The sequence below is a fragment of the Dromiciops gliroides genome, chromosome 1 (assembly GCF_019393635.1).
Source record: "Dromiciops gliroides isolate mDroGli1 chromosome 1, mDroGli1.pri, whole genome shotgun sequence".
Lineage (NCBI taxonomy): Eukaryota > Metazoa > Chordata > Mammalia > Microbiotheria > Microbiotheriidae > Dromiciops > Dromiciops gliroides.
This window is the reverse complement of record NC_057861.1, coordinates 368,004,303-368,148,481: the sequence shown is the minus strand read 5'-3', so window position 1 is coordinate 368,148,481 and position 144,179 is coordinate 368,004,303. Positions and strand designations below refer to the sequence as shown.

The 144,179-nt window shown below is 35.2% G+C and overlaps 1 protein-coding gene, 1 non-coding gene and 1 pseudogene across 4 annotated transcripts in view; all 3 read left to right on the top strand.

Annotated features, from left to right (window-relative positions):
• CDH12 (cadherin 12) overlaps positions 1 to 6,646 on the top strand; it is a 1,430,569-nt gene extending 1,423,923 nt beyond the window's left edge. For all 3 annotated transcript variants that reach the window (XM_043974996.1, XM_043974997.1, XM_043974998.1), the window contains 2 exons: positions 1,289 to 1,540; positions 6,101 to 6,646. In XM_043974996.1, coding sequence (XP_043830931.1) covers positions 1,289 to 1,540; positions 6,101 to 6,600 — 752 coding nt within the window. In that variant the 3' untranslated portion in view covers positions 6,601 to 6,646. The remainder of the gene's footprint in view (positions 1 to 1,288; positions 1,541 to 6,100) is intronic.
• A 1,999-nt stretch (positions 6,647 to 8,645) lies between these two features.
• Positions 8,646 to 8,752, top strand: LOC122737506. The gene has a single exon (XR_006354340.1). It is a non-coding gene; the product is annotated as a U6 spliceosomal RNA (small nuclear RNA).
• A 48,730-nt stretch (positions 8,753 to 57,482) lies between these two features.
• LOC122749312 lies at positions 57,483 to 136,975 on the top strand (annotated as a pseudogene).
• The last annotated feature ends 7,204 nt before the right edge of the window (positions 136,976 to 144,179 follow it).

Genomic DNA, 144,179 nt, shown 5'->3' with positions numbered 1-144,179 from the left:
TCTACTCAATGTTGTCATTTATCTCACGGAAAAGTTTTATAATATGTAAATTTATTGAAACCCCATTGCTTCTCTTATCAATGTTAATATTATGCATAGAAGTGGTAATATACTCTCAGGCCTCTTATTATAACACTGGAGTTCTTAAAACCACCAGAGTAAAAATAGCTTGTAAAAATGCAAGTTATTTAGACATGTGTAGAAATGTATGGAAAATTGAGACAATTATTCAGAAAATAAATGCCTTGTTCTGAATTTCCCAGACGATTAAGTTAAAATATTCTGCTGACTTATATTACCGCAAGTAGCCTTCAATTTTTGTGTATGTAGAAACAAATTTAAAGAAAGACAGCATTGTAGCATGGAAAAAGCACTGTGTAGGAAAACCTGGGTTCTAGTCAGAGTTCTTCCAAACTAATTTTCTGTCATGTCTTGTACAAGTCATTTCCTTTCTCAAGAACTCCGTTTGTTCATCAGAGAAATGAGGAAATGAAGGGATTGGAAAGGAGAACTCTTAGAGCCCTTTCTACTCTAATATTCTTTAGTTAAATATTTCATTTAGATATTGATTATTATTTAAATGATGATGATGATTATTTGTATACTTATCTAGAGCCATTAGAGCATGCAGGAATCAAGTCAGTTCCTTCCTCTCCTTTCTGAATATCCATACCTTACTGAAGCAAAACATTGAGAATATCTATTAAATGAGAAGAAATAAGAACACTGGGTCCCTATCTAGAAAAGGTGCGGTAGTGGTATTTTGAAGACTGTGGATCACACCAAGTACCAGTCTCAAATGCTCAATCCGTGTATTTTAAATTGCAATTCACAGTAAGAATACCTTTATGGGGATTCACACTTCATTTTTAACCTGCTTTTCTATGGTAAGAAAAATGCTCAACAAAAATGTTATTCCCTTTTATAGAGGTATTGACAAGAAAAGTCAAAAAGAAACATCTCACTGTAATTCATTTCCTACTTAATAAAGAAAATCTTTTCCTTCTATTTTCTTTTCTCCTCTGAAATTTGAACTGTCATGCCAAAAGGGATTAATATATAAAAATAGAAATACCTTTTTTTCCCCTACAAGATTACTTGGATTACATATGATTTGAATTTGCCAGCATTGGTAAAGATAGAACAAGGTTCTTAGGAAACTGCAAAAATAAAAATGAAAATAAATCCACCGGCTTAAGAACAACTTGCTCTTGTTTAACAGGTACTAACTTTACCATATTAAGAAAGTATACAGTAACCATTGTGTCACAAATGTCATGTTTTGTAGACAACACAGCTGGAATTGAAACTAGAAGAAATGGATACAGCCGCAGGCAGCAAGAGTTTTATTTTCTTCCAGTTGTGATCGAGGACAGCAGTTATCCTGTGCAGAGCAGCACAAACACAATGACTATTCGAGTTTGTAGATGTGATTCTGATGGTACCATCCTGTCTTGCAATGTGGAGGCAATTTTTCTACCTGTAGGACTCAGCACTGGTGCTTTGATTGCAATCTTACTTTGTATAGTTATTCTCTTAGGTAGGTTAATTTCACACTTTTTAAAATGTTTTTGTCTGTGTTCTCCTGTCATTCCATTTCTCTCTCCCCCACTCCCTCTTCCCTTACCTACCTTGGCCACTCTCAACCTATATTTTGCTTTAACTTCACATGAGCTTTAGAGAGAGAACTATCTGGAGTTGGTGTTTTCTTAGTGTTCACTAAATACTAGTGAGATCTATTAGTTCCTTCAGGACATAGGGACTTTAATAAGGCATGAATTTTAAGTTAAACTTGTCCAACAATAAATAACTATGATTATAAAAGTTTCTAGTGAACACCTATCTCTTTTTTTGTTTTTGTTTGTTTTGTTTTGTTTTTAGGGTTAGGTTGGTATAGTACATAGAGTTCTGGGCCAGGAGACAGAATAACTGTATTCAAGTACCAAACTCTGCTTCTTGTCTTACAGTGGATAGAGCACCTAACCTGGAGTTAGGAAGACTGGAGTTAAAATTCAGATTCAGACACATAGTAACTATGACCCTGGGCCTCTATGTAATGCTTAGCTTCAATTTTTTTTTTAATTGTAAAATGGGGATAATAATGGCACCTACCTCACAAGGTTGTGGTAAAGATCAAATAAGATTATATTCATAGAGAGTGCTTAGCATAGGACCAAACACATAGCAGGCACTTAATAAATATTTGTTCCTTTCTCCTTCCCCCACCTTAAAATGAAAGGGTTAGACTAGACACCCATTAAAGTTTCTTCCAGCTCTAAATATACTATATATATATGTATATACATGTATCTTTTAGTGGTCTGGAGTAGTATGACTTTGTTGTTCCTATCACAATTAAAGCCCTTATATAATCACACATGTACATGTGCATGTACACGTGCACACACACAAAATGTATCTTGAGTCCAGTTTCTAGTTGTACCTTTTTGGATGAAATCATGATCTTATCAGTGTAGATACTCTCTTACCTGATAAAGACTGCACTTTCTCCATGACAATACAGCTAGGGAAATTTATGTCTATGACTTTTCATAAATCTTCCATTGCAGATCTACCAATATTCTGTGGCTTTTAGCACAAATGCTGGGAAGATAATTAATACCTGACCATATGTTTCTTCTAGAAAATGTCTTATATTAAAATTCACTGTGAAAGTAAACAGAAAGAAAAGACTAGAGTTAAGTTCTTTCCAAATATTTGATCATTTTAAACTGTGAGTTAATAGTAATTGTTCATGTATTTCCTGTCTCTACCACAAACAAAAACAAGAACAAAAACAAAAATCAACCAAGTCCACAAGTATTTATAAAGAACCTACTGTGTGGCAGGCATTGTTCTAAACTCTGGAACAAAGCAACATAAAAGATTCAGGAAAAAAAAAGAAAGGGATTAAAATATGTACTTTCTATTTTACCTTCTAGACTTTTAGGATGTTCATAGGACTTCTTTTCACTTGTTTATTCACTACCTGATTTAGAAAGTCTCTCTCTGTGGTTGAATTCAACTCCTACAGGGTTGCAACTTGAATTCTAACAAATACTCAAAATTCTTCAGTAGAAGCAGTTGGGATGGGACATTTCAATTTAAAGAAAGTGTTTTAAAATATCTAATTTCTATCCTACAAACAAGTGAGCTGAGGGAGCTTTGCACCTTGTCATGAGGAATGATTGGCATTTTTGCTTTGATGACATCTATGTAAATCTAATCTGTTCCTTTTACTTTAATTTATGCAAAATTGCATGAATGCCTTTGCCATTGTGCTGATTACATGCAGGCATCATCTTTGCTCAGACAAATCCCCTAAATGGTTAGAATAAATTCACACTGAATAGAAGAGCTGCTTTTTGTTGTTGTTTTGCTTCCCTAAATTTTGTGTCCTCTTCATTTTGGGGCCAATGCAAATAAGAAGATGTTTCTGACTATACTTTTTTTTTTTAATTTGGTAGAAAATGTCCTAACACATGTATTCCTTCCCTATTCAAGAAAGCATTTTTTTTAAAACAAGAAACAGAGCTAAAAGATTAGAAAGGGTATTAACTAACTAATTAGGTAATACTGTGTGTTCCTGTAAGCCCCAGTTTCATAACATTTCTATAGCTTTATCACTCTAACACTAGGTGGTGTTCTGCACCAAATTTTCAAATAGCTCAGCTGTAAACAATAGCGACTTGCCCTCAATATGGCAGAACACAACAGTTTGAAGCAATCAAGCATTTCATTATAAAAGTGGATACAATTCCTGGGCTGGGCACAAGGGTGATCAGGGCGATAGTCAGGGAACCATTTATACATTGATTCCTTGGTATAGGGATGAACTTTAGAATGTAGGGAGAAAGTAGAAGACATCAAACCTTTTAAGGGTCATAAACTTTTAAGTGAACTATTTGTATTTGAAAGTGTCACACTTCGACAATATTGGTAGTCAATGCTTTTGCCTTCTGGGACTGGAAAGTGTTAAAATCTGAAGTTAGTCAAGAAAAGAACCAGTTATGGAGGAAGAACTTACTTCTAACAATTCACAATTTCCTTGTACCTGTTAAACAATATGATAAGTGGGGAGTAGTGGGGAAGAGTTCTTTTCTTCTTGCCACCCCTCTAGCAATGGTGTCTTGAAGAAGATGGAAAAATCCAGTGGAATGAAAATAAGATGCTTAGTTGAAAATAGCAAATCCAGCTCACAGAGGAGGGATTCTGCTTTGGAGATGGCAGACTCTAGAGTCCTGATGGTGTCTGGGTTTGGCTTATGAATCTTTCTGAAAAGGAATACTGAATCTTAGGCCAGTATTTCAGCTGAGCCCCAAACTGTAGATGGTGGAAAACACAACAAAACTTTGGAGTGAAGATGCCTAGATCAGCTTGAATCTGTGGTTTGACTTTCTCAGAGGAACTTAACCAATGAATGCAAGATGGGAAATTAGCTCAAAAGGATGACTAACCAAGGTACAAGGTACTCTCAGAATCTGTACTCCTAATACCATAGCTCATAAGTCCCCACCAATACATTTGCCTTTGATAGAGAAAACAATTAGCTTGAAGCCAAGGCATTTACTGAAATGTACAAATCATCTTCCCATAAACTTGGAATTCACTGTCCCATAAGTGCCTCTGTTACCATTTGGACCCCCTCTCCCACTAATGTCTCTTCATACTTATATCATCAATTTGTTAAATAGAGTTAGGAAAAAATCTCAGAGGTCTAAGTAACTTGACAAAAGAAGCAAAGTTTGAACTCAAATTCTGAAACTCCAACCTTAGTCCATTTCCTACTGTAGACAGTCTTTCCAAACATATTTCTCTCCTGATCCTGGTCTCTATTAGTATAATCACTCGGTTAAATACCCCTTGATCTTGTCCTTGGGCAGGGCATATGACACTGATACTTGACTATAGCTTCTTCTTTGAACTCAGATGAAATCTTGGCCTCAACCAGGACCCATTACCTAGTGACAGTAGGAGTCCCTCAGCTAGAGAATACCTACTCTCCTCCAAATCTCCATTTTTGCCTTCTCTAAGAGCTGCAGGGGAACTGAAGAACAAACTCAGGAGCCAGGCATATCCTCCATAGGTGGCTTTCTACTTGACTGCCCATTTTTAAAGATTTTGAAATTTAGTCTCTTTTATAGCAAAGATCAAGTCCCTTGTCCCCTTTAATCCTTAGACTGACTTTTATGCAAATAAGCACTCAAAGTCTGATGAAAGCAATGCAACCTTATATACCATTGTCTACTTTCCTAGGAAATGTTGGAACCAGGTAGAACTAAATTAGGAAAGCTGATTGTTAAATTTTAATTATGAGCCTTTACAACTCAAAATGAGCAAATCCTACAAGTTAGAGATTGATTTATTGTTTTGCTTATTGTCTAAACTTATGAAAATGATAGATAAAAATTTAATAATGAAGATTAATATTAAAAGTGTATCCTATGTGCATATATACACACATTTATAGATAGTGGGTTGTAAACCTTTAACAGCATAACTCTGATTAATTGACTACAACATCCTTTTATTTCATAAAATAGAAACAGAGACTCAGATGATCTGCATTCCCTCTCAATCCCTGCCCCCCTCCCCCATCCCTATACATCTGGCTCAAATGACTCCTCTCTGAAATGTGGGCAGATTTAATATTGCCTTATCTACTGGAAAACTATGTTACTCTTAGAAACATTATTGTGTTCCTGGGTTGAAAATTATGAGTAGTCTGAAGTGCTCATTATTCTAGCTCTACATTTTTAGGTATACAGTTTAATTAATAATCAAGTACCTATTTCATTTTAAAAATTCATCACAAAAACTTTACTAAACTGGAAGATTTAATGCCTCTGATAAATACTATCATGCTAGGTGCTATAATACCACTTAGGGGAATCAATGCAAGGTACTCAGTGGAAACTAGGAATAAATATATTAATAAAAAATAGTTGACTGTCTAGTTAGAGACTTTGTAGAATAATAATAATGAGTCTTTTAAAGAAAATGGGTTTCATTACCTTTTACCTGAAGGATTGTATTGACATTTTAGCCAAGAGTTGAACTTTCTTGTCAGTTTCAAAATGCAATTCTTGTCTCGTTTCAGCCATTGTTGTGTTGTATGTCGCCCTGCGAAGGCAGAAGAAAAAAGACACCCTGATGACCTCTAAAGAAGACATCAGAGACAATGTTATCCATTATGATGATGAAGGAGGTGGGGAGGAGGACACTCAGGCTTTCGACATTGGTGCCCTGAGAAATCCAAAAGTGATTGAAGATAACAAAATACGCAGGGATATAAAACCAGACACTCTCTGTTTACCTCGTCAGAGACCACCAGTGGAAGATAACACAGACATAAGAGATTTCATTAATCAAAGGCTACAGGAAAATGATGTGGATCCCACAGCACCCCCTTATGATTCATTGGCAACATATGCCTATGAAGGCAATGGATCTGTAGCAGAGTCCCTCAGCTCCATAGACTCCCGTACTACAGAAGCAGACCAGGATTATGACTACCTGACTGACTGGGGACCACGCTTTAAAGTCTTGGCAGACATGTTTGGAGAGGAAGAAAGTTATAACTCTGACAAAGTCACCTAGGGGAGGTTTACATTGAACCAAGAGGAGAAATTTAAAGAAACTACAAATGGGGGTGGGTGGGTGGGAAACAGACACAACACCCAAACTTTAGAGGGCAAGATTACTTTGATTACTTGGTTTCCAGCAAGTTACTATATTTATCATATTGTCAATTTGAGTTGATTCTGCAAAGAGAATATAAATCCTATAATATGTCCTTTTCCCCCCTTTGCCCTTTTTCCCCCTTTCTGTTTTGTTTTGATTTGCATTTTGGAAACACAGTTGAGCTCAGGCCTATTAGCTACAATTAAATGACATGACAACCTAGAAAGAAGATAGCTTTCTGGCATCATGGTGGAAGAGCGGTAGATTTTTTTCTTAATTCCACTAAAGTGCCTATTGAAACTCTTATCTTTTAAAGTGGTATACAGTGCCCTCTGTTGAGAAGGTGATACAGGATTTGAAGATAAAGAGGACATAGAACAAAGACACTAATTTCATGTCAAGAAGCAATAGTGACGTGCTGACTTCTAATTACTTTGGGAATAAAAAGAATTTCTGGAATCCACCTATTTATAATTCAAATGATTTTTTTTCTTTAAAAAAATTGTATGCCAAAACATCACATTTGTTCTCCCCACATTTGAAATAAATTGAAATAAACATACTAGTATGGAACTCAATTTGTAAAAGTTCCCAATTTGTAGAGAAATATTTGATTTTAACATTAGTCAATATTAAGGTATTCATTAAAATGTTACTCTCTTTTCCAAAATAAAACAACAACAAAGGAAATAGTTTTCTCTTAGGCTTTAGGCAATCTACTTCTCTGTAGACCAAAGCTGAACAAAAAAAAAAAAAACAAACTATAAATAACATTGGGAAAGCAACAAATGATTCCTTATCAACCTTATCCAAGATAATATTCAGAGGGCCTCCTTCTATGGGTGCATCTGAAAAAACTATTCAATTAATTTAGTTATATTTTGGCTTCAAGGTGCAAGAATTTAATATCTGACCTCCTTCCAACCCTAGGTTCCTTGATTGCATCAGCAAAAATGATTTCTGTACCTAGTGTAGACACCTAGTTTTATGAAAAGAAATACAAATAGATCAATCCAAACAAGGTCCCAACTTTTGTGAATAATGAATCCCTCAAATGGTCACATTTATTTGAATTCATACTATTTGAACATGTAAGAATGTAAAAGATGATCATTAGTGCCAGTAGAAATATACAATATTAATTCAAATAATATGTCTACTTTAGTGGATTCATTAGTTGCAATAATTGATCTTTAAATAAGGAAAAATGAGAAACTCTTATAACTCCATTTTAATGTAATGCTGGTAAAACTATTGTGCCCATTTCCCCTTATTTTAAGTGCATGCTGGTACTTTATAAGTACTAGTACTTATGCATATTCATTTTTTATACGTTTAGCCTGGAACAGTCCTTGGCACAGAGAGGTATTAACAAGTAGAAGTAACCTTCTCTATGGGCAGGTAGGTTGTGTAATGGATAGAGCACTGGGCCCAGAGTCACATAGCTAGTAAGTATCTGAGGCTGGATTTGAACTCAGGAAGATGAGTTTAGCCTCAAATACTTACTAGCTATGTGACTCTGGGCAAGTCACTTAACCCTGTTTCTCTCAGTATCCTCATCTATAAAATGAGATGGAGAAGGAAATGGTAAATCATTCCAGTATCTTTGCTAGGAAAACCCCAAATGTGGTCATGAAGAGTCAAACACAACTGAACAACAGCAACAACAACAACAACAACAACAACAAAAACCCCTCATCCACATGGTCAGGAGAAAGGGAAAAAAAAAGACTGGAGTAGTTTAACCTTAAATGTGAAGATTAGCATTTTATATAATCACAGTAGTGGCTAAAATACTTAGAATGTAAAAGTGACTAATGAAGATCCACAGTAAATGGGAATATAGCTCATGTCTGTATATAAGGCCTCTGAATACTTGGAAGCTTAAGTAGCATTATAGTCAGGGTGAATAAAAGAGAATACTGAAGAAAATATCCAACTGTTAAGAAAAATTACATATTGTGCTCGCTTTGGCAGCACATATACTAAAATTGGAATGATACAGAGAAGATTAGCATGGCCCCTGTGCAAGGATGACACTCAAATTCATGAAGAAAAATTACATATTGTCATGCTGAAAACAACTTACAGGTTAATAATGCATGGGGCTTTTAAGCCACATCTTTGAACCAAGGAATTAATCATATCAATAGGATCATGTTCAAATATACATCTTAGCATAAAATATCACATAAAGAAACAACTCTCAAATTTGTCACTAATTATCATTGTTGCATAGTTATACAACAAAGTACCTCTGCCTTTTAAAGAGATTACTCAAAGAAAATTATTTACATTTTCCAAACTAAATAAGTGCCTAAAATTGAGTGTTAAATACATAATTGTTTTTCAAAGGATGGTTTTAAATTTCCCAATGAAGAGCCTTTGTCAAAAGAATTCCATCATTGGTATACTTGCTACTATAGATGAGTAATGATATTAGGTTCAGTGGTTTGATATTTCCTATTGGTAGTAATTTCTACTGGATATTGAGGGTGCATGTCTATGCCCATGTGTATGCATGTATGTATGTATGCTCATGTGGGTTGAGAGAAGATGAGGAAGAAAGGGTGGAAGGTAGAATTTGGAATAAAAGGTAAGAACATTTTTTTTAAAAGAAGTTCACAATACAAAATGTAATATTAATGACATATTATTACATTGTCACACTTTAAAAATATTATAGATCTAATTCCTAATTCTGTTTTTAGTCTAAGTTCCTCTTACTTGGGGTTAGAGGTTAGTCTATTGATATTTCATTGGAACTTTAATCTCATCAATGTTGGTACATCCCTTTGCTAGTGATTATAGTAACCCATCCCTGGCTTCACAGGATTTTAGAGTTGAAAGGGACCTCATAAACCTTTTAGTCCAACTCATACTAAAATAAAAGTACCCTCTACAGCATAGCTGGGGACAAGACCTCTAGGGAGGATAAAGGTGGTCCTTTTGAACATCTCTGATTGTTAGGAATTTTTTTCTTCTCTCACTCCTAAATTTACCTATCTACTATTTCCATCTATTGTTTCTCAACTGTTTCAAAATGGAAAAATATGGGTGTGTTAGTCATGCGGTTAAAATGAGGTAAAACAGATACATTGTCCAATGGTTACATTAGTGTCCACAAAATATAAAAGCATAAAGGAATGGCTGCAACATGCAGAGTAGATCCTTCGTTGGGGATTTATGGAAGGATATTTCTATCTTCATAACATCTTTCACATATGTTCCCTTTTATTTCCCATTCACATAACCCTTTCCTTCATGTAGGTTTTTATCACCTCACATTCAGACTATTTTATTATCTTTATACTTAGTCTCCCTACTTTTTGTCTCTCCCCATTACAGTCTATCTTCCACAGAGCTGTCAATGTAGGCTTCAAGCTGTTCATTTCATTCAACACCCCAGCTCCTGGCTATAGTTCCCCTCTCCCTTTTTGGCCCCCTGTCAATCATTCCTGGAAGTTTCTCCCTTTTCACCTCTATTTTCTGATTCCACTACTTTTTTTCAAGACTGAGCTCAAGTCCTACTTTCTATAAGATGCCTTTCCCATTATCCTTCCTCTGACTCCCAGTGCCTTTCCTTTAGAATTACTTCACATTCACACTACATATATCTTGTATGCACATGACTGTTTACATGTTATCTCCCCACTATTGTTAGCTCCTTATGGCAGTGGCTTTGTGGTTTTGTTTTTGTTTTGTTTGTTTTATTTTCTTTGTGTCCCTAGTGGCCCACAAAAAGAACTTAATAATTGTCAATTAATCAATTGATTAGAGTAAACAAGTATATATCACATAGGATAAGAAGGTTTTATACTTCCAGATCATGAAATGTGAGAAGCGTAGTTAGAGAGAAGGGATATTTTTTCCTTATCTATTAAAAAAATGATCTATCATCTCTAAGGTCACCCCCTACCTTTATTATTTTGTGATCCTACAGTGGCTCCAAAATAGAGCTTATGATAAAAATGGTCATGCATATCTTCTATTAATTTTTTTTTCAGTTAAGCATTTATTTTCTCTCTCTTCCACCCCCCCCCCCCAAACTGTAGTTAGGAAGGAGGAAAAACTACATAGTTAAGAAAAACAAATCACCACACTGATCATGCCCCTAGATCTATACATCATTCTTCATCTTGAGTCTCTCCCATTTCTCAGGAAGTCATTAGCAGGCTCCATTATTGGATTTCTTGAAATATGGTTTGTCATTACATTGATTATAAATATTGTCTTTTCCATGCACAGCTGCGGGGTTTGAATCAGAACTATTGAATCCGTACTTCACTGGATTCTTCTTCACTGCATGAAGGCCTAGTTTAAGATGGACCATGTTTAAATCAAGTGTTCCATCTATACTGAATTGCCAGAAGCCATGACCTCCTAATTTTGCCATTTATTTTTCCTATTCTGAAGTAGGGAGTGAATGGATATTAAACATTGTAGGAAATTTTCTGATATAATCTATCAGAAAACTTTCGCTTATATCTTTTATTAGGACTACTTCATTTATAGTTGTCTATTTTCAGTTGTGGCAGATGGTAAAAAGGGACCAGCATTATTCAATGTAAATACTATTGGATTTGGAGTTGAGAAAATGGGCTAACATCCTAGTTGCTTAGTAACTGTGTAACGTCTGTCAAATCACTTAAACTTTCTGTGCCTCAATTCCTTCACTTATAAAATGAAAAGCTTTGACTAGATGACTCCATTTTTCATAGCTCTAAATTTACAAATCCTTTGATTTTGTAAATACAATTTGGGAAATAGTTATTCTTATTCAAAGTTTAACAAGTGAATAAAGATGACAATCTTTGTAGACTACATTTAATTAGGTCTTAAATATGCTTTCTTCTGAACCAGAATTAAATCATTCATAATATATACTTGGATGAAAAAGGGAAAAAAAGTACCTGAATTATATGCTCAACACAGTATACAAATAATCATCTGAAAACGACAAATTTGACTGATTATTTTTAGTTTTCATGCAAGGTCTATATTAATGACCCTTCTAACACCATGGATTAAGTTCCATAATCTTCTCAAGTCTTTTGTTTTCAATCCATATGAATTCTCCATTGTCACAGTGTCATTTTAGACCTCTTCATCAATTGGAATGTTTCATACACCATATCCTTAAAAATCCCAATTTCACTCATAATCTTTAAATCTTGCATGCTTTTTGTCTTCATTGTCATCAGTATTCATAAGAATTTACCCTAATTAGACTGCTAGTAGCTTAGCTTTTCTCTTCCTCCATCCAGGAGCTCATGGCCAGACCTTTCTAAGATAACATCATCACCTTCATAAATCCTCCCCTTCCTTCAGTCTTTTATTATTCCTTCCTTGCATATATCTAACCTTGAATTATTTCCTTTCTTTTCATATGTTTGAGATTTTTAGAGAAAGAGTTAAAACCATGTTGAAGACTGGTGTCCAATGCAAATTCTAACTTCATCCAGACCCTTGGTGGTGCTCAGCAATCCTTTTATTCATTACTGACTGTATTCCTCCCAACTCCCCTTCCAATGCCTTTGAAGAAGTTTCATAACTTTACACCTGGAAAAGTCCTTATAGGTCATCCAGTCTAAGACCCTTCTTTACAGATGGGGAAACAAAGATCTAGGAAGGTAAAATGACTTGTAAAAGGTCACACATACTGGTTCAAAAAGCACCTGTTTTGACTGAGGTTATGAATCATTACTTCTCAGTAGTTATAGTAAGTTTGAATGCATGACATTTATCCAATAACACTCAGCAATTTGAGAGCAAGGGCAGGGTAAATAAACACATTGGGGGAAGGTGGGGAGGAGATACTGAGATATGAGGATATCTGGAAGGGTGGGTGGTCAAAGGCCAAGGTATTATAGTTTATCAGTTATTAAAACAGCATTTATTAAAGTAGAAGATGATAAAATTCAAGACTGAATGGTGAGATAAAGAATGAAAAAATGGGGCATATAGAAGGGGAGTAGAGAAATGAGTCAGGATATTGGAAGCCATGATGACACCAGAAGGCAAGTTTAATTTGAGTGAGTCAGTGATAAAGAGGGAAGACTAGGACTTTTGCTTTAGGAATAGAATTTCAACGTTTCATTTCCTGAATTTGGCAGTTCTGTAAGATGGCATCAAGATATTGCCATGCAATTATTACAGAAGTGAAACTATAAAGGAAATCATTTGAGTTAAGGGGGATACGGAATGTTTTGGTCAAGATGATACAGGCATTGCCAGTATGATTCCTTTAAGGAAGCAGTCCACCTAAGGCTAGTAACTGTCATTAACTCAGAAATTGGAATTATATAAACAAATGATTAACTCAACAAAATAAAGAATATAAAATAGTCATTTTACTTAGATTGTAAGAATATGGTTGTCCGACATGGGCCACAAATAAGAGATCAGACCCAATTACAGTTGCAGTTAGTATAAAGCCTCCCCATGTCTCTTCTGTCCCCCAGAGTCAGGCTTGTTCCAGGTTGCCCTCAAAGCAGCTTGCCTGAGGTGAAATTCTCGACAAGTTCAAAGAACATAAAACTCTCTCCCTGCAATTGCTTTTACCCTCAGATGCCATATTCTGTGTCAGCCCAGGAATTGTGTGGACAATTGTCAAAATTATATCTTTCTCCTCCCCTATTTTTTTTTGTGGGGCAATGGGGGTTAAATGACTTGCCCAGGGTCACACAGCTAGTAAGTGTCAAGTGTCTGAAGCTGGATTTGAACTCAGTACTCCTGAATTCAGGGCCAGTGTTTTATCCACTGTGCCACCTAGCTGCCCCCTCTACTCCCCTTTTTTAAAACCTTTGTTGTTGTTTTTGTTTTTTTGTTTCTCTGGACTTCCATTCTTCATTTAGCCCCCTTCTTTCATTTTTACATTTTTAGCCATTTTTTCTCACCTGGTTAAATTCTTGTTATACCTACGGCCCAAGGAGGGCTTCCTCAGTCTAGATAAATGTATAGTAATGAGGTCTTAGTCAGAGTCATAGCAGGGTTTTGCCAAAGTCCTCTTTACTAAGAATGGGAGTGTGGATCGGGGAGAATGAGGTGGAAAGAAACTCTGCTCAAGATCTTACATTTCATTGCAAATTAGGATTCAATTTCAGTCTGTCACTGTGTATGCCATCTACTTCCTCTGTCCCCAACCAGCTACTCTAGGTTTCACCCACCCACACCCACCCACCCACACACACACACACACATCTATTTCCTACTCTACATTCTATAATATCTTCCATTCTTGTCCAACTCTACTGTAACAGTAACATTCAGTACTTTCTCAAAAAAAATTATTAATTGCTTGATATATACTAGGCACTGTGCTAAATACTGGGCATACAAAGTAAGTGAAAAAAACACAACAGTATCTCTAAGGAGCTCACATTCTATGTAATTTAAATTACATTGAAATTCAATGTAAATTGCTAAATTCATATATGTGTTATATATACACATATATGCATACATATACATGTGTACACACACACACACATATCTATCTATCTATCTATCTGTGCAGTTGGATTGTAGAATGCATGGGTTGGAATAAAGTTTAAAAATTCTAGAAATGTCAGAAAGGGTCAAGTTATGAAGAGCTTTAAATTTCAAAAGGAGAACTTCCTCCATTGTCTAAACTTCATGACTTTTCTTGCTCTGTTCTCTCTGGCTATAATACCCCATGATAAAGTCCTACCAGACCTTCAAAATCCAACTCATGTATACCTTGCTTCATTCTATTCAATTCCATTTAAAGTCAATGTATTGTCTACTCTGTTTGATAAAGTATGGTCATCACCTGAAATAAAACTAGAGATACATGATCTCTATCTTCAAAGAGTTCATGTTCTGTTAGGCTAGAGAAAGGTACTTGAAACATTCAAAGAGAAAGAGATTACTTCTAGAGATTGGGTAAAATACTTCATAGAAACAGTAGGAGCTAAATTGATTCTTTGTGACCAGAAGAATTTCAACAGGTCAGAGATATTGGAAGAATCAATTCCAGGAATGGAGTATGATAAAAGACACACAGAGAGGAGAAATCAGGGTGAGTTAAGAAATAGTCACCTGTGTGGTTGGTGTGAAATATAGAATATATAAAATATCTGGAAAGGTTGGTCTGAGTTTATTTGTGTAAAGTATTATATGTAAGGGTAAGGAGTATGTATTGTATTTGGTATGAGGTCTAGAACCACTGAAGATTTTTGAGGAAGGTTGTACAAGATTAATAATATGCTTTATCAATAACTATGTTTTAGTCATTTTTGTAACTCCTAGAGTACCTAACATTATGTTTTGCATATTATAGTCATTTAGTAATATTTTTATGCATGAATGATTGAATACCTATTCAAATGTTTCTTGGCAAATAGTGTACAATAGATAGTAACACTTGGATAGAACACTGGTTGCATTCATGGATCTGTTTCTTTCATTGTAAAATGAGAGATCCCCATGATCACAGTGTATTCATTTTTAATAGCATCACTGCAAAATAGAAAATTGATTGTTAAATGTATTTTTATTTGAAAGATACCTAACAAATACGATTCAATGAATTATATAGTTTTCACCCAAGGATCAATGTTTTCCAAAAGTTAGTCAGCCAATAAACTATTAATATTTCATGAACTGTGCTAAACATTGGGAATATGAAGGAAGGTAAAAGACAATTCTTGCTCTTAGGGAGCTCGCAACTATGTACAAACAACACATACACATACACACATGTTATATATACATAAATAAATAAGTAGATGGATGGATGGATGGATGAATAGATAGACAACTAGGTGGCATAGTGGAGAGAGTGCTGGGCCTGGAGTCAGGAGGACCTGATTTCAAATCTGACCTTAGACATTTACTAGCTATGTAATCCTGGGCAAGCCATTTAATCCTGCTCGGCTCAGTTTCTCCATCTAGAAAATGAGCTAGAGGAGGAAATAGCACACCACTCCAGTATCTTTACCAACAAAACTCCAAATGGGGTCACAAAGAGTTGGACACCACTGAAATGAGTGAACAACTATGCATGTATGTATGTGTGTGTATGTGTGTGTGTATACACACAGAGAGAATCCATAGTGAGAAAGTGCTAGAATTAAGGGGGATTTGGAAAGGTTTCCTGTAGAAGAAGATAAAATTTCAGCTGGGACTTGAAGGAAGTCAAGAAATTCAGGAGGTAGAGATGAGGAGAAAGTTCAAGGCATGGGAGACAGCCAGTGAAAATGGCTGAAGGTGAGAGATAGAATATCTTGTTGCAGAAAGAGCAAGAAGGCCAGAGTCACTAAATTGATGAGTAAATGGGGGAGGCAAAAAGTATAAAAAGATAAAAAATTTTGAGGGGAAGAGAAGGTCATGAAGGGATTTGAATGTCAAACGTGATTTTATATTTGAATTTAAGAGGATGGTAGCCACTGGAATTTAGTGAGAAAAGGGTGATATCAGCAGATCAATGCTGATCACTTTGTTCACTTAGTCAAGGACAGATTGGAAATGAGAGACTTAAAGCAGCGATATCAGCCAGCAAACCTTTGCAGTAGTCCAGGTGTGACTTGATGAGGACCTATTTTAGGGTTGTGACAGTATCAGAGGAAAAAATGGGAGTTCATATGAAGGGTGTTACGCATGTAAAAATCAATAGGCATTGCCAACAGACTGGATATGGAAGTGAGAGAAAGTGAAGAGTCAAGCATGACATCTCAGTTGTAACCCTGGGTAACTAGGAGAATAGTGGCACCAGCAACATTAATACTGAAATTAGAAAGAAAAATTAGAGTGCTTAACATAGAGATATTAATTGCATCCTTGGTAACTTTTGAGATTGTCAAGTGATATAGTTTATAGGAAGAAACAAAGAAGATTCAGGGCAGAGCTTTGTGAGATACCCATGAATAGCAAGTATGATTTGGATAAAGATTCAGTAAAGGAGACTAAAAAGCTGTGAGACAGGTAGGAGTAGAACCAGGAGGAAATATAATATCAGGAGGAGAGTAATGTCTCAAAAAAAAAAAATTACAGAGAAGAGAATATCATGGAGAAAAACTTGGTCATCAATGTCAGACTGCAGAGTTCAAGAAGTATGATTTTTTGTGGGGCAATGGGGGTTAAGTGATTTGCCCAGGGTCACACAGCTAGTAAGTGTAAAGTGTCTGAGGTCAAATTTGAACTCAGGTACGCCTGAATCCAGGGCTGGTGCTTTATCCACTGAGCCACATAGCCACCCCCAAGAAGTATGAATATTGAAAAAAGCCCCTTACATTTGGCAACAGAGAGCTCATTACTAACTTTGGAAAAAAGGATTTGCGGTGGAATGATGAGATTAGAAACTAAATTATATAAAACTAAGAAGAATGAGAGGAAAAGAAATGGAGGCAATTTTTACCTTCTCAATGAAATGACCTTCTCAAGAAATTTAACCATAAAGGAGAGGAAAGATATGGAACAATTGTTAGTGGGGTAGATGGATTAAGTAAGGTTTTGTTTGTTTGTTTGTTTTTGACAAGGGGGAGACATGAATATGCATATAGTTAGTAGAGAAAGTAGCTAGTAAATAAACAGAGATTAAAGATAAGAGTGGGGAATCTATTAAAGTGGACAATAGGGATTACTTGAGCCAAATACAAGAATTTGACTTGTCAAGGAAAAAGGCCATTTCATTATGTGAATAGTGCCGGAATACATCTGTGAATTTTGAGTGAAAGAAGAGGATGTTCTCAGCAATTGGACTCAAGCTTTGCAGTGAAATATGAGATGACATTCTTGGCTAAAACTTGGGAGTATGGGAAACTATGTGAAGTTTGAAGAATTATAAAAAGCTTCAGAAGAGCCACTGTGGTGATTGGGAAAGTGAGTCAATTAGGGGAGTATAAAAGGATTACCTTGCTGTAGTGAAAGTCCAGCTGAGATTATGTGATATACATTTTTAGTAGATTCATATAATACATCTTAATCATTTTCTCCCAGCTTATTTAACAGCATGTGATTAGGAATGAAGACAGCAGAAGCAACCTGGGAGTAATCTAGGACTGAGGCCTGTCAGGACAAGAATGCTGATGGGGTAAAGGACTAATGAGAAGCAAAAGATGTAAAGTTGAAGTAGTTTACTGAGGGGTCAAGATAGGGAAAAGAGCACAATGTAGACCTTGCAGGTAGGGGTGATGACCTGGGAAAGAATGAATAGATTGAGAGATTGGAGGGTCTGATAAAGATTAAGAGCAGGGTGTGGGGTCACAAGGCAGAGGGAGAAGAGGAATAACAACAGATTTTATTCAGAGAAGGGAATTTCAGAATCCATGAACATGGAAGCAGAGCATTTTTGAGTGATGGTAATAATAATAGTATGAACATCTGTGTGCAGCTCTGATGTGGAGGATAAGTTATGGGAAATGAGAAAGTTAAGGAACTTGAAGATAAGGGTGTTTGATTAATTGATTATTTTTATTTGAAATGCTGTTAAAGACATTTTCCTTATTGTATAAGAAGAGAATTATATTATGTCGAGACACTTCTGCTACTGGATTATAACTATCTTGAAAATACAGATAATATCTATTCCCTAAATGCAGAATAACTTTATAGAAAAATGTGATAGTTTAAAAGAGGAAGCCTTATGGAAATCATTTGAACTTTATCAAAATATACTAGATTATTAAAATATAGTTGGACAAATGATGAGAAACATTCAATCGTTTCCTAATCAGTAAATTTTAATTTTGTCATAGACATTATTATGTTTTCCCATGAATATTCTAATTTGTCACACATACATGCACACACATGTACTTACACAAACATACATTTACTGATCATTGTTACCTGGTAAACTATTCTATTACAGCTGCAGCAACACAGCAAAATGGAGGCAAGCTACTAGTGTTTTATAACTGTTACAAAGACAGTTGCTTAATCAAAGAAAAGCTATCATGTGTTAAGTTATTGGCTAGAAAGAAATATTTGCAATAAAAAGAATCCCTGAGTCATTTCTCTGATGCTTTAGAACAAATGACAAAACTGATTGAAGACTAAAGACGGGAACACAAACTCAGCCTTTTCTTTTTGAAATCTAAAATAATAGCTTAGAATTCCTCAGGAGCTTGCAGTATTGGAAAGGTCAAATATAATATAAAAAGTTTAAACTACAGCTGTATGCTCAGAAAGACCATCTACCAGGCCAAGGTATATGGCCTTTGAAGTAATTGCCCTTACAATTCAGATTTCAAACTCTTTTGGATTAGAGTGTTTTGCTAATTAAGGTAAGCTACTTAGACATGTATATTCATTTTAATTACATTAACTAATGTATTAATTAATTAATGTAATTACATAATTACATTAGCTAACTACTAGAGATGCCAGTGGCAAGTAGCATTGGTCTCTTGATTTCATGAGAATAATCTGATAGATCAATAAAGAGATTAACTGTGAAACTACCTTCCTTTCCACAAGACAATCTGTTTAAAATATGCCCTGAAATAAAAATTACAATAGTGTAATCCTCTTAAGAAACATAGAATTACATAATTTTTAGATCTGGAAAGAATGCTAGAGAACATCACTGATTGGACTTGGATGCACTAGATTGTTTACTCCAATTGAATAAAGTTGTGGGGACCACTTTTTAATTGGGGAGTGTTAGCTAAGCAGCTTGCTGCAATATTGGGACAAGGAAGGAGACAGACAGTCTCTCTCAAAAGAGAGCAGGATTTATTTAACAAGAATGAACTTAAAAAAAATAACACAAACAGGATCGGTAGGATCAAGGGAAAGGAAATAAAATAGTGAAAGGGAAACTATACAACCTGAACAACACCACTGCCCAGGAATCAGATGAGAGCACACAGCAGCGTCCTGTTGCCTTCCAGCTTCAAGCTAGAATGGTGGAAAAAAAGCCTCTCTTCTTCCCAGCAGACCCCAGACTGACCACACACAGCCCCCAGACAATTAGCTGGTCGCTCTGACAGTCACATGACTGCCCTCACTGGGCTTCTAATCATTATAATTTTGCCAGGCCCATGTAGGTGTCCTCGAGTGGTGATGATGTGAGGTGCCAGCACCATGGCAACGGCTACAACCAGTGGGTGGAGCACCATGCCATTTGCAGAGCCCCAGAGGCCAGTGCACACCGAGGTTTTTTTTGTTTTGTTTTGTTTTTAATTCTAGCCAAAAGATGGGATCATAAAAACCTCAAATAACAATTAATTCTTTACAAAGCACACACAGACATAGTACATGGTGTCAAAAATCCTTAGTCCATTTTCACACTTTTTATATAGAAAGCTGCACTAATATTTTGGAATTCCTGTGTATATTGTATTATAGATAACATGAGGCATAGCATCCAATAAAAGAAATGCACATAAAAGAGTTTCTTTAAACTCAAATTATGTTTCAAAGAGAAAAGTGGTGGGTTTGGTTTCAGAAGGCCAGAGCTTATCTGTGTTTCCCTGAGTAAGTGGTTAGAAACACTGAGGTACGTTTGACTCTTCTGCCTAATAGTACCATATCTCTCACAGGATGTTTTTGAAAGTCAAATTTGAGAAATGACATAAGCTGAGAATTGATGGTGAAACACTATTTAAAGGTAAATCATTATTATTATTAGCATCATAATTTTTTTTGCTAGTTAATTTAGAAGGTACAAAACCATTTACTTGATGTTGAACTTTTTTCATGATTTTTTGAAGGATGAAATATTTTGACCTAACCTTTGTCAAAATTGAGAGGGAAATGGAATGTATCTTTGAAGTCTTCTGGATTACTATTTTCAATGCTTCATTGTTTCCACAATCTGCTTTTTTTTTTTTTTTTGCGTGTGTGTGGGAATGCAAAAACATACGCATTATTCAATAACACTCAAGTTCCGTATACTCTCCTGGGCCTCACCTTTCTAAACTTGCTCTAATATCTCTCATATTCTCAGGGTATTGTCAAATTACTTAATCAGAGTTGGAAGTGATACACATATTATCTAGTCTACCTCATTCCTCAATAGGAATAGGACTACCTTTTACAATGTACCCAAAAAGTGATCTTCCAGCTTCCTTCTGAAGGAAAACTGTGAAGGTGATCCTGAGATTGCCCATGACACTTTTTGGTAGTTCTAAATGCTAGCTTTGGGGGCAGCTAGGTGGCAAAGTGGATAAAGCACTGGCCCTGGATTCAGGAGTACCTGAGTTCAAATCCGGTCTTAGACCCTTGACACTTACTAGCTGTGTGACCCTGGGCAAGTCACTTAACCCCCACTGCCCCGCAACCCCCCCAAAAAAAAAACAACAAACAAACTAAATGATAGCTTCACCCTGCAAACCCCAATTTTTGACAGAAATGTCCTCTTCAATTGTATCTATTGCTCCTAGCAACATAGATTCAATCCTGCTTCCACAGGACAGCATTTCAGATACTTGTGTGCATATCTCTACTAAGTCTTCTCTTCTTCAGACTAAACATCTTAAGTTTCTCCAAAATACTCCTATAATATTCCTTCAGTCCCTTCAATTTTCTTCCTAAGTTGGATCAGGCAAAAATGCATAGAATGCTCCTAATTAGGACACTATATTTCTTAATGTAATATTATTTTTTTAAGAGAGGACAGTGAAAATAAAATATATGATACACACATTAAGCATGCAATTAACTAGAACTCATAGATATTTAAAACTTCAGTTAAACCCTGCCTCCTTTTTCCTGTACTCCTCAAATTTGTTTTTTGACATATTTCTTTTTTCTTTCTCAAGTAAACACATATGAACAAACAAGCTATATACGATATAAATAGAAAATAATTAACATGGGAAGGTAGAATAAAATAATAATACTTAGCATTTATATAGAACCCAGTACATGACAGGCACTGTTCTAAGCACTTTTTTAGCGTTTTTTTTTTTTTTATATTTTATTTTCAATTCACAGAACAGAAAAAAGTGTTTATATAACATAGTAGAAAAATCAGATGATTGCATATGAAACTACACATCTACCAAGGACAACTTACTATTCCCTCCAAATATATAACAAAGTTATCATGTAAATTTCTTTTTTTTCCCCTTTCTTTTTCTTCCCCCCCCATTCTAGAGCTTGCTACCACTAGACACATATACACACATATGTAAAATTATTCTATATGTACTTCTACTTATCAGTTCTTTCTCTGGATGCTCATAGTGTCTTTCTTCGCATTTCCATTATTTTTAATTTGTGTATTTATAATATTCAAAATAACTTAGTTTCTCAAAGTCGTTCTTAAAACAATATTGCTGATACTGTAAACAATGTTTTCTTTATTCTCCTCACTTCATCATTTCATTCAAGTCTTTCTTTACCTTTCTAAGATCATTGAGCTTGTCATTTTTTATAGCACAATAGTATTTCATCACAACCATATGCAACAATTTGTTCAGCAATTCCCCAATTGAAGGGCATAACAATAAAGATAGCTATAAACATCCCTTTCACATTCAGTTATAATTACTATTAGTGAATTTCCCTCCATATTATATTTACTTATGTTTTTATTTCTAAGCTTCTCTTTTTATCCTATCCTTCCAAATTATCTTCTCCCCCTACCCTCCTCTCCACTTCATTTACCCTTCCAAAAGTCCCTGTATTCCCTTCCCCAATTCTCAGTCCCCATATAGCCCTCCCATTTTCTGCCCCACCCTCCCAAATCCCAATCTACATATTCTTCTAAAAGTCCCTCCACAACCCTGTCCCCCATTTTTCTTGTCTCTGTACATTTTCAGAAGACATCTAGACCTTTCCAGACATACACGTTGTTTCCTTTTCAACCCAGATGAGATTAAGTTTCCAACATTTCCAGTCCTTCACCTCTACCAGCTTCCACTGTGTTAGTTCTTCCTTTCATGCTCCACTTTAAAACATAGTTGTTTCCTTTTACCTTTTGTTACCCAGTTTTGTTTTTAGAATCACCCCATTATACACAATTCAACCCCAACTTTTCTTTCAAACTACCTTAGTAATGAGGACAGTTTTAAGAGTACTGATAACATTTTCATATATGCATAATAAGAAAACATTTTACCCTTAATGAGTGCCTTATAATTAGTCTTTAATGATTTCCTCATATCCCTTCTGGATCTCGTATATTGAATTTTCCATTGAGTTAAGGTTTTTTTTTTTTTTGTTACAAATACCTGAAAATCTTTCAGTTCATCAAATGCCCTTTTATTTTTTTTCCATTTATGATTATACTCAACTTGGATGAGCAATTTATTCTTGGATGCAACCCCAGATCTTCTGCTCTTTGAAATATGATGTTCCCCTACCTACCTATAGTATTTTGGGGTAGAAGCTGCTAGATCTGGTGAAATCCCAACTACATTTCTGTGGTATTTAAATGAGAATTGTTTCTTTTCATTTTCATTTTCTTTTTCTTTTCTTTTCTTTCTTTTTTCTTTTTTTTTTTTTCAGGGCAATGAGGATTAAGTGACTTGCCCAGGGTCACACAGCTAGTGTCAAGTGTCTGAAGCCAGATTTGAACTCAGATCCTCCTGAATGTGAATTGTTTCTTTCTGGCTCCTTGCACTATTGTCTCTTTAACCTGAGAGTTTTGAAACTTGGCCATGACATTCCTATAAGTTTTGCTCTTGGGATCTCTTTCAGGTGGTGAATGGTATATATTTTTTTCTATTTCTACTTTACTCTCTGTTCTAGAACTTCAGGGAAATTTTCATTCATTATTTCTTGTAATATTATATTCAGATATTTGTCATCATAATGTTCAGGTAGTATAACAATTCTTATATTGTCTTTCCTTGATATATTTTCCAGATCAGTTGTTTTCCTAATGAAATATTTTAGATACTCTTCTATTTTTTCTAGTTTTATTATTTCTTGGTTTCTTATAATGTTATTCAATTCCTCACCAATTCTAGTTTTCAAGGAGTTATTTTCTTCTTTACAATTTTGAACCACCTTTTCCTGACTGGTTAACTTTTTTCATAACTTTTTTAGATTGCTTTTTAAAATATTTTTCCTCAATCTCTCTTATTTGATTTTTTGAATTCCTTTTTAAGAACTCTTTTCTGACTGGTGACCATTTGATGTTACTCTTTGGGGAACAAGAAGGTTTTTTTTTTGTTTTTTTTTTCCTCCCTCATTATGTTTCTCTGAATATCTACCCAAATCTTCTTTTATATTCAAAGTAGCTATCTATGGTTCAGGTTCTTTTTTGCTTTATCATTTCTACCTTTATTTTGTTTTATTTTATTTTAGCAGCTTATTATTATAATCAAGTTTTAATTCCATGTTATGTCCCAGGCTTTGGGTCCTTCTTACTGTTATTATCTGAATTCTGACCCAGGGCCCAAATGCCTCAGAGATTCCTGTCATACCCTAAGCCACAGTTATAGCCCCTAGTCATGCTGTCCTCAAAATGATCTTGCTCTCTGTGGTTCCATACGCACCCAATTCAATTTCATCTTACTTGATTTATCCCAGAATTCTAGCCTACCCAATATAAAATAGAATAAGCATTGTTATGGTGCCTACTTTGTCAAGTGCTGTGCTAAACTTTTTATAAATATTATCTTATTTGATACATCAACCTTATAAGGTAGGTGCTATTATTATCTTCATTTTATTTTTAAAGGATCACTGAAAGAAGCTCAGCCATCATATCTAACAATTCCATAAATATTCTGGAATGTAGCTTGTTTTGTCATATTGACTTGAATTCATTAAAAGTATGGGGGCAGCTAGGTGGCACAGTGGATAAAGCGCTGGCTCTGCATTCAAAAGGATCTGACTTGAAATCTGGCCTCAGACACTTGACACTTACTAACTGTGTGACCCTGGGCAAGTCACTTAACTATCATTACCCTGCCAAAAAAAAAAATGAACTACAGAGTATGCTCTTACACTCTTACTATCACCCCCCCCCAAAAAAAAAATCATCTTGGAATTTAAGCCTGTGTTAACAATTTTGTACAAGCATTCCCAATCAGAAAGTCATTCTCCATGGCAAAGAAAACAAGCAAAACAAGACTAGCTTAGTTAGTTTTCATCATTATTCTTTATTGACGTCTCATGCACCTAAAGTATAATCCATAATCAAGGTCATTCATGAGAAGATAAAAGTTAAATAAGCCAGAGGAAAAAAATGCTAAAAAGAAAAATACCTATTAAATTCAGTGGGAGCCCTGAAAAGTGTCATGCCAATGGATATCCATTTAAGGGGAAATGAATGTGGCTAAATTATACATTGAGAATCTAATAAAGCCTAAGGAAGAGTAGCCTTGTACTTTATCCTTGTTAGGAGTAGCTTGTTGTATGACTGTGCTGTGGTCTTCATATCTGTCCTTCCATGTTGTTGAGTACTGCCACATGAACTTCCAAAGGGAATGTTGAAGAGCATGTGCACTTTTATCTCATAGGTTCACATTCTTTTCTATCTCCAGTGATATTCCCTTTGTCTTAGATTCATTTACTCATATATGGGTAATTACAAGAGCCTCCCAACTGCTCTTCTCTAACCCAGACTCATTTTTATTGCCATCTATTATATCCTACAAAGAAGTATGGGATTAAGTTTCCTAAGACATAACTTCATATGAATATCGATCCACTGTTAAAAAAACAAACCCAACAAAAACTCTTTTGTTTGAGTGGTTATTAATTAAACATAAAATAATAAAAAGGGGAAGATTGGAAAGTTTCTAGTAATAGGAAAATGGAGCTAAAGTTGGAAGAGATCTTAGAGTCTATGTTGTCCAATATGCTCATTTTAGGTATGAAGAAACTGAGGTCCAAGGATGTTAAGTGATTTGTCTAAAGTAAAGTATTTTTCTAATGTCAGAGATGAAGTTCTCTACATTCAGAGTCAAACCAGCCATTGTTTTAATAGATGGGGAATTAAGAAATCAAGTGAATTGCTCAAAGTCACAGAGCTTAGTAAATGGTAAAAGGTAAAACTAAGACTAGAAAAAGATGAATGAGTCAACCATTTGAAAGATTATCTCATTGAAAAAGGGGTTGAGTTTTGCTTCAACTTAAAAAAAAACCAAAACTATGGTCAATAGGTAGAAATAATTGAGGCAAGGGGCAATATCTCAGCTTACTATGAAAACTAATAGAAATATTCAAAACTGATTTGTACTTCCTCTATAAAGTATCTCCTTCCAATGATGTAACCCTTCCATGCTTTAGTTATATTGAGTTGCTGTAGATCTCTTTCTCCTAGTTCCAAGTCCTCCCTAAGGGGATTCCCTGGTAGTTAAACTTTTGTGAATTTGAATATCCTACAGGCTACTGGACAACATATGGACAGACCATAAATAGGTGAAACTAAGAGCCTTTCCAGGTTTCCCAGTTCTGCTGAATTTTTACTTCATTGGCATATTCTAAAGATCCAGGGTATGATGGTATGGACAGACTTTAGCTTTTGGGTCAGGACTTTAGTAAGAATCTCCAATATTTTACAGAATAAAAATGAGATTCAATAATCTATTATTCAAGACACTTCACAATCTATATGCATGTTCTAGATATGTAAACTTTTGCATTTGTTATGAGTTACCTTTTTCTTGTCCAAGGCCTTATGTGATTCCTGAAGGCCATGATTTGAGGTGTTATGGATTTCTCTCTAGAGCAATTACATTAAGTGATGGACCAAGCCCTTGCTTTGGATTGGTTCTTTTGTTCCAAAATATATTATTATTATTGCATCAAAGGATACTCTTCTCAACTTCCAGAACACGTCCACCAGAATGTTAGTTACACCACATTCCATTGTTATGTATAGCTTACAAAACTATACTATGGCTCATAAAAGCTCACTAATATGTTACCTGTAATAATCAACCTGATAACAAAATTAGTTCAAAACAAAGGCATTTAATGAAATGTGGTAATAATTAAAAAATTTTCTTAAATAGCAATAATACATTTTCCCCTTAGCATGCAGTGTACTTTCCCACAAATGTATATACTATTAATGTAAAAGTATAAAATCATAATGAATATTCATGGAGAGGCAGAAACATGAGTAACATGCACTGTCTTCACATGCACATGATGGACTACCCATATGAAACAGGTGTGGTCATATCATATCATGGGGAGAAGCCCACATAAAGAATATGTGGTCAGAGTCCACTTGGGGAAGGATCAACAAGTAGGCACCCTAAGAATAATAAAAGAAACTCAATATACTTTCTAATGTTTAATCCCTAAAAGGCTAGTTTATAAGTCAAATACTAATTATTTGTCCAATAGCTAGTATGATATAATGAAAACATCAATGATTTGGGAGTCAAAAGACCTGTGTTGAAATCTTTTCTTAGACATTGACTTTTGTGACCTAAAGCAAGTCACTTCAGTTAAATGAAGGGGTTGGATCTCAGATGGCCTCTGCAGTCCCTTCCAGCTCTAGATCCAGTATCCTATGAATTACTCAAGAATTCTGGGGATTCAAAGTTGTGCAGTTTTCAAACTCTTTTCCCATGTAGGTGAGTGGGTTGTGAAAAGAGCAAAGAGAAAATGCCAAACCAGAAGTGGAAAGTGCTGTCTTCTGCTTCTTTCCATGAACTGTGACATGGTATATAAAAACTCTCAGTGAAACTCCTGCTTTGGAGATTACCTTCTTTATTAAAGGAGATATTTGTGTCTCCCACCTCTTTATGACTTTCCATTAAGTGCTAATAGTTGTCTTTAAAGTTTCCCATAACAAAGTGTGGTGGCACAAACACACACACACACACACACACACACACACACACACAATTGTAACCCCTACTTTTTCAGAAGGTTAATGCTGCTGGATCACTTGAATTCGAGAGTTCTGAGTTTTGATGGGGCAAGAGTAAATTTTGTGACTTTATTAAGTCTGGAACCAATAGAATGAGCACCTGAAGGCAGAGGGCTACTAGACTACCTATGTAGAGATGAACTGGCCCCTGTGGGAAAAATGGAGCACTTTAAAGTTCCTATGCCGATTAATAGTGGAATCATGCCAATGAGTGTATGTTTCACATCTATCCTTTGGTGAAATAGGGAAACTGAGCCTAAAATAAATAAATTAATAGAGAAACAAACATATGGATAGATAGATAAAATTAAAGTATATGAAAGTCTCATGTGATTCTTTCTAAAAATTACTTGTTAAAACTCAGGTTTTGGGCGCAGCTAGGTGGTGCAGTGGATAAAGCGCCAGTCCTGGATTCAGGAGTACCTGAGTTCAAATTTGGCCTCAGACACTTAACACTTACTAGCTGTGTGACCCTGGGCAAGTCACTTAACCCTCATTGCCCTGAAAAAACAACACACAACTCAGGTTTTCCCATTTCATAAAATTTATGAGAAGATTTACTGCACAAGATATACTCCCTATTTTAAAATATAGCAGCTTCTTCAAGGTGATTCTCAGGATAATTGTTAGAACTAGCATTAGGCAGGTGACTGTCCAATCTGACATAACAGGTGCCTCCCATGGTTGTGAATATATGGCAAAAAAATATATGGCCCCAAAGACTTATGAGCTTAGAAATACTGTTTCTTGGCTAATTTGTGTCCTTAGATCCTTTCAGGCAAGATAAAAAGTAGTTTTTACTGATAAACTAAATTGGAAGCAAGTTTTTTTTTTTAGTTTGTTTTTATTTTTCCCCTCAATATAAGAACAGCATTGAGGTCATATCAGTATTATCTACTAAATGTCAGAATCAGAGTCACATAATCTTACAGCTAGAAGATAGCTCAAATAGAATTTAGTTAGATGAGGGAGCACCTTTGACATGAAAACATGAAGACTCAACAATTATATAGGAATGCCAAAGGCAGGCATGTTCTAGCATCCTTCTCTACTGCATTTGGAGCCAGTTTTCTTAGCTATATTGTTCAATAAAACAAACCCCATTTGGATATGTAAGGTTTACATGGATTAGGCTTTCACTTTTCAATGAAGAGAGGCTAATCAGCTCTCCTTGAACCCAGGAAAAGGATATTCATTACTCACCATTTCTATGCCTTCCAAATCTTTTCTCTGCAGCTAGGTGGCAAAGTGGATACAATGCTAGGCCTAGAGTCAGGAATACCTAAGTTCAAATTCAGCCTCAGATTTGACAACAACCTCAGTCACTATCTGCCATATTTTCCTAATCTCTAAAATTGGAATGATAACAGTGCCTTTCTCCCAAGGTGGTTGTGAGAATCAAATGAAATAACATTTGTAAAGCACTTGGCATAGTACCTGACAAAGAGTATGTGCCATTGTTGTTGTTTAGTGGGGTCTGACTCTTTATGACCCCATTTGGGATTTTCTTGGCAAAGATACTGCAGTGCCTTGCCATTTCCTTCTCCAGCTCAATTTACAAATGAGGAAACTGAGGTAAACAGGGTATGTGACTTACCCAGGGTCACATTATTGTTGTTTGTCCTTTGTTCTGGAAGAGGACCATGACATCAGGTGATGTTATGACTTGCAGTAAATTTGACTTAAGTGAGGGAAAGCTGTGCAAAGTCACCAACCTCACTCTTCCCTCCAGAGCCATCTGGGTCCAGTGGCAAGATATATATCAGGACAACTGGAGATGGCCCTGGATGTTTAAGACAATTGGGGTTAAGTGACTTGCCCAGGGTCACACAGCTAGTAAGTGTCAAGTGTCTGAGGTAAGATTTGAACTTAGGTGTTACTGATTCCAAGTCTGCCACTCTATCCACTGTGCCAACTAGGTTCCTGATGTGCCATATAAATGTTTATTCTATTCCATAATAAATAGGGTAGAATATAAAGAAGTCACCAAATATTAAAACATATGTTGGCTTACTTGGGAATATGTTATTGAATGAATTGTAAATTTCATTCATTGTCCTTTATAACAGATGTTGGAGCATAAGCTATGATTATCTTCACAGTAGGGTATTTTTTTTTTAACTTTTCTGTTTATACTCACCAGGAACATTAAAAGGTGACAGTAAGTTCCCCCATGAAATAATGCTTTTTGTTACCTCTGGGCATGCAATTAAATCAACTCTACCAACTCTTTTTTTCTTTTCCTCTCCTAGAAAATTTTAACTGTTTTTTTTTTAATTAATTCCAACTTCCTTATATTTTTATTGTTCTTTTTTGTCAGCTAGATGGCCATCAGACTTTATAAATATTTAGCTACCCAATCTTTTATTAATGTTTCTAGATGCTCTTAAAAATTGTGAATCTTAGGAAACTATATTCTTTGTAACCATTCTGACATTTTTACAACAGAAGTGAAAAGGACCACTTTCTGTTTTGAATGTATAGTTAAGTGAATACCAGTAGGCTGGTCACTAGGTAATGTAATTTGTGACAATGATAAAACATGAAACAAGGGAAAAGTAAACCTCAGATCTATGTACTAATATTATCTATGTCCCCCTCCCCACCTTATCCTACAATCAAGCAACTGCTCATCTGAAGTTTAAGTAATACTATCTCTTGCTTTAGCGATTTGTTTTACAATAAATTTCAATCCACTCTAAAGAAAGAAAAGTTTCAGGATGAATAGGTAGTTCATAGGTTTTGTCCATCAAAATAATTAAAATATATTAAGTAAGAATGTATTAGGGGCAGCTAGGTGGTGCAATGCATAAAGCACTGGACCTGGGTTCAGGAGGACCTGAGTTCAAATCCAGCTTCAGACACTTTACATTTACTAGTGTGTAATTTAAGATTCTAAATGTGGATTCTAATCTGTTCCCCCAGTTTTGGGGGAAACTGACTAAAATCACTGATAAAACAAGTTTAGGTTTTAAAGGGTTTATTGGAAAATAGAAAGAAAAAGATTGAGAACAGAATTCCAACAGCCTGGCATTCCTATCTTTCCTCAAATTTCCTGTGAAGTCCTCTGCCACTGCCACCACCATCAAGTCAGGAACCCAAAAGAGAGAGAGCTCTCCTCGCAGGCTCCCTTTCCTCCTTCCTGTCTCCTCCCAGAAAATAGGAGGCTCCTCAAGTTGATTGGCTGGTAGCCTTGATAGACAGCACCCATGAGTAAACGTCATTTCCTGATGCCAAGGAAAAGCCACAATGCCTCTGAGGCATTTTCCTCATGGTGGAGCTTTCCCACAGAAAGTCTCCAGTAGGTGGCATCATTCTAATCATTACACTAGCTGTGTGACCCTGGGCAAGTCACTTAACCCTCATTGCCCCTCCAAAAAAAAAAAAAAGAATGTATTAAGTCTCATAACTTAAGTATTAATGGTCATGTGAAAAAGGAGGTTAAGATAGAAATGAGAGGGGGTGAGGGAAAATTTACTGGAAATAGGGACTTGAAAATTTAATAAGGATAAAAATATTATTCTAGAGAGCAGCCAAATGAGGTTTCTAGCATAGTACAGTAAAAGGTAACTTACCTGTCATTAATTGTGAATGGGTTTCACTGTAGCTTGTCCTAATGTTTTGTAAATTTTCCAGATAAGATTAACTAAAGCTTATCACTTCAAATGTAAAAGTGATTTTATTTGAAATATTTTTCTAGGAAATCTTTATATAATACATTAGTATCTTCCTGTTATATTTGAATTGGGAACATCATTTCTAGGGAAGTAGAGGGAATAATTTAGCGAGAATATTGCAAAGCAAAAATAGTTAAAATGATGTCATCAGGTAATTAGATTTTGTCACAGGTGTTTGCATCCTTTGTCCTGTGTATTTCTTCTTGTAAATAATTAAGCCTCATCCCAGAATGAGGGTAAAGTCTCCTGTTCAAGAACTTTTGGGGAGGTATCATGCGTTGGTAAGTGAAATGAGCTGGGTATGTCTAAATAATATACATATAAATACATATACACATATGTATATCTGCATGTGTGTGTATGAAAGGGTATTAGAATTTGAGCAGGAGGGCTAAAGATAAATATGAATTAAGAATGGCCATGCATATTAAGGACAACAAACTTTTTAAAAGCTATATTGGGGCAAGAAAAGGATTGAAAAAGGACTCCACTGTTGCTTTAGATGTGTGGGATGAAAATAACATACAGCAGTAAGATGGATGAACTATTGAACACCATTTTCTTCTGTATTATCTCCCAAGGGAAATGCTTTTTGGACAGAAAAAGGGAAGATCTAAAATGGGTAGCAGGGGATAGAAAAGCCAGATAAGTGAGATGACTGATAGCATCCAGCTGGCCTAAATAAGTTCAATTCACTAGAATCTTACACAAACTACATTTTAAGATACTGAAAGAAATTGCAGATATAACTGGTGAGACACTGTCTTTGAAAGCTATTGGAGGAAAGAAGTGTTGGTTTGGTCTGATTTTCACAAAAGGAAAAAAAAAGTACAATCTATGAATTATAGATCAGATCTTGACTTTTATTGGTGCACAATTCCAGAACACATGATTAAGGGGATGGTTTATGATTACTAAAAGACCCCAAGGTTTCATCAATAACATGTTATATCAGGAAAATTACCCTATTTCCTTTTTTGATATGGTAAATAGATTACTAGTTAGGAGGAATGCTACAGAGAAATTACATATCATTTTTAGGAGAATATCTGACAATTTTTTTCATCAACAAAGTGGACAAATATGGTTCAGATTACAGTACAGTTAGGAGGATGTAGAACTGGTTGAATAAATGGAATCACATTGTTCAGTCATTCAGTCTTGTCTGATTCTTTGACCCTGTGAACTATAACATGCCAATACTGTCCATGGACTTTTCTTAGCAATAATCCAGGAGTGTCTCACCATATCCTTTTTCAGAGCCAAACAGATCAAGGGACTTGTCCAGGATCACACAGCTAGTAAATGAGGCCAGATTTCAGCTCAGGTGTTCCTGACTCCAGTACCAAAGCTCTAGCCCCTGAGCTATTTACCTGACACTATTTTTTAATGTCAAATTGGAGGGAGGTATTTAGCGGAATAAACCAGGGATTTGGACTTAATCTTGTATCATCAAGCAAGTTTAATAGTAAGTTAGGTGAAAGGATAATTGGATGTTTATTAAGAACTATAGATGAAACAACTCAGAGGGATAACTAAAATATGTATGACAGATTCTGGGTCAGAAAAAATCTTGACTATATGGAAAAATGTATTGAATAGAGAAGAAGGAAATATAATATGAATAAGTATAAAGGCCAACATTTAAATCCAAAGAATTGAATTTATAAATATGTGATAGGGAAGATAAGGTAACACACAAGAGTTTGTTTTATTTAGTTTGGCAATTTGCAAGCTTATTTTGAACCAACAGTGTGGCATCTGAACTGCCATGTATTGCATTAAGACTCATGCTTTCTAGAATAAGATATGTGGGTACAGCTAGTTGGTAGAGTGGATAAAGCACCGGCCCTGGATTCAGGAGGACCTGAGTTCAAATCCAGCCTCAGACACTTGACACTTACTAGCTGTGTGACCCTGGGTAAGTCATTTATCCCTCATTGCCCTACCCCAAAAAAATCATAGAATGAGGTATGTAGGGGTGGTCAGGAGAAAACTAGTACCCTTGGTATGAGAGCAGCCAAACTCTTTTTAGGGATGCTTTCTGCCTCTGTTGTCCACCTGATTCACCCAAATTTCACCTGTGGCTCCAAGATGCTGTAGCATGTGCAGCAGCCACAACCAGGTGAACCATTTTGGCAGATGGGCTAAACCTAGTTGAGGGTAACTGAGGGGTCTCAAACACATTGATGAGTTAAGGGGTTGTCTACTCCAAGCATGTGAAGACTTTCCTCTGGCAACATGGAATATGAGAACAATTTATTTCAATGTCCATGAAATTGACTGAAGAATGATTTGTGAAGCCCTTTGAACTTATTTAGAAATTGAAAATGTCAAGGCCATACATCTACTGCATCTCAAGCCATCACCAGTTGTCTTGACTTTTTTTCTCTTGCCACTGGCAAGTCATCAGACTCTCTGGAAAAGAGAGTGACACTGACAACTTTGTGAAACTCTGCCTTACTTTAATCCATTTTCAAAAGATATCACCTGTACCATTTTTACCATTTTTACCTTCTCAAAGTCCTGTGGTGACAGATATGATGAAAAAGCAGGTGTGCGTACACTGGGAGCTGTAGTCACAACCTTGCACATTGGTGGCCGAGGTCATAGAGCTATCTTCTCACTGGACTAAAGTAGTGGTGAAGTGCAGCAGCCCTTTTGGTGTCTGAGCAACCTTTTTATTTTTTTTAAATTTTTAAATTATTTTTATTATTATTTTTTTTTTGTGGGACAATGAGGGTTATGTGACTTGCCCAGGGTCAGACAGCTAGTAAGTGTCAAGTGTCTGGGGCTGAATTTGAATTCAGGTCCTTCTGAATCCAGGTGAGCAACCTTTTTAAGGACCACACTGCACAACCTTCTAAAATGTGGTAGGGCCTAGGAAAGGTGCCTTAAAAATTGTCTGCTTTACACAACACTTATGGCTTACCATGACTGCTAAGATTCCACCCTGCAGTCAAAAGATGAAAAAAGTACAAAAACTTTTATGAAGATGATTCCACTCAAAATTTTTACACAGAATGTGTGCACAGTTACGGATAATGAAACATCCGGTAGATCTAAAAGATGAACAGCTCTTGTGAGAGAACTCAGAAGCTATCATAACCTAATAGCAGCCCTGAGGGAAACAAGGCTGGCAAATGAAGGCTGGTTTACCAAAGTCAGAGCTGGATACACATTTTTCTGGAGTGACCATGGTGATGGTTTCTGAGATGTAGCTGGCATAGGTTTTGCAATCAAAACTAATCTAGTCAACAAGCTTGCATGCCTATGAAAAGGAATGAATGACAGGCTTATGATAATGTGATTGACACTTGCAAGAAAGTGAACATCACAATCATTAGTGTATGTGCTCCTACTAGGACAAACCCTAATGAGGTAAAAGAAAAATTGTATGAAAACCCTCATCATCAATGTGCTGAAACAGCACAATGTGTTGGATTGCTTTAATGTCAAAGTAGTCACAGACTTTTAGATGTGGTAGTGAGTCTTTGATAAGAATGGAGTCAGAAACAACAATGGTCATTAACTACTAGACTTGTGAGTCTCATGACCTTCTCATCACCAAATGCTGTTTTCCATTTAACTAGATGCAATAAAACTTTGTGGATGGACCCTCTCAGCAAACAAGGCCTTTAATAGACTGTCATTATAAGGTAAAGAGACAGATAGGATGTGAATGACAAAAAAAGAGGTGTGGTACTGATAATGAACTTATCTTCTCTAAGCTAAACATTTGTAATCAACAAAGCAGTAGGCCCCCTAAGGCAAAAATGACTACCAGAAGAGTTAATGTCAACAGATTAGAGAGTCTCTTTAAGTGTGAAGAGGTCATTACTAATTTGGAGGGAAAGCTGAGCCAACACAGGGTTGGTAATAGTGGAACAGAAAAGGAGTGGGAAATTTTCAGAGATTTGGTGTACAACACTGCATTTACTCATCTGGGCCAGAACACTTATAAATATAAAGATTAGTTTGAGAAAAATGATGAGGAATTCAAAAGCTGCTAAATGAAAAAAGGAGAACTCCAAAGGTTTACCAGCAGGATACTTCATCAGTCTCGAAGGCAGCAGTATTTAACTCCATCAAAAATAAAGTGCAAGCAAAGCTTATAGAGATGCAGAATTATTGGCTCAGTACGAAAGGTGATGAAATACAACTTTACACTGATAGTAAGAACTCAAAGTGCTTTTATGATGCCCTAAAGGCTATTTATGGGCCAAAGACCTATGGTGTATCTCAAGCTGTTGATGAAGTTACATTGATTACTGATAAGAACATGATCCAGGAAAGATGGGCTGATCTCTTCCATAGTGTTCTTAGTAAACTATCATCAATCAATGCTGAAGCCATTTACTGTATACCTCAAGTTGAAGTCCATCTCTCTCTAGTCAAACTACCAACTGAAGAAGAGGTTTTGAATGTTATTAGGCTCCTCTCCTGTGGCAAAAGTGCCTAGTGCTTTTTCTATTCCAGCTGAGATCTACAAGGTAGGGGTTCCACTGATCATACAAAAGCTGATTGAAATTTTCTGGGCTACATGACAAGAGGTTATCCCTCAGGAGTTCAAGGATGTATTTATTGTCCATCTCTAGAAAGGAAAAGGAAAGAGGTTGTCCTTTGACAATAACAGGGAGAGGGGTGTCTCTCTCTTAGTCATTGATAGCAAGATTCTTCCTAGAGTCCTTTTTTTTTTTTTTTCCAGGGACATGGGGGTTAAGTTACTTGCCCAGGGTCACACAGCTAGTAAGTGTCAAGTGTCTAAGTCCGGATTTAAACTCAGGTCCTCCTGAATCCAGGGCTGGTGCTTTAGCCACTGTGCCACCTAGCTGCCCCCTAGAGTCCTTTTTTTTTTTTTTTAAGTGAGGCAATTGGGGTTAAGTGACTTGCCCAGGGTCACACAGCTAGTAAGTGTTAAGTGTCTGAGGCCAGATTTGAACTCAGGTACTCCTGACTCCAGGGCTTGTGCTCTATCTACTGCGCCACCTAGCTGTCCCTAGAGTCCTTCTTAATAGGCTGATCTTTCAACTAGGGGATGGTCATCAACTTGAGAGCCAGTGTGGCATCAGAAAGGGCCAAGGCATGATCAATATGGTGTTTACTGCCCAACAATTCTAGGATATATGTTAGAAGCAGAACCAAGGTCTGTAAATAACATTCATCAATCTGAACAAGGCCTTTGATACTATCAGTTGTGAGGGCTTGTAGAAAATCATGGAAAAAATTGCTTGGCCAGAGAAGTTCATCAGTATTGTACATGGTAGATCAAAAGTCATGAAAGAGTTTGATGTTTTAATGACTTTTTGAAAATTATTTTATTATTTTTTTGCCATTTACAAGATTTGATTCTTGACAGAAATTGGAATTTTTACTTTTGACAAAAGGAAGATTAATTGGGGATGTAATTAGTTCTTCAAATTTTTGAAAAGCTGTACTTTTAAAAAGGGATTGGACTTGTCACAATAGCCCCTAAAGAACAAACCTGTAGAAATAAGAAGTAAAGGTTGCAGAGGCAGATTTTGGGTTTATGTACAGAGAGGTTCCCTATAATTGAAGGGAAGCCTTCAGGGAAGTGCAAACTAAGGGAAAAGTTGGGGGAATTAAAATTCTTCTTAGAGGTGGAAAGGAGACATCACTGCTTCACATAGCCAGTCCCTTTCGGTATGATGTAGATTCTCTTCTTTTTGTTCTATCTCAGTGATTCATCTATTAAGAGTTCCTCAGGTTCCAGGGCAGCTAGGCGGCGCAGTGGATAGACTACTGGCCCTGGATTCAGGAGTACCTGAGTTCAAATCCAGCCTCAGACACTTACCACTTACTAGCTGTGTGACCCTGGGCAAGTCACTTAACCCCAATTGCCTCACAAAAAAAAAAAAAAAAAAAAAGATTTTCTCAGGTTCTGTTGGATGACCATGGCATTCTGAAGATCCCTCTGACTTCTGCCTCACATACCTTTTTTCTCCTTCAAGTTTTGCCCTCCTAAAATGCTCAAGAATTCCTAAGGAGCAGAGGCTGGAGGCAAAGTTTACTTTGTGTTCACCATACACCTGGAAGGACCACAGGGCACTCCAATTTAGCTGATTTTTTTCAAGTCAAAAGACCAGGACCCACTGGTCTTAAAAGGGCCAGGTTTTATAACCTCTAGAGAGATCTGATTTTAACATCTTGATTGAAAGAATACTAGACTCAGAATTATGAGACATAGTTTCTACTCTATGCTCTGATGCTAACTCTCAGGCCCTTTTTTCTCTATAAAATGAGATTTGTCAAAGTGGAATCTAAGTTCCCCCTTCAAGCCTGATAAGCTATGAGTTTATGAGATTTTGACCACATTTAATTTATTCTCAGCTCAATGAGTCTTCCTATGCTACCATCAATTAAACACTTTTCTCTGGAGCCTTGGTTTTCTCTTTTATTAAATGGAGTTGGGCTGGATAATAACTGTCAGATATTAAATATATCTATATATTTTTGACTATGTATAATTGTATATTAATTATATGTAACTATATATATTTTATATAATATATGTAATTTATTGTTTTAAAATGACTTTCACAACATTCATGTGAAATAAGTTAATTATTATCCCCACTTTACAGATGAGGAAACTGAGGCTATGAGAGGCTAAATAACTTGCCCAGCGTCACACAGAGTTTGAAGCAAGATTAGAATTCTTGTCTTCCTGACTGCAGGTCACTCCACCTACTTGCCTCTATATGGTCTCTCCTTAAGATCTTTTCTAGATTTAACATGATTTTGAGATTTTTTTTTTGGGGGGGGAGGATGGCTTTCATAATTTGTCTCATAGTATCTGTTTTCTATAAGAATTACCATTTTATTTGGATCCTCAAGTAATTCAACTTCTTAGATACCAAGTGTAAAGATCTTGGTACCTAGGTTCCAATAACATTTAGGTCAAATGAGTTATCAAATAGAGTCCCCTGCCCTTCCCCCCACCATGTACAATGTAGGCCATTGAAGAAAGCCTGGGAGTCCTAGGGTTCTTAGTGAAATTCCTGATTCTCCCACTATCCCCATAAAAAGCAGAAGATGTTAACTCTGACCAGTCATCTAAAGCAAAATAAAACAGAAGGTAGAATTGGACATATAATACTATAAATGTGCTATGGAATGGGGGTGCTTTTAATTTTAGACCTTGGGGAAAAGGTGACTGAATCCCAGGTGGGACCATTCCTGCACCTAAAGTCTATTAAGGGCAGAAAGCCCTCACACCTGTACTGAATTTGTCTGAAATCTTTCACTCCCATCTCTATCCCAACCTTTCCAAGAATGAAGAGATTCTTTTTAGCCTATGCAGTAACCTATGCAGTATGCGGTCCTATTAGCCTATGCATTAGGCTACTTCATTCAATACTGAGGAAAAGACAGTGGAAAAGCAGCTATTACCAGTCCCACATTGCAGACGTTCCTCAAATGATGAATCCAGGATGGGAATGCCATATCCCCCAAGGTAAGGTGGTTGAGGCTATATTGCTGCAAGTCCATCATGTGTGTATGTACATATGTATGTATGTGTGTTGTGTAAAATCATTTTATAGATACTTTACATACTTATGAGTTCTTTCTCTGGATGCAGATAGTGTCTTCCTTCTTATGTCCTTTGTAGTCAGTTTGGGTATTTATAACAGTCAAAATATCTTATTCACTAAAAGTTGTTCTTAAAACAATATTACCATTACTGTATACAATATTTTCTTTGTTCTGCTCATCTCACTCTTCATTATTTCATCCATCTATTCATGTTTTTCTAAGATAATCAAGCTCATCATTTCTTGTAGCACATTGTTATTCAATCCTGATCATATGTCAAGACTTTTTCAGCCTTTCCTACCTGTTTTTGCTTTTATGATAATGTTAATTGTTTTCCAGAAGGTGAACCATATTATACGATTATCAAATATTTGATAGAATTCATCTGACATTCTATCCAGAATATTGATCTTTTAAATAGTGTTTTTTTCTTTGATGATTCCTTTATAGCTTTTTTTTGGAAAAGGAATGATTTCAGACCTTTATTTCATATTCTTTCAATTTAGATGCTATTTTATTTATTCCTACATTTATTTTAAATTTTTAGTTCTTCTCAAAGATAATTTTATAATGAAGGTTCTGATACCAATTTTTTATTTCTTCTCAGTCTATTGTGAATTATCTTATTTTTATCTTGATATATTGTTTTTCTCCCTATTCTTTTTAATCATGAGTTAATTGATATCTGTCTTTTCAAAGAACCAAGTTTTATTTTTGTCTATCAATTTTTTTCTGTGGGGAAATTGGGATTAAGTGATTTGCCCAGGGTCACACAGGTAGTAAGTGTCAAGTGTCTGAGACCAGATTTGAACTCAGGTACTCCTGAATTCAGGGCCGGCGCATTATCCACTGTGCCGCCTAGCTGCCCGTTGTCTATCAATTTTATAGGGCTTGGGGGGGAGGTGGCTATATATCTATTTTTTCTCTCATTTTCAAGATAATTTACTAAATGGTCTCCCTCACAAGAGGACATTTAAAATGACCTGTTGTTGATTTTTAGCTTATTTGTTGATTTTTATGCTTTATTTCCATTTTCAGTTAATTCATTTTTTTAATCTTGTTAGTGTACTTTCTAAGATATTTATTTGTTTCTTAGCTTTTCCCTTTCCAAACTCTTTTAGTTCACACCCCAGACACGTTGGCATTTAATTTCATTATTATCATTCTATTTTCCATAGTTACTTACTGTTTTTTAAAATTTGTCCTTCAATCTACTCATTGCTCAGAATGTTATTGAGTCCATTTAGCAATGCATTTTTTATTGTTGTTATTCCCTGCAATACCTAAATTAATTTACTGCTTTGGGGCTATACTAATTCAATGAACAAAATGCTACAAATAATTTAGAGGCACAACAGGTTCAGAAACTCAAGGGAAAATGGGGGGGGAGGTAGGAAGGAGCAATTTTGTGGGAGTAGCATTTCTAGACTTTGGAGTTATATTACAAAGTCGTAATTATCAAAACTATGTGGCACTGTTAAAAAAAAGAAATAGAATCAAATTACTGGAAAAGACAAGGCAAGGATAGATAGGAAACACATGAAATCAACAACTTAGTGTTAGATAAGAACTGTTGAAAATATGAGAGTGGTTTGGCAAAAATTGGAAATAGACCAAAATGTCCCATACCATACCATAGTCCATAAAAATGGTCAAAATAGATTCCCTTTCTGAATTTTTCAAACACAACTACATATTTTTAAAATTATTTATATTTTTTTTCTTTATGAGGCAATTGGAGTTAAGTGATTTGCCCAGGGTCACACAGCTAGTAATTGTTAAGTGTCTGAGGCTGGATTTGAACTCAGGTCCTCTTGAATCCAGGGCCAGTGCTCTATCCAATGTGCCACCTAGCTGCCCCTCAGACACAACTATATTCATAGCTATGGTAAGAATGAGAATTCTCATGCAAACATGGAGGTTATTAAAATAGAAATTGAATAAGTGATTTCAATGACATGAAATGAAAAACATTTAGACGAACAAAAACATCCCTTCTATGAGAAACCTTGAATCCCTGTTCCTTTAAAATTTCAAAATTTTGCCACCTAAAGAATATATATCTTCTTCATATATTTTGTCTGTTCCAGCTTCTCTTTCCAGCTTTATTTTTAAAGTTCATTTACAAGTCTTAATATAGTAGACAGGCACCATGGTAAAATAAAGAACTATTCTTGGAAGCAAAAAGACATTGTTTTAAATCTACTCCTAAAACATGCTGGTTGTGTGACCCTCCCTTGCCAATGGCAACTAAGATATTACATAAGAATTTCAATGGGTCACCTTGACTTAGTTTACAAATTTTCTGTTTTATATCATTTTAATTTATTTTGCTAAATATTCCTATATTATATTTAATCTGGTTTCAAATGATACTCAGGAGTTTTGTGGACTATGTGTTTGATGCCACTACTCTAATAGATATGGAATCCTAAGGGGTCGTATCCAGTGACTGTCATTCCACTGACATTATTTTTTATTTATTTTTATTTTTTTATTTTTTGGCGGGGCAATGGGGGTTAAGTGACTTGCCCAGGGTCACACAGCTAGTAAGTGTCAAGTGTCTGAGGTCGGATTTTAACTCAGGTACTCCCGAATCCAGGGCTGATGCTATATCCACTGCGCCACCTAGCCGCCCCCCACTGACATTATTAATGAAACTAGATCATTATAGAAACACTGGGGAACCTTTAATTCTTTTCTACTTATCCTTGCAATTTCATCTTATAATCATTTTAGGAATGATCTGGTATACTGAGTTCTTAACCCCAAATTTCTGTACCCATTTTCCTGATAATAGCTTCTAACATTTTTATAAGGTAATATGCCTCATTATTTTCTATCAATTCTCCTTTATGCCATTTAGTAAAGTAGATTATACTCTAAATTGCTAATGGGGCCTTGCTTCAGAATAACATGGTGAATTCTGATATTTGTAGTTTTAGAGGAGAGTTCCTGAGAGTTGACTCTGCAAGCCCAGGAGATGATTATAAGCAGAACACATATTTTCTGTAGAAGCAGGTATAAGTACTCAATTAAAAGGGGATATAATCAATTTTGTTCACTCATTTTTCAGTCATATCCAACTCTTTGTGACCTGATTTGGAGTTTTCTTGGCAAAGATATTTCAGTGATTTCCCATTTTCTTCTCCAGTTCATTTTCCAGATGAGGAAACTGAGGCAAGTAGTGTTGTAAAGAATTAATTGTTATTTGAGGTTTTTATTACCCCATCTTTTGGCTAGAATTAAAAAATAAAAAACAAACAAAAAAAAACCTTGGCCCCGCGTACTGGCCTCTGCCACCGCACTGGGGCTCTGCAACTGGCACAGTGCTCCACCCACTGGTTGTTTATGAACGTCAAGTCATGAACAACATCCCAAGATCATGAAAGTATTTCAGGGTTTACAAAATTGGAGGGGTGGGTGGATTCAGTACTTTGCCAGCTACCTTTCAAAAGATGGCTCCTCTCCATGAGCCAAACTGTGATTATAACAATCCACAGCAATTCCAAGAATTAAAAAATGCTAGGGAAATGCCTACAACCAGTAGGTGGAGCACCAAGCCATTTGCGGAGCCCCAGAGGCCAGTGTGAGCACTGAGGTTTTTTTTTTTTAATTCTAGCCAAAAGATGGGGTTAAAAAACCTCAAATAAAAACTAATTCTTCACATTGTTAAATGACTTGCCCAGGTTCACACAGCTAGTAAGTACTGAAGGCCAGATTTGAACTCATGAAGATGAGTCTTCCTGAATCTAGGGCCAGGATACTTTCTACTCTGTCACCTAACTGTCCTATGTCACTAGTCAATAAAAAAATCAATATCATTAATATTGCCACTGATACTGCTCCTGAACCTTAACTTCATATGTAGAAAGGGGGGATGTTTAGAGTTTTCATACTGGTTACTCCTAGAATCTAGTCCTCTAGTAAGAGAATGGTTCTTCTTGGGGAACCCCAGTCTTGATAGATTCTTTATGGGTGAACCTCAGTTTAAGAATTTTCAAATGCAAGAATGTGTGCATACAATTTGTAGAGAAAGATTCACATTACCCACATAATTCACTGTTAAAGCTGTGTCCTTAGAAAAGAAAACCATGATTTGGGGTTGGGAGATGTGCAAAGGAAGAAAATCCTCTTTTGCCACTCCTTCCTTGAATCTCACTAAATATTGCAAGGAGTTTTTTGGACAATCCAGGTCCTGTGAGAGAGAGTATTACTTTTTCAGCAACCAAATGATTGTTGTACAGGGAGGGTTTATGTGCTATTTGAGTGCTTTATGTGTTTTCTATTACTTTTCATAGTCGTTTGCCTCCTTTACATTTTCTGTGGTGGTAAAATAAACTGTCCTACTCTTTGGGTACTTATAAACTTAAAAACACATACAAGAACTCAAAAGCTATTTTGTTTGTCTTTACCTAGGATAAGCTAAGTATAAACTAAGTCAAAATTATGCTGTTAAGTTGTCAATGATTAATTTAAACAAGATGAATTTCCTTGGTTTATGCTTCTTGGCCTTGTGAATTTTGATTTTTGTCTTGATATCAAGATTAAAGATCTTTATTTTTTAAATCACCTGACAAAGTTTCTTCCAGCCCCTTATTTTAATTTCATAAAGGTTCTCATTTTTGAAGAAGTCTATTTATTATTTACAACATAATATTGAGCTCTGTTTTCTTATTCATTCAGTTATTTTCTTTTATTGTAGAAAGTAATCCATTCACATTTAAAGTTATAATTGGTAGGTTTGCATTTTTTTCTCCTTTTACTTCTTTGGTATTAAAATTTCCCTTTCCTCCAAAAGGGAATATTTATACACTGGTCTCTGTCAGAAGTTATTACTATTGCATATAATACATCATTGTAAAGAGTACTGTTTTTTTTTAAATTTAGGCAGAGTTTATCCGTTTACATGTGATTAATGCTGCAATGAATGTATCAGAAACAGTAATACTATGTTTCAGAAAGAGCAAGAGTTCTTAACCTGGAGTCTGTGAACTTGTTTTTTCTAATAAATTTTCATAAACACATTTCACTATAATTAGTTTCCTTCTCTAATTCTAAATCCTATTTATTTTATGCATTTAAAACTATTTTTCCTAGAATAAGCTCATATGTTTCACCAGACTTCCAATATGGTCCATGACACACAGAGAAATGTTTATCCTTTTCAGAAGTATGGTGCTAATATCACTTAGGTCAAAGATTTGACCTTCACATTAAGAAGTTACCTTCACTATGAATCATGTTCACAAAATGCACTACCCAAACTCTAATGTTTTGTCTCAAAAGTCATCAGTTATCAGATGGATTGGAACAAAGGATTGGAATACTTCAGCTCTATAACCTACACTAGGAAAACTTATCAAAATGTACACTCTCCTGATAGTGAGTTGGTAACATTTTATTTTTTGTTTGTTTTGTTTTTGTGTGGCAATGATGTTTAAGTGACTTGCCCAGGGTCACACAGCTAGTAAGTGTCAAGTGTCTGAGGCCACATTTGAACTCAAGTTCTCTTGAATCTAGGACCAATGCTTTATCCACTGCACCACCCAGCTGCCCCCATGTTGTTGACATTTTAAAATGAATCAAAGTGCCACTATTATTTGTACTAAAAGTAGAATTAGCATCAATTCATTTTATCAATAGTATATAACTATCGAATGAGCAATTATATTGATCTTTAAATTGTCAGTAAACCATTACTTCATTTGAGTCATATAATCCTAGTTTAGTTATCAAACACTATCATGAATCATATATAATGTGTATGTGTGTATACATATGCTCACACACTATATGTGTGTGTACATATACATACATACATACACACACACACACACACACACACACACACATATATATATATATAGTTCTTGACAATAAGCATTTAATACAAATGTCAAACAATTGATCACCCAAATCTTTTTATGTAGAAACTCTTAAAAGTTTTTGTGTTTTGGCTCATTAGATGGTTTCATTTATTAATATCACCAGGCAATGCCAGAATTTCTTTCTTAGAATACAAGTGAATTTAGGGGCAGCTAGGTGGCTCAGTGGATAGAACACCAGCCCTGAAGTCAGGAGTACCTGAGTTTAATTCTGGTCTGTCAGACACTTAACACTTACTAGCTGTGTGACCTTAGGCAAGTCACTTAACACCAAGTGCCTCACCAAAAAAAACCCCCAAAACCAAAAACAAAACAAAAAAAGAATACAAGTGAATTTAAACTACATTTTTTACCAGAATTAATTATTATGAAATGGTTTTTTAACATTGACAAAATTAAGTATTCTACAAAGGAGCTCAAAATAAGGATATTTCCCTATGTGTTTTCTGTCATCTTAAGTGTAGTGTGGTTTATTGCTCTATGAAAAGATGAATTCTTCCCACCAGAACCAGATAGATGTTTTGTCATTATTTAAAAATTAAAGAACATGTTCACCAGCATGTTATTTTTTATACTCAAGCTATGTTATTTGATTAATATTTTATAATTCTGTCAATAGAAGCTGGGACATAATGGGTAGAAATGGATGTTCTATTCAGGTGTAGGAGAATGAGTTTTTCATGGATTACTGTAATTACATTGATGAACAGCTTTGTGGTAGTGTTTCAGTCTTATTTAAAAAAGAAAATGACTGCATTTATAATAGCAGGAAAGTTGACAATAAAAAGAAGACAAGTGGTGAGCTGTGTCTTATTTTGACAAACAACCTAAGAAAGAATATAAACCATAGTGTGTCTCATTCTGTCTCAATTGTTTTTATATGTTCTCAAAATATGAAAAATAGAAATGATAGTGAACCTAATTAAATAGCAGGGTTTATGAAATATGATTACTTTAACAATTCTGACAATGAAATATGTAGATAGAACATATAGGTAACACATACAGATACATTCCTAGGTTTCTTGATGCACCACTTCTTAAAAATTTAATTATACAGTAAGTTCCACTAAAAGAAATATTAATAATTTGAGAGAGACTCACAAGATAGAAAAACATTATTATTATTCATAATAATTCTACCATTAGACACAAATAGGTATGTTTGTATGTGTTTGTATATAAATAACCATACATACTTTTGTTTATCATTTCTTTCCCTGGATGCAAATAGTGACTTTTTAGTGTCTTTTAAAGTTAATATGGGTATTTATAATATTCAAAATAATTTATTCACTCAAAGTTCTTCTTTTTTGGTTTGTTTGTTTTTGCGGGGCAATGGGGGTTAAGTGACTTGCCCAGGGTCACACAAAATTGTTCTTAAAACAATACTGATGATATAGTACACAATCTTCTCCTGTTTCTGCTCATTTCATTCTCCATTATTTTTTGCAAGGCTTTCCATGTTTTTCTAAAACAATTGAGCTTATCATTTTTATTGTACAATAATATCCCATCACAATCATATATCACAACTTGTTCATCCATTTCCCAATTAATGGGTGTCCCTGAAATTTATAATTCTTTTCCACCACAAAGACAGCTGCTACAAATATTTTAGAACATATAGATTCTTTTCCATTTTCCCTAATTATCTTCAGAAATAGGCCAAGTACTGGTATTTCTTGGTCAAAGGATATTTGTAGTTTAATAGCTCTTTAGGCATAATTTCATATTGCTCTTCAAAATAGTGGGATCAGTTAATAATTCCACCAAGAATGAATTAGTGTTCCAATTTTTCCATATACTCTCTGACATTTGTCATGGGCATCTTTTATCATTGTAGCCAATCCTATAAGTATAAAATGACATCTCAAAGTTGTTGTAATTTACATTTCTCTAATTAATAATTTTGGAACACTTTTTCATATGCCTATAAATATATATGTTTGTGTATGATATGTATATGCATATATGTGTATATGACAATGTTAATGGAATGCAATCATTCTATAATAAAAAAGGATTTAAGTGTATACCTAGCTATAAGCTTTTTGAGGAGTAGTCTACCTACATACAGAATGAACTTTTCAGCAATAGGGTAGCCAACAGTTGGTGATGAATTATTTGCCCATTTAAAACCACAAAATGGAGAAAAGAAAATGGAACCAAATCCTGTTTAGTCTCCCTTCTACCTCTGATTTGATAATAGCAGAGTGGTGGAAAAGGGGAAAGCAGGTGCTAAGAATAGGACACTTTTTTAGTATGTTCACAAATATTTACTTAGCTGTTGGTATTCTATCTGTACAATGGTTGTCCAATGGCCACAACATGAATATATTCTTAGAGGAGGGGTTTGTAACCTGAGGTCAATAATGTTAATGTTTAATTTTGTGATAAATATATTTCAGTATAATTGGCTCCCTTCATAATCTAAATCATTATTCTGAGAAAGGATTCATGGTTTTTATAAGATTGCCAAATGGATTCATCGCGCGCGTGCGCGCGCGCGCGCGCGCGCACACACACACACACACACACACACACACACACTTTAACAACCCATATTATTAGAAACAAAACCAGGCGATAAAAAGAAATTACATCTAATTAGGAGGATGCCTTTTAGAGGAGGTAAACAAAGAAACTGATTTGAGTTGTACAGTAGAAGGCAAGTGGACAAGATGATCTTTGGGCAAATGTATATATCATTTTAATTACCTTAATCCCTGATGTAATGGCCAATATTTTCAATGTAAATATCCTTTTGGTGATGTTGTATCACTGTCAGTAATGGAACCTTTTAGTCTGTAAATAAAGTTAAGTATGACCCAAAGGGTAATAATAAAAAAATAACATAATAATTAATAACAATATATTAATTTAATTATATCATATTATTTTATATATAATACTATATTAACATACAATATAATAACAAAAATACAATTTACATGGTGAGTTTTGCAAGTTACAACATATCCCAAGCAAGAATTGATAAAGGTGAAAGAAGTTAAAGGACTTGGTAAAAGTAATTCATGATCTGAAATAAAGATGGAAAAGGCACAACACAGAGAGAAATCTGGCATTGGATTGAGGAATTCATGTGCATCAAAATTCATGTGACCCCCTTTGACATACACTATATATCTGAAATTACTTACCTTCTCAGTACTCCCAGGAAACCCTTTTTAAGGATTAGAAATTGTAGATATACAAGGGATGTTGCTCTCTTACTGAGATTTTCTTAAAGCCATGAAATCAGAGATCCCCTATAGTTTTCCCCATATCTTTGCTATTATCTTCCCTATTATAATTGTGCCACCTTAAGTAGTCTCATTCAGTTACTTTAACTGTTTTGGGATTCTCTAGTGCCATCCCTACCTTCTCTTCAAGTATATCTATTAGAGTGAAAGTTTGGCATAAAGTAAAAAGAATGTTGGTGATGGTGAAAAGAGAATTGATTGAACCCAAATGTAGGAGTTTAAATGTATCTTAATTCAATTTTTTCTCATTCAATTAAGACAATTCTTCTAATTTTTCAAGAATTTTTTGCATTCTCATTCTGTCTAGGTATCCTTTTAAGTTATATGTGATCTGTATTTTTTTTAACTTACAGCCTGCTAAACCCAATAACTGATAAAAGTCCTAGAGAGAACCAGGTTAAAGATAGATCCCTGGGACATCCCAATTAAAGATCTCTCTCTAGGCTGTCATCATATATTGTTTGCTGTTTTTATGGCCAGGCAATGAATCACATATTTCTGAAGCTACCAAACACTACCATTTCTGGCACAGAGTAAGTACTATATACTTATTCCCTTCCTTTTCCACTCAACCTAACACTTAAAATCACTTCAGGGAGCAATAGTGACAATCATGAGGATGGGATCAGATTTCTGGCAAAGGTACCTCTGGAGTAGGCCTTGAAACTTTTTACTTGGTGAAATCTCCAGATGGAAAGTTGGGCTAGCATTTGGAGCAATGATGATGAACTCCTAAACTACTGTGCATAAAAGCAACTTTTTAGACCACATCTCCTTTGATCTCTGCCCATCCTAGGAGTTAAACTATTCTTTATCATCCATCTGAATTGACAGAATAAGGGATTCAAGGCAAGAACTGTCTTGAAATAGGGAAGAGAAAATGTTACTATTCCTGAGGCATGTATAGGCATTGAAGTCTAGAATTTAGAATTGATGTAGCTTGTCAATACAAAGAAAGCTTCTGAAGAGGGATGTTCATGTATCTATTTCCCCACCCCCCACCAAGGAATATGGGTGGTAGACAGGTGGAACTTAAATTTGATGGAGGAGACTAGAGACTGATGGAAATGAACTTGAATGTATATACAGAACTAATTTGGTCTGGGAGACAATGGGAATGAAAGCAGCAAGGAGATTTGTGATTAATATCAGGCATGATTATGACTTAGTTTGGGGGGGGGTTGGGTAAATAATAAGCAGCTCAACTTTGCCCATCTATTCTTGGCATGGGCACAGAGCTCATTCATAGGCATAAAACATTAAATGTCATTAAAAAGTTGGTGTCGTCAGATATCACAGATTATAATATGAAGGGCTTATATATTCCAGAGTCCATGGCAAAATGCATAAGCAGGCAGAGCACATAAATTGAGGTACTTCTGAATGCAATGTAAAGTAAAAACAAAAACAAAAATGAATGTATGAGAGTCATTTTAACAGTTCTCATTTGTAGCTAATCAGTTTATATGAATTTGACTCTATTTAGCGTAAAATTTTTGTTGTTCTAAAATGATGTAAAAGACATCTAGCAGGGACCATGTGGCCACAAAGTTCTTCAAATAAAGTAGTAGGTCGATTTCAGAGGATCATTGAATTAGAACTGAAGGAATCTTTGAGGTCTTCTAGTCCAACTCTTTGTTTTCACTGAAGAGAAAACTGTGGACCAGAATGGTGAAGTGTCTTCTCCAAGGTCACACAGGTGGAAAAGTAGGTGGTGTAGCATATAGAATGCCTCGGCTGGAGTCAGGATAACTCAACTTTGTTAATTCAAATCTGGCTTCAGACACTTATTGGCCATGTGACCCTGGGCAAATCACTTAATCCTGTTTGCCTCAGTTTCCTCATCTGTAAAATGAGCTAGAGAGGGAAATGGGTTATCTCTGCGAAGAAAACCCCAAATGGGGTTATGGAATGTCAGACACAACTGAAAAAGATGTTTTAAAATAACAGAATAAAGGCAGATACAGAATTTGAACACAGACTATGGGGTTTCCATTTCATTGTTATTTCCTTGATATGACTGCCTTTCTGTATATGTCAAAAATAGGTGCTCAAGTGGTTTACTATTGACCTTCTGGACAAATTGTGAATGATGGTTAAACTGGGAGAAGGTAATCCAGCAAATCTTTTGTCAGTGAGTTAACATATGATAAATATGTGTTAAAGGTTCCAGGGATCAGTGGAAGCATATGAGGGATCCCAGTAGAGTAATTAATCCTCAAACCCTTCTTTGATATCTAGTAGCTCCTCCTTTCAATTGTTGATGGGAGTGAAAAACACTTCTGTTCATCCTTTTCTCCTAACTTCTACTTCCTTCCACTAATCCCCAAATAAAGATCTGAAGAAGTAGAGGCTCTTTGATCTGAAGGCAGCTCAGGCCTACTTGGCCAACTTTCTTCCCCAGAGGTGTAATAGTTGTTGTTGTTTACCTTTAAAGGGCTTGGAAAGCACTACTATTAGAAGTTAAATGCTTATTTTCCATAAACCCTTTGACATACATACTTGTGGGTAGTGCCATATCTTCTTGATAGGTTTTGGTATTTCTTGGGATTTCGATATCCCCATCATCCCTGTGAAAGTTGACTCCTGATCACTTCTGATTCAACTTGACTCAAACCTTCCCCCTTTAGCATGCTATATTTCCATTATAATGGAATCATGATTTGGCAAGGGATACTCTAAACTAGATTTTTATACTAGTTTTTTCCCTTTCATTGAATGTAACTTACTTGTCCATTTTTACCACTATTCCTTTATATTTTTCAACTGGCTGGAATATCCTCATTTCTCTTGACCTATTCAAATCCTAAACTTCTGGACACTACTCATATATAATCTCTTATAAAAACTCTTCCCCAATTTATAGACCATTTTAAAAATGTCAGTAGCTCCAGTTTTCTGAAGGAATCATTTGTTACTTAATCATAGAGGGTTTTATATGATTTACCTTTTCATCTAATCAACTTGTACCTCTTATAATTTTGTTATTTCACAATATCTCCCACATTCCTCTCTCCCCTTCAGTCATGGAATTGTATCCCAGCTCTGACCCCTTTCTCCTCTCCTTTTAAGCCTCCTAATTAGGCTTCCTATTTCCAATCTCTTTCCCCTCCAATCCCATCATACAACTGCCAAAATAATCTTCTTAAGGCATAGTTCTTACCAAGTACTTTTCCTTTTAGAAAACCTTCAGTATAAAACAAAAACTTGATTCTGCCATTTAATAATCCCTGAGAGGGATGCAAGCCCTTGGACCAGAAAAAAAGGAATCCAAAGAAATGATTGGAGATGGAGAAAGAAGCTGTAGTGTTGAGTGTTATACAGGAGAACACAAAAGGATGCTTTTATTCTCATCCACAGGCAGAGATTTTTGCTTTACCTAAGAATTGGAAAAAAATTCTATGGCCTTCAGGCTGAGAGAATGTGACAGTATTTGTTCTCTCCTTGAAGAAGAGGTCCAGGTATTTTATTTGAGCCAGAAGCTAGAGGCAATGCAGCACTTAGGAGAAGGAAATTTTCTGGAGACTATGTCAATCCCACTAGATTCATGATAGAATGAGTGTCCAGGAAAAAAAAAATTCAATTGAGACAAAATTCAGTGGTGACTGAGACAAGTAAAGAATAATACCTGGCAAGAGCACTTCAATGTCATCTCTAGTGTGCTTGCAGCAAGAGAGGAATGAGTTACCTTTCTATATATGGATATATTAACCACTGGTGTTTTATATAGGTATATCTGTCCACACATATTTACTTGTTCTACATGCTCCCTAGATATGTCCATTCTTCCCACTTATGATGTATTTGTGAAAGAGTTTGCTTTAACTTTATTGGGGACATAGATTGGTGATACTTTTATTACTGTGTCATTTCATTAAATATGTTTTTGATTCAGTGTGTCTTCAGGCTGAGAGGTAAACATATCAGTGAATGCTCATCATTTATGGCTTTGAAGGATGCAGACACACAATGTACCTTAAACGTTTTGTAGCTATCTGCTAAGGGCCTGGCTTAGAATTTAGGGAAGGAACTGTGTGTTTCTAGTGGGTGTCCTGACAATGGTATTTTTCTTATGTGCACATGTCATCACCCCTTCCTTGTAGGGGGAGAAAAACCAAAACATTTATTAAGCACTTACTATAAGCCACGCACAGTAATAGGCACTGGGGATATAAATATAAAAGGTAAGATATTCTCTTCTCTTAAATTCTAATAGAAGGAGATAACATTTTAATAGCAGTAATAGTTAGGGAAAAGAAAACACAGCGGGATTGGAAACTGCTCCATGATTCAGTTAATCGAAATGTCCTTTCTAGGATCAATGGCACTATCATAGTAATAATGTGATAGCTTGGGGGTGGCTAGGTGGCGCAGTGGATTAAGCACTGGCCCTGGATTCAGGAGTACCTGAGTTCAAATCCGGCCTCAGACACTTGACACTTACTAGCTGTGTGACCCTGGGCAAGTCACTTAACCCCCATTGCCCCGCAAAAAACAAACAAACAAACCAAATGCTTATTCATATCTAAATATGCCTGGACACATGCTTCTATTTTTGGAATGATCCAAAACATACACATTTTGAGGGCAGTTTAAAGTATCTCCATTTATTAATCACATGTATTGAATACTGAGGAAGAAAGAATATAGTTCAAATCCAATACATTTTTTATTTAACACTGCTAATGTCAACAATCTTCAAGAGGTTACAGAGATGAAATCATTTCATTGAATCAAAGATGACTTATTTAACAAGTTTGCTTCAAGTGTAAATAGCATTCATTTGGACATGCTTAGGAATTACATTGCATAGGAACTCATAATAGATCTAGTATCATTGCTTTGACTTTCTCTTCCTTTCAATTACACATAGAACATCATGGGAAATAAACTTTGGGCCTTCTGGATTTCTTGCTTCTTCAACCCTTTTTATCCTAAAAGCTCTTAGGTTAAAGTGGACAATGCCTCCCCCTTCTAGGTGAAATTTTCCTCATGCCCTTGTTTGTCTGTAATTCTCCTGCACTTCTATCAATCATCTTATGGAGAAAGCCAGGGAACTAAGAGGCAGAAGTGAGGAGAGAAAACATAACAGACATGGGTAGAAGCACAGGGACATGATATGGTTATTTGTATACAAGTAGACCAATGTAATTGGGTCATACAATGTGTATGATACAGTGTGTATAATGAATACAGTGGGTATAATAAAGTGTAAAGATGATCGAGGTTAAAAAAAACTTTGAATGCCAATCAGAGAACTTTACAATTGAATGTTTGTGTGTGGGGGGGCAGTAGGAAAGTGATATAATCAGACCTCAATTTTAGGAAAATGATTTTGGCAGCTGAGTGGAGGATGGATTAGATTGGGAAGAGATTTGAGGCTAGCATTCCAATTAGAAGTCTATTACAACAACATGATACATGGTTAAAGGATACGAAAGCGCAATGCTCAAAAGAAGAATTGCAACTATTATTATGAAAGAATGCTCCAAATCACTAACAAAGAAATGCAAATTAAAATAACCATAAGGTTTTACCTCATACTCAGCAAATTGGCAAAGATATCCAAGACGAAAATGGTGTTAGAGGAAAAGATAGGTATGGTGATGCATGGCAGGTGGAGCTGTGAACTGGTAAAACCATTATGATAAGCAATTTTTAATTATGGAAATGAAATGCCCTTACCCTCTGACCTAGTGTTTCTACCCATAGGGATATGTAGTCATTGACAAAAAGAAGAGTTCTATATAAACGACAATATTTCTAGTAATATTTTTTGTGATTGCAAAGAACTGAAAACATTAGAGAAGCCTATATACTGGAGAATAACTAAACAAATTATCGTTCATGGATGTAATACAGAATTACTAAACTGTAAGAAATGACAAACAGAATGAAATGAGAAGTGTGGAAGGTCTCATATAAATTACTGCTAAGTAAAGAAAGAAAAACCACAAAAAATGTACATAATGATTTTAACAATATAAATATATTGAACCAAACCACAAAATAAAACAGCTGAATCTTGAAATATTAAAAAGAAAAAGCTTGGTCCTAAAGAATAATGTGAGAATATACATCTCCTAACTTATTTGCTAGGGTGGTGTCCACAGATACGGAAAAGATACATATAAAAAGATATATTTTTTCAGTGTGTTGATGGAGTTTGCTGATTTCTTTTTCTTTTACTCAACATTTTGTTAAAAATAAATTCTTTAGTATATGAATTGATTCTTGGGGCACAGCAGGGAAAAAGTAGGAAAAAAGGATATACTCAAATAATAATGATTATTAACTATTACTTTTATAGCATTTTAAGGTACAAAGCACTTTATACACACACACACACACACACACACACACACATATATATATATATATATATATATATATATATATATATATATATATATATATATATATATATACTAATTTAATTCTCAAAAAAATACTGTGAGAAAAGTGTTATTACAAAACCCATTCCTATAGATCAAGAATCAGAGGCACAGACAGGCTGCATTGCATAAGTGTAGGAAAGGGGATACAGATAAGAAATGTGGTGCAGGTTGAAATAACAAGATTTGGGAACAGATTAGATATGTGGAATAAGTGAGCATGAAGAGTCAAGATGGCAATAAAATTGTGAGCCTGGACAACTAAGATGATGGTTTTCTCCTAGACAATGTTAGGAAACTTTGGAAAAGTAGAAGATTTGGGAGAAAAGAAAATAAATTCCTTTGTGGACATATTGAGATTCAGAATACTATGTGAGACAGGCAGTTTGAGAAATCTAATTGGATATGTGGACTGGAGCTTAGATGAAAGGTTAGGAATATACTTTTGGATATGGGAATCATTTTCAGGAGGAAAATATAATCTATAGGTGGAGCTCTGGGATCATCAAGTGAGATGGAGAGGGAAAGCTTTGGGTGATATTGATGGTTGATGAGGGTATCATATTTATTGAAATCCTTAGTCCAAATGTTTTTCATTGAACAAATGTATTGAACAGCTACTGTTCACAAAGTCTATCTCATGAGCATTTAAAAGAATAAAAAAGCTAATTTCCCTTGACTTAGTTATGCTCTCTCCTTCAAAGTATTCTCTTTGTGTACATATTTATCTATTTCAGTGTTGTATCTTCCTAAGTAGCCACGGAAGTGTTTTGAGGTCAGAACCTTATTGTCATTTTATCTGTGTATCCCCAGTGACTCATAAGAACCTTTCCTGTAAGAGACATTTAACAAATGCTTATTAGATTCAAAAACATGATTCTCCTCTTCATGTGTTTTCCAGTAGCTTGAAAACAAGTTTGAGATCTCATTCAACAGAGTTTATTTGAGTCTATAATATCTCCAAGTTTTAAAACAATTTTTCCCACAAGTTCACTACATTATATGAACAAAAATAATTAATTATGCATTCCATACTTTATAAAATTGCAATCTAAAAAGAAATACAAGCAGCTATATAAAATGATGAACACAATAAATGGATTTACAAGTCAGTGGATGTATTCAACCATTTTGTCTCTATTTTTTCCAGAAGCTAGTCAATATCTAGCTTGCTTGGATTCATCCATGATCCTTGTATATGTCTGACCTTAACTTCCCAGGGCAAAAGGAATGCAGCTAAAGGAAATAATATCTTGAAGATTCATTTTTAAATTTTATTTTTGGTTTTACTTTACTAAAACAGTCAGGAAATAACAATTTAATGATTATGTAAAAAAAGAATACTAGTGCCAGAGTATATTGATGAAAGAATCAATTCATTTCTAGAAAATATCTTATTAATGGAAAATAATTTATACTCATATAAAACCCAAGCCTATGAAGGACAATGGTGAAATATTGACATTTACCGTAATGGAAAAGGATATGTCACTTCACTGTTATTTAGATTCTGGGTAGCTTATAGTAAAGCATATCATCATTCAATTTAATGCCTTGCCTGTTAATACCATTGATGAAGACAATCAAGTATTTCCTTTATTAATATCCTAGAATAAAATATTTAAATAAAAGAAAGTCTGGAATATGGTAGTGTTATTTGTGATGAAAGAAATCACCTTCATTACTTTCCTTTAACTCTGGTAGCGGCAAATAAACATTTAATTGGGCAAAACATTAAAAAAATAATATCTAGATGTCTGAAAGCTCAGGTTATCAATTACATATTTAGTTTGATTTTGTTCATAGAAGGAATAATTGGCCCAACATTGATAATTTCTTTTTAAAAAGTATTTTATTTTATTTTTCCAATTACATGTAGAGATAGATTTCAACATTCATTTTATAAGATTTTGAATTCCAGATTTTTCTCCCACCTTCCCTAGATCCCTCTTCCCCAAACCAGCAAGCAATAAGATATAGGTTATACATTACAATTATGTTAAACATGTGAAAATATTTTATTAACTTGATTGGGGGGACTAATCTTATTGTAGGACTAATCTGGGGACTTCTGACTGGCTGGCTATCTGACTGCTATTAATTTAATATGGGCTGTTTACAAAATTTCTCCACACTGCTCCCAAATTGATAAGCAAACAATTAAGAAGCCTCTTAATTAAATAATCAAAGCGGAGTTTATTTATAAAAATCAATGTAAATGATAAGGGTTAAGAAATACAAATTATACTACCTGTCTGCTTTTAATATAAGGGCCATTGCTGCCTCTTGCCTTAGGGTATGCTCCAGCTTTCTCTAACTTTCACTCTTTTTCTCCTTGACTCCAGCTTCCTTGCTTCACTTTCACTTCTAACTCCAAGCCCCTTTCACTTTGTCAATCCCCCTGAAAAGCCTCTTAGTTTCCTCACCTCTGTTGCTAACCCCCTGGCATCTCTAGCATCTCTGTATCATAGCCCTTCCTCACCTTCTACAACCTCCAGAGTCCTTTCTTCTCTTCTCTTAATCTTCTGGCCTCCTTGTGTCCTCCTAGTCCTCTGGTGTCCTCCCTCCCTATCTTCTCTTTTTTCTTTCTTTCTTTCTCTTTCTTTCTTTCTTTCTTTCTTTCTTTCTTTCTTTCTTTCTTTCTTTCTTTCTTTCTTTCTTTCTTTCTTTCTTTCTTTCTTTCAGTGAGGCAATTGGGGGTAAGTGACTTGCCCAGGGTCACACAGCTAGTAAGTGTTAAGTGTCTGAGGCCAGATTTGAACTCAGATACTCCTGACTCCAGGGCCGGTGCTCTATCCACTGTGCCATCTAGCTGCCCCCCTCCCTGTCTTCTCAACCCTGAATATATGTTTCTTTTCTGCCCTCAAACCTCGGGCTCTCTGCGCCCCCACACATGTCAAGCTAATCTGCCGGCCGCACTAGGGCTGTGCCCAGTGGAACTCAAGGGGCCCGTGCCCCTTGCTGTGTGCCTGGGACCTCCACATGGGCTATGCTAGGGCCTGGAAGGACAAGCCTGGGATCTCCGGAGCAGCTCCCCTCAGGGAATAGGGAGCTGGGGCTTTTTTCCTAAGTGGAGGGGGAGGGGCACCAGCCCCTCACACAGAAAAAAAAAACCCTGAGACGCTAAGGCTTTTTAATCTCAGCTCAAAGGCAGGGTCCCCAAATCAAAGTAAATTTCCACAGTCCCCCCTTTGCTTTGACAAGAAACACGGCATGTTTCCTTGATGAAGCAGCAAAACAAAATACCATAACCTATGCTAGGACACAATGCCAATAACAACACAGGAAAAGAAAATTTTGTCCAGAGTGCCAATCCCTCATGGACTAGTGCTTTGACAATGTCCACAGAGGTAAGGCCTTCTGCAGAAAATACACATTACAGATAGTATATGTGGGAAGAAACAAAAATGTCCATTTAAAGTCCTTTTAACTCTTGTCTTTGAAGGAGGGTTGTGAAGTCATCAGGGGAACTGGACTCTGGTCTGGATTCTGGCTGTCTCTGGATACGGGCTGTCTCTGTAACTGCTGAGCTTTCATTATTCTTTAGCATACATTGTCCAAAATTGTTCAAATTAAATAGTGAAATTTCTTCAAAAAAAAATAGTGAAAGTTCTTCAAAATATACAAAACAAATTTAGTCTTGATACATACACAACAAATTGGAGTACCCCCTTTTGGAGGATGTTTATATCCATAAGCAATAGAAAATTAAGACAGTTATGACATTACTAACACTTTTTACCACTATATGCCTGGATCAATGCCAGATTAGTAATGTGTCCATGATGACACCCAAAAATGTTATGGAAAGGTTACCATACCACATCTTGTGGTGCTTAGACATTTAGTTATTGTGCTAGGCCTCAGGTGGATGGATTCTAACCATACCACCAGACTGAATGAAAAAGCCAAATTAAGTTAAACCAGGCGCATGGGTTGTAGCCTCCATGACACCAGACTAATTTTTGGAGTGAGAGATGTGCCCTACATAGCTGCTATTATCAGCAAACTATGAACTTATTGAATGTATTTGGACTAAGGGAATCCTGCCTTCAGCTTTCGCTGAATGGCTGTTCTCTCAGACTCCTCTGGGAATCTTATGTGTACTTGTCTCTCCCCCTGTTATACATATATTTTCTCCAAGGCCTGCATTGTGAAGTGGAATCATCTCCATCAAGCTCAGTGTATGAGCAATTAGTCTCTGAAATGGTAATTTTCCATTATTCATAAATCTCATATTAATTTCACTAAAGACAATATGATGGTAAAAATGCATGTTATCGTGCATAACTAAATACACACTTGCAATATATACAATAATTCCGAACCATACCCAGAGTCATTTGGGAAAGTGGCATAAAGACCAATACAACAAAATTACTATACTTTCACTAAGAATAACACAAGCTATATACATAGTCACAATGACATTTAAATGATAAATGAATATAAATGACTGATAATATTAAACATTATTACAAAATCTTCATTAAGCCAGTAAACAAAATCATCTTGTCCATGAATTCTCTATCTAGTACAATGAAAATAACAAATATTTGTAGTGATAAACAATTTATCAAAAAAAAACCCCTTAAACATCAGCATACTCGAAGTGATAAACAATTTACCAAAAGAACTTAAATATCAGCTAGACTCAGTATGTATATTATCTTACAAATTAAGCAATGAGGATTCAATAACCCTTTCTAGAAGTTAGAGGTTCAATAACCCTTGGTGGAGAAGTTCTTCACCTACAAATGATGCAGGTAGAATGAGATGATGAAGACTGAACTGGGGCCAAGGAGGAACAGGAACAGCAACATCAGCAGGCCGGTTCAATTCTTTCTATAGCTGAAAGATGCTGGGAATCCAGCTGTAAAGATACTTGGAAAGAATTTTTTGTTAGAGCCACAAGTGGCTTCGCAATTTTACCAAAACAGAGTATCCATTGCCTGCAATACTCAGCTGCTTCTAGAATGGCGCTTAGCTGCCTTTTAGTTAATTCTGCCACTCTTTGGGCTTCTAAAAAGCAATTATAATATGTGTTCCCAACCTTAAGGATCACATGTGGTTTGTTACTCTGGGGAGGAGAATGGATTGTCCATTCCTTCCCTATACACTGTCAGTTTTTTCTTTTTCCCTGATCTGTACTGTTTTGAGAGGGTCTGTGACCGTTCTCATTTTGCTCCTTTATATTTCTCTGAAAAGGCCTATAACTATTTTGACTCTGTTTCCCTGTATTTCCCTGATAAGATCTATATTTATTTTGATTTTATTTATAATAAGGCCTATAATTGCCCTGATTATGTTCTTCTGTACCTTCCTGATAGGGTCTTCTAAAGTTATTCTGATTCTTTTGGTAATAAGGCCTGTAATGGCCTTGGTTGTTTCCTCTTTGGTAAAAGTTTCCCTGATTACTTCTATTTCCCCAAAAAAAATCATTAAGGCTTTCACACATTACTCATTTCAGTTCATACCTTCTAGTTCTACACTCTCTTAACAAGTGTCCTTGCTTCTCACAATATTGACACACTTTAGAGGTCTTATATTGATTTTTAACTGTTTGACCTGAGAGCGCTGGTGCTAGAATGCTTCTGTGAGTATGTTTAACAGCATCCTGCATGAGAGGCTTCTGCTGACCTGATTTAAAGATTGGTCAACATCATTTACTGAACTCAGGTTATTTCTAGCAGAGGGAGCTCTGGCATCCCTTTGAACACATGGCTCATTAGGGGTACAATTCTTTTTCTATCTCCAGAGTTGTATAAGAAAATACCATGCTATAATATTAGTAATGGAGAGAAAAAATACCTACAATTACTAGAATTATTACCATACTACCTTAGTAAGGCCCAAATTCTGCTAAAATGCTCTCAGTAATATTAAGGATGGGTTCAATGGGTAAAACAGACATTATGCGGTCCCAGAACAACCCAATGAAAAAAGGCAAGAGGTAAAAAAAAATATTCAGTCATGGTTCAGTTTAAACGCTGAGGCTTTTCTCTGTTAGAGGCTTTCAAAAAATTAAGGGAGGCACTGGGTGGAATATTTTTTTTCTTTTTATTAAAAAAAAAAGGCCTAGTGGCCCTTTAAAAAAAAAAAAGAGAGAGATTTACCAGGTGAGTAGGTTAGAAACTGCTTATGGCTTGCCAATCTTTATGTAAAAAAAATAACTATAATCTAGTCTAATCTGAAAAAATTATATAACTGTGCACTATGTGACAAATTATAATTATATGACAAATTATAAGTTTAGAAAAATTATAATTGGGCCATACATCCTGCTGTGGTCACCATTCAAATGTAAGAATAATTTCATTTACTGGGCCCTAATCTCACTTGGGGGCCTAATCTGTGGATGACTAATCTGGGGATTTTTGACTGACTGGCTATGTGACTGCTATTAATTTAATATGGGCTGTTTACAAAATTTCTCCACAGTGCTCCCAAATTGATAAGCAAAAGACTGAGAAGTCTCTTAATTAAATAATCAAAGCAGAATTTATTTATTAAAATCAATATAAACAATAAGGGTTAAGAAATGCAAATTATACAACCTGTCTGCTTTTAATATAATAAGGGCCATTGCTGTCTCTTGCCTTAGGGTATGTTCCATATTTCTCCAACTTTCACTCTTTTTCTCCTTCACTCCAGCTTCCCTGCTTCACTTTCACTGCTCTCTCATTACTTTAGTGATGAATCCCTGAAAAGCCCCTTACTCCGTACAGCTCCTTCCTGTGTCTCCAACCTCTTGTATTGTCCACCCCCCAGTCCAGCATCTCTAGTTTCTGGAGTCCCCCTCTTCTCCTAATCTTCTGGCCTCTCCCAACCTCCTTACGTCCTCTAGCATGCCACATCTGTCCATCTTCCCTGTATATATGTTCCTTCTCTCCCCTCAAACCTCAGGCTCTCTGCACCCCCACACATGCCAAGCTAATCTGTTGGCCATACTAGGGCTGTGCCCAGTGGGGCTCAACAGGCCCATGCCCTCTGCTGAGCACCTGAGACCTCCACATGGGCTATGCTAGGGCCTGGCAGGACAAGCCTGGGATCTCCAGTGCAGCTCCCCTCATGGCATAGGGAGCTGGGGCTTCTTTTTTTCTTTTTTCCCCCCCAGCTGTCTAACCTGGCGTCCTGAAAAGCCCATGGGGATATTTTGGCTCAGCTGAAGTGGAGGGGGAGGGGCACCAGCCCCTTACACACTGGAAAAAACAAACAAACCTGAGAGCTCAAGGCTCTTCAATCTCAGCCCAAAGGCAGGGTCCCCAAATCAAAATAAATTTCCACAAACATATTTACGTGTTAGTCAAGTTGTGAGAAAAGAATCAGAACAAAAGAGAAAAAACACAATCAAGGAGAAACAACAACAGCAAAAGCAAAAAGTGTATTTTCAACCTGCATTCAGACTCCATAGTTCTTTTTCTGGATGTCGAACTTATTTCCCATCATGAGTCTTTTGGTTTCATCTTGAATCATTGTATTGCTGAGAAGAGCTGTCATTCATAGTTGATCATCTCAAAATATTGGTGATACTGTGTACAATGTTCTCTTGGTTCTGCTCATTTCACTCATTATTAATTCATGTAAGTCTTTTGAGGTTTTTCTGAAATCTGCCTGCTCATCATTTCTTACAGCAAAATCGAATTTCATTATATTCATATACATACCACAGTTTGTTTAGCCATTGCCCAGTTGATGGACATCCCTTCAATTTCCAATTCTTTGCCACCACAAAAAGAGCAGCTATACATAATTTTGTATATGTGGGTCCTTTTCCCTTTTTTATAAACTCTTTGGGATATAGACCTACTAGTGCTATTGCTGGGTCAAAGGGTATGAACAGTTTTTTTGTTTTTTTGTTTTTTTGTTTTGTTTTTTTTTTTTTAGTGAGGAAATTGGGGTTAAGCGACTTGCCCAGAGTCACACAGCTAGTAAGTATTAAGTGTCTGAGGATGGATTTGAACTCAGGTACTCCTGAATCCAGGGCCGGTGTTCTATCCACTGTGCCATCTAGCTGCCCCGGGTATGAACAGTTTTAAAGCCCTTTGGATATGGTTCAAAAATTGTGCTCCAGAATGGTTGGATCAGTTCCTAACTTCATCAATAATTCATTAGTGTTCCAATTTTTCCATATCTTCTCCAACATTTATTATTTTCATTTTTGGTTATATTATTCAATCTGATAGATGTAAGGTATTACCTTAGAGTAGTTTTAATTTGCATTTCTATAATCAGTCATGATAGAGAATGTTTTTACATATAACTGTATATAGCTTGAATTTCTTCATCTAAAAATTGCTTGTTCATATCCTTTAACTATTTCTCAATTGGGGAATGACTTGCATTCTTATATATTTGATTCAGTTCTCTATATATTTTAGAAATTAGGCCTTTATCAGAAACACTGGTAGTAAAAATTGTCTCCCAGGTTTCTGCTCTCCTAATCTTAATTGCATTGGTTTTGTTTGTTCAAAAGCTTTTTAATTTAATGTAATCAAAATGATGCATTTTGCATTTCATAATGTTCTCTATCTCATCTTTAGTCATAAATTCTTCCTCTCCACATAGATCTGACAAGCAAAATATTCCTTCCTTTTCTAATTTGCCTATGGCATCACCCTTTATATCTAGATCAAGAACCCATTTTGACTTCCCTTTGGTATACAGTGTAAGTTTTCACAGAAGTTTTTTTTTTTTTTTCAAATAATAAACTGTTATTCCAGAACCTGGAGTCATTGGTTTTTATCAAACATGAGATTGCTATATTACTTTACTACTGTGTCTTCTGTGCCTAACCAATTCCACTGATCCAACACTATTTCATAGTCAGTCCCAAATAGTTTTGATAGTTGCCACTTTATAATAAATTTATAGATCTAGTATGGTTAGGCTACTTTCCTTTGCATTTTAAAAAAATTCTCTTGCTATTCTTGACCCTTTGTTCTTCAAGATGAATTTTGTTATTATTTTTCTACTTCTATGAAATACTTTTTGGTAGTAGGATGTGTATGGCACTGAATAAGTAAATTAATTTAGGTAGAATTGTGATTTTTATTATATTAGTTCAGTCTACATATATTTTGATATTTTTTCATTTGTTTAGATCTAATTTTATATTGTGAAGTGTTTTGTAATTGTGTTCATATAGTTCCTGTTTTTGCCTTGTAGATAGACCTCCAAATATTTTGTTATATACATTTTTTAAAAATGGAATTTATTTTTCTATCTTTTGCTGTTGTGCTTCATTAGTCATATATAGAAATGCTGATGATTTATGTGGCTTTATTTTATATCCTGAAACTTTGCTAAAGTTGTCAATTGTCTCAAATAACTTTTAGTCAATTCTTTAGGATTCTCTAAGTATACCATCATATCATCTACAAAGAGTGATAGCTTTGACTCTTCCTTGTGTATTCTAATTCATTAATTTCTTTTTTTTAGCTTTTTGCTATGGCTAACATTTCTAGTACAATATTGAATAATAGTGGTGATAATGGACATCTCCCTGTTTCACCCCTGATCTTATTGGGAATGCTTCTAATTTATCCCCATTACATATGATGCTTGCTGATGGTTTTAAATAGATACTGTTTATCATCTTATATAAAGATCCATTTATTCCTATGCTCTCTAGTGTTTTTAATAGGAATAGGTGCTGTATTTTATCAAAAGCTTTATCTTCCTCTACTGATAATCATATGATTCTAGTTAGTTTTTTATTGATGTGGTCTATTATTATGGATAATTTCACTAATGTTGTTATATTGAATTGACAGTGATTTATCTTCATTCTAGAGATCAAGTGGTTGAAAGTAATCCATAGTGATCATCTAGTCCAGTTACAAAAATAAACAAGTAACTAAGACCTGAAAATTAATCAGTGTAAGGTTCATGGAAATATCATTAGGTTTAATTATATAAAATATGGTCTTTTTTTCCATTTCTTAGCTCTTTGTTACATTGATTTTCATTTCTTTTCTTTCTTTTGTTCATTGTGTGTATGGTTTTTGTTTGTTATTTTATTTTATTTTATTTTTTTGGTGAGGCAATTGGGGTTAAGTGACTTGCCCAGGCTCACACAGCTAGTACGTGTCAAGTGTCTGAAGTCAGATTTGAACTCAGTTCCTCCTGAATCCAGGGCCAATGTTCTATCCACTGCCACACCTAGATGCCTCTGTTACATTGATTTTCAAAGAATTTTTTGTGTTATTGATGTTGGCAGAATATTCTACTTATACAGTTTATGGCCTCTGATTTGAACAGTAGAAATTTCAAAGAAGTAATACTATTTAATAATGTGTATACTTAGGAAATGTGACAGACATAACCTGTCTTGTCAATGGGAATAGGCTTACCCTTGTACATAAAGGTAAGAATAAGCTCTCTCTGATTTAGATGTTTTAAAGGCATTCTTTGGGTTTTTCCCACTGTATGGCTTCAAGAAGCTATAGCATGTAAAAAAGGCCCTATACTGTTAAAAAACAAAAAAAACATTTTGGCAGAAGGGTTAGACCAGATTTAGAGTAGCTGACAGGGTTTAGAACTGTTGGTAAGTTAGCAGAATATCTACCCCAAGTATTTGAAGACTTTTCTCTTCCCTCTCCCCCCACAGAAAGGTCAGATGAGAACAATTTGTTCCAAAAGCCATGAAGGTGGCTGAAGCAGGTATTGTGGAGTGCTTAGAGCTTGGTCAGGCATCTAAAACCCCAAGGTCATCCACTACATCCTGATAAGCTGCCAGTTGCCTTGACTTTTGTCTTTCTGTTGGACTTCAATGAATCTGGAAGAAAGAGTAAGGCTGAAAATTTTGCACAACTTGGTCTCACTTAAATCCACTTCATGCCGAAGTCAAGACATCATTCTAATATCATGGTATTCTTCAAAAATGAAGGACAAACAATAACAACCCATCCACCCCTTATGAAAGGATATTCTCTATGTAGAAATATGTGACCGTTGGAAGTATAGTAAATTTCAATGAGAGAGGATAAAAGTGATGAAATTGGGGCAGGTATGGTACATTAATTCTCTGGAAATGCTTTACCAACCTTCAGTTGTACTACCATGTTGAATATCCAAAATATGGCTGACATTTCAACTCAGGATTCAAGAAGACCCTGAGAGGCTTGTGGGTGCTTTTCTAGTGCTATAGCACTACTAGCTCACAGTTCCTCATTTCAGGGTGTGATATTAGGGGACATTTCTACTATCTCAATATTTGATATAGGACTTTCTCCTTTAATTAAATATACTTTACAATTATTAACCTATTTGTTAATTAACTCCTTTGCAGGTCACCTACAAATTTCCCAAAAGAAAATGTATTTTCTAAAATTAAGTACACAGGACAAGGACAAGATACTGTACTATGTGGGGTCTGAGTGCAAATGTAGCTATCCACCAGGGAATGGAGGAATTCTTCATAGAATTGGTATTGAATGGAAAAGAGATTGCTCACAGAGGAGTAACATAGAAAAAGGTAGGAAAAGGAAAGGTAGCCCTAGACTGTAGAGATTCTTGAACGTCAAGCAAATATAGTTGAACTTTATAATAGCTAGTATTTAGGTAGTATTTTAAGATCCGCAAAGCATTTTTACATATGGTAACACCTTTGAACTTCACCTGAGAGGTGGGTGCTATAATTATCTCCACTTGAAGATAAAAAGACCGAAGCACAGAGAGGTCAAGTGATTTGCTTGGAATGACACAACAGGCAAATATCTGGGTCTGATCTTTCTTGGTCCCATGTCCTATGCTCTATCCACTATGCCATGTAGTTACTTACAGTATAAGCATTATGGAGTCATTGAAGATATTTGAGTACAAGAATGATTTGACTATACCTCTATATTGGGAATTATTCTGTCGCCTATGCTAAGGGGGTTTGATGAGAAGAGAGAATCTATGGAAAGACATGTTAGAAATCTATGAAGACAATGAATGAATGAAGAAAGAGAGAGAAAAGAGCTATGTCATTAGTCAATGTGTGTGGCTATGAGGGCATTTCGAATGGTGGCAATGGGGGAAAGTTGAAGGGTGTCAAAAAAGAGATATTTTTGAGGAATTAGTAACTTTATGTGAGAAATTAAATAGAAGGTATAACACCTTGGTTCTGAACATGAAGTATAAAGGAATTTGCCTGTCTGTTAAAAGTAGTAAAATCTAGAGGAAATTTAAGATAATCTGAGTCTAATGTACAGATTAAAAGAAATGCTACCCTATCTAAATTTTATATTAAGGCATCTGATGAATTCTATAGTGGGACATTAGAGGGACATTTTATGAGCACAAAAAAAGAGAATCACTACATTAAGAAACATATATGCCTTTCCTTTGTTTCCTTTTGATTTGATTTATTTTATTTTTTGACAGATGAGAGAACTGTCAACTTTGACTCCCTAGAGTTCAGTGAGATATTTTGCATAGACTCTCAGCCAGTGTTCTGAATGTGATAAAGAGATAAAGATTTTATTCATCAGGTTGGTTACTATCTGGATTGCATGTTCCTTTGGGGACTATTTTCTTTTTTTGTCTTTATGTCTCCAGTTCTAGCAAAATATCCTATGCCTAGAAAGTGATTAGCAAATTGTGAGTGAAATGAGTTTATATGAATTGACTTGACTGAATGAATGAAACCAAAGAATGTTAAGCAGATAAATGATGACCTAGCAGGAAATTTCTTGTAGAGCGACACAGAGATTTCTCTGTGGCCCTGTTATTTTCAACAATTTTTTTCAGTGACTTAAAATGAAGGCTTCAATAGTACAAGTTATCAAATTTTTAGGCTGTATAAGCCTGGAAAAGACAGTAATTTGTTGAAAGGCATAGAAATTAAAAAAAAAAAAACAACTTAGTCTAGAACAGCAACATCAAATTCAAAAAGAAATAGGTCCAGTAAACCATACATAAGGATCCCTGTTATACATCTTGATTGAGAAAACCACATGTTAATATTATCTATATTCTATACTTTTTATTGTGTTAAATGTTTCCAAATTATCTTTTAATCTATACCCCTGGGTATGGTGTTTGACAATTCTGGTCTACAATATGGAGCTGAAACTAATAAGATGAATTGAATTTTCCACAAATGTAGTAAGAATTCTAAATTTAAAGACCCACAGAATTCCAGATTATGAAGGCATCTCAAACTATGTCATTAAACTTAGAACTGACCTAAAGTCTCTTTGAGAGAATTGCCAACAAGTAGTCATGTAGGCTCTGAGTAAATAGCTAACGTACCGAACTGGTGACATATAGTTTGAAATGACTATTTTAAAATATGATCTTTGGGTTTTAGTGGAGTATAAGCTCATTATGAGGTAGGTTGATTTAGCAACCAAAAAACATTTATTGTCACAGGTTTTTGAGAATAAATTCTTATTTATTAACTGACTGAAAGTTAAAATAAATGAGGATGCTTAGCCTATAGTACAGAATACTCAATGTACAAAATAATTTTAAAATTTGAAGAGCTCTCAGAAAGAATAGGCTTTACATTTGTCTTACTTGGCTTTAGAGAACATGACTAAGAAAAAATGTGTGGAACATAAAGGTAAACAGTTTGGGTGATATGTAAGAACAATAAATATCCTAAGACCTGCCCCAGGCACATTAGACTAGTTTGTCCTTAAAAGGCATGGAAATTGTTGGGAAAATGTAATTAACTATAGGGACCAAGGTTGAAATATTGATGTGGCTTCTTAATCACTTGAATACAAAAAGCAACAAGATCTACCTGGCCTTTAATACTTGACTAGCAAACCACCTTAGGCAACACAGATAGGAATGCTGTATGAAGCTGAATCAACATGATGTCCTTCCCAAACAACCTTTCCTTTATAAGTCCTTTTAATCTATGAATGTTTCATTTGGTTCCAATATCAATACACCTACCTAGCTACCAAACCTTCCTGGGCAGCCCTGGTCTGCTATAACTCAGAATAGAAACAAACATAAGAAACAATTCAGTTTACAAAAATAAACAAACAAAAAACCCCCAAAAAGCATAAACAAAAACACAACAAACAGCAGATCAATACAAGAACAACCACCACAATAAATAACTATGCTATCAATACCTCAGTATAAGAACAACCAGGGCATGCAACTAGAACAAAGAGGTCAATATAAGAATAACAACTACAATAAACAACAAACAACAGATGAAAATAAGAACAGCAATCACATCAAATAGCTTGGTATGAAAACAACAGTATAACAAACAACATCAAACAACTGCTCAGCATGAGAGAAAAGATGACAAAGAACTACAAAGTACAACTCAATACAAATACAACAGATACCTGCCATAACCTCACAGCCAATATCAACTCCCTCACAACTGTTTTTTGTCTGAATATGGAGCGCAATGTTTTAGGAAATACTGGTACGGGAGAAAGCCTAATGAAATTGGAGCCAGAAGATCTGGGTTGGATTTCTATCTTCTTCTTTACTATACACATGGCATGAGACAAGTCACTAGTATTTTAAGTTGTATTTTCTTCCTATTTAAACCAGGAATAATAATACTACTAGGCACACTTCATAGAATTATTATGAGGAAAGTAGTTTGCAAATATTAAAATGCTAAATATGAAGCTTGTGTGGATATGAGCTTAAATATGTCAAAATGTGTCACCTATCATTGGTCACCTTTAAGCAGAGGCTGGGTAACCAAATTTTCCAGAGATTTTATAGAAAAGATTCAAGAAAAAGTTCAATAAAATAACCTCTGAGGTCTCCTTCAACTCTTTATTTCTCAGAGCCCATGGTTCTGAGAACCATGTTAGCAGAACACACTCCAGAATGTAATCATATCCATCTAGCCTCAGGTGCTGAAAATGTCACACAATCATTCTTGAAAAGGAAACAACTTGACCTTTCCCCCAATTAAATTGGCCAAAGAATCTGAATTGACAACCTTGCCTCCCACTTCTACAATTTGAGAACAAGGTAAAGAGCTTATGTATTTTATTGTTCCTGACAACATAGACCTAAAAAAAGAATGTTCACAATCTGTTTTATATTGGCTATAGATCATTGATTTTTAGCCTTGAAAGAAAATTCAGACACTCCACACAAACAATAACAGGCTGGACCCAAGGACATTTAGTGATTTCTTGTTATGAAAAGCAATGTTAGAGCCCCATGTGGCTGAAATCTTAGAAGTATATTTTATTATGTAAGGTTAGAATTCCAGACCAATTTGGGGTTCAATTAGGAGAGACAGACAGACTATATAGACCAAGTACCTCTGTCACACTAACTTATCCTTTTTCTTCATGGGAATTGAGGTTGTTCACAGAAGTAGTTGGTGTAAATTGGTTGGTGTTCATAGATTTACACCTGAAAGGAATCTTTTAGAGATCAGCTTGTCCAACCCCCTCATTTATATATGAAGAAAATGAAGCCTAAATAAGTAAAATTATCTGCCCCCTCCCTCACCAGTCACACTCCTTATAAATAGTGAAAGCAGTGTTTGAACCCATGGTTTTTAAGTCCATATGAGATACTTTCCATTATACAATGTAACCACTGAACGAAATGTTCAACACTGTCCTATAAATGTCAACAACTTCAGAGATCAGATAAGATCTTCCACTAGGAAATGTTCCCATTTATATAGTAGGCTACCCAGAGCATAGAAGTGAGATGAGAGTATTTTGCTAGGGAATAGAGAAAATTCCAGAATGTTTGGTTTGGGTATTTCATTCAGCTACCTAGCTGGCTAATAGCTGATTCTACAGTAAAATTTTACTACATGTTTCTCATAGTCAGGATGTATGATTTGTTAGCCTTAGAGCTATTTCTAGAATGGCTAAGTTCTTTTTTTGTATCTCAACTTAGAATTACATCTCAGGGGTGGGCTAGCAGGGTGCTTCACAAGAACAATGGAGATCTAAAAAAATGCAGCCTCAAATAATTGAGATTTGCTTTTAATTTATGATCCTGTCTCTAACATAAAATCCTTCAAAACAATATTTTCACCTACCTTTTCCAAATTATTTCATTTAATACTGTCCTTTTCCCCAATTTTCCTTAACTGCCTTGCACACTTACAAACTCAACTTGTCTTTGTATCCCATCTCTGTGTCTTTACCCATGTTGTCTCAAATGACTTGACATGTTCTCTTCAACTCTACCTCTTAGAAATGCCAGCTTTCCTTATAGATCAGCTCAGTTACAGCACGATTGACACAGAAAATACTCAGCCAGGTACTCCAGGTAGAGAGAGAGACTTATTATGTGAGAGCCCAAGGTGGGGGGGGGGGTGTCAAACCTCCAACAATGGACACTGAGTCCCACCTGGTTATATACAAGAAGAGAAGGCATTGTATGATATAGTCATCATTACAGGGCAGCAAGATACATACAAGTGTATCAAACAAGGATGGGATCAGAGACTACCTTACAAAGGACAAAGGAGAAACAGGCCTGCACATGCAGCTGGAACACAGCAAGGTCAGAGCCTGTCTGCCACAGATAAGGGCAAAGCCTCCCTTCTAGATTTAATTTTCCACGTCAATGCCCCCTGCTCTATAAATCCTGGCCCCCTTAGTTTTGTCTCCCTACTCAACTTAATCCATGTTTATGTGTACTTCTTATACTCGCCCTACCTATAGCCAATAGAGTATATGCTCTCAAAGGGAAGAAACTGTTCTATTTTTCCTTTCCTTCCTCCTTCCTTCCTTCCTTCCTTCCTTCCTTCCTTCCTTCCTTCCTTCCTTCCTTCCTTCCTTCCTTCCTTCCTTCCTTCCTTCCTTTTTCTCTTTCTCTCTTTCTCTCTTCCTTTCTTCCTTTCTTTCTTCCTTCCTTTCTTCCTTCCTTTCTTTCATCTTCTTGTGTTCTAAGAACCTTTCACTGAGAAGGCACTTAATAAATGCTTCATGTATCAAATTAGATTGAATACATTCTTGGATTATTTCCAAGATTAGAAAGAAATATCAAAATGCTTACAGTTTAATTCATATCTAAACCTGCTGACCAGAATATATAAAATTTATTCATTCAAATTCATTTAGTTGAAAGAACACTAAAATGTATAATTGTAATGGGGGTTAAATATCTGTAGCACTCTGAAGAGGCAGGGCTCTGTAGTTTAGATTAGCCCCTTCCATAAAACTAAGGAGATTCAGAAAGTTGAGTCAAAGTGAGATGAATAAATTGGTTCCTGGGTAGCCTACAATTTTGAACTCAGAGAAGGGAGAAAGGAGTCAAGTTGGTGATTAGAATGGAGAGGGTATAGGAAACCTTTGGATAAGAGCCAGTTCATGAGACACAATGAAAAAGAGAGGCTAGAGGCATGATTAGTGCTGAACAGCCAGCCAAAAGAAAAGAAGTGGGTGAAGCTTATTTCCACACCAGGAATTTTCTTAGTGCTTGTCTTCAAGGCACATAGAGAATCAAAGTCACGCTGAGCTTTTGGATTTTACTCTAAATTAGCTGCAATCTTCCCAATATCCATGAGTAGAGCTGCATTTAGGAACTGTTTGTGATTGTTTTATTAAAACCATCCCCAACCTCTTTGCTTTATCTTAAAAGGTAAGGATAAACTAATAAAATCTGTCTTTCTTGAAATTCACTGTTCAGGGAGTGACTGTAGAAAATTTGCTAGAGATATAAATGTGGGAAAAGCAATGGTCCTGTTGTTGTTCAGTTGTTTCAATCACGTCCAACTCTGTAAGTCCATTTGGAATTTTCTTGGTAAAGATACTGGAGTGATTTACCATTTCCTTCACCAGCTCATTTTAAAGGTGAGGAAACTGAGGCAAACAGTTATAAGTGATTTGCCCAGGGTCATGGAGCCATTAAGTGTCTGAAGCAATTTTTGAACTCCGGAAATGAGTTTTCTGATTACAGGCCCAACACTCTATCCATTGTGCCACTTAGCTGCCCTATGGGTATGGCTGCATTATAGTATTTTAATATATTCTCTTTTCCTTTCCTTTCTTTTTCATTTGCACCTAAGAAAATTGTATACATTTTGCAGAATTGTTTAGTTGCTAGTGTGGTGGATTAATGCCATTTTACATTCTTCATATATATAAAATCTAGTAAAATCACATGTCTTGTAAGATATAGCTTTTACAAGGAAGAGGAAAGACTATTGAAATGAGAACTCAAGAGTCAGTCTGATTGGATAAATCTAAAGTAATTACACTCCTTCTAACAATGCATTTAGTGCTATAAACCACAAAAGAGACACATATAGGATTTAGAAATGCATATATTCTGTGAGATTCACCAAGACTATGAAACTTCCTGGAAATATTAATTATTTTATTATTAATGTTATAACTATTATTCATAAAGTAATAGGAAAACAAATAGAAGATGTAAGAAAAGGAGTCTGGGGCCAACGAGGTGGCACAGTGGGTAAAGCACTGGCCCTGGATTCAGGAGGACCTGAGTTCAAATCCAGCCTCAGACAATTGAAACTTACTAGTTTTATGACTCTGGGCAAATAATTTAACCCTCATTGTCCTGCCAAACAAAACAAAACAAAAAAGAAAAAAAAAGAAAAGGAGGCTCATTCATGAGTAGAGTAATCTTGTATTCATGTGGGTGTTGAGTAGAGAAAACTGCCTCATCTCCTTTTTGTTCCTTGTAACCAAAGAGCTCAGTACATGTTGGAAGGCAAAAAGATGCAGGGTTTCCTGTCATTTGTGAATTCATAGATAATAAAGCTACATTTATCATCTTATTACTTTCTGCATATATAGAGATTATCTTGAAAAATAATGCATAAAAGGGAAAAGGATCCACATGTACAAAAATATTTATAGCTGCTCTTTTTCTGGTGGCAAGGACTTGGAAATTATGGGGATGCCCATTAATTGGGGAATGGCTGAACAAGTTGTGGTATATGAGTGCAATGGAATACTATTGTGCTGTCAGAAATGATGAGCAGGCAGATTGCAGAAAAACCTAGAAGGACTTACATGAATTGATGCTGAGTGAGATGAGCAGAACCAGGAGAACATTGTACACAGTATCAACATTGTGTGTTGATCAACTGTGATAGACTTGGATCTTCTCAGCAATACAACAGTCCAAGATAGTTCCAAAAGACTCATGATGGAAAATGCTTTCCAAATCCAGAAAAAAAAAAACAACTATGGAATCCAGATACAGATTGAACCACATTATCTCTATTTTTTGTTTGTTTTCTTTTTTGAGGTTTTTCCTTTTTGGTCTGATTCTTCTTGCACAGCATGACTAATGCAGAAATATGTTTAATTTGATTGTACATATATAACTCATATCATATTGCTTGCTGTCGGGGTGGGTAGAGGGAGGGAGGGAGAAAAAAATGAAATGGGAAATCTTATAAAAACAAATGTTGAAACTAACTCTACATGTAAACTGGAAAATAATAAAATACTTTTATGGGAAAAAGGAAAACAATGAAAAATAACATAACTCATTTTTTAAGACTTTTAAAAAATTATACAAGACTATAATATTTGTAATAAGGAGACATTAGGTAAAACCCTAACCTTTGACATATGAGTATGCTTTGCATGTAAAAAAATGCCAAAGAAAAGAAAATGTTAAAGTACCCCTTTTTGTGGTCTGAGTCAATGAAGAAAATGGAGAACACAAGAGTTGATTGACTTGCTAATATCTTGTTCAGACTAGATTTTTTACTTCCTCCCTTTTTTCTTTTTCTTATCATATCTTCTTTATTTAACTTCTGTTTTTCCTCTTCCTCTCTTTTTCCTCTGCTCTTTATCTCCTTTCCTTTCCCCAACATTTCTCCAGAAACTCATGCTGCCAGCATGAGTTCATGGCTGTTGAATTCAATGTCCCAGGGATGGCTGCCATGTTATATTTATGCATCATATTGGGAACCAGACAAGTTCTGACTCTCACCATGGCAGAGTGGATGTGTGCAGATCATGATCACAAGTAAGCCCCCATCAAGTTTGTGGATGTGCTTAGACACATGCATCTGGACTTTTAATTTCTTTTTCAGGTCAGCTTCTTTTCACCTTCCACCAAGTCTGGGGTTCAGAATTGTTGCCATCCATAGTTGCTTGATCCACTCTCCTACATATTCCCCTGAGGATTTTTGTTAATTTGTTTCTCTGTACTTATCCAAAGTATAAGAGCAGAAAATCTTTCCTTTTCAACAAGTCCAGAAATCAAAGAGTAAAATATAATTATTGCTTTTAAAATTGTGAAGCTGGGGTTCAAATTTTCTTAAGTTAGATTCTGATGCAGAATTTATTATGCAGCTCCAAGAAGAATGATTTGGTTTATGTTGAAACAGATGTGAGAGATAAAATATCAATAAACTTTCTTAGGATAGACCATTATTAATTTAGTTAAATAAATTGCTTAAAAATCCCAACTCCCTGCTGTATTAGGTAAAAACTTTCCTTTGTTTGCCAATCATTTTCTTTTTATATCTACGAATGTTTACACACTTTTGAGTTAGAATAACTGGTCTAGCATTAGTGCAGAGGCATCTTAAAGCAATCATCTTTAATGGCATTTCTCAGCTGGATAGATTTGCTGCCTAGTACTTCATAGAGCTTGTGTCCATAGATTTTACATTGCCTTAACTTAGTTGCTTCAGCAATTACAGTAGTGATAGCCTGAAGACAGGCAGTGGTTTTCCACTGTGGGCCAACATCAAGTTGAATTTTTCATTTATCATCTGATTACACAGCTATAACTTGATCTGAAAGCTACTACAATAGTGAGAGAAAAAAAGGAATCACCTTTAATGTAATTTCTAACGGAATTGGCAGGATGAATCTTCTGCTACATTCTAAAACTAAATTAGCTTTTTCAAAGTAGCAACCTCCCATATATCACTGGGTCACATTTTTGTGATCTCAAAGAATAAAAATCTCTGACATTCATCATTATTGCAACTTGGGTCAAGATAATTTTTGAAGTCTGCCATGTTTCTTGAATAGAGTTACCCAGGGCACTATTTCTGTGTTCTACTTAATGAATTGTATTTCAAACCACATTATATTTTTCTTCCAATGTTTTCTTGAAACAAAGGCATACCTGCAAGAATAAATATTTTATCAGAAATAATGAATAAAATATGCTATGGTGGAGTTGTGCATTCAGTTCCAAAATGTTAAAATATTTAAAAGACACTCGGCATAGTTGGTTTTGGAAAATTTATATATATATATATAATATATAGTATATATATATATATATATATATATATATATATATAGAATATATAAAACCTACATATATATTATAATACCTACTATATATGTATATATGTATATATGTATATATATATATATATATATATATATATATTACCTACATAAGAAGGAAAAGAATGGAGAGATCATTTTATCCCATTTACTCTTCTATTCCTCATAGACCCCAGTATGAACTGCCATTGTATTTGAAAATTTTCCAGTATAACAAAGAAAGTTTTGACTTTTTATATAGAAACCATGACTAACTTTAATCTTCAAGGGACTAGATGTTGAGCAAACAATACTGAAGTAATACGATGCTTTTTGATTAAAAGAAACATTCTGTTGCCTAAACTCAAATTTGCTCATTTTCTTGCCTTGATATAATGACATAAACATTAAATTCAACATGAATTAATAGCTTCTTGATGTCTTAGAGGACATCTAGTCCTACCCCTTCACTTTAGGGCTGCGGACAAGTTTGTGGGGAGGCAGAAATGGCAAGCAGAACTGGCAACACAATTTACTTTTCTCAAATATTTTAATAATCTTCCAGGGCCACAATATCATTTTGTACACCATTTCTCATTTTTTAGATTCAATCATTGACCTAGTAGCAGTTAGCACAAGGAGAAAAACCCCAGTGCCATATTGTCTCTAAGAAAGCACAAGGTGTACCAGCCTGCCCTGCATAAGACGAGAGCACTCACCAACCAACAGCAGGTTTAGGAAGTCAAGAGTGCCAAGAAGCCATGACCCCCATGTGTTCTTGGCTTTTATCCTCTTTTGATAGAGGTGGGTTATTACACACTGATCAAAGCCAATTGGTTACCATCATTCGATTCCATTGGTTGACATGACTTGAGGGTGGTCCATATGAAAATGATCTCTACAGATGAAATCATGGGGAAGTATCCAAAAGACTACCCCATAAATTGCTCAAGGCAAAGTCCATTATCTTGGTGTGGTATAATCCTATCAGTTCACTGAACTAGAGAAAATAATCAATCTCCATTCCTTGGGCTTGCCCTGGCAGAATTAAAACTTCCTCCTAATACCTGAACCCTCTGAAGTAGGAGGTAGGGGGAGAGATTGATACTGGGCTCTGGGTCTACAAGAAATTCATTATTATAATTATTTTCTCACACTAGGCACTATGTTAAGTACTGGAGGTTCAAAGAAAGGAAGAACTAGGCTATGCCATTAGGGATTATTCAAAAAGGTTAGAGAAAAACACGCAAACAACTATGTATCTACAAGATATATAGGGTAAATTAATAAGAATATTTTTTTAGCCTTGATATGATTTGATTGATAAAAGGAATCTCCCGGTGAGCAGACCCCTTTCCACCAATGTAGATCAGCACCTAGTCTATAACTTAGAGTCTTGGAAGTTCAATTAGGATACTAAGGTTAAATAACTTTTACAGTTAACAAAGATAGTATATGATGATTAAAAAAATGAGGATGACATTCCTGTCTCACTAGCTTTCTAGCTAATAAAATGAGAATTCAACAATTCAGTTTCTCTCCTTTATCAGTTGTCATCAATTTCAAACAATATTCTTAGATACCAATTTCCCTAATGTGGTTAAAAAAAATCACTCCCCTCTTACCTAGCCCTTTGTGTTTTTGTGTTGTTTTTAGCTTCCTTTACTAACCTCAGCTCATGAGAATTAATATTTCTGACAATTTTTTTAGATTATGCCCCACTCATAGCTATCCTCTCTCACTTTACTTGCTTTCTTCTCTTTCCTTATCATAAAAAATGAGAGTGACTTGTAAGATCCCCGTGCTCTGCCAAGAGACTATCATTTTCTTCAGATAACTATCACTTTGATCCTCATCATACTCATTTCCTTCTGTGCCTTTAGACTTTTATTCCTAAGTGTTTCCCATTCCTCCAAGGCATCCTTCCCTTGAAGCATTTTAGTTTCATAGGTTCCTACTTATCTTTCCCTCAAATCCTTTGAAATCTGCTTTCCCAATATCTAACTAGACCAGTGAGATGTCTAAAGATTGAAGTCTCCCTCAGTGTTCTATCATTCCCCTATGACAAGCTTGTAATCTGGTTCTTAAACACTCCATCATTTGGTCAGCTGTCTATTCTGATTATGAAAAAAAAAAAAAGCTTTTGTTTCTGTGATGAACTTCATTGACTGTTCTTCACTATAATTTCTAATGCTGGTTCCTGCAGTTTTTATCCTAAATATACTCCCCCTGCCCCCACATACAGTGTTATGCACAGATTTATAGCCATATTCTAATCATGAGTTTCTTCTCACCAAGTATCAGTGAAGCTTATAAAGTGTTAGGACCTTTAATTCTTCTTTCCTTTTGCCCAAATTTTGGGCACTTCTATATAAATGTTTAAAGTATTCCATTTTTGTCCTGGGTCTTTTCCTTGAAGTTTGTCTTGTATGAACTTCTGAGCATTCCAAATGTTATTCATTTATTCAACTTCCTTCATCATATCTATACACTGTTAACCAATATGATGGTTTGTACACACACATACATACCTATATACATGCATAAATTTAAATTTATATAGATTATATAAACATATATATATCTATTTATAAAATATGAACTTGTGGATCCACACATATAAATATATATCTATCTATCTATATATATATCTATAACACACATACAAACATACACAGATGTTATAGATATTATACATCTAGTATATGTAATATATTATACATACATATTGCAAAAAGACAGGTATATATTAAAAGGAGAAAATATATAGTATATACATGTTTAATTATATTAATGATACAAATACATATTTACTTTTCTATATGTGTGTTTCTATATGTGCATATATGTGTGTGCGTCATAAATTTCACCTGACTTTATCATCTCTGTTTTTGTGAATAACCACAAGGAGGCAGTCATGTCTTCTACAAGAAGCTTTTCTCATTCCTCTTAATTCTAGGTCATTCCATCTCTTAATAATTTCCTATTAGTCCTGTATATAGTTTATTCCTATGTCTTGTTTGTTGTCTCCTCCACTAGAGCTCCTTGAATGCAGCTACTGTTTTTCATTTTCGTTGCTTATTCTTGTGTCTGCAATGCTCAGCACAGTGGTAGTACATATTAGGTACTTAATAAATGTTATTTAAATGAATGATTTGTATGTCCTGACTGTAATACCCCAGAGAACACATTGACCTGTTTCTACCAAGGTCAGCTACTAACTGTCTTAGTACCTCTTAGGAGGGGCATACCACGCAGTACTACACTTCCCCTTCTTTCCCAGACTCTAAATCTATACCCTTTTTGCAGAGATTATCTCTATTTCTATTGTATCATTTCTTTGAGAATAAATAGATGTTCCATCTTTGGAGTATCTAGCTCCCTCCACTTGATATCTTTAAATATTTTTCAAGCTCTTAATATGTCCTCTTACTTCCTCTTCTTTTCTTTGTGAAATATTCTTCCACTCTCCAATCTCCCCTCTTCAGATCCTTTTTGCTCAATGGAATCTCTACTTTTCTTTTCTTAGGAACATTAATTTTCCGTGATAACTTGGAGTTGGGAAGTCTTTCTCACAGTTGTATTGTTTTCTTTTATAATAGTGAGAAGAGTTGATAAATTGGGAAAGAACTGCAGCAGCAATCTGATATAGGTTATATATGTACAATCACATTAAACATATTTCTGCATTAGTCATGCTGTGAAAGAAGAATCTGAGCAAAAAGGAAAAAAGCTCATAAAAGAAAAAGAAAAACAAACAACACAATAGAAATAGCATGGTTCAATCTGTATCTAGATTCCACAGTTCTTTTTTTTTTTCTTCTGGATTTGGATAGCCATTTTCCATCATAAGTTCCTTGGAACTATCTTGACCATTGTATTGCCGAGAAGAGTCATGTCTATTGCAGTTGATTAACACACAATGTTGTTGACTGCTGTGTGCAATGTTCTCCTGGTTCTGCTCATCTCATCATCATCTAGTTCATGTAAGTCCTTCCAGGTTTCTCAGATCTGCTTGCTCATCATTTCTTACAGCACAAAGTATTTCATTACATTCATATACCACAACTTGTTCAACCATTCCCCAATTGACTGGGCAATTCCTCCATTCCAGTTCCTTGCCAACACAAAAGAGTAGCTATAAATATTTTTGTACCTGTGGGTCCTTACCCTTTTCCATGATCTCCCTGGGAAAAAAGACCCTAATAGTGGTATTGCTGGATCAAAGGGTTATGCACAGCTTTATAGCCCTTTGGGCATAATTCTAATTGCTCTCCGGAATGTTTGGATCAGTTCACAGCTTCACCAACAATGCATTAGTGTTCCAATTTTTCCACAGCTTTTCCAACATTTGTCATTTTCCTTTTTTGTCCATATTAACCAATATGATAGGTATCGTGTGGTACCTCAGAGTTGTTTTAGTTTGCATTTCCTTAATCAATAGTGGATTTAGATTTTTTTCACATGGGCAAAGATAGCTTTAATTTCTTCATCAGAAAACTGCCTGTTCATTTTTTTTTGGACCATTCTCACTTGGAGAATGACTTGGATTCTTATAAATTTGATTTAGTTCCTGACATATTTTAGAAATGAGGGCTTATCAGAAATACTGGCTATAAAAATTGTTTCCTCTCTTTCCGCCTCCCTTCTAATTTGGATGCATTGCTTCTCTTTATACAAAACCTTTTTAATTTATGTAATCAACAATCATCCATTTTGATTTCATAATATTCTCTATCTCTTATTAAATCTGACAGGTAAACTATTCCTTCACTCTCCTAATTGACCTGTGGTATGACATTTTTATGTCTAAATCACATACTCATTTTGAACTTATTTTCATACAAAGTTGCAAGATGTTGGTCTATGCCTATTTTTTGCTATACACTCTTCCAGTTTTCCCAGCAGTTTTTAGTCAAATAATTAGTTCCTATCCCAGGAGCTGTAGTCTTTGGGTTTGTCAACGGTACATTATTAAAGTCATTTACTACTGTGTCTCCTGTGCCTAATCTGTTCTTGTTGATTCTTCCACTCTATTCTTAGCCAATACCAAATAATTTTGATGACTGCTGCTTTATAGTAAAGCTTCAGATTTGGTACAGCTAGCCCACCTTCCTGTGCATTTTTTCATTAGTTCCCTTGATATTCTTGACCTTTTATTTTTTCGAGATGAATTTTGCAATAATTTTTTCTAGCTCTACAAATAATTACGATTTGTGTAAAAAGGGTTTTGTAATTATGTTCATAGAGTTCTTGGGTTTGTCTTGGCAAGTAGACTCCCAAGTATTTTATATTGTCTACCGTTACTTTAAATGGAATTTCTCTTTCTATCTCTTGCTGCTGGAATTTGTTGGTCATGTACAGAAATGCTGATGATTTATGTGGATTTATTTTATATCCTATAATTTTGCTAAAGTTGTTAATTGTTTCAAGTAATTTTTAGTTGATTCTTTATGTATATCATCATATCATCTGCAAAGAGTGATAGTTTTGTTTCCTCCTTGCCTATTCTAATTCCTTTAATTCCTTTTTCTACTCTTATTGCTAAAGTTAACATTTCTAGTACAATATTAAATAATATAGGTGATAATGGACATCTCTGTTTCACCCCTGATCTTATTGGGAAGGCCTCTAACTTATCTCCATTACATATAATGCTTGTTGATGGTTTTAGGTAGATATTGCTTATTATTTTAAAGAAAGCTCCACCTATTCCTAAGCTCTCTAGCATTTTTATTAAGAATGGGTGCTGTATTTTGTCAAAAGCTTTCTCTGCATCTATTGAGATAATCATATGATTGTGGTTAGTTTTGTTATTGATGTGGTTCATTATGTTAATAGTTTTCTTAATGTTGAACCAGCCCTGCATTCCTGGTATAAATCCCACCTGCTCATAGTATGTTATCCTGGTGATGACTTGCTGTAATCTCCTTGCTAATATCTTATTTAAGCTTTTAGCTTCAATATTCATTAGAGATTCATTATTTTTTAAAAAGTTCATTATATGACACTATTTTTAAATGATTATAACTTACTGAGTATGTGTATTTCCTTTCCAATTAGGGACTTCTCTAATAAGTCAATATTATGAACAAAGGAGGACTATGATTAACCTATAAACAAAACTGGAATCTGGGCATTAATGGCCCATGGGAATTTTTGCATCACAGGACACAAAGACAGAAATTTGGAGTTGTCATTAAAGTTACTTTGATCTTGAAGTGATTCCATTCCTATGTGGGTTAAAATGGGGCAGCTAGATGGCATAGTGGATAGGGCACCGGCCCTGGATTCAGGAGGACCTGAGTTCAAATATGGCCTCAGACATTTGGCACTTACTAGCTATGTGACCCTGGGCAATTCACTTAACCCCAATTGCCTCACCAAAAAAACATATATATATATATTCATTAGGGAAATTAGTCTTTAATTTTCTTTCTCTGTTTTGTTCTGCCTAGTTTTGGTACCAACACCATATTTGTGTCATAAAAGGAATTGGGTAGAATTCCTTCACCTATTTTCCCAAATAATTTGTATAGTATTGTAATTAATTGTTCTTTAAATATTTGGTAGAATTCACTTGTAAACCCATCTCGCCTTGGCAGTTTTTTCTGAGGGAATTTCATTAATGGTCTGTTCTATTTCTTTTTCTTATTTGGGCTTTGTAAAGGATTTTATTTCCTCTTTAGTTAACCTGGGAAATTTGTATTTTTGTGAGTACATATCCATTTCATTTAGTTTGTCAAATTTATTGGCATACATTTGGGCAAAATAGTTCATAATTATTGTTTTAATTTCCACTTCATTGGTGGTGAAATCATCCCTTTCATTTTTGATACTGGTAAATTTGTTTTCTTCTTTCTTTTCTCTAATCAAATTATCCAGATGTTTATATATTTTATTGTTTTTTCATAAAAACAACTCTTTGTTTTATTGATTAATTCTATAGTTTTCTTAATTTCAATTTTATTAATCTCTCCTTTGATTTCCAGGTTTTCTAATTAAGTATTTAACTGGGGATTTTTAATTTGTGCTTTTTTAGTTGCATGACCAATTAATTGATCTCTGCTTTCTCTTTTTATTCATGTAAGCATTTAGAGATATAAAATTTCCCCTAAGCACTGCTTTGGCTGCATCCCATAGGTTTTGATATGTTGACTCATTATTGTCATTCTCTTGGATGAAATTATTGATTGTTTCTGTGATGTGTTGTTTGCTCCATTCATTCTTTAGAATGAAATTATTTAGTTTCCAATTGATTTTCAGTCTACCTTTCCATGGCTCTTTATTGCATGTAATTTTTATTGCATCATGATCTGAGAAAGATACATTTACTATTTCCATCTTTCTACATTTGACTATGAAGTTTTTATGCCCTAATACATACTCAGTTTTTGAATATGTACCATGTACTGCTGAGAAAAAGGTATATTCCTTTCTATCCCCATTCAATTTTCTCCAGACATTTATCATATCTAATTTTTCTAACATTCTATTCACCTCTTTAACTTATTTATTATTTATTTTGTGGCTAGATTTATCTAATTCTGAGAGGGGAGGATTCAGGTCCCCCAGTAGTATAGTTTTTCTATTTCCTCTTGTAACTCATTTAACTTCTTTAAGAATTTGGATGCTATACTACTTGGCACATACATGTTTAGTATTGATATTTCTTCATTATCCATAGTACCTTTCAGCAAGATGTAGTTTACTTCCTTATCTCTTTTAATTAGATCTATTTTTGCCTTTCCTTTTTCTGAGAGAATTGCTACCCCTGCTTTCTTGACTTCAGCTCCAACCTTTTACCTTTACTCTGTGTGTATATCTCTCTGCTTCAAATGTGTTTCTTATGAACAGCATATTGGCAGATTCTGTTTTTTAAATTTTTTTTGCGGGGCAATGGTGGTTAAGTGACTTGCCCAGGGTCACACAGCTAGTAAGTGTCAAGTGTCTGAGGCCAGATTTGAACTCATGAACTCTTGAATCCAGGGCCAGTGCTTTATCCACTGCACTACCTAGCTGCCCCCAGGATTCTGCTTTTTAATCCATTCTGCTATTCACTTCAGTTTCATGGCAGATTTAATCCCATTCACATTCACAGTTATTATTACTGTCTATTTCCCTCCAATCTATTTACCCTCCTTTGTAATTCCCCCCCCTTCTTTCACCCTATTCCTCCTCGAGAACATTTTGCTTCTTACCTCTGCCTCCCCCAAACTGCCTTCCCTTTTATCAGCTCCCCTCCCTTTTCTTTACCCTTTCTTCCCCTGCTTCTGCCCTCCCTTCTATGTGTCCCCTTTTTTCCTTTTCCCTTTTACTTCCCTAAAGAATAGGCTAAATTTTTTTATCCAAATGAGTGTATATGTTATTCATTCTTTGAACCAAATCTGATGAGTTTAAGGACAGAATACTCCAAGAAGCCAAAAAGAAGCAATTTAAATATCATGGAGCCATAGTCAGGATTGCACAGAGCATGACAGCTTCAACATTAAAGGAACACAAGGCTTGAAAGGCAAAGGAGCTTAGATTACAACCAAGAATCAACTAATCAGCAAAACTAATCATTTTATTTCAGGGGAAAAGATGGACATTCAATTGAATAGGGGACTTTCAAAGTTTCCTGATGAAAAGGCCAAAACTGAATAGAAATTCTTTTTTTTTACTCTTAAATAGCAATCTGGAATTATGCCCAAAGAGGTATTAAACTACCTATACCCTTTGATCTAGCAATACCACTACTTGGTTTTTTCCTGAAGATAATTAGGGAAAAGTGAACAGAAACTATATTTCCTAAAATGTTTATAGCAGCCCTCTTTGTTGTAGCAAAAAACTAGAAATTTCAGGAATGCCCAATAATTGGGGAAAGGCTGAACAAGTTGTAGTTTATAATTATGATGGAATATTACTGTACTTTAAGAAATGATGAGCTCAATGATTTTAGAAAAATATGGAAAGCCTTGCACAAAATAATGAAAAGCAAAAAGAACAGAACCAAGAGAACCCTGAATATAGTAAGAGCAATATGGTTTTTAGAATGACTTTGAGGGAATACATTATTTTGACTATTTTAAATACCCAAATTAACTGTAAAGGACAAATGAAGAAAGTCACTATCTGCATCCAGAGAACTGATAAATGGAAGCATGTTTAGAATAATTTTACTCATATATATGTATATACATGTGTATATGCATACATATACATAAATACATATGTGTATACATATACATATATGTATATATGTGTATATGTATATATGTATATGTGTATATATATCTATATATCTATATCTATATAATTATTTCTGTCTAATGTTAGCAACCTCTAGGGGAGGAGGAAGAAGAGAAAGAAAAAAAGAGGAAATTTACAGGCCAATTTAAAAAATATATATATTTGAAAGGAAAAGCAAATTGTACATTGCAGATTTATAATTTCATGTGCAATTCTTTTTTATTGTACTATATTATGAAAATGCTTATTTTAATCCATAAATTAAAAGTAAAATAAATAACATCTTCTAAAAAAAAATTGCAACACAAATGAGAGTTGTTGTTTTTTTTTATTATTCCCATGTTTCCTCCTTCCACATCATGTATTTAGTCATGTGGGTCCCTCTATTCATTTATAATCCCCTTTGGTTCAGAAGACTTGAATTTGGCAGGCATTTCCAGTGTAGCAGCCATGGCAGCATTATCAAAATATTCAAGAAATAGACTATATTTAGCAATTACATTTCTTTAAGGTTCAAAAAGTTGTTTTGTAGCTTCATGGTGAAATAGACTTTTCACCTCTGAAGATAGCTAGCTTTCTTATATCATATTTAAAATAGCAGAAATGTATTTTGGAAATACATGAAACATATTGTCCACTCATTTTTCAATCACATCCAACTCTGTGACTCAACAGGACATTTTCTTGGAAAAGGTATTTGAGTGGTTTATCATTTATTTCTCCAACCCATTTTACAGATGAGGAACTGAGGCACACAGGGTTAAGAATTTGCCCAGGTGGGGGCAGGTAGGTGTCACAGTGAATAAAGCATTGGCCCTGGATTCAGGAGGACCTGAGTTCAAATCCAGCCTCAGATACTTGACCCTTACTAGATTTGTGACACTGGGCAAGTGACTTAATGCTCATTGCCCTGCAAAAACAAAAACAAAAACAAAAACAAAAACAAAAAACAAACAAAAAAGAATTTGCCCAGGTTCAGTAAGTGTCTGAATCTGGATTTGAATTCGTGAATAGGAGTCTTCCTGATTCTAAGCCCAGTGCTCTATCTACTATGCTACCTAGCTTCCCTGATGTTAAATATACTTATCATAAAAATAAATATTTTTAGAAAGTGTTGTCTTTATTGTCCTATCAACAATGTTTAGCTTGGTCCTTAACTCGTGTGTGTGTGTGTGTGTGTGTGTGTGTGTGTGTGTGTGAGAGAGAGAGAGAGAGACAGACAGACAGACAGAGACAGAGAGAGACTTGCCTTTGGAAGCCTGGTAAAGCCTTTGGTTCAGCTCTGGTGAACAACTTAACAGAATGATGTTTAAATGAATAAATTAACATTAATAAGATTACAGAGGAAGCCAGTAATAATTAAATACAGTTATCAAAAATATATTCTGTGCCCTCAGGTTACGAAAACTTCTGTTAATGGTTTCATTGATAACTCATCTAAAACACACTTTAACAGATCTGAGTGATCTAATCCTAGAAAATGGCAGTATTCAACAGTGTTATTTGGGGTATCATGAGCAAAATATAAGTTCATACTTTATAAACTCAAATATTCCACAAAACTTTTATTTCATCATTTTGGGTGCTCCCTTCTTCACTCTCTTGGGCAACAATTTCTTCATCCCTTAGCAGTTGAATTGTTGTAGGCAATCAAGTAGCTGCCACCTTTTTAAGACTAAGCTCTATAAACTTAGCTAGGTTGGTCCTTAGGCCAGAATAAAGATCTAGAGAAATAAGAGCAAGAAGAGAAAAGAAAGCTGAACTAATTTCTGGGGGAAATATGCAGAGTAGCCATTTAGAAGATTAAGATAGATAAGATGCCTTTAAAAAAGGGTAGTTCAGGGCAGCTAGGTGGTGCAGTGGATAGAGCACTGGCCCTGGAGTCAGGAGGACCTGAGTTCAAATCCGGCCTCAGACACTTAACACGTACTAGCTGTGTGACCCTGGGCAAGTCACTTAACCCCAATTGCCTCACTTAAAAAAAAAAAAAAAGGTAGTTTAAGTAGACTTCTGACTGTTATGGTGAGGGAAAAGAAAACACATAGCCTTCTAACCAGTACTGGATGTAAAAGTGGTCACTCGGAAAACCAGTCATAGAGGACATTACTCCTACTATGGACAGAGAAATCAAGAAAAATGGTTCTAATAAGTAAGACTGACAACATAATAACAGACTACTTTGAAGGAAAACAATATTCCTTTACAGAGCCTGGTCAGATAAAAAAAAAAAACCTGCAAAACTCCAGATTGGCAATTTGTCTACAAGTATGTACTTATAAAATATTTTAAAAATAATTTAAGTGTGTTTCCTTACACATCAGAAAGTAGGATTTCTTGGGCTTTAAAGATATGACTCTGTAAAATTGCCCATGATATACTGCTGACAAGGATTAATTAGATGGATACCCTCTGGTCTGACATGGATGACAGTCTCATAGACTGTCAGAAATGGTTGTGTTGCTCTCTGCCTTGTTGGCATGATGATCATTTGAATGAGATCACATATTGATAAAACTTTTATTGAATATGATTTTCCAGTCCCTATGTTAATCTCTGGACATTTCTTAGCTCAATGATTAGCATATAATATGTGCTTAATAAATGTTTACTTATTGATTGTTGTTAACAAAACAAGCAAAGGATTCAGATTATTTTCCAATAAGAAAACAACACATGAAGGAGAATTGGGAAGCATATGGGAGGAGTATGGTGTGGAGATGTTTTGGAAATGAATTAGAGGTCACAATATAGGAAAGACATTGACAAACCCACTAATAGGAGTCCTTTGTTCATCCAGGTATAGAAACCAAATATTTAGTGGGTAAGGAGTAAAAAAGATGTCTGAATGGAGGCAATATGATGTTGAGAAAGCTGGGAAATGGTGAAAAACAAAGAACTACAAATGGAAAGCTCTGGTGCAGATGATATTTTAAAAAGAATAAAAGGAGTCTCATTGATTAGATTCTCTGTTATAGATCTGTGGAAGAGAATGGACAAGAATAAGAAAGCATAGGGGGCAGCTAGATGACACAGTGGATAAAGCACTGGCCTTGGATTCAGGAGGACCTGAGTTCAAATCCAGCCTCAGACACTTGACACTTTACTAGCTGTGTGACCCAGGGCAAGTCACAACCCTCATTGTCCTTCAAAAACAAAAACAAAAACAAAAACAGAATAAGAAAGCATGAATGGTTCCCATTATTAATCAATAAATGAATTTCCTCCTTTAAGAAAATTATATTTACAAGTAATATTGTTTTGTTTTGTACCATTCCCCTTTACTTGTAAGAGTATTTAAGTGTGGTTACAGGGTGCATTGGCATCTTATATCTTTCCATTTCAAATAATGGACTAAGGTTATGGCCATATTTTTAGAATATTGCTGCCTCTCCTTCTCCCTGCCCAACTATCATACTCTACAAAGATACTATGTGGAAAAAGGTGTATAACATATTTTTAAAGTTTATTAACATCTATTTAAATGTGTTTAAAAGTTGAGGGAAAAAAAGCCTTTAAAAGAAGAGTGTATCAGAGGCCAGGGGATAAAACTATTGGAAGCCCATTTATATAGAAAGAGAAAATTACTCTCCTTCTGATTGGGAAAAAAAAAAATCCATCATAGGGGATTCACACTGAGAACATGAACACACAATTCAGCTGTAATCCCCTTCTTCCTGGCTTTTGTTGACCTCCATGGAGCAAAAAGTCAATTTGCCCTAGTGCAGAAACAGAAAGATACTGGATAGTTATATAATACAGAGAGCTAATGGAGAGCTTCAAGATGGCAACTTAATGTTTTCTTCCTGGTAAGTCATAATTAGATAGGTAAAGCCTCTGAAAGACTGAATAAAAGGCACCTGTCTGAGTTCTTGATTATGAATTATTACAAACCATCTCATGGGGATGGAGCCAAATCCATGAGTTACATAAATGTGTTCAAGTAGGTTTCAACTTCATACAAATATTTGGATAGAATTTGAAGGTTTTGTTCCTAAACTTGGAAGGAAATATCAGGTTTTGATTAAGTAGTGATTCATGATTATTGAATATGAAAGTGATCACCAATTAATTTATAATTTTGATTTCTTCAGATATTATTCTAAGTGGCATATAATGTTATTTGCTTATACACACATATACATACATAGAGTCATTAATTGTTATGCTTTGCTTAAGATAGATTTTAAATTAATATAAAATTAAATTAAAATTGTCAGAGGCAAAGCCAAGATGTTGGGGGAAAAGCAGTGACTTACCTGAGCTCAACTGAAGACCCCTCCAAATACCTATGAATAATGCCATAAAACAATTCCTGGAGCAGCAGAATCGACAAAAGGACAGGATGAACTCATTTTCCAGTCAAAGACAACTTTGGTCATCAGGGAAGGGCTGTTGTACTGGGGTGAGAGTGGAGCACATCCCATCAGCAGAGGCCATGCAAACACAGACCCAACGCCAGCATAGATCCATCCCCAGAAAACCAGGCTTTAGGAGCCTCTAAATCAGCTGTGGCAATAGCTACTTCTGTAACTCAGCCCATGGATGGTGAGGGTGTCAAGCAGTTGGCTAGGGGGAGATTACAGGGGTCTCTTTCCTTGCACTTAGGCAGCACTCTGTTGTTTTGCCCGTGCTTGGATTCATGTCCTTAAGCCTTGGGTGATGGTCCCAAGTGGGGGACAAGCAAAAGCACACCAGAGCTTGCAGCCACAGTGGATCAGGCCTCTTCTCTGGGTTCTAGGGCAGAGAAACAGACCTGTGGTTGCTTGCAGACAAGAGCACAGGCCAGGAGAATGGTGAATATACCTCTCCTTAAATCAGACCACCTTGGAAGAACTAAGGGATTACAAATTAATAGAAGTATCTCAGACAACAGATGCTCAAACCACCTGAAGATTTGGACAGTACACCCTCCTTCCTGGAAACAGTGCCCCACTTTAAGGAGTTAAAAGTCTGTGAAAATGAGCAAACAGAAAATAAGTCTGACCCTAGAAAGTTTCTATGGTGACAACGAAGATCAAAATACACCCTCAGAAGAAGATAACAAACTCAGAGCTCCTACATCCAAAGCTTACAAGAAAGATATAAATTGGTCTCAGGCCATAAAATGACTCAAAAAGCACTTTGAAATAAAGTTGAGAGGGGTAGTTAAGTGGCACAGTGGATAAAGCACTGGTCCTGGATTCAGGAGGAACTGAGTTCAAATCTGACCTCAGACACTTGACATTTACTAGATGTGTGACCCTGGGCAAGTCACTTAACCCTCATTGCCCAACAAAAAAAAAAGGAAAAAGGAAAAGAAAAGAAGAGGGGTAGAAATGAAATGGAAAGGGAAATGAGAGTGATTCAAGAAAATCATGAAAAAAGTCAACAGCTTGTAAAGCAGAATTGGCCAGATGAAAAAGGAGGTACAAAACCTCTCTGAAGAAAATGATTCCTTAAAAATGTGAATTGAGCAAAAGGAATCTAATGACTTTATGAGAAATCAGGAAGCAAAACCAAAAGAATGAAAAAAATAGAAGTTGAAATATCTCCTTGGAAAAACAACTTACCTGGAAAATAGATCCAGAAAAGATAATTTGAAAATTATTGGACTACTTGAAAACCATGATCAATAAAAGAGCCTAGAAAACACCTTCCAAGAAATTGTCAGGGAAAATTACCCTGATATTCTAGAAGCAGAAAGTAAAATAGAAATGAAATTGAATGAATTGGGGGCAGCTAGGTGGCATAGCATATTAAGAACCAGCCTTGGATTCAGGAGGACCTGAGTTCAATTTTGGCCTCACTTGACACTTACTAGCTATGTGACCCTGGGAAAGTCACTTAACCCTCATTGCCCCACAAAACAAAAAACAAAAACAAAAACAAAACAAAACAAAAACAACAAACAAGATATTGAAAGAATGCACCATCACAATCTAAAAGATATCAGAAAGTGAAAACTTCTAGGAGCTCCATGTCAAGCGAGAAAATTTGAGAGACAAGCGCCAGAAAACAATGCAAGTATTGTGGAGCCACATTCAGGATAACACAAGATCTAGCAGCTTCTACATTAAAAAATCAGAGGGCTTAGAATATGATATTCCACAGGGCAAAGAAACTGGTATTAAAACCAAGAACCCCTACCCAGGAAAACTAAATATAATCCTTCAGGGTAAAATTGGGAATCCCATGATGGAGGACGACCTTTTAGGAATTCTTGATGAAAAGATCTGAGGTGATTAGAAAAGTTCACCTTCAAATACAAGACCCTACAGGAGCATAAAAGATGAAGAGGAAAAGAAAGCATAAGGTATATTAAAAGGTTAAATTGTTTACATTTCATGGAAAGATGATATTTGTAACTCCATAAGAACTCTCTCATTATTGGGACCAACTGAGTGGAATATATTTAGACAGAAGCACATGTGTGAGTTTAATATAAAGGAATGATATCTTTAAAAATAAAATTAAGGATGAGAGGAATGCACCAAGGAAAAGGGGAAAGGGAGAGCTAGAATGGGATAAAGTATCTCATGTAAAAGAACAAGTAAAAGCTTATGGAGTGGAGGGGAAGATGGGGAGGTACAGGGGAGTAAGTGTGGCCCTTACTCTCATCAGAATTGGCTCAAAGAGGGAATAACATTCACAGTCAATTGGGTATACTAATCTATCTTATCCTTAGGAAAGTCGAGGGGAAGGGGATAAGAGAGGAGGGGTGAAGTAAGGAAGGGAAGTTTGGGGGGAGGGGGAAGTCAGAAGCAACCACTTTTGATGAGGGATAAGGTAAAAAGGAGAAAATAAAGTCAATGACATGGGGAGGGAATAGGATGGAGGGAAATACAGTCAGCAATAGTTACTGAAAAAGAATTTGAAGCAAGTTTGTTTGATTGGCCTCAGTTCTCAAAACATAGAGACACTGAGTCAAATTTGTTAAAAGAAGAGCAATTCCCCAATTATAGATGATCAAAAGAGATGAGTTTTCAGATTGAAACAATCAAAGCTACCTATAGCCCTTCAAAAAAAAATGTTTCTAACTCACTAATTGTTTGGAGAGATGAAGTTCAAAACAATTTTGATGTACTACCTCATAGCTATTGGGTTCGATAATAGGACAGCCGAAAAAATCACAAATGTTGTAGTGGATTTAGGGAAAATGAGATATTAATGCACTTTGGTAAAGTGTAAACTGATTCATACATTCTGTAGAACAATTATTGGATCCAATGGCCAAAGTGCTTTAAAACCATGCATACTTTTTGACCTAGTAATACCACTACTAAGTTGGTATCCAAAAAGAGATTTAAAAAAAACAACAGGGGCAGCTAGGTGGCGCAGTGGATAGAGCACCGGCCCTGGAGTCAGGAGTAGTACCTGAGTTCAAATCCGGGCTCAGACACTTAATACTTACTAGCTGTGTGACCCTGGGCAAGTCACTTAACCCCAATTGCCTCGCTGAAAAAAAAAGAAAGAAAAAAAAGAAGAACAAAACAAAACAAAAACAACTAAAAGTTGAATTCAAAACTGAGGAGATCTCCATCAATTGGGGAATGGCTGAACACATTGTGGGATGACATTATGATGGAGCACTATAGTTCTATAAGAAATGATGAGCTTGATGCTCTCAGAAAAACCTAGATTTATATGAACTGATGCAAAGTGAAATGTACCATATACAAAATAACAGCAATATTGTAAGATGATCTGCTGTGAATGACTTAGTTATTTTCAGCAATACAATGATCCAAGACAATCTGTAGGACTTATGAAAAATGCAATCCAACTCCAGAGAAAAACTGATGTCCTCTGGATATAGATATTGAAAGCATAATTTGTTTAGTTTCCTTTTTTCTATTTTTTTTTTTGCCTGTTTTCTTTCACAACCTGACTAATGTGAAATGTTTGCTGACTACACATGTATAACTTATACTGAATTGCTTGAGTTCTTAAGGGGGTTTGGGGAGGGAGGGAGGAAGAGGAAATTGGAACCCAAAGTTTTAAAAATTGATGTAAACAATTTTCTTTTATATGCAACTTGGGAAAATAAAATTCTAAACAAGACTCATTGGTAGGAAAAAGTTATTAAAATTTCAAATTAAATTTATTTAATACTTTATATTAATTTAAATGAATTTTAAATTAAATTTAATTTAAATGATTGACTTTTCTATAGTTTGCTCACTGACTCTATATTCTATTACAATCTCTTTAATATGCAACAGAATCGTTGGAATTTAATGATCATCCCTTGAGGATGTCTGAGAATTTAATGTTCATTCTGTAGAGTTGATTATTATGGTTTAGGAAACTAAATGAGAAAAAAAGAGAGAAAGATGAAAAGAACTTTCTTGAAAATACTGCCTTAAACACTTATTTAAAGAACTAATAAGAAAGTGGCCCACTATATTGAAAGAGCTAACTGAATGGAGGGAAAATGTTTCCCGACCCAAGATTCAGCAGTAGTGCAGTAATGATAATTAGATTTGACTTTGTGAAACTAAATCAAAGATGATACATTATATAAATTATTATATATTTGCTTATTATTTTTATATACTTATAACCTTTTAGGTAGTAATCTTAGTATTGGTTTAATCAATAAGATTCTATCTACTTATTAAACTCATACTTACCTACCTACCTATACACATACATACATAAATATAGAAAAAAATGTGGAAATTGTTTTAACCAGGTTAATAATTGATGTCTAATAAATGTCCCTGGGGTTTAAGACCTAATTAATTCAACTCATAAAAGAATTTAAATTTTACCAACGTGGAAAGACTTGATTGACCTAAAACAACTGATGAATATGAATATGGAAAAGGAACCAGTAAACAGGTCAAGAGAGTGGGTTATCATTCCTCTACTACATAGAAATACATAGATATGGAAGAATATGCTACATCTTTTTTGAATCAGTATTTGTGCCTATGGGAAGAAACCTTCCTTTTTTATACCATGTACTTTTAAGACAGGTATAACTATTGACCTGTTGGCAGTTTCCTCTATTACAAATTTCTGAGGGCAAATTGGATTTCCTTTTGAATCTCCTTCATGGGCAGTCTTGCAATCCTTAACTATAAACGTATTGGAATTTATTTCCTTATTTTTGTTCAGCCATTTTGGAGTGTAGACTAGGAATAGGTATTAATGTAGATAGATGATTTAGAATAGTGGTTTGTCTCTTCTTACTTGATATATTTTAAGAACACAGTGATACTAGAGAATGCCTGAAGCCTCAAATGTGCTATAAATCCACATTTCAACAAAACTCACAGGGCTGGAGAATATTTTTTCTTGAACAGCTCTGTTGTTTTACTCAACTAAGCTGCTAAATTTCCCTTTTTTTTGTTACAATATATAATGATGAGAGGTACAATTAAGCTTCTTCTTTAGCCCTCTCTGCCCTAACAAAGAAGTTTACAAGATACCATGTATTCCAGTGGCTTATTAAAAAAATACTATTATTTATTGTTTGCTATTTGAATACTAGATATAGCCCTAGAAGAAACTACAGGGAACAGCTAGTTTTAATCTTTTCATTTTAGAGGAGGAAACCAAATCTCAGGAAGGTCCAATGTAATCAATTATACTTTGCTCTTACATATAATCAGTCATGTTTTTTGGACTTGGACAGCATAATGCATATAGGTAAGGCATGAACTGTATTGCTTCTCATATGCATCATAGCAGAGATCATAGTATGGGAATCATAGGGGGGGTCATAGTATCCATCATAGTATGGGAATATTATGAATAACCATCTAATCACGAATGCAAAATACATTTTATTTAAAATGTTTAAAATAAGCTTAGGGATTGTTTTTCTAGAAAAGAACATTAAACATGAACAATTGGATACATGAATACATCAAGGACTTTTTATTCAATTGTATGTAAATAGGCATTTTAATAGGAATAGCAATGTAATAATATTTTCATTGAAAACATATAGCATCACAAGGTTTTGCTGAATATTGTATGTCTTCCTACCCAATAAAATAATTGTATTTTCCAAAAATTTATTTATGTCTTACAGAAGACATAAATATATTGTTATTCGTGCAATGATAAAAAATACATATCGCCATTTCATGTGTGGGGGATACCACAATGAAACTTTTAACTGTATAATTAATGCTTTGCCTTGCTATTATCCTACAGATAAATAGAAATATGATAGCAGTGACTTTAACATAAAATTTTAAAATATTCACAAATCAGTATATTTATTATCTCATTAGTGCACTGGAAGTAAAGTATATGATTACTTCAGATAATAAAAAAGTGATTATAACTATCTAATCCTACGGTCATAGCTGAACTATTGCTGAAAGGTAGGATTTGCATAGCTAGAAAAATAAAACATTAATTCTAAATACTGTATGTTTGTACCACTTTTCAACTAACACTATGTATCCAAGGAGATGGAAGAATTAAATGTGAGATAATAAAAATTTTCTTGAGTTTGAATTTGAAAAAATGAACTTATATTTGTGTAAGATTGCATAAAATTAACTCAGGTTTTAGTTCAATAATTATCAGTGAATTAGTTATACATGCAAGAGAATATAAGTATTACATGTTTCCCCCTTTTTATCAATTATTATTATACAGTAACTTTTAAAGTTATTTAATAATTTATTGTTTTTTTATTCTATATCCTGAGGTTAAACATTGGAATAATAATAATGGATTGGTTTTTCTAGCCATAGAATTCAATGTACCTATATCACACACACAACACGACACACACACATACATATATATATAATATAACACATACACACACCATATAATACATATATATGTATGTATGATTTTTTCAAATCATATGTTCAACAAATATTATTGAACACCCAATATGTGCAGTATCCCCTTTAGCTTCTACATTACTGGTGTCTTTTATTCAGTTACAAAACTATAGCATTTAGTAATTTTGTTTGTAGTCCTAGTGATAAAAGCATTTGATCTACAATTAGAATAAGAAGACATTGGTATTTAATTCATTTTAAGAGGAAACAAATGGAGTTAGAAGCCCTGCCAAAGTTAGGTAAATTAAATTCTTAACTACAAGTATATTTTATTTATCACTGTAGACATGATTTAGAGAAGCATTTAAAGAAAGTTGGTTACATATATGCATGTTTATTTTTCTTCGTTTCATAGCTCATAATTTGTATTTAGAATTTTGATTATTAACTGGCATTTGTAAATCACCTATATCAAGCTTAAAAGTATAGAATATTATAAACAAAGTATGCATGCATTAGCCGCTTATATAGTAATACAGGGCTTATGAAATGCAAAAAATATACCAAGAAAGTAAAGACTTTAATTTAGTATAACTCAGCTATGCTACCAAATGAGGAGTCATTATGCTATCTAAGCAAGAAAATAAAGTTACATTAGAAATCATTTTTAGACTATCTTAGAGTAAACTAGTATATTGAATTATTGAGAGAAGACTATTATACTAACATCATATGGTAAGTGGTAATGTTTGCACTTGAATTTTTAACTATTACAAGGAAAGTTTCAAAAAGTTAAGATGAATATTACAACAAAATAAATCCAGTTTAAATGCAGTAGTATAACATTTTTTGGTGCATCAAAGGGTATTCTCATAATTATTACTTTGATCTTATTTTCTTGCCCTTGAAGACTGTACCAGAGTGATCAAAATACTAGTGTAATTGAGTGATGCTATTGAATCTTGATTTCTGAAAAAAACAACAACACAGGAACATGCCTTGTCAAATTACATTTAAATAATTTATTTAATACTGTTTCTAGAGCCCTAAGATAACATTATTTGACTCATGAAAAAAATTAAAAGTAAGTATATCAATTGTCAAAATATAGATTGTGTCCATTGGTCATAACTGAAATAAATCATAACTAAGAAATTTGTACCTAGCATAAATTTAATTAAGTTGATGACAGTTGCATCAGTTTCATAAGAAATAGTTCAATATGGAGAGCCATTGTTCTCACAGAGAGTATAGTTCTTCTGGCTCCCCCAGAATATAGAATTTACCCCCTTCAGAGGTTCTAGGGAAGATAAGCCTTGGAGAGTGGGTGCTACTGCAAAAAGACCATAGATGTTATGATTCCAGTGTAATTGCTTGAAGTGGTGCTGGTCAAAGGAGGGCCATTAGGTAGCACTCCCTACAGGAAGGACATAATCCTCCTACGAGAAAATGCTTTCTCTTTCCAAGAAAGCATGTTTACCCTTTTTGCCTGCCTTTTAATTATTGATACCTGGGGACATGCTCTGCTTGTCCCATAATTTTATTGTATATTTTCTCACTAAATTTTTGTGTATTCTATTTTAATTGTATAATCAGCATACACACATATATAGTAGAACATTTAAACAATAGTACAAAATAGAGCAGACATGACATACAAATAGAAAACAGTCTGCAGAGTGACCTGGTTTCAAATTCTATATATGACACATATTGGCTGGGTGACCCTGGAAAATAGGTATGTGCTTTTTAAAAGAAAATTTTATTTACTTTAAGTTACTAATCATAGTATAAAAATTAGAGGTAGTTCTAAATATCTTAATATGTATAACTTGTTGGATACATATGAAAACAGATCATAGATCAATATAATTTAGAGCTAGAACACATCTCAGAGACCATCCTGCCAAGATTCTCATTTCCAAAAGAGGAAATTGAGACTGGAAATTGGTTTGCTCAACATAACCAAGTCAACAACGAAGAAATTAATAGTGACTTATGAGGCTCTTCTGATCCTTTATTTTAGCCTGTTCACATAAGGCATCAGCTATTTTCATCATTTTAATGAAGGTAATTATTAATCATTTATTCTTTTTTTCACCTGTGATTTTATCAGTTTACAGGAGCTCTTAGAACAAACTTTCTTCCACCAAAGCAACTAGTACCTTCCCTTCAATCTATAATCTTAAAGAGTTACTTGAGCTGTTGAGAAGTTCAATGACTCAATAGCTTCACTGAGCTGGGACATATGAAAAGGCCAGACTTTTAACACATGATTTTGTAAGGTTATAACTTTTCTCCACTACTAGGATGCTTCTCTTGGTATTAATCTAAATGGGTAAATAGCAAAATTAGCTGATCACTTTGATAAAATTCTTTTTAAAATAGCCCTTACTCATCAAGATCAAGTAAGTAAAAAATAATCCATCCAGTTTTTGTTTTTGTTTTTGTTTTTAATGTATAGACATAGCTTTATTACTGTGTAATTTAAGATTCTAATGTGGATTCTAATCTGTTCCCCCAGTTTGGGGAAACTGACTAAAAATCACTGATAAAACGAGTTTAGGTTTTTTAAGGGGTTATTGGAAAATAGAAAGAAAAAGATTTAGAACAGAATTCTTAACAGCCTGGCATTCCTATCTTTCCTCAAATTTCCTGTGAAGTCCTCTGCCGCCACCACCATCAAGTCAGGAAGCCATAAAAAGGTCTGTTAAGGGCTAAAAATTCTAGCTAAACTGTCTAAAATATCTAATGAGTGGTCGCCAATAAATTATAAGCTCTTTAGCAAGAGTTAGACTTTTTAAGCATTTATTAAGGAGATAAGAATTTGGTAAAGAGAGAGAAAGGCCTAGATTCCTATCTATTAAAGGGAGAGCAACATTTCTAGCTCCGCTCTCCACCAGAGGTCCACAGGAAAGAGCCCCAGAGCGAGCGCCAGTCTCTTCTTTCCTCCTCCCACTAGCGTGTCACTTCCTGACGCCAAGAAAAGACTCCTGGTCTTGCCCTCAAAGACCTTCACTTCATGGGTGGAACTCTTCTACAGTAAGTCTCCAGCAGGTGGCGTTATTCCAATCGTTACAGTTCCCCACTTTGTTTCCCTCAAGAAACGGTACGTTTCCTTAATGAAACAGTCAAAAATAACAGAATATAATAACCTATCGCTAACAATATGTTAATAACAATATAGAAAAGGTAGAGATGAAAAGTTTTTTGTCCAGAGGGGTGATTTTTTTGTCTCATGAACCGACGCTTTGACATTGGTCTTGCAAAGGGAGGGCCTCTGCAGAGAATACATGTTACAGATGGTGTATATTATAACAGAACAGAGAAAAGAGAAAACACAACAAAAGCAAAACAAAACTGTTCATTTAAAGTCTCTGACAGTCTTTTCTCAGATGTCCTCTAGGTGTAGTCCGTGGAATGGAAGTCTTTTCAGGGGTTAGATAGTGTGGATGCTGGTAATCAGACCATGACAATTTCCTTTCAAAATTGAAGCTTAACACAACTTTAAAATAGCTTTGTTAATAATTAAGACAAACAATGAAAGTTCTCAAAACATGTCTCAAGGGAATCATAATCTTGGTTGTAACACATGAAACATATAATAAAACAAAAAGTGAAACATTCTCTAAAATTAATATTAATATAGTTCCCCCCTATGGAGGGCAATTGAGGAAGCACAATTGCTCCGATATTAATTATTAAAAATAATTTTTATCTTTGTTTCATCACTTTTTTGCGTCATAATGCCTAATTATTCCTCATGCCATTATGAGAAATTCAAAATCTAATATAATTGGTAACAGGTGTCAAGGCCAACTTCAACACTGTATTTATCATGACACCTGAGAATATTGATGGGGGTTACCATGAAAGAACAAGAGAAATGATGGGATATGAGCATTCCCACACTTGAGCAATATATACTGCCCATAGCAGTATGCAGGCTTAAAATAGGTGGATGGAATATATGTCCATGCCACCAAACATATTGGAGGAAAACTGAGTCAGACTTAATCAGATGCATGGGATTGAGATGGTCCATGGGCATCAGGCATATAGGAGGGAGCATAGAAGCCAGGTGTAGAAGTGAGATGGGTGGGATCAATACTTCCAGCCATCTGTACAATATTGTGGGGAAAAATAAAATAAAATATTAAACCAAGAGAATCCAACCTCAACATTTGTCAAAAGCCGTTCCCTCGCCATTACCTTGACTTCATGCATGTCTCCCCTCATGTGACAGTTCAGTGTCTGCTCTTGCATGTATTCCTCTTGTGATTGGATGGGCATCTTGACCAACTGGCATCTGATAACTCAGAATAACGGCAATTAATGTCTTAAATGATAATGCCCATAATCAAAGTCTCATATAGATTTAAAAAATTGAGGATAATAAATGATTGCAAAAAATGTGAACACATCTTGACTCAGAACACAATATATAATTATGCAACAATTTCCAAATAATATCTTTTTTTACTTACATACAATTACTTTTGTGAAAAATTGAAACATTTAAATACAAGTTAAACCACACACCAATCTCAAAGAAAACTTTTACAAATGTTCCCCCTCTTTTTTTTTTTTTTGGAATATGCTGTATCAAAATAATACTTCTAGAATCAATTTACACTTGCCATGACAACCAATTTGCCAAGGAAATGCTTTAAAGAGTTTGATCAAATAATCAGTTGAGAAAAAATAACAGAAACAAACAGCTCAGAATATGGGAGCACAATACTCCTAGAATTAATACTGTATTATGAAATCAAAACCATCTTGCAATTTTTTCAAAATTAGATAAATGAATAGAAGAAAATACACATGGAACAATAAAAGACAGTGAAATTCAAACTAAGGAAATCTAAATGAACATGAACTTAATATTAATAAGAGTATTATAAAATATAAACTTGATCACATGACTATAAAAAGCTTTTACAAATATTCTCCTTGTTTTAGAAACTAAGTATAAGACACAATCTCAAAAGCATGAAAATCTCTATGAAAATAAACCCATACCATTAATTTCAAAATGTATATATAATGGCATAGAAATCCTCTGTAACCTCTGAACTGACATTAATACTCTGAGTAAATTCAGAACACTTTTGCTTTCCGATATCTAAAATCCCAAAACTCATATCAATACCTTGCTGCTTACTCTCTACATTTCTGTAAAATCTATATCCTTCCATGGCAAAAGAAGCAGAGTCTTGAACTATGTTGATGATTGTCATTCTTATTCAGCTTAAGTTTTTCTTCTATTAACCCCCTCTATATTGTCTGTCAGTCTTTTAACCATACAAATGCTTTATAAGATTACTAATTAAATACAAAAGCAGGTTAGCAAAATTATGAACAAAACATGCATATCTGGAATTTAAAGGGTTTTCTAAGGTTTTCTCAGAAGCACAGCCAGACTGGGGAAGGGCTGAGCCTGAAGCTGCAAATGTAGTTAGAGAAAGTTGAGCATGTGCATCAGATCTCTGGACTTCCCTGGCAGGGGAATCAATGGGCTTGGCCATGGGAGAAGTAGAGGGTGGGGTCTGGAGAGGAGGGGAGGGACCAGCGCAATTTGAATCAGACTTGATTTTGAACTCAGGCCTGGATTCCTCTTCCCCCACTTTGCCTCCAGGTGCTAGGGGATTAAAAGCTTCTAGAGGGTGGGTCATTGCCTCCAGGCATGCAAAATTAGAGCAACAATTAGGGTTAGAACTGGGAAAAGCTGCAGGAATCTCTTCAGGTTTCTCTGAAAAAGCATGGTTGGGAGAGGGAGAGATATTTCCTTGTGTGAGTAAGTTGCTGGCTCTTTTAACAAAAATAAAAAGAAAAATAGAAAATCCACAAAAACAAAGCATTAACATGATCTTATCTCCCATTTGTCTGGTTAAACAGACTAAAATCAAAAATAGGGTAATTAGGGAGTTTAAAAGGTCCATTTGAAAAAACTTAAAGGATAAACCCAGCCAGTAAGCCAATACTTAGCAGTTAAAGGGAGAGGGTAGGGGAAATGTCTTACCCAACCAGAAGATCAGAAGACTGAGGTTTAGCTTTCCTCTTCGTGGTCAGCCATCTGTTAAGGGCTAAAATTCTAGCTAAACTGTCTAAAATATCTAATGAGTGGTCGCCAATAAATTATAAGCTTTAGCAAGAGTTAGACTTTTAAGCATTTATTAAGGAGAATAAGAATTTGGTAAAGAGAGAGAAAGGCCTAGATTCCTATCTATTAAAGGGAGAGCACATTTCTAGCTCCGCTCTCCACCAGAGTCCAAAGGAAAGAGCCCCAGAGCGAGCACCAGTCTCTTCCTTCCTCCTCCCACTAGCTGCGTCACTTCCTGACGCCCAAGAAAAGACTCCTGGTCTTGCCCTCAAAGACCTTCACTTCATGGGTGGAACTCTTCTACAGTAAGTCTCCAGCAGGTGGCGTTATTCCAATCGTTACATTACCAAATAACTAATTATAGGAGCAGCACGTGAACTAGTGATGCCATTAGAATGGGAAAAACTTGGATGAGAATACTTCTACAAATGCAGGTTTGCACATTCACTGATTATTTGTAATCATAAAGAATTATTTAGATCAGTGAGAAGTTAGATAGCTTGTCTTGGGTCACAAAACCAACATTTCTAAGAGTTGGGACTTAAGCCTAGGTACTCCTAGCTTTTAGGAAAACTTGCAATCCAGTATAGTATACCACCTCCCAATATCTTATAGATCATACTGAAAAAAAAAACCCTTCTACTCTACCTTATATGATCCAAGAGAAGAAAAATCTTGTATGAATCTGTGTAAGATATAATTGCAAGTGAATTTGCATAGTCATAATGACCTACCATTGATTGAATCTTATAAGCAGCAGTTTCTGTTCCCAGCCACAGTGGATACATGTAGATAGATTACAGCTAATCAGACCATATTCATCTTTTCCCTTTCTCTGGTACTCCTATTATTGTTGGGACACAGCTAAAGTATCTTGATTCTCAGAAACAATCCCCTTTTGGAAGGTTTCAACTAAAAATAAATCTTTTTCCATTTAACATTTCAAAGAAACTACTTATTTGGCCACGATATATGTGTAGGATAGCTCTGGCAGGACATGAGGTCTCTCTGCCTCACTCCAAGAGGAACATTATCACTGGGTCCTTGTAGACTGGTAATATGTATGCTCAATCAGCCAGAGCTCCAGCCATCATGCTTACTCTGCCAGGACCTGTATAAATTCACCATGCCAGGGGCTTCTAGTATACTGTTTTTCCCTTGGCTGTGACAGTGAACTTCTGAAAATTGCCCTTTTTGAATAGTACCTGCAGTTTCCCTACTGCCAGGAATTCATCCTCTGTGTTTGTCCTGATAAAAATATGAGCACAGTTAAGGAAAAGGATGAATCACTTGGGTTTCTCCTGCCAGCAGGTATTGCATGTGTCTTTCTAGAGATTGCATTCAGTAATCATTATAGAAAATCAATCCCCTATTTGGAGCATAAGGTATAAAACATAAAGGATGTAATATGCAATTAAAATACAAAAAAATATTATGTTGGTTCCTGCCCCTGTTAAGATGAAATTAAATCTCTAGCCTTCTCATTTTATTCTTCATTTGTGTGTAATTAGATGGGCTATTTATGTCAAAATTTTTGGCTAATGCTGTTCCCCTCACTGTTATGAAAATGTAAAGTCTTGGATTTTCCTTTCAGGAGTTAAATAATGTGTGATCCATGGTTTTTTATAGTAGACAATTTATGAATAATGACCAGGCAAATGTCCAAGAATTCAATTCCTTGGAGAAAGTGGCAACTACTTATATTGAGATGACAAGACTAATTATATAATGTTTGTATGTGTGTATGCATATGTTTTGGGGTATGTAGGTATACCTATCCAAAGAAGAGAAGCAAAAAAAAAAAAAGGAAGATATAATCAGTTTTTAATGAAAAAAAAGTTAATTCCTGAGAGAATACATCTAAAAAGTGAAATCTTTATTATTTATCATTTTAGACCTGGGGAGAGTCTGGTCATGGACAAGAGTTGAAAAATATCACTGCCTTCCACTGGCAGAGAGATAAATTGAGCTAAAACAGTAATGTGATACATTAAGCTTCTCATAAGAACCTCATTGATTTTTTTCTCAAGGTTATCCAATCAGCTAGTTTTAAAGGCAAGACCCCTCTGTATTCTTTTCTCTAGAATGACCCTTTTAATATTTAAATGATGGTTTTAATATTTTTTCTGGACTGAATAATGAAAAATAAGTAATAACATTCTACCGCCTATTTTTGTTTGTTTTCTTGAGGATTTTGGCTATTCCTAAGCTTTACTTTAAAACATTTTCCCCATTTTTTACCCCACTCCCATAATTTTGATTGGCTTGAGCTAGCCTAAACATCAATAAGAACTTTCTTTTGGGGTGGGGTGGGGTCTTCTTTGAATGGCACAAAATTATGGTGAGTCAAAATTGAACAAAAGTATTGATTGGTGATTTCAATACCCATTTTATGTGGAAATGGTATTTATATATATTGCTGTTCAGAATAAATAGTGACCAGGTTTAGCTTTCTCCCTCTTCTTTACCTTAAATATTTTCAAAGGGAAGGACTGCAATCTCATGTTATAAGAAGGACTGCATTTTTACCGAAGGAGAAAAAAAATTAACTAACATTGATGCTGGCTGATACATTGGAGGCCTAGTGAAATCAGTGAATTGATTTATACCAGATAAAGAAAAAAATTGTGCAAACAAATAACTAGAGGCAGATTACCTTTTGTCTGGGCTGCAACAAAGCCATTTTGATGTAGAATCTCATTGAATGGTTTAAACAATGGAAATTCTACTTTAGATTTTGAGACTTTGTGGTTATCATTGACTTTTGTATTTTTTTCTATTCATTCCCTGAGAAACCAAGAAAGGGTCAGTTTACTTCAAACTTTATTTTGCATTTCATATTTTTCATAGAAACTCTTTTATGTTGCTAGAATTAACGGAGATAACATTTCAAATAAATAATATTATATTTTTAAGGTTTTCTGACCATAGGTAAGCCACTTTTCCTCTCAGTGACCTAGGCAAATTGCCAAGGAAGTAAATTACACAAGAGTTGCCAACCTTCCTTGTTAAAGTAGTTCCATTACAAAGAGATCCTTACTCCAGTGATATCAGTCTCACCCCATATCATGTTTCCACTATTTAAATAATGTATGTGGTATAAACAAGTATGACAAAAATTCTAACAATTAAAATTTTGTAAAAACAATGTTAGGTTAAAATTTGGCTAAGTGGTTGGTCTTCCATTCATTATGAAGAAATATCAAGAAGTGCAACCAATAAAGTTTTAAAAAGTAACACAATGAGGACAAAAATATATAATTATTTACAAGGAAAACAATGTACATAGAGATCAACATGGAAAAAAATATAAAAAATGATTGAATAATCCAGAGAGCATGTAGACTAATAGGAAATTATCAGATTCATAACATGAAAACCAAAAATATTGAAGAATATCTGAAGAAAAAAAATTTTAAGTGATCAAATTAAATGAATACTCATGACCTTTTTAAGCCACAAAAGAGGATAACAGGTGAAAGTGATTTGTGTCATACCAATCAAACTGCTAAAGAATTGTTTTGTAAAGCTAGCAAATATAATAATGAAATTCATCTGGAAGAATGAAAGATAAAGAGTATGAAGGGAATGAATTTTAAAAAATGCTAAAGAAGGTGGCCTAGCCATACCAGATCTAAAACTGTATTGTAAAGTAGCAATCGCCAAAACCACATGGTACTTGCTAAGAAATAGGGTGGTGGATCACTGGAATAGGTTAAGTAAAAGAAGACACAATAGTAAAAGACGGATAGTAATCTACCATTTGATAAACACAACGACTCCAGCTTCTGAGATAAGAATTCATTATTTGACAAAAACTCCTGTGAAAACTGGATAATAGTATAGCAGAAACTAGGCATAAACCAATATCTAACAACACATACCAAGATTAGTTAAAATGGGCACATGATTTACACATTAAGGGTGATGCCATAGGCAAATTAGGAGAGTAAGGAATAGTTTACCTCAGATCTATGGAGAGGGAAAGAATTTATGATGAAAAAAGCGATAGCTAATATTATCAATTGCAAAATGGATAATTTTGATTACATTAAATTAAAAAGGGTTTTATTGCACAAACAAAACCAATACAACCAAATTATAAGGAAAGCAGAAAGCTGGGAAATAATTTTATAGCCAGCATTTCTGATAATGATGTAATTTCTCAAATATATAGAGAATTGAAACAAATTTAACAGAATACAAGACATTCCCCAATTGAGAAATGGTCAAAAGACATGAACAGGTTTTTTTAAGACAAAAAATCAAACCTATTCATAGTAATATGAAAAAATGTTCCCAATCACTATTTATTAGAGAAATGCAAATTAAAACAACTCTGAGTTATCACTTCATACCTATCAGATTGACTAATTTGACAGAAAAGGAAAATGATCAATGTTAGAGAAGATGTAGTACAATTGGATCACTGATGTATTGTTGGAATTGTGAACTGATCCAAACATTTTGGAGAGCAATTTGGAACTATTCCCAAATCCAGAAATACCAATATTAGGTCTGTATCCCAAAGAGATCATAAAAAGGAAAAGAACCCACATGTACAAAAATCTTTATAGCAGCTCTATTTGTGGTAGCAAAGAATGAAAAATTTTAGGGATGTACATCAAGTAGTGTATGGCTGAACAAATTGTGATATGTGAATGTAATGGAATACTATTGTGTTTTAAGAAATGATGAAGCTGGATTTCAAAAAAAAAAAGAAACAACTAGAAAGACTTACAGGAACTGATGCTGAGTGAAGTGAACAGAGCAGAACATTGTACACAGTATCAGAAATATTGTGCAATGATCAACTATGATATACTTACATTTTCTCAGCAATACAACAATCCAAGACAGTTCCTAAAAACTGATGAAAAATGCTCTCCATATCCAGAAAAAGAATTATGGAATCTGAATGCAGATTGAAGCACAGTATTTTCCCTTTTTTGTTGTTTGTTTTCCTTGCTTGTGATTTTCCCTTTTTGCTCTGATTCTTCTTTCACAGTTTGACTAAAGTAGATATATGTTCACCATGATTGTAAATATATAACATGCTTACTGTGTTGTGGAGGGGGAGGGAAAAGGAGGGAGAAAAATTTGGAACTCAAAATCTTATAGAAATGAATGTTGAAAACTATCTTTACATATAATTGGAAAAAATAAAATACTAGTAAGTAAAGAGGGGAAAAAGAAAAGCTATGAATGCATAACCAAATTTTGGAGTATTCATTAAATGTATATTTGAATACTCCTAAATTTGAGCAGACAGAGAAAGATGTGGATCATAGAAAGTTTCTTTAGTTATAAGTAAAATTGAAATGCACCCTCAGAAGAGGATAGAAACATCAGGGCTCCTCCACCCAAAGTTTCCAATAAAAATATTAATTGGTCTCAGGCCATAGAAGCACTCATAAAGGACTTTGAAGATAAAGAAAGACAGGTAGAGGGAATAATGAGAGTGATGCAGGAAAGTCATGAAAAAAATAGTCAACAGCTTAAAAAGTGAAATGGAAAAGCTCTCTGAAGAAAATGATTGCCTAAGAATTAGGATTGAACAAATGGAAGCTAGTTACTTTATGAGAAACCAAGACACAATAAAGAAAATCCAAATGAATAAAAAAAATAGAGGGCAATATAAAATATCTCCTTGGAAAAGCAGCAAACCTGGAAAATATATCCAGGAGAGATAATTTGAAAATTATTGGACTACCTGAAAATCATGATCAAAATAAGAACTTAGACATCATCTTCCAAGATATTGTCATGGAAAAGTGCCCTGATATTCTAGAAGCAGAAGGTAAAATAGAAAGTGAAAGAATCTACTAATCCCTTCCTGAAAGAGATCCCAAAATTAAAACTTCAGGAACATTATAGCCAAATTCCAGAGCTCCTAGGTGAAGGAGAGAATATTGCCAGCAGCCAGAATAAAACAAATCAAATACTGTAGAGCCACAGGATAACACAAGATCTTGCAGCTTCTACATTAAAGAACTGGAGGGCATGAAATATGATATTCAGAATGGCAAAGGCTTTGGGATTACAATGAAGAATCACATACATAGCAGAACTGAGTATAATCTTTCTGGCATTTGTGATGAAAAGAATTGAACTGAATAGAAAATTTGACTTTCAAATACAAGACCCTAGAGAAGCATAAAAAGGTAAACAGGAAAAAAAAATCATGAGGGATGTTAAAAGGTTTAAACTGTTTACATTCCTACATGGGAAGATGATACATCTAACTCATAAGAACTTTCTCGGTATCAAGGCAGAAGATAGGAATAAATTTAGACAGAGGCTATAGGTGGGAATCGAATATGAAAGGATGATATCTGTAAATAATTTATTTTTTGTTTAGTTTTTCATTTTTATTTTTTGTGGGGTAGTCAGAGGTGGGTGGTATGCCCAGGGTTATGCAGCTGGTGAGGGGCTTGTTTCTGAGGAGAGATAGGGTAAAAGAATATAGAAAATGGAGTGAATATCATGGGGAGTGAATAGGATAGAAACACAATAGTATCAATAGTAACTGAGGAAATATTTGAAGCAGAGGGAAGGACAATGTAAGATGAATAGATGATGATGATTGATGATTGATGATGGTACTTTGCTGGGCTATTGTGAAGAAAATTCTTTGTCAGGTATAAGGTAATATATAGATGTTGGTTATTATTGTTATGGAAATAATCAACCTCATGGGTGTTTTGTAGATCCTTATTTTTTTTGGTGAGGCAATTGGTTTTAAGTGAGTTGCCCAGGGTCACACAGCTAGTAAGTGTCAAGTGTCCGAGGCCAGATTTGAACTCAGGTCCTTCTGACTCCAGAGCTGGTGCTCTATCCACTGTGCCACCTAGTTTCCCCTTTCATGGGTTTTTTTTTTAAGGAAATCTTTAAAGTACCACATAAATGTAGTTTACTATTTAAAAAAATACTTACATGAGCTGAAGCAAAATGAAATATACTATATAGAAAATAACATCAATATTATAGAATGATCTGCTATGAATGACAATTATTTTGAGTGGTGCAGTGATCCAAGAAAACTCTGAAGGACTTATAAAAAAAAATGCAATTCATCTACAGAGAAAGAACTGATTGTATCTGAATACAGATGGAAGTATATTTTGTACAACAAAATATTTTGTTGTTGTTGTTGTCAGTTCCTATTTCTAAAGTTTTTGGGATTTTTTTTTGGCTGATATACTTTGCACAAGTACACATGTATAGCTTATATTGAATTGCTTGAGTTCATAATGGGGGGTTGGGAAGCAGTAAGAATTTGGAATACAAAGTTATATAAATCAGTGTTACAACTTGTTTTTACATGTAAGGTGGGGAAAATTCTAAATAAATTAATTTTTAAAATAAATACATACATCTTTTTTCAAAAATCCATGCAGAAGTGTAATAAAATTACCTACAAATATTATAAACAGAACATAAACTTCAAACTTCTAGAACTCACTAAATGTATGAAGAAAAGAATCACAAGTTCAATTCATTAAGAATGATAACTTTTACATCCCAGAACTTTGAAATTAAAGAATAGTGTTTTGAGGAAAAATCTCTTTCCACATCAGGGGCTGGGGGAGAGAGAGATACGACTAATGCAAGGATATTCACTAACTATAAGTTTTTGTGTTTGTTTTTGGTTGTTGCATCTCACAATAATATCTGAAAAGTTTGTATAAACTATCAATGAAAAGGGGAAAAAGGTGTTTTTTTCACCCAAAGGAAAGAATTTGAATCATTTTTATAGAAGCCAAAAGAGGGCATTATATTTATAACTTCATTGAATACAGGTAAAATAAACTTAGAGGAAGTGAAATAAGCCTGTATTGAATGAATAATTTAAGAAGAAAATTTATTCATTCTCCAAAGAGGGATAGAGTTTATGTGTTTTAAATTTCTCATGTATTTTTCAGTTAATTGAGAAAAGAAAGAGGAAATCTTTGTGGATAAATCCCATGAAAAGGATAAGAGTAGTTTATTCTAGCCAATGAAACAAGTAGGGAGAAATATGAAAATAATATTTTTTCCAATGGAATGCCACATATAAAGCGTTACTTTAAACAAAAAAAAATTGGGAATATAAGCAGATAAAAGGGAGAAATGAGGTTATAAAGTATTGTTTGGTTTTGCTTGTCCTTCTTTCTTGAAAAGGACCATGACATTGGGGTGATATCATGACTTGCAGTGAATTGAATTTAAGTGACGGGGGGCTGTGCAAGGTTACCAACCTTACTTTCTCCTCCAGAGCCATCGGGGTCCAGTAACAAGATATATATCAGGATGACTGGAGATCACCCTGGAGAAGACAATTGGGGTTAAGTGACTTGCCTATCGTCACACAGCTAGTACGTGTCTGAGGTGAGATTTGAACTGAGTTCCTCCTGACTTCAGGGCTAGTGCTTTATCCACTGCACCACCTAGTTGTCCCTGTTTATACATGGAGTCATCACAAATAATAATCTGTGTATGAGAAACTACTTACAAGGAACAATAATTGGAATATTTTGTTAAAATTATGTTAAGAAAATAATATCAAATGATGTTAACATTCCTCTTTCAGAATCTGATAAATCTAATATTAAATCAACCAAGAAGACAAATTTTGATATAAATTAATGATAAATAAATTAGAATTAATAATTTTACAGAATACTGAATACAATTATTGAAATTATAATGATTTTCCACCACCACAAGTAACCTTTTGATAATTTATCCTGTATTAAAGCACAAAGAACCCATAAAGATATAGTTAAAGGCATGGATGTTTAATATGTAAATTTTAGATTTTAATATAGCAAAATTAGGAATAATCAACAATGAACATATCATAGAGAGCTAAGTGGTATCTAATTTATCATACCCTGTATAATTAATGAATCAAATATTGATTCATAGAAATAAGAAATAAATTAGAAAGACTGCTGTAATGGAACAAACCAATATTTATGTTATGCAACTAATTTTTTCTGTTAATTTGGAAATTTTAAATTTTAATTTATTGACTTTTAGATGATTTATTTTTCTGCAAACATACATCTGCTAAGGAGAAAATGGGGACTAATATACTCTACAATAAAATAATTTTGACAAATTAAAACATGAAAAATTCTTGAAGAAAAACAAAAGAAAATTTGAAAATAAAAAAGACAAATGAGTTTTTTCAGAAGATTCACAAAATTAATAACATTTTCTAACTTTATTTAAAAAAGTGAGAGGAAGTCAATTTTTTAAAAATATAAAAGTGCATACAAAATATTTCAATTAAAAAAAAGAAAATATTGAGGTACTACTCTAAGGAATTTAAAAGGAATACTCAGAGATCTCCCAACAGAGAAATTTCTCAAATTAAGAATATGGCAAATGGAGATTCTAAAAACCCAATTTCAAAAATCAAAATGGAAAAAAAAATGTCTTCTACAGGTTAGTTTAGAAATCACTTTTTTTTTTTTTTGCAGGGCAATGGGGATTAAGTGACTTTCCCAGGGTCACACAGCTAGTGTCAAGTGGGTGAGGCAAGATTTGAACTCAGGTACTCCTGAATCCAGGGCCAGTGCTTTATCCACTGTGCCACCTATCTGCCTCTAGAAATCACTTTTGACAAACATTTGAAAAATAGTTCACCCCAATAATACATATATTTTTTACAAAAATAGTGAAATTTAGAATTCTGTATCTTTTATGCAACATATATCCATACCAGAGAGTGATAAAGAAATGAAAGAGAATTTTTGCACAATGTCTCTCTAATATATTGATTCTAACGTATTAACCCAAATGTTTTATAAGTTCATACAATAACATCTTCCACATTTTTTTTCATTCTGACCACATGAGATTTACAGCTACAAACGTGGTTCACAATTAAAGTGGGAAATGAAATGTAACTAATATTTACATTATATAAAATATACTATGAAATTTTTTTAAAAAGTCTAGGCTAGGTGGCACAGTGGATAAAGCACCGGCCCTGGATTCAGGGGTACCTGAGTTCAAATCTTGCCTCACACATTTGACACTTACTAGCTATGTGACCCTGGGCAAGTCACTTAACCCCCATTGCCCCGCAAAAAAAAAAATGTATATGTAACAGGGGCAGCTAGTTGTAGCAGTGGATAAAGCACCCACTCTGGATTAAGAAGGATCTGAGTTCAAATCCAGCCTCAGACACTTGACACTTACTAGCTGTGTGACCCTGGGTGAGTCACTTAATCCCCACTCCCCCGAAAACAAAACAAAACCAAACAAAAAAAAGTCTATGTAACATATTCCTTTATCTTCTATTTTCATAAATATTTCCAGTAAATTTGAGAATATGATTTGATTTGAATAATACTCATGTCCCTATGTAGCACATAAAAAGGGGGAAAAAAGCTGATTCTACTTTTAAAACTGAATAAAATATGGAAAATAAAATTTACCTTCATTAACATTACACCACTTGACATACTTATTGGCAAATGGCCTTTTCTTCTCCTAAAAACTAAATCCTAATTTAATAATTAGTTACCATTCATTTGAGTGGGAAGTGAAATTGAAACTGACTTATCCATTAGTGAAATTCAGTAGAATTCACAATAAATTAAAATATGCAAAGAAAATAAGAGTGCAAGATCACAGATCTAGAGCCTGGAAGGGACCTACAGAGGGCCATTTAGTTCAAATTCTTCATTTTATAGATGAGGAATCTGACACCCATGGAGATTCAATGATTAGACCAAGGTTACATGGGTAGTATCAAAGTCCAGATTTAAATTCTATTCTCAAGATTCAAAGCTTACCCTTCTTTCCCTTAAAGCAAATTTTGATTTGTTTTTCTCCCTACATGGTTACTAGAAAGGAAATAATGCTTTTGAAGTCAGGAAGTTTCCTCCTCAATAGAGACTTCTGGGATACTATTGTGTTTCAAATGTGAAAAGTGCAGAGTTGAGATAAATGTGGATGTGTCAGAATTGGTTCTTATATACTATGAATCTGGGAAAATGACATTTTCAAATAGTAGCCTATTTGAAGTATAGAAAGAACTTAGAAACTAAGAACTGCCTTTTTAGGGGGGTTAGGTTGAGAAGGAGGAGACAGTAAGTTAAATTCAAAGATAGTGTCATGAAGCTAACAATTGTAGGAGTAGATAGAAGGAGCTTAAGTTTATCAGAGTTAGGCAAGGTTTGTGAGCTATTCAATTTTCAATGACCCTCAAAGGTGAAGGATGATTTTGTATGCTTTGTTGTATGTTGCTTCATATAGAAGAAACCAATCGTAATTTTTTTGGATATCCAGGTTATTCTCCCAGAGTGAATTGCCATCATAAAATCATTTTTGTTTATACCACAATCCTCTCATTATAAAGAGAAAATTTCACTGGTCTTAGTAAAAGTACATTTTAAATCACATCTGTGGAAATTAGTTTGTTGTATAGATCACTTAATTTTCATTTAGATAATCTAGAAAATTCACCGCATGCTTTCGTAATTATTCTGACAGGTTTTAGATCTTGAGTCTTGCCTTGTCCATTTTTTTTTTTTTGCTGGGCAATGAGGGTTAAGTGCCTTGCCCCTAGTCACACAACTAGTAAGTATCAAATATCTGATTCCGGATTTGAACTCAGGTCCTCCTGAATCCAGGGATGATGTTTTGTCTACTGTGCCATGTAGCTGCCCCTTCCCTTCTCTATTTTTTAAAGCTCCATTTCACTCCATTAATGTTTTCTCCTTTTATTTTCTCATACTTTCCATTGATCCCATCTCTATATGAAAAGCCATTTCCATTCCTGAGAAGGGGATGATGGTGGACAACAGTTCCCAGGGATTTAAAATGTAACAATACTTGTCTCTTTTCTGCTCTTCACATTAAATTTAACCTTATTCATGGTCTATTTATGTATTCCTCATAATGACACAAGCAAAGCAAATTTGAACTGTTGAATAAAGTTAAATTTAATGTGAACAGCAGAAAAGAGACAAGTATTGTTTTATTTCAAATCTCTGGGAACTATTGTGTACCATCATCCCCTTCTCAGGAATGGAGTTGGCTTCTTTCCATGAACCTATTCTACCATTGGCTCATGATCATTCAGGACCAAGTCATACCAAATGATTGAGCACCCCCCCAAAAAAAAAATCATACCTTGTCCCCAGAGTGAAAGGTTGCTGACCCTTGATTTTTCATGGGTTAAGATATAACTTCATGTCTACTGAGCAAAAGACTTTAAATATGCTCCTTTATCTAATTTCCTTTAAGTGTATTATTAGTTGTCATTATCTTATTCTTGGGTTATGGGAAAATCAGAAAGGAAATTGTTTCCTTACAATTATGCATGATTACTGTTCTGTAATTTAGTATCCTCAATTTCAGGCTTTTAAAACATTGTGACATATTCTATTTTATAACATATTATTATATCAATGTCTTTCTTGCTGAGAATATCTAATGTAATTAGTTCTATCCTATGACAAACCTTTTACAGGGACCACCTTTTCCCACAACTGACACATTATTTATTTATTCTTAAAAGAAAAGGTATGGGGGGCAGCTAGGTGGTGCAGTGGATAAAGCATCGGCCCTGGATTCAGGAGGACCTGAGTTCAAATCCGACCTCAGACATTTGACACTAGCTGTGTGACCCTGGGCAAGTCACTTAACCCCAATTGCCTTACCAAAAAAAAAAAAAAAAGAAAAGAAAAGAAAAGAAAAGGTATGGGAACATCTTAGACAAATTGATTCCTAAAAATATAGGAGAAAACAAAGCTAGTAGAACTCACATGAATAGGCAAATTAATCAAATTCTGAAAATTTAAGAATAATTTCTTTTACCTTCACATTTCTATTATCCATTTTAGCTTAAAGGAGTGTCTTTTTTCCTTGCTTCCATCTCTGACAGGGACAAGGAGTTTTGAGAGACAAGGAGTTGGCTATGGAGATAGAAGAGGATGTGTTTTCAAGCTCCTCCTTTTCCCCCCTTGCCCTTAAGTGGGATTTTTTCTCATTCTAATAACAAACTTAGGCAATTTAGGAGAAAAAAAAAACTTCAAAATCTTTATTCCATCCCCTGGCCCCTATCCTTTGGATAACTGCTTTCTCTACCCCTCACTTCACTGTGAAAGGTGTTAGTATGTGACACCTGGATTGCTATTTCATGTTATTAATTATCTTTATATCTTCTGGGCCTGAAAAGTTATAAAGAACAAATTTGTACCCTAAAAAGCTGGAACTTCTTTCATCAAGCAGTATTCCTTAAGCAGACCTGACATTAGATGTGTGATTCATAGCAAGTTACTTCATCTCTGCTTGCCTCAATTTCCTCATTTGTAAATGGGGAAAATAATAGCACCTACATCACAGGATTGTTGTGAGGATTCTATGAGATAATAATTGTAAAGTAGTTAAAACAGTGCTTGGTACATATTTGGTGCTATTTAAATCTTAGGTAAAATAATGTGTTATGTGTAATGGTCATGTATGAAATACTGTGTATATTCTAACATCACACTGTGCTTGCCCAATATTATGTATTACATTTTAAATATGTATATACACATGAGTGCAGCTGGGTTGTGCAGTGGATAGAATGTTGGGTTTCAAATTAGGAAGAAATTAATTCAAGTTTGGCCTCATACACTTACTGGTTGTGGGACCCTGGACAAGTCATTTAACCCTGTTTGTCTCAGTTTCTTCATTTGTAAAATGAGCTTGAGAAGGAAATTACAAACAAGTCTAGTAACTTTTCTTTTTTTGTTGTTTTTGTTTTGTGCATTTAAAAAATGTTTTCCCCATTTATTTAGAATTTTATTTTTTGCCAAATTACTATAAAAACAAATTTTCACAATGATTTTTAAAGCTTTGTGATCCAAATTCTCATCCTCCCTCCCTACCTACCTACCCCCATCTTAAGAACTCCAGCAATTTAATATAAGATATACATGTATATCCATGCAAAACATTTCTACGTTAGTCAGGTTGTGAAAGAAAACAGATAAAATCCTTTAGAAAAATGAACTAACAAAAAGTTATGTTTCCATCTGTATCCATATACCCTTATTTCTTTCTCTGTAGATGGATTGCCGTTTTCATAAGTCATTCAGAGTTGGGTTGGATCATTTTATTGCAAAAAATAACTGTCATTCTTGGCAGATAATCTTAAAATATTGCTGTTATTTTGTATTCAGTACATTTCAGTTTGCATCAGCTCATGTAAGTCTCTCCAGGTTTTTCTGTTAGCATCCTGCTCATCATTTTTTGTAGCACAATAATATTCCATCATAATCTAATCACACAATTTATTCAGTCATTCCCCAATAGATGGGCATCTTTCCAATTTTGAATTCAACTTTTTAAAATCTCTTTTTAGACACCAACCTGGTAGTGGTATTATTAGGTCAAAGAGCATGCATCGTGTTTTAACCCTTTGGCCATAGTTCAAAATTGCTGTACAGAGTGTTTGAATCACTTTACAACTTTACCAAGAGGGCATTAATGCTTCATTTTCCCTATATTCTCTACATTTATCATTTTCCTCTGCTGTCTCATTATCCAATCCAGCAGGTATCAGGTAGTACTCAGAATTGTTTTGACCTGAATTTCTCTAATCAATAGTGAGTTAGAGCATTCTTTTTTTCATATGACTATAGGTAGCATTGATTATTTCATCTGAAAACATCATGTCTTTTGATCACCTAGCAATTGTGGAATGTCTCTAATTTTAATAAATTTGACTCAGTTCTCCATGTGTTTGAGAACTGAGGCCTATCAAACAAACTTGCTTCAATTTTTTTTTTCAAAATCACTATTGCTAACTGTATTCCCCTCCATCCTATTCCCTCCCTATTACATTTAGCCTGTTTTCTATCTTCTTTCACCCTATCCCTCCTCAAAAGTGTTTTGCTTCTGACTACCCCCTCCCCCAATTTGCTCTCCCTTCTTTCTCTCCCCCAATTCCCTTCCCCATCTATTTTCCTGCAGGGTATGGTAGATTAATATATCCAATTGAGTGTGTAATGTTATTTCCTCTTTGAACCAATTCTGATAAGAATAAGGCTCACTCACTCTCCTGTATCACACTCTTCTTCCCCTACAATCCATAAGCTTGTCCTTGCTTCTTTTATATGATATACTTTATCCAATAACACCTCTCCCTGTCCCTTGCTCCAAGTATATTCCTCTCACCCCTTAATTTATTTTTTTTCAAAAAAAGGCATCATCCAATTGCCCTCATAATGAGAAAGTTCTTATGAGTTACAAACATCATCTTCTCATGTAGGAATGTAAATAGTTTAACCTTTTAATATCCCTTATGATTTCTTTTTACCTTTATATGCTTCCCTAGGGTCTTGTATTTGAAAGTCAGATTTTCTATTCAGTTCTGCTCTTTTCATCATGAATACCTGAAAGTCCTATCTTTCATTGAATTCCCATTTTCCCCCTAAAGTTATGCTGGTCAGGTGATTCTTATTTATAATCCCAGTTCTTTTGCCCTTTGGAATATCATATTCCAAGCCCTCTGATCCATTAATGTAGAAGCTGCTACATCTTGTGTGGCTCCACTGTGGCTCCACAATACTTGAGCTGTTTCTTTCTGGCTGCTTGCAATATTTTCTCCTTGATCTGGGAGTTCTGGAATTTGGCTCTAATATTCCTGGAAGTTTTCATATTGGGATCTCTTCCAGGAGGCGATGGTTGGATTCTTTCAAATTCTATTTTACCTTTGTTTCTAGAATATCAGGGCAGTTTTCTCTGATGGTTTCTTGGAAGATGATGTATAGGCTCTTTTTTTTGATCATGGTTTTCAGGCAGTGCACTAATTTTTAAATTATCTCTCCTGGATCTATTTTCCAGGTCAGTTATTTTTCCAAAGGAGATATTTTGCATTGCCTTCTAATTTTTCATTCTTTTGGTTTTGCTTCATTGTGTCTTGATTTCTCATAAAGTCATTAGCTTCCATTTGCTCAATCCAAATTTTTAAGGAATCATTTTCTTCAGAGAGCTTTTGTACCTCCTTTTCTTTTTGGTCAATTTGGATTTGCAAGCTGTTGACTTTTTTCCATGATTTTCTTGCATCATTCTCATTTCTTTTTCCATTTTTTCCTCTACCTCTCTTATTTTATTTTCAAAGTCCTTTTGAGTCCTTCTATGGACTGGGGCTAATTCATATTTTTCTTGAAAGCTTTGGATGTAAGAGCTTTGACTTTTTTATCTTCATCTGAGGTTGTATTTTGATATTCCTTGTCACCATAGAATCTTTCTAGGGTCAGTGTTTTTTTCTGTTTGCTCATTTTGCCAGACTATTTCTTGACTTTTAACTCCATCTTAAAGTGGTGCACTGCTTCCAGGGTGGAGGGCACACTGTCTCAAGCTTTAGGCAGTTTGAGCAGCAGTTCTCTGAGATCCTTCTAGGAATTTGTAAGTTCTTAGTTCCTTCAAGGTGGTATAAATCAAAGAGAGGCACGTTCACCACTCCCTCAGCCTGTGCCCTGGCCTGCAAGCAGCCACATGCCTGCTTCTTTACCCTCTAACCCAGAACAGAATCCTTCTGCATTGTGGCTATAAGCTCTGGTGCACCTGTACCCCTCCTCCACCTAGGCAGAAAACCAAGACTGTGACCTGGATCCAAGCATTGGCAAAACAACAGAATCCTGTCTCAGTGCTAGCAAAGAGACCCTTGTAATCTCCCCCGGTCAACAGCTCAACCCCCTCACTGTCCATGGGCTGAGTTCCAGAAGCAGCCATTGCCATAGTTGATTCAGAGACACCCAAGGCCAGGTTCTTTGAAGTGGCCTACCTTGGGCTAGATCTGTGCTGCTGGGACCTGGACAGGGCTACATTTTACTCTCACTCTGGTACAAGAGACCTTTCCTGCTGACCTTCTAAGCTATCCTTGGCTGATTTTACCCTGTCTTTTTATGGGTTCTGCTGCTCCAGGAAATATTTTATGGCATTATTTGAAGGTATTTGGAGGGGTCTTGGGGAGAGCTATGAGAAGTCACTGCCCTTCTTCAGTCTTCTTGACTTTGACCCCCTCCAGTTACTTTTCCAAGAAAGCCCCAATGGGGTCACAAAGAGTCAGATATGACTGAACAACAATAACAAATATACATATATATGTATATATATATATATATATATTTATTCATATAATTTATGGGACTACATATACACACACATATACAAACAGGGGGCAGGAGTTGGGTTACGCATGATATTGATATTAAAATATTATTATGATTTTTATTTTTAATATTCAGAAACCCATGCTTAAGAAATATTAGTCTAGAAGAAGTTGAGCAAAGGTAGGGGAGGAAGCAAGTGTCTTGTAGTTAAAACACCTTTTAAATTATTTACATCTCTAGTATTAGCCTTTGATCCAGGGCACCCAAATATTAAATTCTATACCCCACCTATTTTTATACATGAGGATCAAATACCCCATTTCTTTTAGATAAGGAAACTAGAAGTCCAAGAAGTTCAGTGGCTTGGACAAATAAATATATTTTAATTATCAGAGCCATGATTCTTATGAAGGGAATCATATTCAAAATTCAGGGCTCTTTCTACCGTATCATACTTCTTGTTAATTTCTTGCTCATTTCATGAACCAAGGCAGCCACAAAGATGGGTAGGCCTTAGTCATCCTTTGGTGCCATTTGGCATAAACATTTGAAAGATTTGTATATAGATTTTCATATGTATTGTCAACCTGAAATGTACTGAAAACAATCAGTACAACAAAATTGAGGTCTTCAATCAGGCCAGAGAAGTTGCAGTTTGTAATAGTGCATGACAAGTGTTGGAATACCCATGAAGGGGGTGAGGAAAAGAATTTATATAGGGTACTAAGAGAGAATGACTGGATTACCTTTGGGCGGTGTTAGGTATTTCATAGTTTCACCAGAAAATTTATTTTGTATAAAAAGAAAAAAATTATAAATAAACCTTCGGAATGAGATGATGAGGGAGAATCAGAATGATAATGCGTGGTCAGGCCTACTTAGTTCAATGGCCTGGGAGGTGAATCTAGGTGGTGATCAGTCAGTTTTCAGTCAGTTATGTTTGCCATCATATAGATATTTTATAATATATATATACATATGCATACACACATATGATTAGACATTTAAATCTGTATTAGCAGCCAGATGGAAAAGGGAAGATCTCTAGGGATTTCAGGGCCTTGAGAGAAGTCACACTTCACCCTTTTTAATAATACACAGGTGAAATCTTGTTAAAATGAAAATGAAGTATAATATTGAAAGGAAAAAAAGATATGATAATATAGTGGGATGTACTTTGCATAATGACTGAAGATAAGGGGAAAAGATTCAAGGTTCAAGAAAGCCTGTCTATAAATAATGTGTAATATAATTTTTTTATGAAAGAACAAGTGTAAGAGCCATTAGCCTAGCTCCTCCAGTAGCCTGATCCTTGATTAAAAACAACAACAACAACAACAACAACAACAAACAAACAAAAACTGGGCTATGTAATCAAGGTTCTAGGGTAATAAACCCAGTAGAACATACCTTTAAAATGATCCTCACTAAAAGTTCCTTAAATACAGAAAAGAAAAGTAATGTTTTTTTCTTTCTGTTTTTTAAAAATTTATTTATATTTTTATTTTTCCCAAATTACATGTAAAAACAAATTTTAACAAGCATTTTTAAGATGTTGTTTTCCAAATTCCCTTCCTCCCTCCTTCCCCACCTCCTCTTAATAGCTTAAGCAATTCAATATAAGTTATACATGTATATTCATGAAAAACATATCCACATTAGTCAGGTTGTGAAAAAACAGATAAAAAACTTTAGAAAAAGGAACAAAAATATTATGCTTCAGTCTATATTCAGACACCAACAATTCTTTCTCTGTAGATGGATTGCATTTTTCATTAGTCCTTCAGAGTTGTCTAGGATCATTTTATTGCTGAAAATAACTCAGTCATTCATAGCAGAAAATCATACAATATTGCTAAGGGAAAGTCTTTCCAAGTTTTTCTGATAGCATCCTGATAATCATTTAATTTACAGTAAACTACATTTATATGGTACTTTAAAGAGAGATTTCCATACAATAAACTGATGATCTTCATTATTGCAACAATAATAGATAACATTTATATAGTACCTTAAACCTGACAAAGAATTTTTTTCACAATAGCCCAGCAAAGTATGTACTATATGTTTTGTTGTTGTCATCATCATCATCATCATCATCATCATCCTCTTCATCTTATGTCTCTTAATTGTGCTTCAAATTGTTTTAGTTACTATTGCTTATTGTGTTTCCCTACATTCTATTCACACCCCATGCTATTTACTCTATTTTCTATCATTTTTCACCCTATCCCTCCTCAAAATTGTTTTGCTTCTGACTTCCCCAACCCACAATCTGCCTTCCCTTCTTTCAACCCCTCCCCTCTTATTCCCTTCCCCATCTACTTTCCTACAGGGTAAAATGGATTATTATGCCCAATTGAGTGTGTATGTTATTCCATCTTTGAGCAAATTCTGATGAGAGTAAGGCTCACTCACTACCCAGTACCTCTCCTATCTTCCCCTCCACCCAATAAGCTTTGTTTTTGCTTCTTTTATGTGAGACACTTTACCCTATTCCACTTCTCCCTTTCCCTTCCTACCAGTGCATTCCTCTCACCCCTTAATTTTACTATATTTTTTGGTGAAGCAATTGGGGTTAAGTGACTTGACAAAGTTCACACAGCTGGTAAGTGTCAAGTGTCTGAGGTCAGATTCCAACTCAGGTCCTCTTGAATCCAGGGCATGTGCTTTATCCACTGCGCAACCTAGCTGCCCCCAATTTTAATTTTTAAAAGATATCATTTCTTAATATTCTACTCACACCTGTGCTCCTTATCTAAATATACTCCATCCAGCTGCCCTAATAATGAGAAAGTTCTTGTGAGTTACAAGTATCATCTTCTCATGTAGGGATGTAAACAGTTTAAACTTTTAATAATATCCCTTATGATTTTTCCCCTGTTTACCTTTTTTTTTTTTTTTTTTTTTGGTGAGGCAATTGGGGTTAAGTGACTTGCCCAGAGTCACACAGCTAGTAAGTGTTAAGTGTCTGAGGCCAGATTTGAACTCAGGTCCTCCTGATTCCAGGGCCAGTGTTCTATCCACTGTGCCACTTAGCTGCCCCGGCCATTTACCAATTTACCTTTTTATGTTTTTCTAGGGTCCTGTATTTTAAAGTCAAATTTTCTATTCATCTCAGGTCTTTTCATGAAGAATGCCTGAAAGTCCTCTCTTTCATTGAATACCCATTTTTTAACCTGAAGGATTATACTCATTTTTACTGGGTAGGTGATTCTTGGTTGTAATCCCAGTTCTTTTGTCCTCTGGAATATCATATTCCAAGTCCTCTGATACATTAATGGAGAAGCTGATAGATCTTGGGTTATTTTGAATGGGGCTCCCCCATACTTGAATTGTTTCTTTCTGGCTACATGCAACATTTTCTCCTTGATCTGGGAGTTCTGAAATTTGGCTATAATATTCCTGGAGTTTTTTCTCTTTGGGATCTCTTTGAGGAGGTGATTTGTGGATTTTTTCAAGTTCTATTTTACCTTCTGTTTCTAGAATATCAGTCCAGTTTCCCCTGACAGTTTCTTAAAAGATGATATCTAAGCAATTCTTTTTGATTATGGCTTTCAAGTAGTGTAATAATTTTCAAATTATCTCTCCTGGATCTATTTTCCCAGTCAGTTGTTTTTCCAAGGAGATATTACACATTGCCCTCTATTTTTTCATTCTTTTGCTTTTGCTTCATTGTGTCTTGGTTTCTCATAAAGTCATTAGCTTCCACTTGCTCAATCCTAATTTTGAAGCAGTTATTTTTTTTAGAGACCTTTTTGTTCTCCTTTTCCATTTGGCTTTGCAAGCTGTTGACTTTTTCATTTCATAATTTTCCTGCATCACTCATTTCTCTTTGCATTTTTCTCTAACTCTCTTATGTTATATTCAAAGTTCTTTTTGAGCACTTCCATGACCTGAGACCAATTCATATTTTTTCTTGGAAGCTTTGGATGTAGGAGCTTTGACTTTGCTACCTTCCTCTGAGGGTGTATTTTTATCTTCCTTGTAACCAAAGAAACTTTCTTGGGTCAGCATCTTTTTCTAGCTGCTCTTTTTGCCAGCCTATTTCTTGTCTTTTAACTCCTTCTTAAAATGGGGCACTGCTTCCAGGGAGGACTGTCCCAAACTTCAGGGGGTCCCATGTGGTACTATTTAAGGAGAGGCACATTCAGCTTTTGCCTGGCTTGTACTCTGGTCTTCAATTAACCATAGGCCTGCTTGCTCTCTTACCTGGAAAAGAATCCTATTCCACTGTGTCTGTAAGCTCTGGTCTGCCTGAGCCCCTCTCCAACCTGGGCTACCACTCAACACCACAACCAGGATGCTAGCTCAGGCAAAACAACAGAATACTGCCTCAGCACCATCACTGACCCCTGTAATCTCCCTCTAGCCAACTGCTCAAAGCCCTCATTGTCCATGGGCTGAGTTCCAGAAGCAGCCACAGTAGCAGCCAAGAGGTTCCTCTGGAGTGGCCTGGGGCTGGATATATGCAGCATGGTCTGGAGCTGGATCTGTGTGGTGTCTCCATGGGGCTGTGCTCTAATCTCACCCTGGCACAACAGATTTTACTGCCCACATTCTAAGCTGTCTTTGCCTGGAAAATGATTTCACCCTGTCCTTTTGTGGGTTTTGTTGCTCCTGGAACTATCTTATGGTATTATTTGAAGGAATTTGGAGAGGTTTTGGGAGTGAGCCTCAGGAAGTAACTGCCTTTCCTCTGCCATGTTAGCTCTGTCCCTGTGATATTGTAATGTTATTTTTAAAAGCACACTTACTATGTACTAAATTACTTGATGGTATATCCTTTTAATTCCTTTATCCTTAGCCCATTGTACAATTCCTTCCAACATTTTGTTGTTTATTTTGGTTCAGACATAGATTTCTTTGTTGTTGGCAAATCCCAGTGTAGGAATTTCCTCCAAAAATAAAGAGATGCAACTTGACTATAACTTACTTGCTTAGAGAATTCCTAGGGGAATTAAGAGGTTAAGTGATTGTTAGTGACCATACAGGCTGGACTTGAAAGTCTCTTCTAACTCTGAGATTATGTAACCAAACAAGTTAATATTAATAAAAGTATTCTAGGACAAATGATTTCCAGGCCTATTTGTTGGAAAAGAGATGCAGATAGAAAATTTGATTAAAAAAAGAAAACAAATTAGAGGCAAATCTTTTTCTTTTTTCTAGAAATGATTCTATTTTAAAATTTTATTTGCATATGTTTTATCTTATATCTTGTAAATTACGAAAGCGATAGAAGAGGAAAAGCTTTGAATTTGGAGTCAGAAGTTCTTATTCTGAAACCCAGGTGTGTCACTACTAAGCATGACCTGAATGACCTTGGACAAGTCCATTCCCTTCTCTGTGGCTGAGTTTCTTGATCTATAAAATGAGGGATTCATACTGGATGATGGCTTACGTCTTTTTCACTTCTAAATCTATGTTACTACATTATGAAGAAATAAGGACTTTTGCTGATGCATTTGAATTACTTAAGAATAACTACCAGACCATAAAAAGAAGTCCTGAGATGAACTCCAAAGCTGACTTATTGGAAAAGCTTCTTAAAGAAAAATTTAAGGAGCTTAAAAATTTTAATCTTTAAAAATGGGTGCTTGAAAATTGACAATAGCTCTAAAACCCCTGTTAGAGCTGCCCAGCAAATTGGAACTAACTTGCTTTATTTTCAATGCCATAGGAGATAAAACTCATGGACAGGAACTAAAATTGAAACAGGAAGGGCTGAGTTTGTAAGGCAGGCTTAAGCTTTTTAACAAGAGCTATCAGGTTACAAAATTGGCAGACTGAGTAAGGAGCTAAAGCAGGTAATTTAATATCTGAACTTGTGATTTTATTTCTCTCCTGCTTTTAATAGCAAAGAATATCAGAAGTGGACATTAGTTTAATATTGATTTACTATGCAGTTTGATTCATCTGACAAATATTTATATGGATCTCCTATTACTTTGCAGAACACAGTGTTAGGTTCTAAGGGATTGAATAACGAATGAGATTTGGTTCCCATCACCCAATGAGTTTACAATCTTACAAGATAACAATGACTCACATTTCTTAGGAACTTTATGGTTGACAAAGCCTTTTTACATAATTTTTTGTTGTTGTTTATTAAGGAAAAGTCCCTGGGACTTGTTTGGTTTCCAACTAAGCAATGCAAGGGTTCAACAAAAGGTTAATCAAAATTCTGCAGCATGCCCTACTCATAGTAAATGCTAAATTACCACAGTATCTATTATTAGTAGATTTTTTTTTATCATATCAGTGAAAAGACCCCAGCATTTTAAATTTCCTACTCTGTGCAAATGATTGTATTATTCACTAAGAAAAAAACATGTTTAGATTTGAACAGTTTCTAATAGTACCTTATTTTATCATTTCTTGGAAAGTGATTTGTTCAATAAAATTTATTCATTAAAAACTGAGATTGGGGCAGCTAGGTGGCACAGTGGATAAAGCACCAGCTCTGGATTCAGAAGGACCTGAATTCAAATCCGGCCTCAGACACTTGAAACTTACTAGCGGTGTGACCCTTGGCAAGTAACTTAACCCTCATTGTACCAACCCCCCGAAAATTTAAAACTGAGATGATAGAATTAAGAATAAAAACAAACAAAAGGGAATGTTATTCCTTTTTTAATTTTTTGGTGGGGCAAATATTTGGTGAGGCTAATATTTTAATAAATCTGTACCCCCAAAACATCACTTCCAAAAGGGAATTCTAAACCTAATAAGGTAACAAGGTCAAGTCTACTTAGATAAGTGCTAAGTGTGAAGTCCTATTCTTCATTGGCCTGATAGAGATGATATGACTAAATACTTCACATGAAAAAAGAAATACCTGAAGCTTACATTATCTATATTTTGAAAGCATATTTGTTAAGGTATCATCTATTCAAATTTTATTCTCAATATCTTATGGGACAGTAATGTTTAGATTATTGTGGGCTACACTTTTGTTTAGATGGATTCTTCAGTTCTAGTGCAATTAATTTTCTGAATTTTAAAGGATATTTTAAAGTTTTTATTTGTGGTGCAGTAATTTATGATCTTTTAGTTTGTAAAAGATCATAATTGTGTTCATATAAGTCTGGCTTAATTTGTGTGTATTTCTAATGTTAACCTGAATTTTAATGAAAACAGTAAATACAACAAAAATGGAGGTGTTTAGTTGGGGCAAGTGAATTGCAGCTCAGGGTGCTATACAGCACATACTGGAGTATCCAAGGAGGAGGTTGGGAAGAGGGTTTATATAGGGTACTAAGGCAGAGAAAATGATCACATTTCAGATGATATGGGGTTAGGCATCTCACAATTTTATAAGATAAGTTGTTTTATATAATAAACAAAAGACCATAAGGAAAGGTTGGTAATCTCTGGAGGGGACAGTTTGGGATATCTACAAAATAATTACAGGCTAGAATTCACAAAGTCTGGTCAAACTCCAGACAATTCCTTGGACTGGGAATGGGAGCCTGGGCAGCTTCAATCAGTTCTTAGTGAATAGAGTTTTTCATTAGGTATCTGGTAGTTTTTTTTTTCAAACAATGATGATAGTTTCCCCCACTTCACTGAATAATCCACATCACTCAAAAAGTCCATATCAATTTACGTAACTTTGTCTCATTGGTCTTATTTTAAATTAATATCTCATACCTTTTCATTTCTATGATGAAATCTGGCTGACTCAGCTATTTTTGGACTTATTTATAAAACTTTCATTTGAAGAAGTCATCTTGATGTCATCCATATAGTGCATTTTGATTATCTTGGGGATTATTTTATCCATTTCATATTTTGTGTCTGAAGACCTTAGCTTACAATGCACAACTTTAATGATATATACCTCTAGACAATATTTACTATTGCTTAGTGAAATAAGGTTTGTTCCAAATGTATTTTTGTAAAATATTAACCCATCTGTCATGTGCTTTGAAGTCCTTCTTTCTAATGAGGGAATCTTAATCTTTCAATACATGCCATGAGGTAATGAGCCTGCTTTCTGGTGACATTTTTATTTATTTGAAGATATTCCAGATCTCTTGTCATCAATTTTACTAGGTTAAAAATTTACAGTAAAATTGGTAACATTCAGTTGTTAATTGCTCAAAATTTGTGTTAAGCTTTATCTTCAGGATGCCAGCTAGTCTGCTAACATATTGTTAAGGGTTAAAATTCTAGCTAAACTGTCTAAAATATTTAATGAGTGGTCGCCAATCAATTACAAGCTTTAGCAAGAGTTAGACTTTTAAGCATTTATTAAGGAGAATAAGAATTTGGTAAAGAGAGAGAGAAAGGCCTAGATTCCTATCTATTAAAGGGAGAGCACATTTCTAGCTCCCTTCTCCGCCAGCGTCCTCAGGAAAGAAGCCCGAGACTCCGCGCCAGTCTCTTCCTTCCTCCTCCCACTAGTCCGCGTCACTTCCTGATACCAAAGACAAGACTCCTGGTCTTGCCCTCAAAGACCTTCGCTTCATGGGCAGAACTCTTCTACAGTTAGTATCCAGCAGGTGGCGTTATTCCAATCATTACAGTCCCCCCTGTTGTTCCTCAAGAAACAAAATGTTTCCTTGACGGAACAGTAAAAAGAATATAATAACTATCGATAACTAATAATATGTGAACAACAATATAGAAAAGGAAGAGAGGAAAGTTTTGTCCAGAGGGGCGATTTTTTTTTGTCCTCATGAACTGACACTTTGACATTAGTCTTGCAAAGGGAGGGCCTCTGCAGAGAATACATATTACAGATGGTGTATATTATAACAGAAAGAGAAAAAAAAAACAAAAACAACAAATCAAAACTGTTCATTTAAAGTCTCTGAAAGTCTTTTCTTAGATGTCCTCTAGGTGTAGTCGTGGAATGGAAGTCTTTTCAGGGGTTGATGTATGGATACTGGTAATCAGCCAGGAAATTTCCTACAAAATTGAGCTTAACACAACTTTAAAATAGCTTTGTCAATAATCAAATCAAACAATGAAAGTTCTCAAAAAGATCCAAGCTTTAATAAATCCTTAAAAGCCTAAACTCTTGGTGAATTTATCAGTGATTTTATCCAGGTTCCCCCAAACTGGGGGAACAGATTAGAACCCACATTTAGATTTTTAAACAACACAAGACCAAGATATCCTCCTGGCTTTTTCCCAGATATAGTGCATTCTCTCTGAGTAATTTGTGGAATTCTCTTGAGTGGTAGATTACTAACTTAATGATCCATCAGACAACTATACCTGAATTCAAAACTCAAAACAATACCAGTTGCATTCCCAAAATATTTTATATTAAATAGCAAATTTCTATTCTCATAGAGTTGCAACGAGGAAAAAAAGTGTACCAGGAGACGTACACATTGAAGAGGTTTCATATAATATCTTTTACTCCCTCCCCCGCTTCTTCTAGAGTTAAAGCTTATCCTGGTATAAAGAATAATCATTATAAAATACTTCTATATAATAAGCAAACTTATTAATTCTCAGTAAGACTTTAAACACTTTTAAACATTCCTTGTTTAGGAATTTCATAATTAATATATCCTATGACAAAAATAGGTAGGAATCTCATATAATTTAGTTATTTCTAATTTTAACACAAACACACAAATTTAAAAGTTACTTTAAAATTGACAAGTACTATAGTTTGGAAGACTTCATAAATATCCAACTAGATGTTCCAATCAAACTCAATTACTTTCTGTTTCTTTCTGGATTCATGTATTTAATCCTGGATTTAATTGCAAGCAGGTACTTAAAGTGACAGCATGGTTCTTTTTTTTCCTTCACAAATTTATTCTCAAATTCTCCCTTTCACACTGTCAGTGCAAACAGAGAACAACTTTCTTTCTACTTGCTTTTACCAATCATATAAAATTATCTGACTTATTTTGTCTTACCTATCCCTCCCCCCCATACCACTGCAGTCAGCATCAAAGAGGAAAAGAGGAAGAGAAAGAGAGAGAAAAAGACTCTGTTTCCCTTTTAAAAAAAGTCCATGTAACTCCAAACTAGGGTTAAAAGTATGTTAGTATTTCAGAATACAAGCTTCCTAACCCATTCATTCCCCACCTTGTCCCCCCCCCTTTTTTTTTTAATAACAGCATTCTACCTTAAACAAAATGAATTAATTACCAATCAGGTATTCTTGGTTTAGTTGCATGTGCTTTAGCTCTATACTATAAGGTATTAATTGTGATTTGGGGTTTCCATGACCCTATCTTTGCTTCATTATGGTCATACTGAAAAGATGTAACCTTGAAAAAGCGCCACCTACGAGTTCCCCCATGCCTACATGGGTCTGGCCAAATTGTGGTGGGGAAAGCCCAGGGATATGTTGAACCAACTGGAGACTCAGCATGGCTAAGAACCTCCTGTTGGAGGAGGCAGGAAGGAAGGGAGAGAGACAGGAAGAGAGAGAAGAAGAGAGGAGCGGGTGTGGTGGACCTCGTCCTGAGCTGGGGAACACTGCACAGCTGATTCTTCTTGGAACTGCAGATTCCAGGTGGGGGTGAGTTTGTGTTGTTGAAGCAAGGCTGGCTCTTTGGGCAAGCTGGGCTGGAGGCAGGTTTGGGGTCTGAGTCAGTTTTTGTTCAAGCCAGGCATGTTTGGGGTTCCTGGGGCCTTTTTGCCCTAGAGATTTAAATTCCAATCATCTGGGAAGTGGGTCATATCTTTCCCTTTCTCTATCCCCTTTGTCATTGTTCCTGGCTCTATTAACCTCACCTGTGTTGTAGATTTGTTCCCATTTATAAAACCTGATTTGTTTGTGGAAAAGAGGCTGTTAATTTCCTTTCTTATCAGTCTGAGAGAAATAACTAAAAAAAGGCAATTTGGATAGGAGGAAAATTTGGAACCTAGAGGTCTCTCATTATTTTCTGAACCCCAATATTAGGCAAGCCACCCAACTTAACTCTCCCCATACTAAATTGGCCCATACAATACTTTTTACAGGACAAGTTGGGTTTAAAATGTACCATGTATTTTTCCCTTTTACAGCAACCCTTGCAAGCAGAGAAACTCAAGACATCTAAGGCTAGTGAGTGCCTAGCGAGAGAACTTGTATTCCAATGGCTATTCAAATTCTGTGTAGTTCACAATGTAAAGACATCCTGCAGTCAGAATCTGCCCTTTCCTCACCTTCCCAGTCTGCCCACGGATTGGGAAAATAAAGGGATCTTAGAATTAAAAACAAAACTACCCAAAACAACAATACAAGAAATACCCCAAAACTTTCTGTTTAGACACACAAGACAATGTTTGACAGACACAAATATGTACAAGACATATATAGACACACAACAAACAACTGGAGATATTGAAAGTTACTTCTTCCTGTCTACATTACTACATAGCAGCCCACTCTGAGTGGAGTAGGGGCTGATCAGGAGCACTGTTTACATTAATTCTCCTCTCTCTGCAAACAATGGCTATTTGGGTGTTACAATAGAAATCATTTGTTACTTTTCACTTAGATGATTTTTTTTCCCATTCTTTAAGGATACAAACAATCGTGGGGGGTTCACACAGAGTGCTTTCTTCTTGTCCCTTCTCTTGGTGGGTTTGGCTAGACTGTGCCCAAGAGATGTCCTATACCTCTGTACATAGTGGGTGCTAACAAAACCACAAGAGCATTTCTCAGTTAGGATGTCTCCCAACTCTAGAGAAATGAGAACCAGAAGTAACCTGACTATTCCAAACCTCAGACCTGTGGGGGCACACCCAAGCAACTGAAGCTGCTGGCAGAGGAGAACATACAGGGCAGATGCCACCAGGGGAATCTGGGAGTCTAAATGAGCAGCCTGCTTTTTTACCCAACTACTTTCTTAGTTTTTGCACCAAAGTGTTGGGGGATTTGTAAGTCACCCAAAAGAATTGGAGGATCATCATGAATATTGTGAAATAAAAAGAGATTTATTAGGAGAGAAGAATATATGGCCAGGGACAGAATCACAATGAAGACTTAACTGCTTGAGTAAGAGAAGACCTGGTCTTTTGTATATTTAGCAAATAAAAGCTGTATGCAAAGCAATTGGGAGGGGCAAAACTACTAGAAGGACTACTAGAAGGGAAACAACTGGAAAGAAGTGCCTGAGTATAAATAACACCCATCCAAATCAATAATTCCTCTTTGTTCCTTGCGACCAGGGTCCTTGTGGTTGGCCATACCACATTCCTGAGTTGGGAAGCAGAGTTGCTTTTCCTTGGAAAAGTCTCTAAGGAATTTCGTTCCTGTGTGACTTCAAACTAATTCCATTTTACCTACTGAGTTAAAGCTCAAAGCATTCAGTCTTTTTTTTTTTAGTGAGGCAATTGGGGTTAAGTGACTTGCCCAGGGTCACACAGCTAGTAAGTGTTAGTGTCTGAGGCCGGATTTGAACTCAGGTATTCTCTGACTCCAGGGCCGGTGCTCTATCCACTGTGCCACCTAGCTGCCCCAGCATTCAGTCTTATCAGTGTCAATTTATACCCATATCCTCTAATGTATACTCCTTCTATCTGCCCAGAGATACAGTTCTTAAGAGTTACATGTAGGGATTTAAACAGTTTAAGCCTCTTGAATAACATATTTTTGTTTTATTTTTTTTTTCTGTTTACCTTTTTATGCTTCTTTTGAGCCTTTCATTTGAAGATTGAATGCGCTGTTCAGTTCTTGTCTTTTCCTCAGGAAAGCTTGAAAGTCCTCTATTTCATTGAATATCCATCTTTTCCCCTGAAAGATAATGATCAGTTTTGCTAGGTAGTTGATTCTTGGTTGCAATTCAAGCTCCTTTGCCTTCTGGAATATAATATTCTAAGACCTCTGATCCTTTAATGTTGAAGCTGTCAGGTCCTGTGTAATCCTGACTCTGTGGCTTCATATTTAAATTATTTTTTTCTGGCTGCTTGCAGTATTTTCTCCTTCACCTGATAATTCTGGAATTTGGTTACAACAAATCCTTGGAGTTTTCCTTTTTGTGTCTCTTTCAGGAGGTGATTGGTGGATTCTTTCTTTGACTATTTTGTCCTCTGATTCTACAAAATCAGACCAGTTCTTGATAATTCCCTGGAATATGATGTCTAGACTCTTTTTCTGATCATGACTTTCAGGTAGTCCAATAATTCTCAAATTATCTCTCCTGGGTCCATTTTCCACATAAGTTGTCTTCCTGATGAGGTATTTTATATTTTTTTTATTCTGTTTGACTGATTCCTGGTGTCTCAGAGAGTTATTACCTCCCACCTGCCCAATTCTAATTTTTAAGGCATTATTTTCTTCAGTAAGCTTCTGCACCTTGTTTTCCATTTGGCCAATTTTACTTTTTAAGGAGGTGTTTACTTCAGTGAATTCTTTCCCCACTTGGCCATTTGTATTTTTTAAGGAATTGCTTTCTTTAGTCAATTTTTGTACTTCCTTTTCCAAACTGTTGACATTTCTTTTCATAATTTTCTTGCATAACTTTCATTATCTAATTTCCCTTCCCCATTTTTTCTTCTAACTTTATTCTTTGATTTTTAAAATTCTTTTTGAGATCTTCCAAGAAGATTTTTGGTCTTGAGAACAATTCTTTCTTACCCTCTGAGGCTTCACTTGCAAGGCATTTTGACAGTATTGTACTCAACTGAGTTTCTGTTTTGGTGTTCCCTGTGCCATAGAAGCTCTCTATGTTAAGGGTTCTTTTCTGTTTCTTACTCATATTTTAGCCTACTTTATGACTTTAAAAATTGAGGTCTGCTCCCAGGGCAAACAGGGGCTACTTTTGTAAGCTTCTTGTGCTGTAGGCCAGAGGTCTGATTTCTGACTTTCTGCTCTGAGGCCTCTGTGGCTTGGGGATTCCTCATTGCTCTGAGCTTGCTCTCTTTACCGGGATGGCTTAGCCTAGTTGTACCTGTCCTGTTGGTGGTTCTCTAGCTGGCAGTTCACACTTTCATCTTGGGCTGGGTGTGTGTGTGTGTGTGTGTCTCACAATTGGCCTGCTATACCACAAGCCTGCTGAGCCAGGACAAAGGGACCTCAGCTGCTTATCTGTGCTGTGGCAAAGAGCCTCCCTCTGATTTGCATAGACACACTCTGAGCTGTGTTGTGCTTCCCTTTTGCCTGAAGTCTTCACAATTATCTCAAAATGAAAGATTGTTTCTCTCTATTTTTGTAGGTTCTGTAGCTCCAGAATCTGCTTAGAGGCTTGATTTAACATTGTTTCCAAGGAAAACTCAGGAGAACTCATGCAAATTCCTGGCTTCTCTCCACTATTTGGTTCCACCTCTAGGTATTGTTATTATCACCATATTATAGTTGAGGAAACATAGTGATACAAAAGCTAAATGACTTGCCCAGGGCTATACACCTAGTAAGGGTCTGAGGTTAGATTTGAACTCAGGTCTTGCTCAATCCAGGCCTAGCACTCTCACCCTTGTGCCACCTGATGATATCTGATGATCTCAGTTTCTTTCAACTTGAAATGATCTCATTATATGATATATGAAAGTTATCTTGGCCCTATACTAGGTAGAGAAATTTAGTATTTCATCAAATCTAAATTGCTTTATTTTATCCACAGTTAGATGAAGAGTTAGAAATGTCCAGCACATGGTAAGGACTGAAAAGGAACCTATTTCATTATCTAATTCTTTAAAAGTATATAACAGAAGGGATACATAGATCTTCAGTGTCAAAGAGAATAGTTATTTTAATATAATTCACAAAAAGTGACCATCACAAATATTTGCCATAATAATTAGAGCAAGTTTGGGAAAAAAAATTATGGTGTTTTGCCCAAAGTCAAAGAGTTTATAGAAGGTTCGGAATTGAATAGAATGATTTAACAACAAAAACTTATTTTTTCTTAGAATTGGGAAAGGGTGAGTGAAGGGAACAAGCATTTATTAAGTGCCTACTTTGTGATATGCACTGTAATAGATTCATTGTAAATATTATGACATTTGATGATTACTGTAACACTCATAGCTTAGTGATATTATATCATTTTCATTTGAGGAAGCTGAAGGTAGACAGAGGTTAAATAATATGTCCAGGGTCAAACAGGTACTAAGTGGTAGAAGCTGGATTTGAACTCTAATCTTTCTGATTCAGGCCCAGCATTCTATATAATGAACCAGGTAGCTGACACGTGATTGGAAAATTTATTAGATATGTATTAGGAAGCTTACAGATGATGACCATGGAACATGATACCACTGATTATTAATCCAACTATTAGATATAATTGTCAGTGAACAAAAGAGCCAAGAAGCATTGAGTGTTCTAAATTCCATTGTGGCTCCTTATACTTTCATCTTAATGTCCCTGCTTTCATTGAGAATTTTCTCCAGTAAGTTAATGTGTCTAATTCAAAATCATATCTCTTCAAAGATACTTAATTGATTGTTTTCTTTTTAAAGTTCCTTTGGAGGCCAGTGGGAGTTGGATAAATGGCTGATCACTACATAATCAATTAGATTACTTGTGAGGCATTCTGAATCAGTCAATTTCAGTGCTTAAAATAGTTCTCCTGATATCATGACTTTTTTTTTTTTTATGGGGTCAAATTGATACAGCTAAAAGTTTTGAATACTAGTATGAAGGTGGGTTTCATGGAAATATTAGCTAAATGAGTAGCAAAGAGGAATTTTTACAATCAACAAATAACTATAAAGTAAAAAATGGTAATTTCAACATTAGTTCATCAGCAGGTATATATTAATCACGTATATGTTCAGCACTGTGCTAGGTGTTTATAAGGTGAATTAGAACTATAAAACATGCTCCTTGTCCACCAAGGAAATTACTATTTAGTTTAATGTGATTCAATTCAATTTAATTCAGCAAATATTTGTTAAATGCCTATGGTGTAATGAGCAGAGCTCTATGATAGATGTTGGGTGAGGTATACTTTTTAGATAAGACTTAATTCCTGCCATTATGTTTCAAGGGTGGAGGAGTCACTGTCTCAAGCTTCAGACTGTTTATGCAGCTGTTTTCAGAAATACTTTTAGGGATCTGTAAGTTTCAGTTCTTCAAGGTAGTATGATCTAACAAGAGGTGTATTTTCTACTCTCCTGGCCTGTGCTCTGGTCTATGAACAACCACAAACCCTCTTTTCAACCGTGGAGCTGTGAGGAGTGTCCATGCTCCATTTGAGCCACAAACTCCGTTGTGTCAGTGCTTCTTCTGGCCCTGGGACTCCACCCCCAGGACTGTCATCTGGATCCAATATTGGCAAAGAAACATAATCCTTCCCCCCAGTGCCAGCAAAATGACCCCTCGTATCTCCTTCTGACCAGTTATTCAACCCCCTTACCTCTGTAGGCTCAGAGTTCAAGAAGCAGTTGCTGCTACTACAGATTCAGTGGCTATCAAGGCTCTCTCCTGGATTGTTGGGGTGGGATCTGTGCTGGCATAGCTTGCTATATACTGCGCTCCATTTTCCCCCCCCCAAGGTAGGACATTTTTTTCCTGTAGACCTTCTAAATCGTCTTGGTTTAAAAATTATTTCACCTTGTCTTTTTGTGGGTTCTGTGCTCAGGAATTGTCTTATGGTATTATTTAAAGGTATTGGAATGGTTTTTGGGTGGGCTCAGGTGAATCATTGCCTTTCCTCTGCCATCTTGTCTCCACATCTGATCCTGCTATTATGAAGCATTAATGCTTATGTGATGATTGGACATTGTATAAGGAGCTAAATAGCTTCACTTCATCTGAACAGGCAAGCACACTGGAAGCCTTGTTGGATACAATGGCAGTAGCAGCTTTGTATTAGGTTTCTGAAATGGAATGAGAATAAAGTGGCCAAAGAATTCCAAAACAATGTCTTGAAGAATTAAGCCTTCAGAGGATTATGCTTTCAGTTTGACTATAAATCAGCAAATTTTTCAGACACTCTCCTGGTGACTGGTTTGCAAGCTTTGATAGGATTCCCCATGGATCCCCCAGAGTATTTTAGTAAGAATGATGAACAGAGTGCCAAATTAGATTCAGAATGATTATATGACAATTCACATTCTTTGTATTCTTGAAAATGTACGATTAAACTTCAGAGCCCAAACTATAAAATACTAAAAAGAAGAGTATAACTCAACTTCAAGGTTAAAAATTGCAAAAAAGATATACCTGAAGAGATTATATTAATTTATAGATTGCTTCCAGGTACTTTTGGAGAAATAATTCAGCACCAGAATTTTTTTTTTTTTTTGCAATGAGGGTTAAGTGACTTGCGCAGGGTCACACAGCTAGTAAATGTCAAGTGTCTGAGGCTGGATTTGAACTCAAGTCCTCCTGAATCCAAGGCTGGTACTTTTATCCACTGTGCCACCTAGATGCCCCTGCAACAGTACTTTTTGGATCAGTTACACAAACTCTCTATTTCATTAGTTTATACGTTAAGTCCTAAATTCACAAGGCAAATACTGAATGCCTTAGTGGTTCTCAAGCAAACTTGAGATTTTCCTTTTGTTATAGTACTCTTTATACATTCAGTAAGATTTGTCTCTTATTTAATAGGGTAGAGCTAGGAAAAGTCTTAGAGGATTTCATACACTTTGTTTACACCGATAATTTCTTTTTTTTTTTTTTCACACAAGCCCTGAAATAGAATATTTACACATATTTTTTCAATATGCATCCTGGAGCATACTTCAGGAAGAAAAAAAAAGATTCTTTCAAAGATTATCTTTTATGTAGTAGAGGAAAGATGTGTTTAACAAGTCAAAATATTCTCCCCCATGCAGGTTTCTCAGTTGATTGTCCCATTTGGGAAACTCAATTACCTGACATCAAATGTTCTACTCTTTTTTTTTTTAAAGGAGGCTTGAGAATACAATAAGGACTTGATTTAAGTATTTTCTTTCTTAGACCCTGTTGAATCTTCTCCATTCATGAATCCTCATTGGACATACCTGGTTAATTATATGGCAAAATTATTTAGTCCAGAAATTAGAAGATCAGGAATCAGAATTAAATAAATTAATTACCTAGATTTAAAACTATTTGTTATTTATCATTTATTTATTATTAAATAGATTTAAAATTAAATAGATTAATAGATTAATTCTAGCCCAGCTAACTCAGCTTTATTTAACAATGGTCTTGAAGTATCCCTTCTATAAAGGTTCAAAACTCTTTTCACAGTACAAAGTGAAATCATTTCTCATTCCACCATTTCTCTTGGAGACCCCCTGCCCCCAATGTATCTTCAACTTTATAAAACTAATCAAATTGGACTAATTGACATTTTACGTGCAAGAAGATATTTTCATTTGAATCTTGACATACTATTGTAACATGGTAGATATTGTGATTAAACTAGAAAAGGATTTCTATTACCATTTACAAGTGATGAATATGCATATAAATTATTAGCAATTTGCATTGTTCCAAAAAGGTCTTGTTTGAATAGCCACAGCTCACTGGGAAAATAAACTATTAAAGATACCTACAATTACTTTGTTATGGAATTATTCAGATTATGTCACAAAGTTGAGTTTCTCTAGTCAAAGTGCAAACTTTTGAAAAGAAAATTTGCTCACAACAGTTTATTTCATTGATAACAATATTGAAATATTGACTTCATATTTGAAGTACCACAACTTTTGTATCTTTGTGGTAGCCAAAATGAATGACAAAGGAGTGAATTTTTCTAAGCCAAATTATTAAAATTTATATTTAAAGCCATTTCACTAGTTCTTAAGGTTTCATGACTTCTTTTTTGCTACCATGTGGCTTAAAAATTGAGAACATCATTTGTAATGTAGCATTGGAATCATGGCTGTTCATTTATAAAAAATACTACATTTTCTTGATTTTGAAAACAAACTAAAGAAGAATAATAGGAGGGAAAGTTTACTATAATACCTTTGCTGGACTCACTTAGTATTCAAACTAATTGTCATGAAAATTTCTAAGTCCAATGAAGAAATGAAACAACGAAGTCTCCAAGCCATCGAAAAATAGGTTTATTGAGAGAGGGTACCTGTCTCACAATAAAGCTGGTCTCAGTTCTAGGACCCAAAGATCCCAAGTAGTGTCACTCGGCTGCTTTAATACCCCTATAGGGCTGTAAAGTATTTATACTCTAGTATTTTTAGTTCAACTCCTCCCATTGTTTCCCCATAGCATAATGCAAATGGTACAGAAATGAAACATTTTAACATGGTCATCATGCCCAAGCCATGGACATGGTCTTTAGTGATGGTAGCAAGGTCAAACAAATACCTGACAGTCAGCCAATTCAGGTTTCTGCTCAGAGCTTTTTGCAGAAGTCTAATGCATATCATATCAAATGCTGATTGGTTAATTTAGCTTAGGAGATACTATTTTAGTACGCTGGTTCCACAATAGAAAGATGATGGTCAAGAAACAAGTTTATTGTAAAGTTTCTACAGAAGAACATATTACTGCATTTGCTTAAGCTGCTAAAGAATATTTAGAGTACATTGAGAACAAATTCCATAATATCTTAACTCAAGAGACTAGAGAAAACTTAAACTTGAGTAAATCACCATTTGTATCCTATTGTACTGATTAATATCCCATATCTAAGGGTTGGGGAAAATCTCACTCACAAATAGGTAATGATAGTAGAAGGTAACTGACTACTCTTTTTTTTTTAATTCTGGGATAATTGTATGGGTTGAGGTATCATTAGTATTACTACTCACATCTGCTCTCTAGTGTATTGCACATTTATTATCAATTAGCCAGCCAAAGATAATTAGCTTTTAAAATGGGCACTTACCAATACAGTGTGGTATAAAATTATGAGAAAATCGCTTAAATTTAGAGAGCTGACATGATAAATCATGGGTTCTGGTTATTGAAAATCTTTTTCTCCCTTTGTTGACAGCTGATAAAGTTTCCCTCAAGACTAGCTTTCTGCTGGACTCAAATTTGGTGCCAACAGAGACTAACAAAGCTACTTTTCTCTAGCCTTTGTTCCATATTACCTCTCAGGAAGATGTATTGTTTGTCATTTTTCTAGTATGTTGACATGGGAAATGTAGGAAAGTGACATTAATTCTGAATTTGCTTCCTCCATTGCTCCCCCTCCACATGCTCTGCACTCTGTTACAGGTAAGAGTCTTTATAATTTGATTGTCTTAATCTTCAACTCTTTTCTCTTACATAAATCAAGAGGTGTGTCTAATTCCCCTGGGACTTCCATTTCCTTTGTGATAGCATATGATTTTATCAAATGACTCAATGGAAGTCCCCTAACTTCAGACTGATCAAGGATTGTACCCTGCTTATATTTATTTAACATAAGTATCTAGGACTTGTTTGCAACTATTTTGTAACTGTCATTCCATAGAGGCCTACTCCTTGCATTAAATATGTTAATTAAAGTGGGGGGTGTTGTGTACCATCTCCCCTGGTAAATTATGATTGTACCTTTCCCCAGATCACACTAACTTGGAAGCACTGAATATTTGCAGACCTCCAGAACTAGCTAAGAAAAAATCAGAGTTCAATTATAATATAAGGTCCAAAGTCTAGAAATGGTTTGGAAATGAGCAAATAACCTAAAAAAGCACTTAACCAGAAAAAGTTACTAGGACATCAAAGAAGATTAAGGTATGTACTGTTTAAAATATAAATATGGGTTCTAATCTGCCCCCGTTCCCAGTTTCTTGGGGGGAGCTGGATAAAATCTTAATGATTTTATCATTAATCAGCAAGAGTTTAGGCTTTTAAGAATTTATTAAAATATATATTATAAGTTAGTGAAGAGAGAGATAGAGAGATTGAGAACAGATTCCTTATAGCATGGAAATCCTATCTTGGATCTATTCTGTATAGCCAGAGAGAAAGAAACCTTCCTTTTCCTAGCATCCCACATGAAATCTCTCACCACCAAGCTGATGCCCGAAAGACCAAGAAGGGCCCTCTTGTTCTCAGTCTTCCATCATGCTGGTTCCTCAATGAGAAAGAGGAAGAGGCAGTACCCCAACCTCCACTTCCTAGTTCCTCCCTCCCTCCCTGCAAGGGGAGGTCCTTCAAACTGATTGGTTGAACGTGGTCTCTTGCTGATGTCAGTAGTACACTGCCTCTGAAAACAACATGTCACACAGGGCCAGCCAGATGTGGTCTCCATTCAATCACCCTTCAGTAGTTACTTAGTTTCTCAGTGTCACCTACTTCAAACAATACTAAATAAATCTTCAGATGGGACCACTGGGCATCTGCCAAATCCCATTATTTTATCACATACAAACTCAGAAGAAGGCAAAATGTGAAAGCATCTATAAATAAATCCACTCTCTCTCTCTCTCTCTCTCTCTCTCTCTCTCTCTCTCTATATATATATATATATATATATATATATATATATATATATATATAAAACAAAAAAAATGAGTGGTAGAAGAAAACTTAAGTAAAGAAATGAGAAAGATGCAAGAAAACTATGAAAAAACAACAGTTTACTAAAAGAGGCACAAAAATATAAAGTATTTAAAATATTATTGGCCAAATGGGAAAAGACGAACAATAATTCATAGTAGAAAAGATCTATGTGTGTATATATGTATATATGCATACAAATGCATACACTTGCATGTATATATGTATTTACATGTATATGTATTTGTGTTTTATATATATGTATATATATGTGTATATATATATAATTAGAATTGGGCAAATGGAAGCTAATGACTCCATGAGACATCAAGAATCAATAAAACAATGTCAAAGGAAAGAAAATCTGAAATATCTCATTGGAAAAACAACTGATCTGGAAAATAGATAATAAAAATAATTTAGGAATAATTGGAATACTTGAAATCAATGATTAAAAGTAACCTACACTTCATATTTTAAGATATTATAATGGAAAATTATCCTTATATTGTAGTTCCAGAAAGGATCTACTCATAATTTCCTGAATGTTATCCCAAATTCCCAGGAATGTGATAGCCAAATTTGAGAGTTGCCTGATCAAGAAGAAAATATTGAAATATTGCAAGCAGACAGTAAAAACAAAAATTCACATAGTGTGGGGCTGCAGTCAGGATGACACAAGACTTAGCAGCTTTCACGTTAATGTAGTGGAGGGCTTAGAAAGCAAAGGAACTATGATTACAACCAAAAATAATCTACCCAGAAAAACAGACAACAATCCTTCAGAGGTAAAATGGACACTGAATGAAATGGAGAACTTTTCAGCATTCCTGATAAAAGGACCAGAACTGAATAGATTACCTGACATTCAAATGGAAGACTTGAGGTAAGCATACAAAGGTAATCATGAAAGAGAAATCATAAGGGACTAAATAAAATTAACCTGTTTAAATTCCTGTCGTGAAGATGATACATGTAACGCCTTAGAACTTTCTCATTATTAGAGCATTTTAAAAGAGTCTAAATAGACAGTGGACATAAATATGAGTGCATTATGTTGGAATAATCTAAAAAAATGTATGGTTGTGAAAGAGGAATGTACTGGGAGAAGGGTAAGGGAGAGAAAGAACAGAGGAAATTATCTCACATAAAAGAGGCATACAAGGAAGACCATTGTTTTTAGTTTGGTAGGAGGCTGAATTGCCTGAACCACTGCTTCTGGTGGGATTATGTGGATCAATACATTTCTTACCACAGAAAGTGGCTCACCTCAGTCCTGCCATACCACCAAAGGGAAGACTGGAAGCTATTTAACCACTTCTATATCACAAATTACATTTTGATTCTTTTTTTTTTTTTTTTTTGGTCTTATTCCTAGCATTGCTATTCATAGTCCTTTTCCACTGATGGGTTCACAGTCCTCGATAGGTTGGTTAAATAAAATGTTTCCCAAAGTACTATGGCATCTCTCTGGAGTTTCTTCCCTGAACCACAGATGTTCTAAACCACCCCCTCCACCTGAGATTTTGCTGCAATCAGAAGCTAGACTCCACTTTATTGGAGTAGAATAGGGACCCAAGTTAGGTGGGTAGGGGGTGGGGAACACTGAAATTGATTTTCTATTTATACCTTTGTCTTTTTTTCTTCAAGCCATTCTGCAGTATCCAAGTGGTAAATGAGTTGTGAACCTGGGTACTTGAAGTCACATTTTAAAGGGCATTCACCAATTTGCCTTTACTTATTCTGGCTGCTTTTTTTGTTTGTTTTTTTGTTTTTGTTGTTTTGTTTTGTTTTGTTTTGCATGGCAATGAGGGTTAAGTGACTTGCCCAGGGTCACACAGCTAGTAGGTGTCAAGTGTCTGAGGCTGGATTTGAACTCAGGTCCTCCTGAATCCAAGGCCAGTGCTTTATCCACTGCACCACCTAGCTGCCCTCATTCTGGCTCTTTTTTATTTTAATTAATAAAGTATTTTATTTTTTTCCGTTACATGTAAAGATAGTTCTCAACTTTTGTTTACACAAGCTTTACAATTTCAGATTTTTCTCCCTCTCTCCCCTCCCTCCCCCCTCCCCTAGATAGCAGGTAATCTGACATTGGTTGTATATATATAAAAATAATAACATTAATCCTATTTCTGCATTAGTCATGTTATAAGAGAAAAAAATCAGAGCAATGATGAAAAACCTCAAAATAGAAAAAAAAGAACAGCATCAAAAACAAAAGAAATAGTATGGTTCATTCAGCATCTATACTCCGCAGTTCTTTTTTTTTTTTTCCTGGATTTGGAGATCCTCTTCCATCACGAGTTCCCTGGAACACTTCTGTGCCTTTGCATTGGTGAGAAGAATATAATCAACACTCAAAGTTGATGTTACTGTATATAATCTTCTAGTTCTGCTCATGTCACTCATCATCAGGCCACACAAGACCCTCCAGGTTTCTCTGAACTCCTCCTGCTCATCCTTTCATACAGCACAATAGTATTCCATTGTATTCATATACCACAACTTGTCCAGCCATTCCCCAATTGATGGGAACCCCCTCAACTTCCAATTCCTTGCTACCACGTAAAGAGCGGCTATAAATATTTTTGTACATGTGGGTCCCTTTCCCCCTTCCATGATCTCTTTGGGAAAAAGACCCAAAAGTGGTATTGCTGGGTCAAAGGGTATGCACAGCTTTATCGCCCTTTGGGCATAATTCCAAATTGCTCTCCAGAATGGTTGGATCAGTTCACAGCTCCACCAAGAATGGATTAGTGTTCCAATTTTCCCACAGCTTCTCCAACATTTATTATTTTCCTTTTTTGTCATTTTAGCCAATCTGATAGGTGTCAGGTGGTACCTCAGAGTTGTTTTTATTTGCATCTCTCTAATCATTAGAAATTTAGAGCATTTTTTCATATGGGAATAGATAGCTTTGGTTTCTTCATCAGAAAACTGCCTGTTCATATCCTTTGACCATTTCTCAATTGGGGAATGACTTGGATTCTTATAAATTTGATTTAATTCCCTATATATTTAGAGATGAGGCCTTTATCAGAAGCACTGGCCTCAAAAATTGTTTCCCAGCGTTCTGCCTCCCTTCCAATTTTGGATGCATTGCTTCTGTTTGTACAAAATTTTTTTAATTTAATATAATCAAAATCATCCATTTTGCATTTTATAATATACTCTATCTCTTGTTTGGTCAAAAACTGTTTTCCTTTCCAAAGATCTGATAGGTACACTATTCCTTTCTCTCCTAATTTACCTATGGTATCACCTCTTATTTCTAAATCATGTATCCATTTTGACCTTATTTTAGTATAAGGTGTAAGATGTTGGTCTATGCCTAATTTCTGCCATACTATCTTCCAGTTTTCCCAGCAGTTTTTGTCAAATACTGAGTTCCTATCCCAGAAGCTGGAGTCTTTGGGTTTATCAAACACTACATTACTAGTGTCATTTACTACTGCATTTCCTGAGCCTGTCCTATTCCATCGATATACCACTCTATTTTTTAGCTAATACCAGATAGTTTTGATGACTGCTGCTTTATAGTAGAGCTCCAGGTTTGGTACCACTAACCCACCTTCCTGTGAATTTTTTTCATTATTTCCCTGGATATTCTTGATTTTTTGTTTTTCCAGATGAATTTTGTTATTATTTTTTCTAGCTCCATAAAATAATTTTTAGGTAGTCTGATTGGGATGGTACTGAATAAATAAATTAATTGAGGCAGTGTTGTCATTTTTACTATATTAGCTCTGCCTATCCATGAGCAATTGATATCTTTCCAATTATTTAGATCTGATTTCATTTGTGTGAAGACTGTTTGGTAGTTGTGTTCATAGAGTTCCTGGGTTTGTCTTTGTAAGTAGACTCCCAAGTATTTTATATTATTTACTATTACTTTAAATGGAATTTCTCTTTCTATCTCGTGCTGGTGGACTTTGTTGGTCACGTATCGAAATGCTGATGATTTATGTGGATTTATTTTACATCCTGCTACTTTGCTAAAGTTGTTGTTTCAAGTAATTTTTGAGTTCATTCTCTAGGATTCCTTAAGTATACCATCATCATATCATCTGCAAAGAGTGATAGTTTTGTTTCCTCCTTGCCTATTCTAATTCCTTTAATTCCTTTCTCTTCTCCGATTGCTAAAGCTAACATTTCTAGTATAATATTAAATAATAGGGGTGATAATGGACATCCCTGTTTCACCCCTGATCTTATTGGGAAGGCCTCTAATTTATCTCCATTGCATATAATACTTGCTAATGGCTTTAGGTAGATACTATT